This window comes from Aotus nancymaae, unplaced genomic scaffold, assembly GCF_030222135.1.
Source record: "Aotus nancymaae isolate 86718 unplaced genomic scaffold, 86718_ANA_hifiasm-v0.15.2.pri h1tg000016l, whole genome shotgun sequence".
Classification (NCBI taxonomy): Eukaryota; Metazoa; Chordata; class Mammalia; order Primates; family Aotidae; genus Aotus; species Aotus nancymaae.
In genome coordinates, this window is record NW_026988428.1 from 36,333,855 (window position 1) to 36,474,348 (window position 140,494).

General features: G+C 49.3%; 6 protein-coding genes across 10 annotated transcripts in view; all 6 read right to left on the reverse strand.

The window, feature by feature from the left end:
- KRT5 (keratin 5) overlaps nt 1-2,144 on the reverse strand; it is a 5,935-nt gene extending 3,791 nt beyond the window's left edge. Inside the window, exons 1-3 of one of the 2 annotated variants that reach the window (XM_012450257.2) lie at nt 1,710-2,046; nt 1,492-1,673; nt 699-913 (exon numbers count right to left, since the gene is read on the reverse strand). In XM_012450257.2, the coding sequence (XP_012305680.1) occupies nt 699-913; nt 1,492-1,673; nt 1,710-2,046 (734 nt within the window). Of the gene's footprint in view, nt 1-698; nt 914-1,491 lie in introns of both variants that reach the window. The other variant, XM_012450256.2, reaches the window with a different exon arrangement.
- Nucleotides 2,145-33,057: 30,913 nt separating this feature from the next.
- On the reverse strand, nt 33,058-42,193 carry KRT71 (keratin 71). The gene is made up of 9 exons (XM_012450260.2): nt 41,747-42,193; nt 39,103-39,317; nt 38,400-38,460; nt 37,816-37,911; nt 37,277-37,441; nt 36,984-37,109; nt 35,409-35,629; nt 34,702-34,736; nt 33,058-33,886 (listed from the first exon to the last, which is right to left on the reverse strand). The coding sequence occupies exons 1-9, from the start codon at nt 42,191-42,193 to the stop codon at nt 33,675-33,677; spliced, it is 1,578 nt and encodes a 525-aa protein (XP_012305683.1). The 3' UTR covers nt 33,058-33,674.
- Nucleotides 42,194-55,686: 13,493 nt separating this feature from the next.
- Nucleotides 55,687-63,619, reverse strand: KRT74 (keratin 74). Its single transcript, XM_012450259.2, has 9 exons — nt 63,083-63,619; nt 62,226-62,440; nt 61,721-61,781; nt 61,159-61,254; nt 60,468-60,632; nt 59,675-59,800; nt 58,027-58,247; nt 57,557-57,591; nt 55,687-57,076 (listed from the first exon to the last, which is right to left on the reverse strand). Exons 1-9 carry the CDS (start codon nt 63,551-63,553, stop codon nt 56,877-56,879), a joined length of 1,590 nt encoding a protein of 529 aa, XP_012305682.2. The 5' UTR covers nt 63,554-63,619; the 3' UTR covers nt 55,687-56,876.
- Nucleotides 63,620-75,395: 11,776 nt separating this feature from the next.
- Nucleotides 75,396-87,626, reverse strand: KRT72 (keratin 72). 2 transcript variants are annotated; one of them, XM_012450261.2, is made up of 10 exons: nt 87,191-87,626; nt 85,084-85,298; nt 82,543-82,603; nt 82,079-82,174; nt 81,122-81,286; nt 80,483-80,608; nt 77,409-77,629; nt 76,727-76,761; nt 75,771-75,980; nt 75,396-75,643 (listed from the first exon to the last, which is right to left on the reverse strand). In XM_012450261.2, exons 1-9 carry the CDS (start codon nt 87,614-87,616, stop codon nt 75,790-75,792), a joined length of 1,536 nt encoding a protein of 511 aa, XP_012305684.2. In that variant the 5' UTR covers nt 87,617-87,626; the 3' UTR covers nt 75,396-75,643; nt 75,771-75,789. The 2 variants fall into 2 exon arrangements, with proteins under 2 accessions (XP_012305684.2, XP_012305685.2); XM_012450262.2 differs by lacking the exon at nt 80,483-80,608 and having other exon boundaries at nt 75,396-75,980.
- A 5,089-nt stretch (nt 87,627-92,715) lies between these two features.
- LOC105715837 (keratin, type II cytoskeletal 73) lies at nt 92,716-103,468 on the reverse strand. Its single transcript, XM_012450263.2, has 9 exons — nt 102,985-103,468; nt 101,088-101,302; nt 100,201-100,261; nt 99,511-99,606; nt 98,452-98,616; nt 95,994-96,119; nt 95,407-95,627; nt 94,395-94,429; nt 92,716-93,607 (listed from the first exon to the last, which is right to left on the reverse strand). Exons 1-9 carry the CDS (start codon nt 103,435-103,437, stop codon nt 93,351-93,353), a joined length of 1,629 nt encoding a protein of 542 aa, XP_012305686.2. The 5' UTR covers nt 103,438-103,468; the 3' UTR covers nt 92,716-93,350.
- A 22,042-nt stretch (nt 103,469-125,510) lies between these two features.
- Nucleotides 125,511-133,209, reverse strand: KRT2 (keratin 2). Of its 3 annotated transcripts, none has more exons than XM_012450265.2 (10): nt 132,795-133,209; nt 132,523-132,764; nt 131,310-131,524; nt 130,842-130,902; nt 129,916-130,011; nt 129,082-129,246; nt 128,652-128,777; nt 127,684-127,904; nt 126,479-126,513; nt 125,511-126,378 (listed from the first exon to the last, which is right to left on the reverse strand). In XM_012450265.2, the coding sequence occupies exons 1-10, from the start codon at nt 133,138-133,140 to the stop codon at nt 125,984-125,986; spliced, it is 1,902 nt and encodes a 633-aa protein (XP_012305688.2). In that variant the 5' UTR covers nt 133,141-133,209; the 3' UTR covers nt 125,511-125,983. The 3 variants fall into 3 exon arrangements, with proteins under 3 accessions (XP_012305688.2, XP_012305690.2, XP_012305687.2); XM_012450267.2 differs by having other exon boundaries at nt 125,663-126,378; nt 132,523-132,779; nt 132,810-133,140; XM_012450264.2 differs by having other exon boundaries at nt 125,663-126,378; nt 132,523-133,140.
- Between the last annotated feature and the right edge of the window lie 7,285 nt (nt 133,210-140,494).

Here is a 140,494-nt window from a genome sequence, read left to right on the forward strand (position 1 = left end):
GGGAAGGGGCTTCTCACTTCTCATAGGCAGAGAGGGAGGAGTCACTAGTAGCATGGGCCTCTGGCCAAGGTCCTTCCCCATTAAAATGCTGCTTTCTCTGTAACTGCCTACCATCTACCAATTCTATTATTGCTGTAATTCAGTTGCTTTGAGCAGATTCCTGCAGAAAAGCTGTGCTGTTTCTCCCCAACTCCATTATCTAGTCAATTTCTCTAGTGTTCTTTTTTTGAGATTTCAGAGCCTTTTTTTAAAAAAAAGAAAAAAAGAAACAAAATTAAATCTAACAGCCTAGCTACTGGTTCATAAGACTAAGGAAATTATCTGAGCCACCAAGCTGGGTTATGTCACCAGTTCCTGCTTTGAGACAAATCCATCCAAAGGCCCATGTATGAGCCAGGAAAGCCCCAGAGACTAAGCCTTCCATGAGGGCAGATTTCACCAGATAGTGCCAAGGGCACAGAGCATGTTGCTCTGGCTGTTGGCTAAGTTCCTTGCAGAGGGCCTGAGTCTGGGGCTGGAACTTTCTAAACGTGAGCCTGGCTTGTGTATTTGTTTGTTTGTTTTTAGTACTGTAGGTGTCCATGGAAGGCATATCTTCCCAGGCCCCCAGGAAGGCATGGTAGAAGACTGGTTGTGAAGCCCATCTAGTGCCAAGAAGACACCCCCCTCCCCTGTGTCCACTCCCCACTCCAACTCACTTGTTCTTGAAGTCCTCCACCAGGTCCTGCATGTTTCTCAGCTCCGAGTCCAGGCGGCCGCGTTCCCCGACGATGCTGTCCAGCTGCCTCCTGAGGTTGTTGATGTACTGTTCAAACAACGGCTCCAGGCTCTGCCTCACGGTCTTGGTGCCCTGCTCCTGCAGCAGGGTCCACTTGGTGTCCAGAACCTTGTTCTGCTGCTCCAGGAACCGCACCTGGAGGGGAGCAGAATTTGAAGATAGAGAAACTTGGAATTCATGTTCTAGGATCAATTCACTAAGGTGCCTCCCACCTCATTCTGTCCCCCTAAACCTTTCCTGTGCACTGTGCCTTGCCCTGGGCCCCCGGAGGGGAGGTGCAGACTGAGGCACCCAACCTCACTTTTCCAGGGGAGACAGGACACCTATCCAGGGCACAGAGAGCACTAGGATGCTGCTTGGAGCGTGTCCCAGCTCAGTGGTGGCTGCAAAGGCACTCAGGCTGCCACTCATGCACTTGTCTACCTTCCGTGCAGTCTGCCCCACTATAAATGGCACGGAATTCATCTCTCTGTCCCACAGTTGTCAAGAGGCCCTTGTGAGCTAACCTCTGAATGGGAAGAAATAACTCTCCCTTCCAAGCTGCCAGTCTAACTCAGAAAATGTCTACAACTCCAGGGCACAGGAACAAATAGAAACACAGAACTGTACAAGTATGAATCTATTTGCACAAAGCCAAAACATCTTCCCTCTTCCTCTCTCTTTGGCATTTATTTCAGACTGACAGTGATTTTTTACAAAGGCTCACGGCTCACCTTGTCGATGAAGGAGGCGAACTTGTTGTTGAGGGTCTTGATCTGCTCACGCTCCTCAGTCCTCACCCGCTGGATGGTGGGGTCGATTTGCAGGTTGAGGGGAGTCAGGAGACTCTGGTTGACGGTGACCTCTTGGATACCTCCAGGGGGGCAGACAGGAAAGCCAGGGCCACCGAAGCCACCTCCAAAGCCAGCTCCACCACCGAGCCCAAAGCCACCACCAGCTCCACCGCCGAAACCGAATCCACCACCGGCACTGCCTCCAAAGCCGTAGCCGCCTCCAGCACTGGCACCAAATCGGTTCCTGAAGCTGCCACCACTAGTGCTGATGGATATCCTCTTGGAGCCCCCCAGATTGTAGAGGCTCCGGCTGCCATAGCCACCCACTCCACAAGCACCCCCAAGGCTGACCCTACCGAAGCCACCACCACCGCCACCCCCGGACCGGGACACAGAGGTGAAACTGGTGCGGGAGACAGACGGGGTGATGGCAGAGGCGGTGCTGAAGCTACGACTGCCCCCACTCCGGAAGGACACACTTGACTGGCGAGACATGGTGGCTTGTTCCTGGTGGAGCAGAAGAACCCGGCACTAGTGGGTTGTGAGGTGCTAGAGAGAACAGAGCTCAGCAGGACGCAGAAGGTGGCTCTGTTACCCAGGAACAGCGATGCCCCCTTTTTATCCCCTTAAGAACTGGGCTGGGCGAGAGAGCTGTCGAGCTGTGAATGATTAAGTGGGCTGGGCATGCCTGGGGGGCAGCTGTGAGCTCACTCGTCACACCTGCACAGTGGTGTGGGGTGCACACGCTTTCTTCCTGGCAGGCTCTGCTCAGTTAGAAATAACCTTGCCTTGCAGCACTGATCTCTTGGCAGCAAGTTGGCAAAGCTGCCAGCAAGTCTCTCTTCACCATAGAGTCTGGGGGCTGTGAGCAGTCCAAGAGGGATGCCAGGAAGTGAAGGGGCATTGGCTTGGCTGCCGTCCTGGAGATTCTTACAGGACCAGGGGTATTGGTAACCATCCAGTACGTACACACTGAGCATCTGCCCTTCCAGCTTGGGGAAGCTGTCCATCAGTGGGGGGCAAACAATTCTCCACAGTGATCTGCTCTTACACTTTTCTAGGCATCGGGTTGCTGCAGGGATTTCCCCTCTGGGAAAGGCAATCTGTAGCGTTATATCTTGGTTATGTGCTAGAGGGAAAATAGAGTTCCATCCTTTTCTGCACAATTGCTTTCTTAGGGAAAGCACAGCTATCCCAGGGCCTACCAGGCAGATCTGCCTGCAAGGTTCAGGCCAGAGAATGTAGGAAGCCCTCAGCACCCCCTATAAAACACTTTGACCTCTTTAGGGCCAGGTTTATCATTCCATAGCTCCTCCTAACTCAGCATTTTCTCTGCTTTTTGAACTTTTCCTTGCTCTTTGACCTGGGAGGGACTCTGTGGGGGGCTTAGCAATCTCAGGGATCCCATGCAATCCCTTAAAAAAGCCCTGAGACTCATGGGCTGCCGCTTCTCTCTTCGGGGGGGGCTGATCTGCCAGCTCCCCAGCCCCCCAGGTGTGTTCCAGCAAGCTCTATTCCACTAGGGAAGAAATGAGTCATCGTATGTGTTGATACAGGCTGAAGGCCGCCACAAACACATACCTGCAGGAGCTTCTAATCTCATCAGGAACATGTTGAGAGCCAGACGGCCTGTTATAACGGCGAACCACCCTGTTCCAAGCAGCGGGACTTGCTCTGCTTTCTCTATGCTGCAGCCCAAAGTCTCCTTCGGGGCCAGGGCAATGGAAAACGGGATTCAAAGTCTGTAGATTGTCCTGCCAGAAAGGCTAGCTGGAGCAGGCCTGTGGGCCCAGGCAGCTGGCATGACAATCCGCAGGTTGTTTTAGGGAGGGCCCTGTGAACTCCCCTCTGCAAAACTTGTCTGTGGGATTGTGGCACCAGGTGGAGGAAAGGGGGTTTCTCATGAAGTTTTAGCATACATCTGTTTTAAACCACACCCACTCTTCCTGGCAGCAGATCTGAGTGGGGCCTCCTTTCTGCTGTCCCCCAAGTAGAAGCAGGGCTCTCAGGCAGGACGATGCTTGGGCCATTCAGAGCTGTGGGGGCCCCCAGTGGGCCAGAGCTGGAGGTAGGGATGCAATGGGGGTGGGTTCAAAGTTTCAGGGAGGAGGGGCTGTGTTCTCAAGAGTAGAAGAACAGGACCCAACCCAGGCTCGGGAATCCCTCGCCAGGGCCTGCGGTTGGCCACAAGGAAGCCAAGGCTGTGGGAAAATGATTCCCTGGTGCTGAGGATCAGCAGAAACAGTGACTTCTCACCAGAGGGCTGCAAAGAGAAAGCAGCTGACAGGTCAATCCCGGCAGGCAGACCCATGGCAGGAGCTGGTCTTACAGGTCTTGAGCAATGAGATTTGGGTGGCCTCCCTGGCTGGAGCATTTCTGAGACCCTCAGAGATGAATTGTGCTGAATTCATCATTTTCACACTTTGTTACTTTTTGGGGAACAGATGTGAGTGTCCTGGAGGCCTGAGACATACCAGGGGACCCTCGGCTCCTGATAGAACGGAACAGGTCCAAGCTTGAAGCAAGTGTCTGGGGACTTGTAGCAGGATGCTCCCTCTCCACTGGAAGATCACTGTCAGGGTACGTCCCCACCATCACACAAACTCACAGGTCCCAGGAACAGGCCTCACTGCCCTCGGGGAAGCCCCAACCCTCCTGAGACACTGGGACATTCTCTTCTCCCCATTCATTCTCCTCCCAGCTGTGTTGTGAAGAAAGAGGACTTGGCCGAGGGGGAATGTGTTCTGGCTAGTCTGAGGATTGCTAAACTATGCCAAACTCAGATCCATGTGCCAGGGACCAACGGTGAGTATGTGACAAGTAACTGAGGCAGGGAGCGTGTAGGTGTTCCGCGGGGGAAGAAGTGGCACCCTTCTGTCCTAGCTTCGTGGGAATCCTCCCGTGAGCAAGCAGGGCATCCCTTCCCTCAATGCCAGACCTGAGCAGGTATAGATGATGGAACCGTTCCCAGTGGGGAGCCAAGCACCAACACCACTGCAGCTCGGGAGAGTCCCACCCCAGCCTGGAATTTCACTGTGGCAGGAAGGGAGGGATTGTTTTAAGCTCACTATGGAGCTTTTCTGCTGGGCACCCCACAGAGGCAGTTCCCAGGCTTGGTGGGACATGTTGCTCCGCTTCTCCTCTGGGCACTGCTTTCCTCGTCAGCAGAAGACAGTGCAGGCCTGGCCCTGCTGCTCTCCCCATCAGAGAAAGGACAGTAAGGCGCCGCCCTGGCCTCCCTTGCAGAGCTGTGCAGGGAATATATGACCCAGGCAGTGCTTCATACATGGAGAAGCCCTTCACAGACATCAGGGAGGGGCTGGTATCAGTTCATGGAACAAGGGTTAGGCAAATCCTGCCATCCCAGCCTGGGATTCCTTCTAGGAGCCTCCACTCCAATCTGTATGGCTTTAGTAGGAGATACAGTTAATAGAGCATAATAAACAGATCATGTTCAATAGAACAGCATTTGCACGTATCCTCTAGGTCTCCCCCAACAGGACAGTCTCCAAGGTTAGGGAACACCTCTGCAGGGCCCACACTTTCAGCCCAGCCTTGGGCACTCAAAGTGGTCAGCAGATATTTGTTTCGATTGAATTGACAGACAGAAAATCCTTTTCCTCCACTCCTTCCCCAGATTGTTATGTAAAGCCCACCATGACAAGGTTACCTTTGCACCAACCTATATCTACACATTATACATCATAGAATGTGTGTGTGTGTGTTTGTGTGTGTGTGTGTATATATATATTCACATATATGTTTACATTTTTTTTATTGCATTTTAGGTTTTGGGGTACATGCAAAGAACATGCAAGATTGTTGCATAGGTGCATATGTGGCAGTGTGATTTGCTGCCTTCCTCCCCTTCACCTATATGTGGCATTTCTCCCCATGCTATCTCTCCCCAACTCCCCACCCACCGCTGTCCCTCCCCTATTTCCCCCCAACAGACCCCAGTGTGTACTGCTCCCCTCCCTGTGTCCATGTGTTCTCATTGTTCAACCCCCACCTGTGAGTGAGAACATGTGGTGTTTGATTTTGTATTCTTGTGTCAGTTTGCTGAGAATGATGGTTTCCAGGTTCATCCATGTCCCTACAGAGGACGCAAACTCATTGTTTTTGATGGCTGCATAATATTCCATGGTGTATATGTGCCACATTTTCCCTGTCCAGTCTATCATCGATGGGCATTTATATTCACATATATTAATTTGAATTCCCCAGCCCTTTGCTGAGTCCCACAGTCCTGTCCATCTGCTTTGGTCTCTGGGTGGTCCATGTCTATAGGACAAGTCTCTTGTCCCCTTCACACTGGGTACTCTCTGTGTTTAGGATTTAGGATTTAATCCAGCATTTAGGATTCTTTATTCCTTAGGCTTCCCTCCATTCCTATTCTCCCCTTGCCCTCATCCTGAGGATGTTCTGCATCTGAGTCCACTAACAAGTAGGCTGCACGTGCCACCCCAGCCCCCAGGCCCCTCCAGGAGAGAAAGAAAGCTTTAGTGGCCTCAACTTCGCAGCCCTTCTACCTCATGCTTGTTCAGCACAAAAAGTGGGAGCAATAGTTGAGGTGTGAGTCACCCTATTCATCGGGTTATGGTTGGCAGCCCCATCAGGGAGCCTGCGGCTAGATTCGAGGGACGGAGAAGGGCAGATGGAGCGGCCCACCAGCCCCAGATAACTCTTCACAAAGCCCTAGCCTCAGGGGGATTTGAGGGAAGAAATTTCCTGCTTCCACCCAAAGACAGCGAAATCTTGCCCCTATCCTAACTCTGGGTCCTAGCTCTGGACCTAGCTAGATTCTCAGGATCACAGGGCCTGGGGGTTAGTGGCCACTCTGTGGATCTGCAGAGTTGGACACACCGCCCCCTCCCGCATACAGCCCAGTGTCTCTAGGACTTTCAGACCCCAGTCTGAAAACCAGCCTAGGTAGCAATGCAGATGTCCAGAAGTAAAGCCACTGCCCAGCCTTGGCTCAGAGGGACTTTGGAGGTGGTTCCCCGATGCCATTACTGAGGTCATAGTGACCTCCTGGAGTTAAGTTTTTCTGGTGCATGGGCCTTGCACAAATCGTGGGTCATAATATAGGTACAAAAGCATGTGGCCTCACTCTGGACCATGTCTTGGTTCTGATCCAGCCCTTGAATGGTTCTGGGACCCTGAACAAGTTGCCCGACCTCTCACTGCATAGTTTTGCCCTGTGGAGTTGGGAGAGAAGGGAGGGGCCTGGGCTCCTTGAAGGGGCCATGCAAGCTGGAAATTTAATTTTGAGCTGGCTGGGGCTGAGCAGGAAGGGAGGGGCAGGCCTGCAGAGGGCTAAAGGGAGCAGCCTTGGCCCCCATCCCTTAGATTCGGCAGCCGATTGGCCCTGGCAGGAGAAGGTGCAGAGCAGAGCCCTCCGCTTCCCTCCAGCAGGCCCCTGCAAGTCTGAGGAATGTTCTTCCCTTGTTTGAAGGGTGTTTTGCTCATGGCATACCAAACTCTTTGAAAATCCCCTTTGGTTGATTGAAACTATGGGCTGGAAATCAACAAATACTTTAATTAGTCAGAGGGACTAAAAAAGAATATACAGCAAAATCCTCTGTGCTTTGTTTTCTCATAGAGGGTGGTTTTATTTTTTAAATAAACACATACACAGGCGTGACCATGTGCCAGGTGCTGCCCTCCACATTTTATACATACGAATCTGAAACTGGAGCATGCAAAGAAGGGCTCTTCACACTTCCTCACCTTTGGCCATCTAATGTAGGTATGAGTGTGTCCCAGACTGGGGATTTGCTACCTCCCTCTTCAGTGGAGAGGCAGAGACACGACTCATTTACACCAGGTTGGATCCCTGCAGGATCAGAGGTGCAGAAGGAAGCTTGCTGACGTCCCTAACTCACCCCCTGTTCCTTTTCTCCCTGCTACTTTCTGTTCTCTCACCAGTAGCCACAGCTGGGAACGGGAAGGCGGAGGAGACGCTGCAGCTGCCCCCCCCTCCAAGTTTGTGTTTGACTCAGGGCTTCCTCGTCCTGGAAAGGAGGGCAAGTGCTGGGGACAGAGGCTTATTCCATCTGGCCTCCCCTTCTGCTTTGGGTGAGCACTGATCATGGGTAGGGGGCAGACGGGGTGAGTTGGGTGAGATCTGATCATGGGCCAGGGGCAAGTGGGGTGAGTCAGTACAGTGGGTGATAATACGGTCAGGGAGAAAAGAAAGTGAATGACAGCATTGAGGCTGGAGCTGCTGCCTCTCCCAGGGCCACCCTCAGGAAACGCGCTTGGCATTTGCACAGTCCTCAAGGCCAGGGGCACCTTGCTGGCCCCAGTGCCCCCTCTGCACACACTCTCAGCTCCCGTCTTCACATTCCGTGGGCACATGTGACCACTGACCTGCTCACCATCCACTTGGACCAACAATCACTGTCGAGGGTTTGTGAAAACAGGTGAAGGCTTCTTCCAAGGGAGATTCAGTGTGAAAAGCAACTGAGAAAAGAGAGCGTGCAGGAGCATTCAGTTCATACCAGGCATTGAATCAGGTCCTGTTCCACATGTGTGACTTGACCAAGGTGGGTACCATGCCCTGGACTTCTGGGCTCTGGTTGTATGACCCTGTGTCCTTCCCCATTTCCTCCCTCAGACTCCAGGACTGCGGACAGGGCTGGTCTCCTCTCGGATCTCCTTGCCAGACCCAGGATGGTGGCCCACACCACTTGACAGTGATGGGTGGCCATGCAAAGTCTGGGTTAGGGAAGCTGGGCTGATTTGGTTTCAGAGAAAACTCATTCCCCACAGTGATCCATTCATAGAGGAACAGGCTGAGTTCAGGAAGGTGAAGCCTAATGCCAAGCCCTCGGCAAGGTGAGCTGAGAGTCGAGCCTAGGTCCCAGTCCTGTCCCACACACTGTTGTTGCCCTGCGCTGCCCATCTGGGCCTCAGCAAGAGTCTACTTGTGTCTCCTCCAAAGCTGCATGTCTCGGTCCCCTGCAGAGAGCCATTTCTTGAGGGCTATGTGCATGCCAGGGCTGACAGGGTGAATGTGGTTTTCCTGCTCCCCACCCCTCCCCTGTCCAGAGCCCTGAGAACCAGTGCTGGTCTGGGTCTTTCCAGGGAGCAGACTGGCCTTCAAGCCTAAGTCAGCACAGAAGCCTGTTCCTCCAAGCCATTTGCCTGCTCCAGGCCATGAAGTTCCGCCAGGCTGCAGACGCTGATCACCCCGACACCACCGGCTGATAGAAGGAGTGAGAACTCACACATGACTCCCTCTGCCCATGCCCAGAGCCCCACAGTGCTTGGCTGGGTCTCCAGCAAACCCACATCCTCTGAAACGGCTGTCAAGGACTCCCACTGTTCCTTGCTCATTCACAAGTCCCTGGTCCCCAGGGCCTTTCAGCCTCACCTCCACTCTCCAGCCAGGTGGATTCCTTCACAGCCTCAACCTCGTGACTGCCGGTTCCCGATTTAATGTTAGAGGGGCAATGCTCAGTGCTGGCTCTGCCTGCTCCCTCCCTCCCCACACCATGCCTCCCCACTCCCATCTTCTCTGGCACAAAACATGAAACAAGGACCCAGATGTCTTCTCTGGCAGTCTCTTGCAAATAGGGGGGACGTGGAGATATATCTGATGATTTCTAGACAGTTTGTTTCTCTCAAGTTCTGGACTGTTGTGATCCTCAAAAAGCTCAGAGCATGAGATGAGCCTGTGCCCCCGATGTGCTCTGTGGCTTGATGAAAGATGACGGTAGTCACCACACTTGGATGACACGGACTGTGAGCCAGGCATACTTCTGGATGTATCAACTTATTACTCCTCACAGCCTTGTGGGGTGGGTCTATTACGATCCCTGTTTTACAGATGAGGAAACTGATGTGCAGAGGGTAAGCAACCAGTAAGTGACAGGGCCTAGGTATGAGCCCAGGCAAGGGGGTCTCCAGAAGCCCTTGTCGTCACCATTGTGGGCACTCAGATTTTCAGAGCAGGACTTGTGATGTGGCTCTGAAGAGATGACTTCAGCAGAGTCCTCTGTCTCTGGACAGCCCGTGAGGGCAGCAAAAAAAGAGGGCCTCAGATGCCACTCAGCAGTCAGTGTACCTCAACACCTTCCAGCAACCCCAAGAGAGAAGGACCTCTATCCTGGAGTATAGACAGGGGAGGGGCCCTTGGAGACCCCCTCCCTTTTCTGGACTGCCAGAACCCAGGGCAGGGTCCTAAGACTCTGGGGCAAGATGTAGGGGATTGGGGTTCCCTATAAAATCCTCTACAGTGTCCTCAAGGGTGAAGCTTGGGGATAGACTGACACCCATCTCCCTCCTACCCTGACACCAGGCCCAGGGCGAAGCCCAGATGCCTCCTGGAGCAGTCGTTCCAGATGGCCGGGACGTGGCTGACAACTGCTGCTACCTCCTAATACCTCAGGAGTAGCCTGGTGTCTTGGCTCAACCTTCAGCGATTCCCTCAATTCCTCACCTCTCCAAACTTCACAACCACTTACGGCCAAGACACTCAAACAGGGCCCTGCCACACTTTGTTCAGGATGAGCAGAGGCCACAAACAGGGGGGTAGGAAATGGGATTACCGAGCCTGGGTGTTATTTGGCCTTTTAGATTCTTTGAGATGGGCCAAACCACCCTGTGGCCTCCTAGAGACTGACCAGCTCCTTACATGAAGCTGCCCCACTTAGAAAAGAAATTAGTGTCATTCACTGAGACAGGCAGCCTCGTTGCTTTTGGCAATGCTGGACCTGATTCCTCCAGCCCTTCTTTGAAGTGAATGGATACTGAGTGCTTACATTGTGCCAAAATGTAGCCTGCATTATCTTACTTACTATTCAGGTTATCCACAGGTGATCAACACCAGTATTATTCCCATTTTCTGAACCTCAAAAAGGAAAGTGTCTTACCTAAGCTCACACAGATAATACTTGTCAAAACTGGAATTTGACCCCAGGTCTGGCTGCTCCTAGAGCTTATGCTCTCAATCAGCACATAAGTGGAGGTGCTGAGGGGACCCTGAGGAGCTGGGACCCTGAGGAGCCAGTCCCCCTGTAATCGTTATCAGCAGCCCATATACTGAAGCCACGCAGACAAACATGCCACTTAAACAAAATGGTATGCTTCTCGGCAAACCAGCTTTGGCACAGATCTGCCATGCCACCACCTCCTCCTAATCAGATTACCACCTCTAAGCCCCAAGCCCTACCCAGGAAGAAATTCCGGGGGTGCTACTAGGGTCATCAATGTCAGAATGCCCCCTGCAAGATGGATCTGTGAGCTCTCTGGATCTATGAGGCCCAAATGCTCTCTGCCTACCCATCAGCCTTCCCAGGCAGGGCCGTGCCAAGGAGTGAACAAAAGCTCCATTCACCATGACCCTCTCCCCGCCCCCACCATGCCCTGCTTCCCTCCTCAGCCACCTGCCCTAGGAGTCCCAACCGGTTTCTCAGTCTGCTCTGAGGGCTTGACCCAGCCATCAGCCTCCTCATCCCCAGGCCATCCTGGGAGGGAGGGCCTCAGTGTCAGGGGCTGGGGAGACACTCAGCAGCCACTGACACTGTGCAGCAGATGCCATGACCTGTCCAGGCCTCTCGGGCAGCTGACCGGGGCATCCCCGAGGGCTGGGCCCCCTCACTGTGGCGTCAGCCATGGCCTCCTGTAGGTTGGCACGCCGCCCTCAGCAAAGAACAATAGCACATTATGGTCTGCAAGTCCTCAGGTACAACATGGCTCCATTGTTCTGAGTCTGGAAAATGATCTCACACTCACTCTGAGAACCAAGGTTAGCCCAGTCCTTTGGTGAAGCAGGGCACTCCTTTGCCCAGGAATGCACAGTAGTTTCCTATTGGCCTTACCCTCAACAACTCGCTCTTCTGGGTCTCCCTTCCTCACCATTCCTCCACCATCTATGGTAGGCAGGATAATGGCCCCCAAAGATGTCCCTATCTTAATCCCCAGAAACTGTAAATCTATTATGTTACATGGCAAAGGGAAATTAAGGCTGAAGATAGTGTGAAGGTTGCTAACCAGCTGACCTTAAAACAGGGACATTATTCTCAATTATCTGGGTGGATCTAACATAATCCCAAGGATCCTTAAATGTGGAAGAGGGAAGCAGGAGACCAGAATGACGCCGTCTGGGTTGAACTTGACCCTCTGTTGCTGGCTTTGATGAAGGGAGGTGGGCCATTAGCCAGGGAATGTGGGCAACTTCTAGAAGCTGGACATGCAGAGAAGCAGACTCTACCCCAGGGTCTCCACGGGAAGTCAGCACTGCCAGCACCTTGATTTGGGCCCAGAGAGATTCTGACCTCCAGATCCATGACATCTTAACTCTGTGCCGTCTTACCAGAGTTTACGGTAACTTTATGACAGGAAGAACAAGAAACCATCTCTAGACACACCATCTCTATCTAAATTAGACATACCATCTCTATCTAGATTAGACATACTGTCTCTATCTAGATTAGACAAACTGTCCCCGTCTAGACACACCATCTCTAGGTTAGACACACCATCCCCGTCTAGATTAGACACACCATCTCTATCTAGATTAGACACACCATCTCTATCTAGATTAGACACACCATCTCCACCTAGATTAGACACACCATCTCTATCTAGATTAGACACACCATCTCTATCTAGACACACCATCTCCATCTAGATTAGACACACCATCTCTATCTAGACACACCATCTCCATCTAGATTAGACACACCATCTCTATCTAGATTAGACACACCGTCCCTGTCTAGATTAGACACACTGTCCCCATCTAGATTAGACACTCCATCCCCGTCTACATTAGACACACCATCTCCATCTAGATTAGACACACCATCTCTATCTAAATTAGACACACCATCTCTATCTGGATTAGACACACCATCTCCATCTAGATTAGACACACCATCTCTATCTAGACACACCATTTCCATCTAGATTAGACACACCATCTCTATCTAAATTAGACACACCATCTCTATCTGGATTAGACACACCATCTCTATCTAGATTAGACACACCATCTCTATCTAGACACACCATCTCCATCTAGATTAGACACACCATCTCTATCTAGATTAGACACACCATCTCTATCTAGACACACCATCTCCATCTAGATTAGACACACCATCTCTATCTAGACACACCATCTCCATCTAGATTAGACACACCATCTCTATCTAGACACACCATCTCCATCTAGATTAGACACACCGTCCCCGTCTAGATTAGACACACCGTCCCCATCTAGATTAGACACTCCATCCCCGTCTACATTAGACACACGATCTCTATCTAGATTAGACCCACCATCTCTATCTAAATTAGACACACCATCTCTATCTGGGTTAGACACACCATCTCTATCTAGATTAGACACACTGTCCCTGTCTAGATTAGACACACCATATCCAGATTAGACACACCATCTCTAGATTAGACACACCGTCTCTATCTAGATTAGACACACCATCTCTAGATTAGACACACTGTCCCTGTCTAGATTAGACACACCATATCCAGATTAGACACACCATCTCCATCTACAGTAGACATACCGTCTCCATCTAGATTAGACACACTGTCTCTATCTAGATTAGACACGCCGTCTCTATCTAGATTAGACACACTGTCTCTATCTAGATTAGACACACCGTCTCTATCTAGATTAGACACACTGTCTCTATCTAGATTAGACACAACATCTCTAGATTAGACACACCGTCCCTGTCTAGATTAGACACACCATATCCAGATTAGACACACCGTCTCCATCTAGAGTAGACACACCATCTCTATCTAGATTAGACACATCGTCTCTATCTAGATTAGACACACCGTCTCTATCTAGATTAGACACACCGTCTCTATCTAGATTAGACACACCATCTCTATCTAGACACACCATCTCCATCTAGATTAGACACACCATCTCTATCTAGATTAGACACACCGTCCCCGTTTAGATTAGACACACCATCCCCGTCTAGATTAGACACTCCATCCCCGTCTACATTAGACACACTATCTCTATCTAGATTAGACCCACCATCTCTATCTAAATTAGACACACCATCTCTATCTGGGTTAGACACACTGTCCCTGTCTAGATTAGACACACCATATCCAGATTAGACACACCATCTCCATCTACAGTAGACATACCGTCTCCATCTAGATTAGACACACTGTCTCTATCTAGATTAGACACACTGTCTCTATCTAGATTAGACACGCCGTCTCTATCTAGATTAGACACACCGTCTCTATCTAGATTAGACACACCGTCTCTATCTAGATTAGACACACCATCTCTAGATTAGACACACCGTCCCTGTCTAGATTAGACACACCATATCCAGATTAGACACACCATCTCCATCTACAGTAGACATACCGTCTCCATATAGATTAGACACACCGTCTCTATCTAGATTAGACACACCGTCTCTATCTAGATTAGACACACCATCTCTAGATTAGACACACTGTCTCTATCTAGATTCTGCTGCGGCCAAGGGAGCCTTCCCTTTCTCCTCCACACTCCGGAGACCCTCTTCCAACTTCATGATCTCCTCCTCTGGCCCTGCCTCCCAGCCCTGCCTGCCCTTTCTTCATCCTGAATTCTGCTCCTGGAGGCTCCCTCCAAAAGCTGGCCTCCTCCTGGGGACTTTTCACCTCATTTACTTGCCCACCCCACAGACCTCGCCAAGCGCCACGGTGTAGCTGCGGGCTTTGGACTAGGTCTGTGGAACAAGTGAGCAGGCTGCCTTCACCATCCGCCGGGATCCTCTGCAGGATGTGCGCTTTACTGCCCCAGCGTCTCTATGTATTTGAGGGTTTTGTCCACTGGTCTCAGATTGAGAGCTCACTGTGGACTGGGTCCCTGAGTCCATTTTCCCCAGTACCGACTTTCCCTCCCCACCCCTCCACATTCCCTTGCCCCAAGGCTCAGCAGGAGCTGTGCCCTGTGCTGACTGCCAGGCTCAGGTGCTCCCTCTCTGGCTGAGGGGAGGAAGAACTGGGGCTGGAATTAGACCCACCCTTTGGCTACTGTCTGATAGGCGTGAGGCCTCAAACCCATGCCAGCTCCACCCAGGGGTCTGGTGAAGTGCATTCCTCTTTGCCAACCTTCTCCTGGTTTGTTTCCCAGCAGCTCTGCGGTCTCATTTCCCGGGCAACTGGCTCCGCCCATTGCTGCTTTTGTCCACTTCTGGTTCTTCCCCTGTTGCTGGCTGCTAGCTACAGGCTCTCACTCTGCAGAGGCCAAGGAAGGCAAGACAGCAGCTTGCAGGGAAGAGTCTGGCGGTGAGGCATGTGTCTGTCCTATCATATGACACCATAGCTGGTATCTCTCTGAGGTTGTTGCCCTGGCAGACAAATGCAGACATTTCCTGAGCAGCCAGCTCCTGTGGGGATGCAGTGGAAACCAGCCAGATGTCTCAGAGGGCTCAGCCTGAAAGAAATGGGCTCTGTCCACCTTCCCAAGGCCCCATGGCTTTCTTAGTTGGCAGAGAACTGTGGCGCCCTTTGTGTAGAATCCTGACAGTGTCTACTCATTGAGGAGAAGAGGGGCATACCGGATAGGTTTATCTCATCGTGACCTCAGCAGGGAGCACAACCTAGAGACAATGTCTTTGATCTGAAAATAGCTTTGGGCCGCTTGGGAATCCTGCCCTGCACTTTACCCTACACCCTCATGAGGGTTCCCACAGCCCGTACCCTCTCCACTCCCCTCCAGGGAATGAGCATGGCGGGTCCCACTGCTGGGGGACAGCCCTAGATGAAAGTGGAAGGGACAGAGTAGAGGAGGCCTTGAGTTTCCTCCTGAGGAAGCCAACCCAACGTGGGAGCTCTAACCTCCAATCCTGGGGTTCACATTGCCAAACTGAGCCTCACCTTGTGAGTCAGTGGGGCAGGTGCCTCCAAAGGCCTTTAGCGCCCTCAGTTACCTGTCTCGGTCAGGTTCCGGGGCCCAGCTTGGCCTAGAGCTGGGCAGCAGGTTGGCCCCTGGCTTCCTTCCAGCCTGCTCAGGTCCAGCCTGCAACTGTTTTCCATGGACAAGAATCCTAAGATGGCTGAGGGAGGCTCTGTTTCCAAAACCTCCTGAGGGCTTAGGCCAGGAGCACGTCAATCAGGCTTCAGTGTCTGCACTCCCTGTTCCCATTCATCTTGCTCTGAAGCAGAATTGGCCTTCGACCAGCCTGGAAAGCATCTCTCATCAGGCACGTGGCTGGGCCCTAAGTGACACTGGCCGCCTGGTCGCAGATGTCCTCCTCCATCTGCCTCTCAAAGCACAGTAGCTGTGTCTCCCTTCACCTCCTTTTGCTGGAGCACCACGATCAGACTGTGCTTGCTGGGAGGCGCTAGCAAAACGGGGCTCGCCACGCACGCGCCAGACCCACAGTGCAGCTGCCGGCAGTTCTCACGGCCAGCAGGATCTTCTTCTTCATTGTGAGTTGAAATCTGCCTCCCTCCAACATCCACTTCCATGTTGTTTTTCTGCTCCGTGGAGTGTCACAGAAGAGGATCAGACCCTTTTCCTCTTTAACAAACATTTCTACATTTGTGGGCATTTCTTGGTCTCCCTCCTCCAACTCCAAGAACACTGACTCCAAGGGAGAAGCCGTGGTTGAATCCCAGGCTGCCTGCACCGGCAGCTTCCTGACCCAGCTCCTCGCAGCCCTCAGGAGTGTCTGCAGCCCTTGCCACCAACGCAAGCCCAGTCTGGGACTGCTGGCCTCTCCAGCGGTGCCCCGTCAGCACTCTTTCACATTTATACGACTCAAGTATTTCTCAAACTACAGTCATTCAAGGGCCATGATCAGAAGTTTACCTGTATCCTCAAACCACCTGTACTGTTATTTTCTTTCTTATGTATCTTGTTTAACTGGCTTACGTGATTACCTAGTATATTTATTTGATAAGGAAATGCTGTTAACTACAGACTTACATATCTTCTAATAGACATCAAAATCATTCCATGACCACAACACAGGTCATGCCATGCCACCTGAAGTGATTCTGTGTGCCCGCAGAGGCACGCTGTTTCTGCCCAGGGAGCTCGGCTTTACCGTATCTGCACTCCCTCTGCCCCTCCTCAAGCCCCTGGCTCTGGGCTCCTCCTTTGAGTAAGCAGTTTCAGAGATAGACCTTTCCTCCGTTTCCTGGTCCCCATTCATTCTCCAGCCTAGAAGGCCAGGTCTTTCCCTCACTCTCTATTCTCAGTTCTCTTCTCCTGCCGCACAAGAAATCCACTCTGCAGCATGTAGGAGAGGGCTGGGTTTCAGGGCCAGAGCCCACACCTGGGCTGCCTCAAACCTCTGAGTGTCCGGCTGTGCGCCTGGATGAATACACATACCTGACGCAGAGTCAGGGCGGCATGGGGCAGTCGCTGTAATTACACCATTGAGGGGCTGGAAACCACAAATGAGTGCTTGGAACGTCATACTGCAGTCCTTAGAGGGTGAGAAAGGTGAGTGTGGCAAACTGCAACTTCTGACCAGGCCATCAAAACAGCAGGGGCTGTGGGAGGTTCAGCCCAGGTGTGTAGGGGAAGGGGAAGGGGGAGGGGGCTGAGGTGCTCCACCCTACCCCACCCCACCTGTGATAGGTAATGCCTACAGAGAGATGCTGGGAACCACTCCCGCCGCCCTCTGGAAAGACCTGGGGCAAATACCTGAAAAGCTTCTCACCTTGACGCACTTGGCTCCTCCCTGGGTCACTGGGTGCCTTGCTTGGGTTTGACCATCTCTGGCAATTCTTACCCAGTCCCAAGGGCTGACTCCAGCGTCATCCTTTTCCCTCCCAGACCCTTATTGCTGGTCCCATACAGAGTCCTCCTCTTCTCTGGAAGCCCTAAGGGCCCTTGCGACTCCAAGACTTGGTTCTGTGTCTTCAGGTGCTGGATCTGGGACACAAGGGTGAGACAGTAAAATTTCTCTCTCCCTAGATAGGAGAGCATATGGCCAGCCACTTCACCCTGGTGAAGCATGTTCATAGTCTCCCTAAGCATGTTTCATAGTCTCCCTGGCCCTAAATTTCCTTGTTTATATAAATGGGGGGGTGCTAATAGGATTGTTGAGGATTTAATAAGGAAATATCCTTAAACAACCTAGCTCATGGCCTGACACACAGGAAGCCCTAATGAAACATAGCAATGGTCACTATTCCCACCTTCAAGGTTTATCTCTGTGTTTACTTCCCATTCCCATCTCCTTGATGGGCTCTGCACCTCCCTTTCCTATCCTGTCCTCCTGTCCTTTGACACCTGAAGCTTGATCTGGGTGCCTGGTTCTTCCCCAGTTGGTGTCCCAAGTGTGGCTGCTGTCTCCAAAGCCGCCTTAGACTTGGTCAATAGGGGCCCCCGCCCTGGACCTTCCAGCTGCCCTCGTTCTACAGAGCAAGGAGTCTGCAGGGTCCCAGGGGCATGCTCATGAGGGCCACAGTCCCCTTCTAGACCTGCTCAGCTACCTAAAACGCAGAACTCCCTCCCCAGTGACTCCCAGCGCACGCTCAGTCCTGTCCTCTGGAGAGCAGACTGCCCGATGCTGGGCACACCTCTAGGCTGTCCGCAGATTGTGGTCGTGTAGGAGAGGGGACAAAGCCAGGGGTAGGAAGAGAAAGGGGCAGGCTGTAGGCCGGCAGCCGGGAATCCTCTCCATGCTGCCACATTCCAGAGTCCTGGAATTCTGATGAGTCCAAAAATAAAAACTCCATCTGAGCCTGGCCTACTGGGTCCGTCTGTGGGAGATGCAAACCTCCCAGGCCACTGGCCTGGAGACATTTTGGAAGTGGAGCCTTTGGTCTCAGTGCATGGAGGGGATAGGACTACCTGGGCCCCCAACCTGCCGACTTGTTCTGCTTGGCACCAGGCCAGCTGGGCTAAGGGCTGAGAGGCAAAGAGGAAGCTGCTGAGACCTCCCGACAGCAGATGCAAAGCAGAGGGGCCCAAACACCTAGACCTTTCTCAGGGGCCAATGTGAGCAAATTGCTTTATCAGCTTTACCAGTTTTCATGTTTTCCTTAGACATTTTCATAGAATTTGCCCCATGTTCCATGCCATTTTCTCAGGATAACCTTTTGAGTATCCTGGACCCGATGATCTTCATAGAAGGAGAAAAATTTTAGTTTTGGTTTCATCTATGATTATCCTAGACCCAAACATTTAGAAATAATTTGTTCTCTGGAATAGCCCCCCCAAAGGTGTGAGTTTGGGCTTAAAAAAGCATACATTGCATATATCCTTATCTCTATATAATCACGTGGACCTGGTTCTGCCACCTGCTGGCTACGTCACTTCGGGCAAGTTATTTAACCTCTCTAAGCCTCAGGTTCCCTGGCCTGGTAGATCTCCAGATAAACTCTAAGATCACTCCCACCCCTAAAACTCTGGTACTTGCCCCCTTTACTCTTCCTTCCTTATCTTGCAATCACCCCAGGGGTCTCATCTTCCCAAAGTATATTTCATGGTCCTGCCCCTTTTACCTTCACAGTTCCTGACATTGGAGAAGGCAGTGTTTTAAAGCCCAGCTGAGGGTGGGTATGGTGGTTCACGCCTGTAATCCCAGCACTTTGGGAGGCTGAGGTGGGCAGATCACAAGGTCAGGAGATCAAGACCATCCTGGCCAACATGGTGAAACCTTGTCTTTACTAAAAATGCAAAAAAAAAAAAAAAATGCCAGGTGTGGTGCTGGGCACCTGTAGTCCCAGCTACTCAGGAGGTTGAGGCAGGAGAATTGCTTAAACCCAGGAGGCAGAGGTTGCAATGAGCCGAGATCGCGCCACTACACTACAGCCTGGGTGACAGAGCAAGATTCTGTCTCAAAAAATAAAAAATAAAAATAAAAATAAAGCCCCGCTCAAATGCCCTTTTATCCAGAAAGCTCACTCACTACATTGGGAAACCCACCTTGGAGGCTGGAAGGATCTGAGGGTTCACCCAGCTCAACCCTCTTATTTAACAGGCAGGGAAACAGAGTGCAAATGAGGCAGTGACTTAGAGACAGAGCCAGGTCTGTAAATTAACCTTGCCACCTCTGGGATCTACAACCCTCAGGGCCACCGTTATAACTTGCATGTATTATTGTTACTGTGATCATCTGTGCCTCCTTAAGATCTCAAGACCTCCGAGTGCCAGAATCACATTGTGTTCATTCTGTATCCACCCTGTCCTGCGCCAACCCTCCAGCAGCATCCCTGTACCAGATGATACCTCAATAAATGTCTGCTAAATTTCACTAGACATAAATCCCATCTTGATCCTTACCAAAAAAACCCATGTCTCATTTGAGGACCTCCGTGTGTTCTTATATCTGACTACTGTTGTGGTAGAGCAGACTGAAAGGATTTGCAAAAGCCAATTGTTAAATTTTTAAGAATGTTGTGAGCTGTTATTAAACATAGCCATAACTCAAATTAAATTAGGTAAAATTATAGTTAAATACATTGCATTAAAAACAAAGGGAAGAAATGCTTAAAACTCATTGTTTTCTAATTTTATTATACTATGATCTAAGTTCTTGTGGTTGTTTACCTTTATTGAATCTACATGCAGAAATCTCACACCACAGTATGCTATGACACATCTCTTTCCAGCCTGTAATCAGTGACGTCATAGTGGTAGCTTGAAATTACTATTGTGGGAGAATTTACACCAAGGGAACTGGCAAGCACTACAGATCTGAGCTTGATTGATTGTTTGGGTGATCGCCTGGAGCTGCACAGTCTAACACAGCTGCCACTAGTTCCACGTGGCTGAGCACTTGAAACGTGGCTAGTCCCGGCTTAGATATGTCATACGTATGGGATATTGAAGTTTCAGGATGGGAAAAAAGAATGTAAAATACATCATCAAAAACGTTTATTCATTACATATTGAAATAATAGCATTTTCTATATATTATGTCAAATATAATATATCAGAATTAATTTTATCTATTTCTTTCTTTTTTTTTTTTTTTTTTTTTTTTGAGACGAAGTCTCTCTCTGTCACCCAGGCTGGAGTGCAGTGGCACAATCTCGGCTCACTGGGACCTCTGCCTCCTGGGTTCAAGTAATTCTCCTGCCTCAGCCTCCTGAGTAGCTGGGATTACAGGCGCCTACCACCACACCCGGCTAATTTTTGTGCTCTTAGTAGAAACAGGGTTTTGCCATGTTGGCCAGGCTGGTCTTGAACTCCTGACCTCAGGTGATCTGCCCGCCTCGGTCTCCCAAAGTGCTAGGATTACAGGCATCAGCCACTGTGCCCAGCCTCATCTATTTCTTTAATGTGGCTACTAGCAGATTTTAAATAATATCTGTGGTTTTTGTGGCATTCCTACTGGACAGCTCTGGTCTAAATTTAATAAAGTGATAGAGAAAATGTTTATAATTTAGATTAAAATTAAAAGTACATCATGCCCATTGCTAGTAACATTATGAATAGCCAAAAAATACAAAATAATCTCCCGGTATTTAAAAACCATGATCTGATTCAGCAAGGAAGTCACTCACATCACTGAGGAGCAAGTGAAGTTCTAGCACTCATCTTCACTGTTTCACTTTCATCTTAACCGTGAAGACGAACACAGGAGCTAACATTCATGTGGGAGCTATACTGGTTTGTTAGTTGCAACCACAGGCCAGCCACAGGTATGAGGCCCCTCTCTTCCCATTTGGCTGGATTCCAAGACCACAAAGATCTATTCAAACAAACAAACAAACAAAAAGTTTGGCAAAAACCAACTGAAAGCATCCTGTGAGGGTCACTTGGCTTTATCAAGTTTATAATAAACAGTATTGTAAATTTTATTATTATTTATAATTGTATGCTACATAGCTAATATAGCAGTAAAACTTGTGATAAACTTATGACAGAAATAAACACGCATTTACATGTACATATATTTGTATACATACACATCTATGCATTTTTTCAGAGACCTGGTTGTTAGGCTCAGCAGCACACTTTAGTTACCAGCACACCTCTCTCTCCACCCCTCCCACTACCTGTGTGCCCAATGCACAGGCCCTGTCCTTTGTGGCAGTGACAGGCCGTCTCTCCCTTCCTTCACTTTCCAAATCTGCAGAGCCTCAGAGGGGTGGACTAGAGGTCTCTCCGCCTCCTCTTCCCCTTCTCCCTTTGTCCAACTTGGAACATCTTTTTCAGTCTATTCTCCTCTCCACTGTCCTGCCTCCCATCCAAGTTTGTACTTTCCAAGGCTGGTACTCAGCCCCAGCCCTGCCTGCCTGCTCGTGGCCTCCGGCACTGGCTGCTGACAGCCCTGGCCCTTGAGGATGTCAGGGGTGACTCGGTCTCCCCCCTGCCTGCTGGTCTTTCCTAACCCCATCAAAGATAGCTCTGAAGCAAGACCAAGGGGTGGCCACGTCACAGAGAGGGGAGTCAGTGCTGGTGAGTGGTGTCCAAAGCATTGGGGACACAGCTCTGCGGCTCTACAGGTTTCTTGTAATCACCATCATTGCAAACACCTTGTGCAGCCTGTAGCAATTCTGTCACAAACACCACACACAAAGAACAGTACACCACCCAGGCTGTACCCACCAGGAACCTCCAGGATGCAGGGGGCACACTGATCGAGACTTCCAAAGGGTGAGGAGAGGGCACTTGGGGGTAGAAGTAGCAATCCTGGCTGGGCGCGGTGGCTCACACTTGTAATTCCAGCACTTTGGGAGGCCGAGGAGGGCGGATCACGAGGTCAGGAGTTCCAGACAAGCTGTCCAACATGGTGAAACCCCGTTTCTACTAAAAAACACAAAATTAGCCAGGTGTGGTGGCACATGCCTGTAGTCCCAGCTACTCAGGAAGCTGATGCAGGAGAATTGCTTGAACCCAGAGGCAGAGGTCACAGCGAGCCAAGATCGTGCTACTGCACTCCAGCCTGAGAGACAAGAGCGAGACTGTCTCAAACAAACAAACAAAAAAGTGGCAATCCTGTTTAAAGTAAATCATGAACTTAGGAGCAAGGCATGGCCTTAGAAGGAGACTCCAAGAGTTCAGTTCAGGGAGAAGTACAGGGTGAGGTTCCACTGCAGTGGGGTGAGATGGAGAAAGAAGTTACAGACTCTGAAGCTCTGATTAGTCCTCTGGAAGAGGCAACATTTCAGAAACACGGTCTAAAACACACTGGTCTGGAGCACACAGTGAAGGAGGAGACAAGTACTCCTGCTGCTGGGAAATCGATTTAGGACTAGAGTACCCAGTGAACCCCTAAAGATTACCGACGGTTTCTTGGGTAGGTATTATTATATCTAATAATAGTAATAATTTATTATTATAGCTAATATTGAGCTCTTACTATGGGCTTGGGTTTTTTTTTTATGGCATTGTGGTTATTTCTATTTTTTATTTTTTTATTATACTTTAAGTTCTGGGGTACAAGTGCAGATCCTGCAGGATTGTTACATAGGTATACACATGCCATGGTGTTTTGCTGCATCCATCCCACTGTCATCTACATTAGGTATTTCTCCTAATGTTATCCCTCCCCAATTCCCCCACCCACTGCTATCCCTCTCCTAGGCCCCCAACCCCCAGCAGGCCCCGGTGTGTGATGTTCTCTTTCCTGTGTCCATGTGTTCTCATTGTTCAACACCCACTTATGAGTGAGAAAATGTGATGTTTGGTTTTTTGTTCTTGTGCCAGTTTGCTGAGAATGATGGTTTCCAACTTCATCCATGTCTCTGAAAAGGACACGAATTCATCCTTTTTTATGACTGCATAGTATTCCATGGTGTATATGTGCCACATTTTCTTTATTCAGTCTATCATTGATGGGCATTTGGGTTGGTTCCAAGTCTTTGCTATTGTAAACAGTGCCACAGTGAGCATATGTTTGCATATGTCTTTATAACAGAACAATTTATCATCCTTTGGGTATATACCCAGTAATGAGATTGCTGGGTCAAATGGTATTTCTATTTCTACATCCTTGAAGAAATGTCACACTATCTTCCACAATGGTCAAACTAATTTACACTACCACCAACAGTGTAAAAGCATTCCTATTTCTCCACATCCTCTCCAGCATCTGTTGTCTCGAGATTTTTTAATGATCGCCATTCTAACTGGCATGAGATGGTATCTCAATGTGGTTTTGATTTGTATTTCTCTAATGACCAGTGATGATGAGCATTTTTTCATATGTTTGTTGGCTGCATAAATGTTTTCTTTTGAAAAGTGTCTGTTCATATCCTTCACCTACTTTTTGATGGGGTTGTTTTTTTCTTGTAAATTTGTTTAAGTTCTTTGTAGATTCTGGATATTAGCCCTTTGTCAGATGGGTAGATTGCAAAATTTTTTTCCCATTCTGTTGGTTGTCAGTTCACTCCCTTTATAGTTTATTTTGCTGTGCAGAAGCTCTTAAATTTAATTAGATCCCATTTGTCAATTTTGGCTTTTGTTGCCATTGCTTTTGGTGTTTTAGTCATGAAGTCCTTGCCTATGCCTATGTCCTAAATTGTATTGTCTAGGTTTTCTTCTAGGGTTTTTACAGTGTTAGGTCTTATGTTTAAATCTTTAATCCATCTGGAGTTAATTTTTGTATAAGGTGTAAGGAAGGGGTCTAGTTTCAGCTTTCTGCACATGGCTAGCCAGTTTTCCCAACACTTTATTAAACAGGGAATCCTTTCCCCATTGTTTGTTTTTGTCAGATTTGTCAAAGATCGGATGGTTGTGGATGTGCAGCATTACTTCTGAGGCCTCTATTCTGTTCCATTGGTCTATATCTCTGTTTTGGTACCATGCTGTTTTGATTACTGTAGCATTGTAGTATAGTTTGAAGTCAGGTAGCATGATGCCTCCAGCTTTGTTCTTTTTGGTTAGGATTGTCTTGGCTATGTGGGCTCTTTTTTGGTTCCATATGAAGTTTAAGGTGTTTTTTTTCCAGTTTGGTGAAGAAGGTCAATGGTAGCTTGATGAGGATAGTACGGAATCTATAAATTACTTTGGGCAGTATGGCCATTTTCACGATATTGATTCTTCCTAACGATGAGCATGGAATGTTTTTCCATCTGTTTGTGTCCTCTCTTATTTCCTTGAGCAGTGTTTTGTAGTTATCCTTGAAGAAGTCCTTCATGTCCCTTGTTAGTTGTAGTCCTAGGTATTTTATTCTCGTTATAGCAATTGTGAATGGGAGTTTGCTCATGATTTGACTCTCTGTTTGTCTGTTATTGGTGTTTAGGAATGCTTGTGATTTTTGCACATTGATTTTGTATCCTGAGACTTTGCTGAAGTTGCTTATCAGTTTAAGGAGATTTTGAGCTGTGATGATGGGGTCTTCTAAATATACAATCATGTCATCCGCAATTAGAGACAATTTGACTTCCTCTTTTCCTAATTGAATATCCTTTCTTTCCTTTTTTTTTTTCCTTGCCTGATTGCTCTGGCCAGAACTTCTAATACTATGTTGAATAGGAGTGGTGAGATAGGGCAACCTTGTCTTGTGCCAGTTTTCAAAGGGAATGCTTCCAGTTTTTGCCCATTCAGTATGACATTGGCTGTGGGCTTGTCGTAAATAACTTTTGTTATTTTGAGATACGTTCCATTGATAACTAGTTTAATGAGAGTTTTTAGCATAAAGGGCTGTTGAATTTTGTCGAAGGCCTTCTCTGCATCTATTGAGATAATCATGTGGTTTTTGTCTTTGTTTTTTTTTAATGCGATGGATTACTTTTATAGATTTGCATATGTTGAACCAGTCTTGCATCCCCGGGATGAAGCCTACTTGATCATGATGGATAAGCTTTTTGATGTGCTGTTGGATTCAGTTTGCTAGTTTTTTATTGAAGATTTTCACATCAATGTTCATCATGGATATTGGCCTGAAATTTTCTTTTTTAGTTGTGTCTCTGCCAGGTTTTGATATCAGGATGATTTTGGCCTCATAAAATGAGTTAGGGAGGATTCCCTCTTTTTGTATTGTTTGGAATAGTTTCAGAAGGAATGGTACCAGCTCCTCTTTGTATATAGAATTCGGCTGTGAACCCATCGGGTCCTGGACTTTTTTTGGTTGGTAGGCTATTAATTGCTGCCTCGACTTCAGACCTTGTTATTGGTCTACTCAGGGATTCAGCTTCTTCCTGGTTTAGTCTTGGGGTGTGGTGTAAGTGTCCGGGAATTTATCCATTTCTTTTAGATTTACTGGTTTACGTGCATAGAGGTATTTGTAGTAATCTCTGATGATAGTTTGTATTTCTGTGGAATCAGTGGTGACATCCCCTTTATCATTTTTTATTGCATCTATTCAATTCTTCTCTCTTTTCTTTTTTATTAGTCTGGCTAGCAGTCTATCTGTTTAGTTGATCTTTTCAAAAAACCAGCTCCTGGATTCATTGATTTTTTGAAGGGTTTTTTGTGTCTCTATCTTCTTCAGTTCTGCTCTGATCTTAGTTATTTATTGTCTTCTGCTAGGTTTTGAATTTGCTTGATCTTGCTCCTCTAGTTCTTTTAATTGTGAAGTTAGGGTATCAATTTTATATCTTTACTCCCTTCTCATATGGTCATTTAGTGCTATAATTTTTCCTCTAGACATTACTTTGTGTTCCAGAGATTCTGGTACATTATGTCTTCATTCTCATTGTTGTGAGTAACCCAAACTTTCTCTCTGGCTGCTCTTAGCATTTTTTCCTTCATTTCAACCCTGGTGGATCTGATGATTATGTGCCTTGGGGTTGCTGTTCTTGAGGAGTGTCTTTGTGGTGTTCTCTGTATTTTCTGGATTTGATTGTTGACCTACCTTGCTAGGTTGAGAAAGTTCTTATGGATAATATCCAGAAGAGTGTTTTCCAGCTTGGATTCATTCTCTCCATCACATTCAGGTACACCGATCAAATGTAGATTTGGTCTTTTCACATAATCCCACATTTCTTGGAGGCTTTGTTCATTTCTTTTCACTCTTTTATCTCTAATATTGCCTTCTCATTTTATTTCATTGAGTTGATCTTCAATCTCTGATATGCTTTCTTCCGCTTGATCGATTCAGCTGTTGAAACTTGTGTATGCTTCACAAAGTTCTCGTGCTGTGTTTTTCAGCTCCATCAAGTCGTTTATGTTCTTCTCTAAGCTGGTTATTCTAGTTAGCATTTTGTCTAACTTTTTTCAACATTCTTAGTTTCTTTGCATTGGGTTAGAACATGCTTCTTTAGCTCAGAGAAGTTTGTTATTATCCACCTTCTGAAGCCTCCTTCTGTCAATTCTTCACACTCATTCTGCATCCAGTTTTGTTCCCTTGCTGGTGAGGAGTTGTGATCTCTTGGAGGAGAAGAGGTGTTCTGGTTTTTGGTGATTTCAGCCTTTTTGCTCTGGTTTCTTCCCACCTTCATGGATTTATCTATCTTTGGTCTTTGAAGCTGCTGACTTTTGAATGGGGTCTCTGAGTGAGTGTCCTTTCTGTTGATGTTGAAGCTATTTCTTTCTGTTTTTTAGTTTTCCTTCTAACAGTCAGGCCCCTCTGCTGCAGGACTGCTGGAGGTCCACTCCAGACCCTGCTTGCCTGGGAATCACCCACAGGGGCTACAGAACAGCAAGAGTTGCTGCCTGTTCCTTCCTCTGGTAGCTTTGTCCCACAAGGGTACCCGCCAGTTGTCAGCCAGAGCTCTCCTGTATGAGGTGTCTCTTAGTATATGTGGGGGTCAGGGAGCCACTTGAGGAGGCAGTCTGTCCTTTATCAGAGCTCAAGTGCTGTGCTGGGAGCTCTGTTGCTCCCTTCAGAGCTGCTGGGCAGGGACATTTAAGTCTGCTGAAGTGGAACTCGCAACCGCCCCTTTTCCCAGGTGTTCTGTCTCGGGAAGGTGGGGCTTTATTTATAAGTCCCTGACAGGCTGCTGCCCTTTTTCAGAGATGCCCTGCCCAGCAAGGAGGGAGACTAGGGGCTTGGGATTTTATGTCTCAACCAAAACAATGCAAAGAAGTAGTTATTATTTTTGCCGTTATTGTTATTATTATCCTCATTTTTACAGAAAAGAAAAGAGACACAAAAAGATTAAAGAACTTGCTGAATGTGGCAGCTCTGTTGGAGGCTGGACCCAGAACCAGGCCCCTCACCCCTGCGAGGCATCACTCCTGCAGGATGGTCCTCACCCTCATCATCGCCATCCTTGTTCCTGACAGTCAGGAGCTCCTGGTATTGTTTTGCATGCTCCCCTTCTCCATCCCTTCTGCTGATTTTCTGAACATTGTGCAGTGGGCAGTGTGGTCATATTCCCATCATGGAGATGAGGACCTTGAGGTCTGAAGAGGTGGCATGGTAAATGCTGAGACAGGTTGCAGGTTTGATGTGTTTCTCAGTAATCTGAAGCAATTGAGAAAAGTACATGCAATGCAGTAAGTCTTTCATGGGGCTAGCTTGATTCCATCTAAAGGGCTGAGCTTAGTCTGAGAGAATGTCCTTCCTACTGTTAAATTGTCCTTTTCTTTTATGAAATGATGAAGATAGTGGGTGATGATTGTTTCACTCTTTTTTTCTTTTCTTTTTAATATATATTTTATTTCACTTTAGGTTCTGGGGTACATGTGCAGAACGTGCAGGATTGTTGCATAGGTACATACATGGCAATGTGGTTTGCTGCCTCCATCCCCGCCCTGTCACCTATATCTGACATTTCTCCCCATGTTATCCCTCCCCAACTTCCCTACCCCCTGCTGTCCCTCCCTTATTCCCCCTCAACAGACCCCAGTGTGTGATGCTCGCCTCCCTGTGTCCATGTGTCCTCATTGTTCAACACCTGCCTATGAGTGAGAACATGTGGTGTTTGATTTTGTGTTCTTGTGTCAGTTTGCTGAGAATGATGGTTTCCAGATTCATCCATGTCCCTACAAAGGACACAAACTCATTGTTTTTTAATGGCTGCATAATATTCCATGGTATATATGTGCCACATTTTCCTTGTCCAGTCTATCATCAATGGGCATTTGGGTTGGTTCCAGGTCTTTGCTATTGTAAACAGTGCTGCAATGAACATTCGTGTGCATGTGTCTTTATAATATAACAATTTATAATCCTTTGGATATATACCCAGTAATGGGATTGCTGGGTCAAACGGAATTTCTATTGCTAGGTCCTTGAGGAATCTCCACACTGTCTTCCACAATGGTTGAACTAATTTGCACTCCCACCAACAGTGTAGGAATGTTCCTATTTCTCCACGTCCTCTCCAGCATCTGTTGTCTCCAGATTTTTTAATGATCGCCATTCTAACTGGCGTGAGATGGTATCTCAATGTATCTCAATATGGTTTTGATTTACATTTCTCTAATGACCAGTGATGATGAGCATTTTTTCATATGATTGTTGGCCTCATATATGTCTTCTTTTGAAAAATGTCTGTTCTTGTCCTTTGTTTTTTTCTTGTAAATCTGTTGTAGTTCTTTGTAGATTCTGGATATTAGCCCTTTTTCAGATAGGTAGATTGCAAAAATTTTTTCCTATTCTGTTGGTTGCTGGTTCACTTGAATGATTGTTTCTTTTGCTATACAGATGCTCTGGAGTTTAATTAGGTCCCATTGTTGCACTCTTAATGTCCAATTTTGGCAAAATAAAAGACTGGTTCCTCTGGAGCTCCAAATTAGCCCCAGCAGCTGATGTGAAATGCTGCTTGATGATGGGGAACTCCCAGCATCTGACTCCAGTGGTCCGGAGCCTCTGTGGGCTGGCTCAGGACTCCCTCACTACACATCTCTTCCAGCCAAAGCATTTACCCAGGGACACCTATGCTGCTCACAAACATGAAGGACGCTCAAAGGTGGTGGCCCTGCTGCCGCCCACTGAGTTGGGAAAATGCCTTCCATTACCCCTGACCATGGATTAAGGGGTCTCAGATCCAGAGAACCCTCAGTCTGGGCTGGACTTGCCTGTAAGGATGTGCAGAGGGAATGTCCCAGCCTTTCTGGCTTCAGAGGCTGCAGTGTCTCCACCAACTCTCTTTTCCAAACCTGCCTCTGGGACCCAGAGACATCAGGCTTTGACTGATGGAATATACAGAAGTGCCAACAGAAAATGGGCAGGGAGCCTGCAGGACATCAGAGGAGAGTGGAAAGGTACAGCCCCTGGAGAGACAGGGGCACACAGTTCCCATCCCGGAAGGCAGGGCCGTGGTGTGGAAAGAGTGTGGTCTATGGATAGACAGACCTCACTGGATCCTGGCTCTGCAGCCCTGGGGTTAGTATGTCTCTGCCTTGGGAATAATAACACCCACCTCAGAAGGATGATTTGGGAGCCATGCCCAGCCTCCAGAGCCTGGCGCATCGAAGGTGATCCATAAACATCAGCTTCCATTTCCCCTGCCTGGTACTCTGGGTCTGAAGTACAGGACAGGCCATGGGGGCAAGGTTCCATAGATGGAGAGAAGGAGCCGAGCAGTGGCCAAGGCTGGGAGGCCTCTGACACCTTGTTAGGACCCCCAGGTGCCACGGGGAACCCACCACTCTCCTCAGCCCCAGAGGTGTCCTGAGGGTGCCAAGCTCCACATCTACAGCCGCTCGACCCCCAGCAGCCTCTGGTAGTGCCCCCGCTGAGCTGCTTTGTCTGGCTCGGCCTGCTGTGGGCACCTTCCAGCAGGTGTCCCGAGGACCAGCTCCCGTCAGTGCCTTCAGGGACAGCCTGGAGTCAGAGCCTCACGGGGAGCGGAGATAGACCATCAGCCTGTGCTGAGTGTGAATGGACGCCAAGCACCTTCACAAAGGTGAAGGCAATCCAGTCTCTGGTCACTGGCACTGAGAGAGATGCCAGAAAGGACCAGTAAGTCCTTTCCATGGGAGTAAGTGGAAGAGAGAAGGGCTCTCTTCCAAGCAGCACTTGTCAAGCATCACAGACCTTCTCCTCTCCTCCGCTCCCACAGTCCTTCAACCACAGCCCCCTCTACGTTTAGATGCCTAACTTGCCCCGCCCTGGCCCCGTAGCCCTGCCCCAGGCTCCCTCTTGCACAAAGCACTCCTGCTTAGTGAAGCTGCCCAGTTGCTTATAGTGCTATCTTGGGCCAGTCTCTGTCTCCAGCCCAAGAGATGCCCCAGCATCTCCATCTCACCTTGGGATTGACCCACTGACATTCTTGTTCCTGCTGGTAGGAGCAATTCCTGCTATATGGCACAGTAGGCCACCCCGCATGAGGACACCAGGGCCTTGTGAAGGGTCCATGCAGCAGTCCTCTTCCACATTGACCCTGTGATGGCCTCTTCTTGGAAGCTTCCAGGTAAGAGAAGCAGGCAGGCGACAGCACTGCCAAGGATGAACCCCTGTCCAGACTTGTGAGCCAGAGCCCTGCACCCACTCTCCTCCCCTCGGCCCCCTAAAAAACAATACACAGGGTGTCCTTGAGGTCTAGCCCAGGGTGACTGTAGATAGACTGGGGCTCTGAGCCTCAATTTTTTCATCTGTATAATGGCTATAACAACAGTCCTTCACTCCCAGCACTGTTCTTAGTTAATGTGTATGAAAATGCTTTGTAAACTGTAAAGCAAGAGGTAGGCACCCATCAGAAGAAAAATATACCCTATCACTTCCTCCACTGGTGACCATGGCAGACATTACTAGTCGATCAAACCATTATTTCCCTCTGTATCTGGACAGAACCACAGTGTCTCCCAAATCACAGTTTAGGCTGATGGGTCTCAGCTCTGGCTGCTCATTAGAACCCCTTTGCTGACTTTCAGAAGATACCCGTTAATGCTTAGGCCCTACTTCCTGTACGCAGCCTTACTTAATTGGTTTGGAGTAGAGGCTTAGACATCAGTATTTTTCTAAGTTCCTGGATTATTTTTCAGCCTGTGTAAAGAACTGCTACTCTTGGCAGCCGTAACCAAATTACCATGTAGAGTCACATGATGGCCACCTTGCCTGCTAGTCATTGTCATTATTTCCTTTCCCCAGAGCCCTCACTTGCTTCCAAAATTGTCCATCAAGCCCTGCCCTCTCATGCTGGAACCTGTCAAGCTGACAGCTCAGGCCCCTGCCATGGCCAGTGCTGGGCTTTTGAGTCTCCTGCAGGAGGCTCCAGTCTCCAGCACTTTGTTTTGTGGCTTTAGAAAACAGAACCCAGAATAACCCTGTCCACTCAGGAGAACTGTGAGCCCTGGAGCATAAAGGGAGTTCTTCCCTCCCTCTGTAAATCTATGTGATAAACCAGCAGCATCTAGAGAAGCCTCCACCTTCACATTTGAGAATCTAGCCATTTCTTTTAGCCTCTCAACTGGAAAGTTCTTTCTGCTATCCAACCTCAGTCCTTACTGTTGCAAAGGCAGGAGGCTAGCAAAGGCAGCAGGTGTGCATGGTGCCTGCACTGAGGAAATGGCAATGTCTATGCCCAGTACTGAACACACACACACACACACACACACACACACACACACACACACACACACATTCACCTTATCAACCAAGGGAGCAAACTTGTTGTTGAGTCTTGTTCCACTCACCCACCTGCTAGATGGCGATGCTGACAGGTTGATGACAGCCAGGAGTCTCTGACTCCGACTACCTCCTGGGTTGGGGCTTTTGAGCCTTGCCCTAAGCCCCAGTCCCTACTCTAAATGTCCTAGATGTCAACCCAGACCATCCGTCCCTTCCTCTGGACCCTGTGTCTTCCTTTGCCATCACACTTACTCTTCTTGACCCAAATCCTCATCCTCTGATCCCCCTCCAGCCCAGCGCCATCCCCAGGCCTCCCTTCTCCTCTATGAAACTGAAACCCTCTTCCTTCCACCAAACAATGCCATTAGTGTGGCTACCCTGAGACTAGATTACTGCCCAGTCACTGCAAAGATGTTGGCTTCCCACCTGCCTGCAAATGCCCTACACCTCCTACATCTCCCCTGCCAGCCACAGATGACACAGAGCTGGCCTGGGGAATCTGTCTGTTCACTCTCCTTACAACCCTCATGATACAGGACTGGCCATCATCATAGTGGTTCTGGAAGGCGGGACAGGAGTATGTCTGGGGCAGTGCCAACTGCACAGTTACTGAAATTCATAGCCCACCCTCCACCCTTGGCGGGACCCCCAGCTCACTCCTCCCTACTCCAGTCCCAACTTCCAAGACTTGTTACTTACTTTTCCATCAGAGAGGCCCAGAGTGTAGGACTCCCACCTGCTGACCCCCCAGGAAGCCAGGCCTCTGAGCAGTGAAGAAGCACAAATACCTGTGCACTAAGCCCACCTTGCGAAGAGGAAAGGTGCAGTCCCAGAAACAGTCAGGGTCAGGTCAGGAACACGACCATTTCTGTCACTGGACACAGTATGTGTGTGTCTGTCTGCTGAAGCCTGCAGCCAATACATGCACATGCTTTCTGGACTTCTCTTTTCCTCCCTCCCCACCCCTCCTCCCAGACTCTGCTCCACACCCCATTTGCCTCCTGAAAATCTAACACAGATGTATAGGCTGCATGGGCAGTGCACAATGATGTACTTGTGTGTGTGTGTGTGTGTGTGTGTGTGTGTGTGCTTCGTGTGTTCATGAATGTGTATGGTGCATGCTCAAGTGAGTGAATTGAGGTACATGTGCGTACTTTGAATACTCAGAGACCAAGCCATCAGATTGTGCTATTTATTGAGGATGCAACAGAGGAAGGCTGTTAAGAATGAAGGAAAAGTGAACAGTGCATGCTCTTCTCTGCTTCTGGGTGCAGGTGGAGAAAAAGGCCTTGAATTGCACTTGGTCCCACTCAGATCTGAGACTGAGCTGGACATGGGGGTGGGGGCTGGGTCACTCTTGGTTGTTTGTCCTTCAGTCCTTCTTTTCTTGAACACAGAGCCAGCTCCTAGCATAGGCAGGAGCTGTGCTAGGCCCCAGTGTGTGCAGGGTCTCGGTGGGAGACCCAGGGAGCTCAGCAGAATAGTTAGCAACTGAGCCAGAGGCTGGGCAGAGGAGGAAAGCTGGGAGCCGGGGCCTGGGCTGGTGGTGTAGCCAGGGGACCACAGCCAAGGAGTGAATAGGGAGCGTACAGGGAGGAATCTCACCAAGCTTGGTCATCCAGGCCTTCCCAGGCTGAGGAAGACACAGGCTGGGAGAAGTGGGTGGCCAAGGCCAGTGCCAGGTGTACGGGAGCAGGACCAGCAGGGTGCAGATGGAGCTGATAGCGGGCTGTGGGAAGTACAGTGTGGGAGCTGGAGCCGGGTCACGGGACTAGGCGGGGCCCGGGGCATAACTCTCTACCGACTGGCTTTCTTGGAGGGGGCGCTCAGGCTGGAACCCTTCCCTAGGTTGTCTTTGTAATCATTGGTACTGCCCCAGCTCCTGCCCTCCCCGCCTCGCACGCTGCACACTCCAGAGATGCAGCTGCTGCTGTTGGCCACGTAGCCGCCGCTGACCGTGCTGGGCCGGAAGCCATAGCCACTGCCGCCGCTGGTGCTGCTGATGATGGCTGCAGAGGGAGCCGAGGCCAACACCCACTCAGGCAGAGAGCTGGGGAGGCCTCCTTTCCCCAGGCAGACGGGCTCTTTTTGGAGTAGTTGAGGGGGGAGGCGCACAACCGCTCCCTCCCCCTGGGGAGAATATACCAAAGACAGCTTTCCTCATCCTCTGTCTCTTGGCTTGCTTGGCTTATACCCAATCTGGCTGAGTCTTGCCCCATTAATGCCCAGAAGCCCAACTCCTTTGTCCAGGTACCAACACCCCTACCTGTCCTCCTGAACACCCGCCCACTGCCTTTTCTATTAGCCTTTGTGCTAAACTTCCCAGCCTCCAACCTCTCCCTCCTGCTAGCTATCCCACAGCAGGCATCTTTCGGAAGCTCTGGTTTAACTCTTTTAGTCCTGCTAAGCAATGCAGTGATCTGATACTGCCAGGTTGACCCCTGAGACCCCTCATTCTCTCATTCCCTCAGCCCTCCCTACTTCCCAAGCCCAGGTCTGATTGCAGTTTGCAAACCTGGCTCCCTAGGCCTCACACAGACCCATGCATCATTTTTCTGCAACATGACCTTTGTTTCCCCATGACAATAGCTTTCCCTTGCTGCCATCCCTGGGAACAGAAAGTTGGAGGGATAAAGATGAAGGAGGCCTGGGCTGGGAGTCAGTAGAGCCAATTCTGGCCATGGCTCTGCCGTCTGGCTTTGTGATCTCAGGAAACCATTTCCCTTTCTGGTTCTTAGATCCCTCATCTACACACACAGGGTGTCACTAAGGTCCTTGCCAGTCTGCATTTTAAAATTTTAGGTCAAAGTATACAAATACTTACAGATACTGACAGGGGAGGGAAATTCTCCTGACATCCTGTGAAGGAGAGAAATCAAATAAGAGAGAGGTCATCCAGCTCACAGTCTCTTCAAAGCTTCTGCCACCATCAGCCTGATGTGGGTTTTTGAACCCAACAGGCACCTGTGCAAATCCCAGAGCTTCTTTGATGCAAGCAGAGCCTGAGAAATTTTGGAGGCCACCCCCTAATCTTTGGGGTAACCAGACAACAACCCTGGTCAAACAATAGTTTACAAGAGGTGCACACGTGGGGACAGTGCAGCTGCCTCCCACACACCAGCCTGCCCATCCCTGCAGAGCCCTGGGGAAGCTGGGGTGGCTGCCCTGGCACACCTCCGACAAGCCCATGTTGTACATGGACAGATCAGGAGGAGCAAACAAGAATGCCTAATAGAGTAATGGGGTTTTGCAAGGAGCAGGGCAGTGGATGTTTCCAGCATGCCCAGGAAGAATGAGTGAATCTGCATCGCGTACGACATCTCACAATGCCTGCCATGAAGCAAGCTCTTACCGTCTGTTATGAGTGGATATTCATGTCCACTCACGGCAGTATTATTAATTACTATCACTGTTTCTATCCTCACCACCCCATCACTCCCTAAGAACTCATCTCTTCTGGATTATGTTAGGCTTTCTCCTTTGGGTCTTCCCTAACCCCTGGGGCCTCCTGCCTGGGAACGCCCCACCCACCTGCACTCCTCGCTTTCCAGCAGTTTGCGGTAGGTGGCGATCTCCATGTCCAGGGCCAGCTTCAGGCTCATGAGCTCCTGGTACTCGCGCAGCATCCGCGCCAGCTCCTCCTTGGCCTGGTGCAGGGCGCCCTCCAGCTCATCCAGCTTGGCCCGGGCGTCCTTCAGGGCGCTGTCCCCCCGCTGCTCAGCGTCGGCGATGGCCGTCTCCAGGTTGGAAGCCTAAGGAAGGAATTGGTGAAGTTGGAAAACTGGGAGGAGCCACTGCAGCCATCCACATCCAAATCCCTCTGGGTCCTTAGAGTGTGGCAGAGTGGCCCACCCCCACCCTACACACCACCACACTTCTCTTGCAGCCGGAGCCCCTTCTGGGGCTGGCGTGTCCCTCCTTAGCTCTAGCCCCATTCTGTGTTAGATGTGTGGGTGATGGAAATGACTCAGCCCTGCCCTTCTGAACGCCACTTTAGTTCAGTGTAAAGACATGTATTCAGCCATACTGTGCCAAGGGTACAAAATGAGTGAGAGCAAGATTGACTTTCTGCTCTTGAGCCATAGGTCTGGGAGGAGAGATGGTTGAATATTCTGCAGCAGGTGCAAGGGCAGCAGCTGCCCAGGAGCATGACACCACAGACGAGGGGGACAGGGAAGGACACACCCCAGGAGCAACTGTTATTTGGCAAGCACTTAGTGTATGCCAGCACCAGCTCATACTGTTGACATAACTTAACTCATTTAGTCCTTGCAACATCCTGTGAAGTGAGCAGAAGTAACCTGTCCAAGGTCACAAAGCAACTGTTGAAGCCCATGGGAGAACAGAAGGAGCACTGGGCTAGGAGACCAGAGGCCTTGTTCCAGATCACAGCTCTGCCACTTACCAGCTGTGTAACCCCCTTATCCTCTCTGAGCCTCAGTCTCCTCATCTATATCAACAAGGAGGGCAGCTGTTGCCTGTCAGGGTGTTGGTGAGGATGACGTGTGACAGAACAGTAGGCGCCGCTGCCATTGTTATCATATACGTACACATTGTGTCTCACCTACAAGCCGAGGTTGCCTCCTATATTCCTGGGAGCAGTCCCTCGTCAATCCTTAACAAGGCACCTTAATGGGTGCTCCCTGAGCCCATGTCTCCATCTCAATCATGAACTCCGCAGATGCTTATCAAGCTGTGACTGCACCAGGCACTGTGCTAGATGCTGGGGAAACGGCACAAAGCAACCAGCTCCCTGCCTCTTTTCAGTCTGGTGGGGCTGGGGGAACAGGCAGTGTCAGTACTAACAGAAAGTGTGACAAGTACAAGGAAGCACAGGTACCAGGAGGGCACATCACTGGGGGGATGTCCTAGCCCAGTGCCGAGGAGGCTTCCTGGGGAGGGGCTTTGAGGCCAAGGTCCTTGGAGTGAGTAGGAGATGAATAGCCCCCAGGGATGTCCTGCTGCAGGCGTTTGAGGCAGTGACCTCATTGGCCTCCTCTCTTCTCCTAGGCAGCGATCTGGGAGGCCGATGTTCTCAGCAGCTCATCTCCCCTCCACTCATGATCCCTTGCACTTGACCACAGGCCAAGACCAAGGCGCCCTCACCTGCTTCTTCACGTTCTCGATCTCTGAGCGGATTCTCTGGATGAGCCGAGTGAGCTCCGAGATTTCATTCTTGGTGTTTTTGAGGTCATCCCCATGCCGGCCAGCCGCCAGCTGCAGCTCCTGGAACTGAGGACCCCAAAGCACACAGCCATGAGCATGTTATGGGAGTGCATGTATCTCGAGGGCAGAACACAACAGACTTACCGGGACGCTGCCTCTATTCTGGGTGCAATAGGGCCCCATCTGCTGCCCGCTGGTGTCACCCTCCCTGGCCCAGCCTCAGCCCAGCTCACCTTGGTCTGGTACAGGGCCTCGGCCTCGGCCTTGCTCTTCAGGGCGATCTCCTCATACTGGGCGCGAACCTCGTCAATGATGCTGTCCAGGTCTAGGTTCCGGTTGTTGTCCATGGACAGGATGACGGACATGTCGCTGATGTGGGACTGGATCTGAGCGATCTCCTGCAGGGAACACAGGGATGGTCTCTTGGCTCAACCACCGCTGGAGCCCAACCACCTCCCCGACATACGATGAGCAAATGTTGGTGATTCCAGCTTGGAGACTGGAACCCGGGGCTTTTGCCTTCCAGGGCTGTTTGTTTGCTTTGGGGCAAAGCAAGTTCCCTGCTGGGCCCAGACAGATTCCCATTGCCATAGCAAGGGCCTGGCCCATTCCCTTTCTGCTTGGAGGGCGGAGACTGGGGCTGATGTGAGAGATGGATGGCTAACTGAGGGGTCTCACTGAGGGCTGGGGCCTCCATGTCTCCTGCAGCCCCTAGAATAGAGTTTAACCCACTAGCCTCTGCCAGATGAATGGAGTGGACAGACAGACTTACGGCTTCAAAGAGACACCTGAAGAACTTGATCTCCTGGTCCATGGATTCCACCTTGGCCTGCAGCTCCACCTTATTGGCGTAAGCCGCGTCCACATCCTGAAAGACGCCACCACCATCCTCTGTCACGGCTGGTACAGCCAAGAAACCAGCACCCATCCCTGCCTGGGTTCCTTGTGTGGGGAAGGAGTCACCCTCTTCTCTTCACTTTGCTATGGGAAAGGAGATAAAGGAGCAAAGGCCTAGCCCACTTCACCCCGAGAATCTGTTCCTGCAGCAGGAATGAAGTGCCTGTGGTGTCTGTGCTGGGTCCTGGGGCTGCAGGGGAGACCCTCAGTGGTGTCCTCTGTTATTCTTCTCCGTGTTCAAACCACAGCCGCATTAGACATGCAGTCAGGTGTCCTCTCACCAGCACCCTCCCTGCCTTTTCATTCCTTTTCCTGTATTGCCTTTCATCAAGCTTTTCTCTGCCTTCACCTCACTATTCTTGAATCAGTTCACCTCAGGGATCTGGCAGAGCACCTTGGCAGGCTCCGCTCCCTCAGGTCCCAGGCCAGTCCCAGACTCAAGGCCTGCCTTCCCCTCACCTTCTTGAGCAGCACGAACTCGTTCTCTGCCGCTGTCCGCTTGTTGATTTCCTCCTCATACCTGTGGGAATGCGAGGGCTTGTCAGTTAATACCTCTCACTGAAAGCCCTTGCTTGTACAGGGCAGAGCTTGAGCAAGGAGCAGTGTGCCCATCAGAAGATACGGGTGCTGGGGGCCACAGAGTACTGGGCAGGGGTGAGTGGGGGAAGGCTTCCTAGAGGAGGGAACATGCTAACCAGTAAGAGTGAGCCTATTGAAGATCTAGCTTGGCAAATGAAGAAGGAGCACATGAAGCGAATGCCCTCTGGGACTCTCGGAGGAAGCAAGAGAGTGAACCTGCTCGCCCCAAATTTGAGTACAGCTTTACAAATGACCAACTGCTCCAATCTGTGTTTCCTCAGTGACCCCTGAGAGCAGTTTTGGAGCCAGATGCACCTAACCATCCTCTTACATGAGAGAAGAACATGAGGGGTTTCCCCAGGCATCCCCTAAACCCAGAGCCAGAGATCACCCTCTGCCCACTGCCCAGCAGAGGCTGGAGGACAGAGAGCAAGTTCCAGAGTGTTGTTGGGGTGATTCTGCTTGGTATGACCAAGAACAATGCCCCCCACCGACCTCCAAAATGTTGAAGCTGGGTGACTGCCATGGGTCCCTCGGAGGGACAGGGCAGTTGTCCAGCTAGCAGGGGGCTCCTCCTGCTCACCTCTTCTTGTAGTCCTCCACCACGTCCCGCACATTCCTCAGCTCCGAGTCCAGCCTCACCCTGTCCCCGGACAGCGTCTCCAGCTGCTTCCGCAGGTTGCTGATGTAGCCCTCGAGGATGGGCTCCAGGTTGTTCTTGCAGTTGTTCAGGTCCAGCTGCTGCAGCAGCTCCCACTTGGTCTCCAGCACCTGGTTCTGCTGCTCCAGGAACCGCACCTGGAACCCAAATGCCGGAAACTGCTGAACCCCTGCAGCAATAGTCACACGCGTCTCTCACAGAGCACTGTGCAAAGCCTCTACCTGCATTTTCTCCTCACTAGAGCAGAATGAGGTGGGAAAATCATTACCCTCTGCGGTGGAGAGAAAATGGAGACACAGAGCAGCTTAGCCTCTTTCCAAGGCCCAACAGTTTAAGAAGCAGTGGAGCCTGGAACTGAACCTAGACACGTGTCCCCGTAACCCATGCATCCGATCACCCAGCACCCACCATGGCAGAGCAGCTCAGGGCATGGGTGTAAATGAAAATACCAGCAGAGAAGCCAAGGTGGGTCCATCATTTTGGACAGTTGACCATCCTGAAGAACAAAGTCTGCTCTTCATTTCTGGGCATGTCAGAGCTCAGTAAGCCTTGGGCCAAGGACTTCTAGGTATTTTAAATGCCTGCAGCAGGCCCCAGCTTTATCTTTGCTTATAGCTTCTCCTCTCCCTCCTTGGTCCTGCTCCCCAGAACCATCTTCTCTACAACAAGCAAGGTACATGGAGCATGACGGACGGATGGAGCTCCTGGTCCCATTGCAGCCCCTCACTAAGCCAGGAAACTGACCAGGAGATCTCCATACACACCTCTTGTTCGGTTTCGGGGGGCACAGTTTTTAAAATGTAACTTCCCTTAATCTACATGAGCACAGCTACTGCTTGAATAAGGTTGTCTTCCCCCAAATCAGAAACACAAGACATGGGAAAACTACCTAGGATTCGGTGTCGAGATAGACCTACCCCCTGAAAATCTGTCTCTGGACCACCATCCAACATTTGGTCTGGTTTAACCAATGCTGAATTTTTCACATGATCTATGAGGCTGAGCATTAACCACAGACTAAACCCTGCATCTGAGACACCACAATACACATCTGCACTACTGAACACATCTGGGTTGCCAAAAGGATTTACCCGTCTTCCCTGGCTGCCTGAGGTTAAGGGACTGAGCTTCTCGGGAGACTGAAATGATTTGGGAACTGCCCAAGCCTCTCAGCCTCCTTTCCCTCCCTCTGGGCAGGATCATCTTTATAAACAAGATGCGACTGTCCTCATGTTCATCTTTCTTCCCATATCTCCAGACTTTATCCTTGCGTAGGTTCTGACCAGCTGAGCCAAGAATCAGTCCACTCCCATCCCCCAGACCCCACTTCAGAACACTTTGATCTTCCAGATATGAAAAGGCTTAAAAGCGTAAGAAGCCACAGAGCCAGTCCTAGCCCCTGAGGCTGAGCCGAGGGCAACAGGGACTCCTCCAGACAGGAAGCCTGAGTTGCAGGAGCTGGCTAAGCTCTGATGGCCAGATGACTGTCTCAACCACAGGCTTCGTCCTGGGTGGACCCGCCCTTGGTGCCTGACTGTCACAGAGCCAACACGGCCCTCCCGCTTCCTCCTCTGGGTCTGGAGGCAAGAGGCTGAGGGTCCAGCCTCACCGAAAGGAGACTTGATCAGAAGGAGGTACAGAGAAGACAAATGGCCTTGGGAATGGCATTTACCTCCATGCCTTCAGTGACTCATAAAATAGGGGTAATCATTTCTTCTCTGCCAGAAGTTGGGGGCCTATCTGGGCTGTGTCATCTCATCAGGTCTCTAGACACCTTTGATTCCTCCCCTGAGCATCCCTCCCCCACCTTCCAGAGATAAGAAATGAGTCACAATCATGATCATTTTTGGAGTATTTAGTGTGTGCCAGGCTTGTGAAAAGATCTCCACCTGCATTTTCTTTTATAAACCTGACAATAACCCTAAGACGTAGGCAATTATCTCCATTTTGGAGATGAGGAAATTTAGGTGCAGACAGGCATATAACCTTCCCAGAGCCACGTAGCTGGCCAGCAGTGACGCGAGAGGACAGTGGAGTCCCCTTCCCCGGCGCCCTCTTCTGCCTCTTGAGAAAGTCCTTAACCGACTGGAGCAAATGCCCATGGCAGACACCCATGAACCAGAGGGCTTGGAGCAGCCCCTCCCTGAGGCTCCTGATCTGTCAGGCAAATAACTAGTGGGCAGGACAGCATCCCATGGGAGGAGGACAGCCTCCCCTGCTTGCTCTGGGCCAGAATCTCTCACACAGGCCTTTTCTGCAAATGGCCTGCATAGTCTTCAGGCCTAACAATGGCACCAAGCTAGCCCTCGAGAAGAAGGACCACATCTCTTGCTGGGAGCCCCGAGAAGCCTCTGCCAGTAGAAATTGACCAGCTTCTGTTTTCCTTCTGGAAAGACAACACAGAGAACCTTATACAGGTCATCCTGATGATGGGATGTACCTCCCGTGTTCACAGTAAAGGCCTCCTCACATCTAACCTCAACCTCTCCTACTGTAACAAAATCTTATGTTCCAAGAAGAGAAGAGGAAGGCTGCTCGCAGGTTCCCCAGGTTCTAGCAGACCCACCTTGTCGATGAAGGAGGCGAACTTGTTGTTCAGCGCCTTAATCTGTTCTCGCTCCTGGGCGCGCACTTTCTGGATCTCGGGGTCCAGCTCCACGTTGAGGGGTGCCAAGAGGCTCTCGTTGATGGTGACCTGGTGGATGCCTCCAGGTGGGCATACAGTTGGGCACACAGGCCCCAGGCCCACACTGCCAAACATGCTGCCAGCAAAGCCGCTGGCCCGGCCCCGGCCAAATCCATAGCCTCCACTCTTCCCGCTACCACTGGCCACATTGAAAGAGATGTTCCGGGCACCCCCCAGGCTGTAAAGGCTCCGGCTGCCAAAGCCCCCATTGAGCCCTTTGCCCCCTGCCCGGAAGGAGGATGAGCTGCCCCCCGAGAGCACAGCTGAGCAGCCGCTGAAGCCCCCCTTGGTAGCAGCTCCTGACTTGCAGGTGAATTGGCGGCTCATGGTGCTGGTGGAGACAAAGCTCAGATGCAGAAGGGAGGAAGGCAAAATCCCACAAAGGTTCTGCTGGTTGCAGTGAGGACTGGCAGGTGCCTTTATATGTGCTTGGCACTGGGGCTTGTGGATGGGCAGTCAAGAGCTTAATTCGTGGGTTTGGTTTGCCTGGGAGCAAGAAGTCATTTTCTCTATGCTGAGCCAGAGATCAAGCCCTCCCCACCTCTGAAACAACATGAAACCTTCAAATTGCTGGGTAATTTGAAGCTTTGCTCATGTAATTTGGGTCTTATCTAATTAACCTGCTGTTATAAGGTAATTTGCCCCAGGCCCCAGCCTCTCCAGGGGGATGTCACTGGCACTGCACCATCCCTATCCTGATTAATCTTCTCTGGGTTGTTGGCTTCCTCCTGGGGATGCAGCAGGTGAAGACAAGATGGACTTTCCTGGAAAGTGCAGGACACTGGGTAGAGTACCTGGGCCTCCAACCTCTGTTCTCCTCCTTCCTAGAAAGGGACTGATGGTTGGGCATCACCCCTCCCCAGACCTCCTGGAAACATAACCCATACAGGGCAGTTGCTCTCACTCATGGGGTATGAGGGATGGAGTGACCCTTTCCCTTTATGGATGGGACAGGAGCAGCCCAGGCCAGAGCCAACCATGGACACGTGGGCGCTCCATGCTTTTGTAAGTCCTCTGGAGACCTGGCTGTCCTCACTTTACCCCTCCCAAACACCCATAATAAAGCAGGCTGGAGGTTGCATTGGGGACAAGCCCTTCAAACACAGGAGAAAATGAGGAAGAGAAAAGGAGGATGGAGTTGGGGCAGGTGGCTGATAAATTCAGGGACTCAACTAGAAGGAGGTACAGAAAGGACAAAGAGAGAGGCTCGCCCATGGCCTGGAGGGTTACGGAGATTCCCGGGTGGTCCATTTCATCATTTCTGTCTCTCCTCCAATGTGTATCTGCTAATAAGACTAGGAACAACTTGAGGACAGTCATCATCTTTTTAGAGTTCAAATAAGCTGTTATCAACATGAAACTTAACTCCTATTGCATCTCTCCCAGCCCAAGTGGGCCAAGAAACAGGCTGGCTGGGGCCCTCCCCAGGAGTGCAGGCCTCCGTGCAAACTCAGGCTAGAAAGACCCAACGGGGGCGACCCAGTAAGCACGATGTCATTCTACTCCAAACAGTCCTTTGATGCCAGCCCCAGAGACTCTGCCTGCGTCCCCTGCATCCCCGCCACTGGCTCCTGTGATGGGCCCCAGCTACTCCCATGATCGCCTTTGCCACTGTGGCCCTATTCAGCCCAAGGCAGCTCTCTCCCTGGAGATCACCTTCGCCCAGAGATCCCTGCTGGAGCCCCGTGGGTGAGCTGCAGTGCTTGGCTGGGTGAGGCACGGGAAGGAGGAAAATCTGGAGACAGGCTGGTTTGGGGCTCTCTCTCACTTTGTTTAGGGGAAGAACCTGGACTCCAGTCCCTCCCCATCCTCTGCATTCCTTCCTCTACTCTTGCCCCTGCCATTTTGTCTTCTTCGTTCTTACTGAAACCACCAGAATGTTCCTCCCCCTCTTCTTTCTCACCTTCTCTCTCCATCCTTCCTCATCCCTCTCCTCCATCTTCCCTCCATCCTTCCCTCTCAGCCTTTCACCATGTCTTGTTCTGTCACTTACCCATCCTGCTCTCCTCCAGGAGGTCCTCCTCCACACACGCAGCCCAGATCTGAGCTCTCCTCACCTCCCTCGGCTCTGACACATCCTTAGCAAGTGCTGGAGGGGCTGTGACTCTGTGACAGCTCCCATGGGGCCCCTCTGAAGCCATGTCACATGTCATCTTAGTTTTTCTTTGTAAGGCTAGTAGAGCCTTCTCCAGATTAGAGACCACCTAGTGCACTCTGAGATGGAGCAGGGACCCCCTCTTAGGGGCCTGCAGGTCCCCCCAAGCATGAAGGAAAACCTTGAGTTCCTTCAAGGGAAATTCTGGTCACCTTGCTAGCCTGGAGAAATAAATAAGCAGTTTGACAAGCAAGAAGGTAACAGTAGCCTAAAACAATAGCCAAGAAAGCTAGAATCATGGGATGTTTGGTTCCCCTCCAGAAACTAAAGATAGCATCTTAACATATGTCCCTGAGTTGTTTGCCAGAAACCCAACCCCACCAGAAGGGATGCCTGGGCGCATAGACCTCAGATAAAGGGACTGAACCCTGACCACCACTCTTTGTTTGAAATTTCTTCCAAAGGGGCCTGGACAATGTCACACTCACAACCCAGAGCTAACATTATTTTCTACTGACCCCAGATTTTTAAACAAAGCTTCTCTTCCTTAACCAATTGCAAATCAGAAAATCTTTGAATCTATTTATGACCTGTAAGTTCCCACTTTAAAACATCCTGACCAAACACTGCATGTTCTCACTCATAGTAGGGCTTGAACAGTGAGAACGCATGGACACAGAGAGGGGAACAGCACACACCACGGCCTGTTGAGGGGTGAGGGGTGAGGGGAGGGAACTTAAGAGGATGGGTGAATAGGTGCAGCAAACCACCACGGCACATGTATACCTATGTAACAAACCTGCAGGTTCTGTACATGTATCCCATTTTTTTTAGAAGAAATAAAGAGAAAAAAAAGACATCCTGCCCTTTCAGGCCAAAGTCAACATGTAGCCTTCACGTATTGAGTTTTGCCTATAACTTCTGCTCTGTTGAAGTTTATCCCGCCTTTAAAACCTCCGATATTTAAGCCATGGGGGAGGTTAGGACTTCAGCATTAGCTGCCTGGTCCTTCTTGCTTGGTGCCCTGCAAATAAACACCTTTCTTGGCTGGGCGCAGTGGCTCACATCTCAGCACTTTGGGAGGCCAAGGCGGGCAGATCACCTGAGTTCAGGAGTTCGAGACCAGCCTGACCAACATGAAGAAACCCTGTCTCTACTAAAAAAATACAAAATTACCCGGGCGTGGTGGCACATGCCTGTAATCCCAGCTACTCGGGAGGCTGAGGCAGGAGAATTGCTTGAACCTGGGAGGCAGAGGTTGCAGTGAGCCAAGATTGTGCCATTGCACTCCAGCCTGGGCAACAAGAGCAAAAGTCCATCTCAAAAAAAAAAAAAAGAAAAGCACCTTCTACCGCTGCAAACCTCGGTGTAGCTATCTGGTCTTGCTGGGCCAGGCAAGTGGACTCCAGTTTGGTTCTATAACTCCTGCATCCCTCCCACCCTTCCTTTCTTCTTTTGGTGGATTTCTGCTGAGTGCCTGCTGTATGCCTGTGCTGTGCTCAGCACTGGGGACACAGGAGTTGGTGGTGCACACTGAAGATTTGAAGGTTTTCTAGAGCTCTTGCGTGTGGTCCTCCACCTCTGACTCTGCTGGCTTCATTTCTCGACATGCATGGCAGAGCCCTCGCCCGGCCTTCAATGTCCCCGTTGCTGCCGCTGCAGCCACCCTGACCCATCCCACAACCTCCTTCCTTGCTGCTCCCTGCCCCAGCCAAGGACATCTGACCCAATGGCCCCATCTTCAACTACCTCCAAAATTTTGCCAAGCTATTCTTACTCATCCTGGAACCCCTTCTCTCCCCATCTCCTCTGACCCCAAACCCTGCTTAAAATCCTGGAATCTGAATTCCTGCTTAAAACCCTGGAATTTGCAGTCTCCCCTCCCCAGCGTCCCGACTCCTCTGTCCATGGAAACCCATGTGCAGGTTGCTGTTTCCTAGGCCTGGGTCCTGGGTCCTGGGGAGGGTCCCATGTCCCCAGGCAACGCATCCCTCTGTGCCTTCCGTCAGAGCCCAGGACCAGCCTCTGAACACCCCTCTCAGGTGTGGGAGAACCAATGAATAGCCCCTTGTTGAAGAAGCAACACAAAGAGCAGAGTGGGGCGTCTTTAGGGAGCTTACAGGCCTGTGTCCACCGGGAGTGACCCCAGGTTGGCGCCCAGGCTGTAGGGATCTGAACTGCACGCCACCACCCAGCAGCACAGCTTGCTTGGTCTCTCTAAGCCTCAACTTCCCCAGCTGTAAATGGGATAATAAACTCCTGGTGGGATCGTTGTGATGATGACACATGTTAACCCATATGGAGTGCCTACTTTATAAAACACATACTTAATGTCCAATAAATGTTAATGACTGAAGGCAGAGAGCACAGTAGAACTGGCTTGGACGTTCACAGAGAGACAGTAGACTGGAGCCTGTCCTCTCCTCTCTCCTCTCTCCCCTCTGGACCAGCATATTCCCATACAGTGTCATCTGATGTTGGCTGTGGCTGTAAAACCAGGAACCAGGAGGAAGGAGTAGGGTTCCTAGAGGCCCCAGGAAAGGAGTGGGGTTCCTACAGGCCCCAGGCCCAAAGAATCTGTCTACTCAGACCCTCCTTGATATTGGAAAATTTACCATTAAAAATAAAAATAGTAGACTGGGTGTGGTGGCTCACGCCTGCAATCTCATCACTTTGGGAGGCTGAGACAGGTGGATCATTTGAGGTCAGGAGTTCGAGACCAGACTAGCCAACATGGCAAAACCCCATCTCTACTAAAAATACAAAAAAATTAGCCAGGCGTGGTGCCGTGAGTCTGTAGTCCCAGTTACTTGGGAGGCTAAGACACGAGAATCGCTTGAACCTGGGAGGCGGAGATTGCAGTGAGCAGAGATCACGCCACTGCACTTCAGCCTGGGTGACAGAGTGAGATTCTGTCTCAAAAAATAAATAAATAGATAAATAAATAAATAAATAAATAGGCTAGGCGTGGTGGCTCACACCTATAATCCCAACATTTGGGAGGTCAAGGCGGGTGGATCACCTGAGGTCAGGAGTTCGAGACCAGCCAGGCCAACATGGCAAAACCCCCATCACTACGAAAAATACAAAAATTAGCCAGACATGGTGACAAGTGCCTGTAATCCCAGCTACTCAGGAGGCTGAGGTAGGAGAATTGCTTGAACCCAGGAGGCAGAGGTTGCAGTGAGCTGAGATCATGCCATTGCATTCCAGCCTCTGTGACAGTGAGACTCCATCTCAAAAAAAATAAAAATAACAGCCACGATGTAGTAAGTGCTAGCCAAGTACAAAACTCAGTAGGAAGCACTTTACAAACATTATCTCAGATCTTTTGGTATTGATCTTTTTATCAAATATTTATTGAGCACCTACCAAGTGCTAAGGGGGCCATACAAAGTTTCCTGCCCTCAAAGGATTTAGTCTCTGGGTCCCTCCAAATGCAGGCACCCCTGGGAGAAGCAGCTCATCAAGCTATTGAGAAGTCGTTAACACCTTAGCGTGAATCAGATACCAGCCATTAAGCGTGAGACACCCAGTGTTGTTGATGAGGCTGGTGATAGAGGAGGAAGGAGAGCTCTGGACCTCCCACAGGAAGGGAGCGCCTAGGTGGGGCTTCTGGGGTGCCTGTGCTTTTCTGGAGGGAAAAAAGGATAGACTGAAGAAAACCAGGACAGGGCCACAGCTCACCAAGGGGACAAAACTCCCAGCCCCCCAACCCCGATTTAACTGAGATCTGGGAAGATTTAGGGGTGGGAGGAGCCAGCACCCCTGTTGGGGGATCCCCCTGGTCTGGTGGGAAGGCAGGATGTGAGCTGCCCGTCTGGCTGTCTTTCTTTCATGCCCTCCGTGGGAGGGGGTCAGCTTTCCACGTGAGAATTGAATTCTGAGCAAAGCTTGGCCAGTCATGGACGTCTCCGGGCCAGTTATACCCATCTGTGAACCAGTCGGGGGAATGTGTCAGATCAGAAGATCAAAACCCCAGGATACCAGGAACATCTGGCTTGGACATTCAAGAAAGAATTAAATGGCTTGCCACGTTACATTTGTGTGGCTCTTGGTTTTATAGCCACGTTTTATTTGGCTTACATGTATAATTTGTAACTGTCTTTGTGTTGTTGTTTCTGTGTCTGTGATGATGACACATTTGTGTGGGACCCCATGGCTCTAATTTGTGTCTTGCTCTCTCCTCTCAGCACTCTTGGGTCTAATAAGTCTGGAGAGAGAAGGCCTCCAAGAGCAAGGCAAGAAAACTGAGTACAATATAAGAGGGTAGTTGCCGGGTGAGAGGAAAGGGGAATGCATAGACGTGGGGACACTACATCCACAAGGGCCGCCTGGAAGATGGAGTTTGGATCCCAGTCTCTCAAGGGAAGAAGGCTTGGATGGACAGGCATGGAGGAATGAGGAAAACTGCCCTGGGTGGCAGGAGGCAGGGCATTTGAGAGGAAAAGACCCCCTAGGCTGAAACAATCATGAATAAAGGACGACTTTGGGTGGGAAAACTCTAGATGCCAGGCTGTGCATGTGATGGGGTGAGTGATGGGGAGCCATTGAGGGCTGCTGAGCCAGGGAGGGCCTGAGCAATCCATGTTTGAGGCAGCAGAATCCAGGTGCTATGTGGGCAGGCTTGGTGGGGGTGGAGAGAGGCTGGAGGCACTGAGAGAGAGGCAGGTGGTTCTCTGAGCAAATAATTGTCCCCAAAATTAGAGAGAATGAGCTGAGCTATTTGGATGACATCACCCCAGGTCCTGCCAGCCCTCCTCAGCAGATGGACCCAGGAAATAGCATGTCATCTATGGATCCCCCAGAAGTCCCCCTCCTGGTACCCCCGCATCCTCTAATGGTTTTAGATAGGCAAGGTGTTTAGCCTGAGTCAGCTGATGGAGCACAGTCCCGGGGGCCTGGTTAAAACCCACTGCTCATCGGGGTGGTGGGGGGAGGACAGCTGGTCAGCATTTTTGCAGCTGCCAAGGCCGAGGGTGTGCCCATCCCAGAGGAGCTGGGATAAAAAGGACAGGAGGGCTGTCCTGCCAGGCACAGCTCCACTCCCATTCTGCCATATTTCTGACAGAGGGGTGTCATCTGGGGCTGCCCCTCTCCTCATCTCCTCCTCACTCAGCTCCGTGGCTGGGAGCACCTCCTTTGAGCTGTGCTCCAGCCCCATTCCAAGCCTCTGATGAAGTGCATGGACTTGAGACCCTGAAGACCCGGGTCCCAGTCTTGCCTTGGCCACTCATAAGCCGTGTGACTGTGGGCAGGTCTCCTACCTTCCTTAGCCTCTGTTTCCACATCTCTGAAAAAGGGGGTGTCAACACCTGCTCCACCTACTCCCCAAGGTGGTTGGGAGGCACCTTGTAAATAAGCATAATAGCGACTATGATAATGATAGTAGTGGGTAACACATATACAATGTGAATGCTGTGAGACATTGTTTTAAGACCTTCACATGTATTCATTCATTTAATTCTCACAACAGCCCTATGAGATAGGTACCATTACTGTCCCCACTTTACAGATGAAGATGCCGAGGCACAGGAAGTTAAGCAGCTTACTCAAGGTTGCACAGCTAGAGGGTAGCTCAACCAGGAGATTTTTTTGGGGGGAAAGAGTCTCACTCTGTCACCCAGGCTGGAGTGCAGTGGCATAATCTCAGTTCACTGCAACCTCCACCTCCCTGGTTCAAGTGATTCTCCTGCCTCAGCCTTCCGAGCAGCTTGGGCTACAGGTGTGCGCCACCACACCTGGTTAATTTTTGTACTTTTAGTAGAGACAGGATTTCACCATGTTGGCCAGGCTGGTCTCAAACTTTTGACCTCAAGTGATTTGCCCTCCTTGGCCTCCCAAAGTGCTGGGATTACAGGCATAAACCACCGAGTCCAGCCCTCAACCAGAATTTGAGCCAGGGTTCAAACCCAGGCTGGCTGCAGTCTGTGCCCTTAGCCTTCACACCATCCTGGCTTTCTCAAGTGTAAATGTCTAGTGCCTCTGCATGTCCTATTCCCAGGTGAGCATGCCCACCTCTAACCCTCACCAGCTGTGGTCTCTGCTCTCTTCTGTCCCTTCGACACCTGAACCACAATGTGAAAAGTTGAGCTCATCACTTTCTATCCCAAATGTGCCCTCCCATCCCATGAGTGCCCACGCCCCTGCTCACTCAGGTGCTTTCCACCCTCAAGAAGACATCTGCAGTCTCTTGAGTCAGTTGCTCTGCATCTATCATCACGGCATGGCCCAGGCTGCCCCTCATCCTTTCTCCTCTGGAATTCTGGCAGCAGCATCTTGGGTGGCCCTCCCACCAGCCCACCCAACAAGCCCACGGTTTCCAGGATCTACATTTCACACGCTCCTGTTGTCCTGTCACAACCCTCCAGCCAGCCACATCTGACCCCTCAGTCTCCTTTTCAGCCTTCTTTGCTCTTTTGAAGAAAATAGATGTGATGTCAGGACCCAGGTGAGGACAGGGTGGGGATGCTTTTGAGGCTCTGACATGTTTCTTAGAGGCAGCTTCCTTTTTCCTGACGTCATGTTCTGGGCTATTCTCCCAGCCTCCTGCCTACCAAGGTTGGCTTATTTTATTTTTAAAGACACAGCTCCTCCAAGAAGCCTCCTGCATTCCCCTGGTTTCCACCCCTTCCCTGTCACGGTCAGGCTGCACCTTTCTCCTGCTACTCAGGTTCTGGACATATCCCTCCACCCTAAAATGACCAAAGACTCCAGGGCTTGATGCATGAACTGTGAGCATTGCATGTCTTAGCAGCTGACAGACATGTTCCAAGGCATGTCAGAAGATGTGTGTGCACATCTGTATGTAGGTGGCTGGGAGCAGAACAGGCATCCAGCCATTATGAACACAGCTGTCCTGGTTGTCCATGGCTGACACCTCTGATTGGTTAGTGCCTGATTGTACCAGCTGTTAAATGTTTTTAGCATCTTTCATAGACATCAGCCTGTGAACCTACAGGCTCATGTCTGTGCATGTGTACATGGGTTTCTGATGAGAGTCCACCTGATAATGGGTTTCATCTTCTATTAGCTGTTGCTTTCAGACCTCTGAGTCTTCATTCTTCTCCATTAGTGGCTCCTAAGAGGGAGCTGATTGTCCCTTTTTCATATATTTTCAATATGTTCGTTTTCAATGATAGCCATGAGGGGAGGGAGCAATGCAGTGACTTTCAGCTGGTGACCAAGTGAGGGATTCAAATTCATTCATTCATCCATTCATTCAACATCTCTGAGACCATGAAAGCAGAAGTCATGACAGCTTAGACCTGAAAAAGCATCCCTTCCCCAGGGCAGGAGGATGGCCAAGGTGACTTTTCAAGGTCACGGGGGATCCATTTCAATATGACTTTCTCTACCAATGAACACAGATTGCTCAGTTAAAGCCTCCTGCCACACTGAGTTTGGAACCTAGAGAGAATGTTTAGAAAAATCAGAAAATGAGAAGGTCAGAGGCAGAGGGAGAGGCATAGGAAGAAGCTGCAGGAAAGGGCGGATGAGGTTCCAGGAAACAGTGCACAGACACTGATTGCTGTCTTCTTTTGCATTCAGTGATTCATTCAACACGGGCTGAGCAGTCTCTCTGTGCCAGGCATTTGCCACATACGGGGATAGAGGAAGACACCAGCCTGCCTTTGAGGACCTCTCAGTCCTGCAGATAGATCTGCCATTGCTGAGTCTTGTAGCTTTCATTAATTTCCAGGCAGAGAGAAGGTTACAGTGGCAACTGGATTTTGTGCTTGCTTGCACTAATGAAGCAAGATGGAGTGAGTCTGGGAACGTAAGCAACATTTTGAGTGCTCACTTAAAATCTTAATCCAAGTCACTGTGCAGAGGCCACGGCCCTGGCAAAGAAAAGAAATACCGCAGTTTGTTGGCCTGGGATGCTTCAACTCAACAGGCATCAGCAAGGGCTATGAGAGCCACTTGAGGCCACTGAGTGGCTCTTCATGACCAAAGCCTGAGACTCAGGTGGTTAGTTATGCAAGCACTGAATTAGCTGAGAGAGAGAGCCAGCAGTTGCCCTCAGCTGGGTGGTGGCCAAGTGTCCAGAGACATGGTCAGCTCTTGGCCATCAGAAGTCCAGCTGCCCCAGGCTTGCCTTGGCCAGTCAAATAGAGGGCAAGTGGTGTCTATCCCCCTCCTGGCCCTGGACAACTATGTCTTTATGCCAGGTTGCTATTTGCCACATGGTAGGGAAGGCTGAGAACGAAGTCCAGGGATACGGTTTCTTTGGCCTTTTCTCTGCTACACTCTCAAGTTTTATTTTTTACTGAGCTGAGATTCACGTAACGTAAAATTAACTATTGAAAGTGAACAATTCCGTGGCATTTAGTATATTCACAGCGTTGTGCAACTATAACCTCTATCTAGTTCTAAAACATTGTCATCACCCCAAAAGAAAACCCTGTACCCACTAGCAACCACCCCCCATCCCTGCTTCCTCAACTCCGGCAACCACCAATTCACATTCTGTCTGTATGGATTTACCTATTCGAGACTTTTCATATAAATGGAATTATATAATGTGTGTTTTTTTGTTTGGCTTCTTTCCCTCAGCATAATATTTTTGAGACTCATCCACATTGTAGCATATATCAATAAGTCATTTCTTTTTATGGCTGAATGATATTCCATCGAAAGTATATACCACAATTTGTTTCCATTCATTGATGGACCTTTGAGCTGTTTCCCCCTTTGGCTATGGTGAATAGTGCTGCTGTGAACATGCATGTGCATATGTTTGTTTGAGCACCGCATTTTATTTTTATTTATTTATTTTTGACAGGCTCTTGCTCTGCCACCCAGGTTGGAGTGCAGTGGCATAATCAGGCTCACTGCAGCCTTGAACTCCCGGGCCCAAGTGATCCTCCCAGCTCAGCCTCCCAGGTAGCTAGGACCACAGGCATGCATCGCCATGCCTGGCTTTTTTTTCTCTCTCTCTTTAAGGGACAGGGTCTCCCTATCTCCCTTGCCCGGGGTTGCCCAAGGGCAACCTCCCTTGCCCAGGTTGGTCTCAAACTGCTGGGTTGAAGAGATCCTCCAGCCTCCGCCTCCCAAAATGCTGGGATTACAGAGATGAGCCACGGGGCTCGGCCACATTTTCAATTATCTTGGCTTTATATCTAGGAGTGGGATTTCTGGGTCATATGGCAATTCTGTTTAACTGTTTGAGGAATTATCAAACTTTTCCACAGCAGCTGAACCAGTTTACACTCCCAACAGCAATGTGTGAATGTTCACAGTTCTCCACAACCTCACCAGCATTTATTATTTTCTGTTATTTTTATTATAAATCATGCTAGTGGGTATAAATTGGTACCTAGTTACGGTTTTGGTTTACATTTCCCTGATGACTAATCATGGTGAGCATCTTTTCCTGGACTTCTTGGCCACTGTGTATCTTCTAAAGAAAGTTTATGAAAATTACTTGCTCATTTTTAACTGGGATGTTTGTTTTTTTATTGTTGAGTTGCAAGAGTACTTTATATATTCTGGATACTGGACCCTTATCAGCTATATGATTTTCCAATATTTTCTTGATAATGTCCCTTACTGTAAAGAAGGTTTTTAACTTTGAGGAAGTCCAATTTATCTAGTTTCTCTTGTGTTGCTTATGCTTTGGGTGTCATAGCTAAGAATCCTTTGCCAAAGCAGGGTCATAAAGATTTCCCTCCACATTTTTTTCTAAGAGTCTGATGGTGTTAGCTCTCATATTTAGGTTGTTGATTCATTTTGATTAATTTTTGTATGTGGTATAAAATAGAGATGCAACATTCTTTGGCATGTGGATACCTAACTTTCTCAGCACCATTTGTTGAAGAAACTATTCTTTCCCCTATTAAATGGTCTTGATACCCATGTCAAAATGGCCATAGCTGTAAATAATTGAAATTAACAATTGCCTCTGGTCCTGCCTGTTTGATTTCTCCTCTTGGGCTCCAGCAGACTCTCTAACTGATTCTGAAAGCAAAAGCATAGTCACTCCCGTGCACCTCTCAGCATCTTCATAACCCCAGGTGACAGCAAATCTCTCCATTTCACAGGTGGATAAGCTGCAGCCAGGGAAGCTGTTCCTTCTGCCCACCTCGGCCCCGCCACCCCCATCAGAGGACACATTGTATCTCATCTGCTTAACCCTTCATCCCTGCATCCAGAGCCCCGCACACATGCGGGCGTCACAGCCCAACAACACCAGCGCAGGCGTGCCCAGCAGTCAGGGGCATGCCGCACAGCAGCCTTGAAAGAGGTGATTTCACAGAGGCTCATGTATTAATATTTCTCCAAAGGTTATTTCAGGTTGTGGGTCCCATTCCCTCTCACCTCAACCCCTCTTACTGGGTCCCTCACTGGGAATGTGGTCTTTTGGGAAAGACAGAACATCAATGCTAGGAAACAACTTGAGGGGTATCTGGTCCAAAGGCTCTTAACCTGGGGTGCATCTTAACCCAGAGAATCCATGGATGGGCTGTGGGGATCTGTGAACCTCTGGACGTGTAGTTGGCTCTGTCCACATTTCAGGGGAAAGATCCGTGGCTTTTATCAGCTCTCAAAAGTTTCATGACTTACAAGGTTAAGAGCCACTGGCCGTAACAGGTGACTAGTTAGTGGTAGAGCTGGAATGGAGCCCCCCACAACTCCCAGGGCACTAGTTCAGCACCACAGTGGTGGCAGTGGTGACATCAGAGGGAGACATTCGGGCAGAAAGCCCAACACACCCCTGGGATCTTGTGCTTCCCACGGTTTATTGCACCCTGGCACACACAGAAGAGGGCCTCCTTAATACATGAAAGGCACAGTGAGGCGAATGGAGGTCACTCCTTAGGCCAGAGGCCCCGTCCTCCTGAGGCCCGGACCCATTATCCTGAAGCCTGTAGAGGTGAGCATCCTTTTCTGCACAACGGTGACACAAGAGCAATTGGAAAGCTGCTTAGATGGCTAGACTCTGCCAGCCACGGCTGAGGGACTTGGAAATCCACCCAGCCACTGAAGATTAAACATCTCTAATCCAAAAGTCTGAAATCCAAAGTGCTCCAAAACTTTTGGAGCACCAACATGACGCTACAAGTGGAAAATTCCATGCCTGACCTCATGTGATGGGTCATAGTCAAAACGTCATCAAAACTTTGTTTTATGCACAAAAAGTATTTAAAATTTGTACGAAATTATCTTTAGTCTATGCATAAGGTATATATGAAACATAAATGATTTTCATTTTAGATTTGGGTTCCATCCCCAAAGTATCTCATTATGCACATGCAAATATTTCAAAATCCAAAATCAGAAATGCTTCTGGTCCCAAGCATTTTGGATAAGGTATACTCAATCTGTACTGACTTTGGAAAATCTGAGATCTCCCACTCCCTACTATATAAGCACATAAAAGTCTATGTTCAAACCTACCGTGATGCTGTGATTTAAATTCTCTCTCCAGAAGCCATCTTTCTGGTTATTTGATTACACTCTCCTCCTCCAGGAAGCCTTCCTTGCTTAGCCTCTCCATTCTGGTCACTTCTCAGTGTTGCCGCCCTAGGCTGCCCTTGCCTGATTTGCATGAGTGTGTGTCCGCCTCTTCCAGCAGCCTGAGACTGCTTCCAGAGCAGCCTCATCTGGGTTGGCCTGCAGCTTCCCAGCAAGAGTCCTGCACACTTGCGGGGGCGAAATGGAGAGTGGCACATCATCACTAGTAGGTGGAACATTCAGAGAAATTGACTGACAGAAGTGTACCTCTGACACCACTCAAGGACAGTTTATTGAATATACAAAAGAAATTCAGAGTCTTTAATCCAAGCAAAAGAGAAACTAGTTGCCACCATTCTTAGGAATATTTACACCCTGAGCCACAAGGTCCGGACTAGGTAATACCACCCAGAGACAGAAGAGCAAGCTCCACTCACTGAGCTCAGCTCATGGCACCAGAAATTGAGAGTCAGAGCCCACGTAGGACACAGCCCCAGTGAGAGGGTTGAAAACAAATCACATACCCACAGTCCTGACAAAAGGTAATGTGATTACGCTGCCCTCATCAAAAAGAACGGTGACTTTGACAGTCCCTTTGTTAAAGAGGCAGTGACATGTCACAGAAAGAGCATAGACCCTGGAGTTGGCCAGGCCTGACTCTGGCGCATAGGTGGATGACTGGGGCCGGTTCTGCAGCCTCTCGGGATCAGGCTCCCAGTCTGTTCCCAGGATGCTGATTGCATCTTCTTTGCAGGACTGGATGAGAATTAGAGGCAATGCTTGGAGGGTGCCTGGCATCTAGTAGGTGCTTGACAAATGATGGTAGCTATTGCTGATAATAAAGGAGGTGGGTGGGTGAAACAGACTGGCAGAGAATCCCTACTTCTCTTTCACTTGGCTTTGCGGAGATGGGTACGGCTGGTGGTCTGCAAATGTACACATGGTGTCCTAAGTATTGGCATCGTCCTGCCAAGTTGTTTCTGGTGGAGCGAGTAAAGGCTGTCTAACTTCTCACCACCTGGTTGCAGGTCTCGTGTTCACCCCGCCGTGCTGGCAGAGGATGTAAAACCTCTCAGATAACAGCTAACTTGGCCTAAGTGCAGAAGAAACTAGCCCCTCCCCTGTCCTCTCTTGCTCCTACACTCTCTCTAGGGATGATCACAGCTTCCTTAGGGCCAAGAAGGTTATAATGGCTTGTGCCTCCAAAGCCTCCTGCCGGCCAAAGGCAGCAAGGAAAATGAGAAGTCATAAGTCGACATGGGACCTAAGGAAACAGGCCAGGTGACCGTATCAATCAGAGCTTGAAAGTCAAAAGCTAAACCACGATGCAGACAGTTGAGTGTACTACAGACAGTTTTAAGACTCAGGGGCTGAGGATTCGGATGTGGCAGACACATTTGTGGGGTGGTAAAGTCACCTCTTCTTCCAGGTGCTGAAGTGGGTGAGGCCATGGGTCTAGCGGGTGGCTTTCCTGGCAGGGGTGCCAGCTGGGGTGCTCTTGCCCTGGGAGTCCTTGAGGTCTCCCCCTCGCGCCCCTTTGGTCTTGGTCTGCCCGCTCCGGGTGCCGCCAGAGCTGCCTGGCACAGCGCTGGCCCTGAGGTCAGCACCTGCAGAGCTGGGGTGGTGGTAGCTGGAGCTGCTGCTGCTGATGATGGCTGAGGAGGAGGGACCGAGAGCAGGGGAGAGGACCAGTGTCAATCAGCAGGTAACAGCAATGGTAACAGCTGCCCCCAAAGACTTCTCTACAACAACACCCTATTTAATCTGCAGAATGACCCGTAGTAATCCAGAAGCACTACAGAGATGAATTGAGAGACTCTTATGAGGCGGACTTGGTGTGAGGTGAAGATCCCATAGAATAGATACAGTCCATGCCCTCCTAGGAAAATCCACATCCCCAACCCTTTCTCCAAATGACAACACCCCAGGGGAGAGACAGGAAAGGAAAAGGGTGGGCATGACCTCCGTCACCATTTCATAGGGTGAAAAAGGAGTACTTTTCTTTGAAGCCCAAGAACCTTCCCAAGATAGTAACAGAAGCTTCTGGGTGGGGTGAGACAGTAAATGGAGGTGACATCACTTTGTCCCAGGGTCCCCGGCATTCCCAACCCAGTGTGTCTCTCAAGAATACTCACAGATGCTCACAGAGGATGGATTCTCACCAGACATCCTGTAAGACAGAAAGTTAGAGGAAGATAAAAACTCAGTGTCCAGATTCCACTAAACCTTAACGGGCTCCTGCTTTTATATGTGCATCATTTAAACTCATAACAACTTATGAGACTGACACTATCACCTTCATCTTACAGATGAGAAAACAAGAGGCCTGGAGATATTAGATGATTTATGGGAACCACACCACTAGCTTGCGGTCAAGCCGATAATTCGCCCAGTTCTGTCTGAGCCCCCGGTTCTCTTCACAGCAGCACATAGCTGCCTATGGATCACATCGGACTTCCCCTTGCAGGAAGCTGCTTCTGAGTCCAGGAAATCGCCACATCTCTTGCTTGTATTGGCGCTAACCCTGTTGTTCTCCATGTGGCCCCTCAGCCAGACAGGAGCCATCCCCAGCCCGTTCTCACCCTTTCCCCTCCGCCCTGCCCACCTGCACTCCTCGCCCTCCAGCAGTTTGCGGTAGGTGGCGATCTCCACGTCTAGGGCCAGCTTCAGGCTCATGAGCTCCTGGTACTCGCGCAGCATCCGCGCCAGCTCCTCCTTAGCCTGGTACAGGGCGCCCTCCAGCTCATCCAGCTTGGCCCGGGCGTCCTTCAGGGCGCAGTCCCCCCGCTGCTCGGCGTCGGCGATGGCTGTCTCCAGGCTGGCGCACTGAATGGCAAAGAGCAGAGAGACCATCGGAATAGAAAATGACGTTTGGATCATACCGGTTAAGTGGAACAACGCCCTCATTTTGCAGATGGGGCCCTAGGTGACAAGGAGTAAAAGCGGCAAAGCCAATACCAGAACTTTGTCTCTTCTATTTTCTATTGCAGAGGAATATTCAAAGTGCTGTCACATGGAGCTGTGAAGTGGTTGCATTTCAGGAGGTCAGGAAGAAATGTCATGTTTGAAAAGTTAGGTAGTGCCTCAGGCTGGAGGCCATCAGCATCTACAGATTCAAAGTACTCCAGGTCCAGGAAAATCATGCCCAATTCCCCAGCTAGGATGGCCCCGAGGATGAGACAGTATGCCAAGGTCCCACTGCAATCAGATTCCTGCTGCAGTATCTCTCCCTGATGGGATCCTTCTGATCTGTTAGCATCCAGATGAGTGTTTCTGGACTCCAGCACTCTGTGGGGCAGGTCTGTCTGAAGGCTCCCACATCTAGCCTTCCCTTAGAGCAGGAGGTAAGGCCCTAAATTATAGGCACAACCTCAGAAGCTGGACTCTGATGAACATCTGGGGGCATTGCGATGCCTGGTGCTAACAGAGCAGGAGGAACTGTGCTCGTGGAATTTGTGAACTGGCCAAATGCAGAGTGGCAGAGCTGTCCCTGTTACCCCGCAGAGCATGGAGGGTTGTAGGGGCACCAGAAAGAGAACAGGCTGAGATCTTTCTGCTGGGCAATTCTATCGCTAGCAGAGTGGACCTGGTTCTCAAAGAGGTCACAGAAGGATCCTCGAGCCTCCAAAATCATCTCCCCACTGACGCAGTGTTTAAGATTTGCTGCTGTCAGGTAAGACAGCCCCGTCCACTGACTAACACGGAAGTAGCACCGTGGCACAGGGCAAGGGAACCCCAGAGAGCTTCATTGGCGGCTGTGTCCCTCGGTTGCCAGACCATGCCCCTCCAAGGGCAGGAACCTGGTGTGGCCACAGAGGCACCTGATGCCTACACCCTGTGCCCCACATATGTTCCGTGTCTAGTGGGAGGAGGAGGCAGAGGGTCTGCCCTCAGAGGGGACACCCAAAGGGGACATGGGGCAGGTTCGTTGGACACAGAAAAAGTCTGCAGAAGAGGAACCTGGGTTCTAATCCTAGCTCCATTCATTACCAGCTGGGGACCCTGGGCAAGTCTCTTCCTCTTCCCAGCCCAGTTGCTTTATCTGCAAACTGGGGATTCAGAGAAACAGGCTTGAGGCTCCTCCCAGTTCTGGTGGGGTGCCAGCTCTGATGGCAGGAGACTGAGGCAGGGTGGGAAAGGGGCACTGTGGGTGGCCCAGGGACCCCTTAGCCCGGCAGGGGAGATTTCCTTATTCCCAAAGGGCAGGCCCCATTTCCACATCCCAGAGCCTTCTCCATGGGGCTGCTGCCCACCTGCCTCTTCACGTTCCCGATCTCACACCGGATCCTCTGGATGAGCCGGTTCAGCTCCGCAATCTCGCTCCTGGTGTGTTTCAGGTCATCACCGTGCCTACTGGCTGCCAGTTGCAGCTCCTGGATCTGGTTTCCCAGAGATAGGAAGTTGGCAATGAGACAAGGGCACTGGGGAAGGGTCCTGTGCATAAGCCACCCCTGCTACCCTGGCTGTGGGTGGGATTCAATGGAGCTAAAGAGAAGCATTGGAGCAGGGGTCTGAGTGCCCAGGTGAGGGGTTTTCTCCCTGACGCCTCAAATCAGTTTACCCAAAGCATAGCTCCATCACTTAGAGCATTCCTGGCCTTCCACTTCCTTTTGGAAGTCTTCCCGTAGAGATCAGGAAAGAGCTACAGGTTTCTCCTTCTCCCGCTCACCCCCCTACAATCCACCACAGCTACCCACCCCCAAGTCTGTGACTCTCCCTCTGCCCTGTGGCAGCATGTCCCCATTCCTATAAGTGTATTTGTTTTGCCACCTCACTTCTTTCACATGCAACAGAGAGGGACAGGCAGCTCTTAGATGGAGGAAAGACGTGAGGGATCCTCTCTGTTGCATATATGCAATCCACACCAGTTTCATGATTCATTTTTGATAACAAGCTGTGCTGAGAATTCATTTTGTCCTTGAACCCTTGGTTGGAACCATTCTTTCATTCCGCATGCCCATAAAGGTATCCCTCACATTCACTGTGGAGGTGACCTTTCCCAGGAAGCAAGGGACAGCTGCAGGTGGAAACCCATTCAGTGCCTACCTTGGTCTGGTACAGGGCCTCAGCCTCGGCCTTGCTCTTCAGGGCGATCTCTTCGTAATGCATGCGGACTTCGGCGAGGATGCTGTCCAGGTCCAAGTCCCGGCTGTTGTCCATGGACAGGATGACGGAGGTCTCACTGGCGTGAGTCTGGATCTGAGCGATCTCCTGCATGGAGAGAGGAGGACAGAGTCAGAACCCCCCTGGCTTCCCTTCTCTGTCCCCTCAGTCTTCTGGGCCCATGGTCCCTGGCCCCATAGGCTGCTAGGATCCACAGCGCCGAAGGAGGGGGAAGAAGTGCCCTCTGGGATGTGTCTGCAGGGCTAAGGGAGAGCAGCTCACAGCAGCAGGAAGCCTGCATGCAGCAGGCGCCCACTGGCACATGCACATGGGTGAAGAATGCATTTTCCACAATGGCACAGAATCCAAGGGTCTGTGCTCTAGTAGGACCTCACTGGGCCATCTTTTCCTGCCTGTGGGCAAGGCCACTATTGTGGTCCAGATCAATTTCCTCCTGCGTGTATGGCCTCCTGGGACCAGCATCCTGCCCTTCCACAGTCTCCTGGCACAGGATTTTGCACCTTTCCATGAAAACATCTTTCACTGTGTTGATCCTAAGTCTCTCCTGTTGGCATTTCCCTGGAAGAGTCGGGAAGGAGGTGGGGTGAGGGTGAGGGGACAGGAGTGTCCTCACCGCATCGTACAGACACTTGAGGAACTTGATGTCTTTGTCCAGAGAGTCCACTTTGGCCTGAAGCTCCACCTTGACTGCATAGGCTGCATCCGCATCCTGCCAAGACACCCCAAAGTCATTGGTGGATGCAACCCTCATCCCATAGCTGCCCTGCCCAACCCCTGCCCCAAAGCCCCCTGATTTTCTACTTTCTACCCACAAAGGAAAGCTCACTCAATATCAATTTCCTCCCAGACTCCCTGAAGCTTTGGGAATGGGGAAAGGAGGATGGGGTTGCTCTGTTATGCCTGGAGAAAACAAGGCCCAGAGGGGTAGTAGGTTCCCTCAGGTCACACAGCAAGGGTGAGCTGGAACAGAGTTTCACAGTTCCCAGACCAGAATCCTCTGTCTGTCTCTGTCCATTTCCCAAGTGTGTGTCTTTCCTGTCCAACTCACTGGAGACCAGGACTATGACTCCACGCTCACCAGGCACCAGTCCCTCCCCAGCTGCCTGGGCCGAAGTCCTGAGTTGTTAGGATGGGGATGCAAGAGGTCAGGATAAAGAGGCTCTTCCTTCCCTTACCTTCTTGAGCACCACAAACTCATTCTCTGCTGCTGTCCGCTGATTAATCTCCACCTCATATCTGCCGGCAGGGAGAGAAGATGGCCTCAGCCCCCTTAGCCAAGGAACTTTCTCTTCCTGCTGGCCAGGCAAACGTTTGGGATGCAGAGTCTCTGCAGGGTCTGAGCAGTAAGAGGCTAGTGACAGGAGTAAGATGTCCCTGAGCTGCCTCACTTGCCTCCCACCCTTTGCATGTCAGCAAAACACCCAGCTGCCTACTGGGCCCCCCACACCAGCAACCGAAACTTTCAGTGGGTCAAGGAACACAGGAACTCCTTCCTATCAATCAGGCAGGAAGTTATCATCAAACAAGGTAGGCCCTTCCCCCCAGCCAGAGAAGGGAATGTGAGCCCCTGACTCTGGAGCATACCACCCTCCCAATTCCTAAAAATTAATGGCACAGAGATCAGGTGAGCCCAGAGCCATGGGGAACATGGTCTGTGACCCTTGGGTGGGGCCTGCTCACCTCTTCTTGTAGTCCTCCACCAGGTCCCTCATGCTCCTCAGCTCCGAGTCCAGCCTCACCCTGTCCCCGGACAGCGTCTCCAGCTGCTTCCGCAGGTTGCTGATGTAGCCCTCAAAGATGGGCTCCAGGTTCTTCTTGCAGTTGCTCAGGTCCAGCTGCTGCAGCAGCTCCCACTTGGTCTCCAGCACCTGGTTCTGCTGCTCCAGGAACCGCACCTGGAACCCAAATCAACAGACACCTGGAACCACATGTGGGTGCAATCATGCCCCGCGGACACACACCATTAACTCCCGAGGTTTTGCCACAGATGGTTGTAAAGTCATTTTGCTCACTTCTTGACTCTCCACCCTGGCCATTCCACACAGACTAGACCCTTTCCAAGTGCTCATTTCCTAGCCTTCTTGACAAGCAATCTCTGAAGCCTCGCTCAAGGAAATTCCACAGCTTTCTTCTATTGCTTGGTCCTGGTCCCAAGCCATTACCTTCCTTATGTCTCAACTAAGTGTCTCTTCCTGTACCACGAGCCCTTCCGTTTGGAACAGTGCTGGATTCTATTAGTCTTTCATGTTCTTGGAAGATCCAGCTGTCCTCAAGAAACCCATCACTTTTTTGTTAAGGAAGGGCTGCTCTTTACCTAGCTTCCCATCCTTCTCTGTAAAATCCCCCAAAAAGCCAAAACATTCATGTATTCCTCTGTTCTCTGTGCTTCACACACCTGCTCTCCTTCCCTAATGATGAAGAAGCCCTCCCCGAGCCCAGCTGCACCTTTCCAGCCACAGTGCCCAGTCCATGCCCAGGCAGCAGGAAAACTGCTCAGGCCTCAGGTGGCTGCCTTATCCTCCTCCTGTGAGACCCACCTTGTCGATGAAGGAGGCAAACTTGTTATTCAGTGCCTTGATCTGCTCCCGTTCCTGGGCGCGCACCTTCTGGATCTCGGGGTCAAGCTCCACGTTGAGGGGGGCCAGGAGGCTCTTGTTGATAGTGACCTGGTGGATGCCCCCAGGCGGGCACACAGATGGACATGCAGGCCCCAGGCCCACACTGCCAAACATGCTGCCTGCAAAGCCGCTGGCCCGGCCCGCTCCATACCCAGAGCCAGGCCTGAAGCCATAACCTCCAGCCCGAACACCACCACCAGCCACACTGAAAGAAATACGCCGATTCCCTCCGAGGCTATAGAGGCTCCGACTGCTGAAGCCAGCTCCAGCCCCTCTGCCAGCTGCACAGTGAGAGACCAGGCTGCCCACAGCCTTCCTCGGCACCACTGCCGAATGCACGCTGAAGTTGCCCTTGTCACCACCGGACTTGACGTTCAGTTGCCGACTCATGGTGGGAAAAGTGGAGTAGACAGAACTGGAGGAGAGCAGTTGCCAAGGGGTAGAGAGCACACTGATGGGGCACCTGGACTGCTGCCTCCTTTTATCCTGGTTGAGCCCAGGACACCGGAAAAGGGCGTCTCTCCTCTATCTCCTTTCCTCTGCTGAAGGGCCAGGGGCCATGGGCAATTGGTAGAACAGAGATCTCCAAGCCCTTTGCAGCAACAAAGCTCTTCTGATAGCAAGTGGAATATGCTGCCCTTGCAGACTGGAGTGGTCTAATTTGGAGTTTATCTGTGCTCCCTAATTAGGGACCTGAAGAGTTATCCCCTGAAGAGATCTCTTAGCTTTATTTTTCCAGTGCTACCTCCTTCTTGCTTATCTGTCAGCAAGGAGCAGGGGAAATGCCTGGCTTTCCCCAGAGGAAGCTCACCTGAAAAAAACCCAGGTTTCTTCCCAAAGAAACCATCTCCCTATTATAGGGTTTTGTGCGGAAGCTGGGATTTGTTTTACATCAGGGAAAAGAAGACATGGAAAGATGATTCTTCTTGGAAAGTTGTCCTCAAAGATCAGGATCTGGGTAAGAAGCTCCAGGGTCCGACCCTGGGCCATGCTATGGACCATGGCTGTCCAGCAGTGAAGTGGACCCCAGGAAGGGTGGGTGAATAACCATGGCGCATCTGCATGGCTCCCTAGCAGAGATACTGTCTGGGGCCTTCTGTGTTGGGCAGGGCCTGGGTGGTGGTAACCTTGACATTGCCTTTTCTGCAGTGAGAACCTTTCCAGCCAGCTGCATTTCCTCCAGCTGGATTTTCTCTCCTGGTTAAGATTAACTGTCCTACTCTAGAAGGTCAGGCAGGAGCTGGGACATTAGCCCCTGCACTCCCTGGGGAAACACCCTGTGGCTGAAGTCACCAAAAAATAGGACCCCGTGAGTTTCACTCCCAGGTCCAGGGTAGGTTGCTCTGCCAGTTTCCTGGCAACTTCAGGGAGCACTCAATTTTGGAACAGGAAATATCAGCCCTTTATAGCTCAGGTAGTGTGGGTTGGTGGCTCATGCCTGTAATCCTAGCACTTTGGGAGGCCGAGGTGGGCTGATCACAAGGTCAGGAGTTTGAGACCAACCTGACCAACATGGTGAAACCCTGTCTCTACTAAAAAATACAAAAATCAGTTGGGCATGGTGGCGCATGCCTGTAATCCCAGCTACTCAGGAGGCTGAGGCAGGAGAATCGCTTGAACCCGGGAGGCGGAGTTTGCAGTGAGCCGAGATCGTGCCACTGCCCTCCAGGCTGGGCTACAGAGTGAGATTCCAGCTCAAAATAATATATATTTTGTGGGACAAACACGGTGGCTCACACCTGTAATCCCAGCACTTTGGGAGGCTGAGGTGGGTGGATTGCCTGAGGTCAGGAGTTTGAGACCAGCCTGGCTAACATGGTGAAACCCCATCTCTACTAAAAATACAAAAATTAGCTGAGCATGGTGGTACATGACTGTAGTTCCAACTACTCAGGAGGCTGAGGCAGGAGAATCGTTTGAACCCAGGAGGTGGAGGTTGCAGTGAGCCGAGATTGTGCCACTGCACTCCAGCCTGGGCAACTCCATCTCAAAAAAAAAATTTAGAAACTAGGTATCTGGCAGCTGCCCTCATGCAAGACTCTGACCACTTCCTATAACTAAACTGGGAACGCTTGGCCTATTTGGATCCATCTGAGGGCAGAAGACAACTGCTCCCACTTCTGGAGAGGAAAAAGGAGAAGATGAGCTGGGCAATTGGGTGGAGCTTAGGCCTGGAACCCGCCCCAGAAGACTTTCCCCTTCGCAGGGTGTTTTCCTCTCAGCCTCTGAGGCAACAGCAGAAGGTCCTTCCCCAGGGACCCTGTCTCCAGGCCCTCCTGGCAGGGCCTAGTCCTAGAGCACAAGCGCATGTAATTGAATGGGTTGGTTTTCTAAGGTTGCGAGGGCAGCAGCAGGGGTGCTGCCAGATGCTGGGTTTGCCTCCTTCCTGTGCTGGTGTGTGCAAGTCAACAAACAGTGTGAGTTCCTTGATCTGGGGGTGACTGTCCTACAGTCCCAGCCCCCAAGAAGCCTGCAGACCAATGAGAGGAATCTACACAAAGAACTTAATCTCGAGCCAAAGCTCTGGAATAACAGAAGAGCATTACGAACCATGGATCAGAGGTTCACTGAGGAGTCGCTCGTTTTGATTAGGGTTTTTGGGGAATTTCCAGAAGCCAGGTTTATATTCCCAATAACGCCCATTACAAGCGCTGGCTCCAAGTAGTGGCTCAGAGGTAGAGGGGCTGGACGTATTCCTTATGGTAGTAGCAGTGATGGAGGTAGTAACATTGTTGTGTAATAGTGATGGTAGTAACAGAAAGAGTTAACACTTACTGTTCACATGTGACAGGCATTATGCCAAGCACTAAATGGGACGTTTCACTTAACCCTCATTAACTAACTTCATTTACAGAAACAGAGGAACTTACCCAACTCACTCAACTAGTAAGTCAGAGCTGGGCCTGGAATTCAAGTACGTCCGGTTTCAAAGTCCATGTTCCTGACCATCGCGTTATGCAATGGAGGGGGAGAGATGGAAGTTAGCAGCAAAGATGCAAAGACATTGTGGTGCATGTGGCAAGCGTGTAGCTGTATCTGGGGCCCTCGTGCCTGAGTTTCTGTTATGTTTTCGATTCAAGTGTGATATGAGGAGAAGGGGAGGTTGTTGCCGAACTAGGGGCTTGCAAAGGGGTAGCTGCTCAAGATAAGACATCACTTTAGGTTCAGAGAGAAAATCAGTCACAGCAAGGATGGGCAGAAGGAAGCAAGAGACTTTCATGAGTGGTTGTTTTATTCCAGAATCCCCAGCAGCTGGTCCTTCATTGCCCAGCTCCAAGGGGGAAATAAACATAGCTCTGGCTAGCTGAGTATTTGAGTCACCACTGCCTGGCTGACTATGAGCTCCGGTCTGATAGGAACTTCAACAAAAAGGCATTTACAAAGCAGGAAAGGCATGAGGCTCGATCTTTGAGGCTGGAGAAGACTTAGGGTAAACACAAAGCAGACGCCCAGGTGCCCAGGGAAATGCAGCAGAGTGAATGGGGTCCATCCACGCTCTGAAGTGATGGGCTGGGGAGGGCAAGGACGAGGGCTAGGGGTCCTGGAACCCTTTGTATTCATTATAAATGGTGCCTCCATAGGCTAGGCCCTGTGCAGGAGGCTGGCCAGTAAGGGTGACTGACAGTGGCAGTAATGATGATGGTGGCGGGTTGGTTGTGACGGAGAAGGAAGAGGTAGAGGCAGAGTAGAATTTCCTGACAACAGTGTTGTGATTGTGGCCACACAGAAGCAACCCTCCTAATTGGTTCCTAGGGAGTTTAATTGCAGGGGAATTGTCTTTAGTCTATGCAGTCAGATCCCTAGCAGTTCCACCCTTCACTGTGTCGGAGGCCCTTTAATCAGTCATCACACACCACACCCTGGTCTTTGAGTTCATTGGACTAATGAGTGTCCCAAGGCCTGAAGAGATTAGTTCATTCAATACGTATAAAACTGGGCATTTCCTGTGTTTTCAGCTCTGTGCTAGACAGAGGGAGATGTCTGAGACACTCTTTTTCTCTTTTAGGAAGCTTATTGGACTAGAGGAGAAACAATATAAATACACAAAAGTTGTTTTGCTGTTGCTATTGCTGTAGTTTTAACTCTACATGCCTGTATTGGATTATGTGCTCGAATAAGTAACTCAGACAAGCTGTTTATTGAAATTCTGATCCAAAAAAAAAAAAGAATTTAAAAAGTACATGAAAATCTGCTTTTGGCTTATGCTAAATCTTCTCCATCCTTGAATTAAAAAGAAAAGGACAAATAGAATAAAAGAGAGGTTGAGCTCTCTGAGGGAGGGGTTGGGAACTAGAAGGTGGGCCAGATTGGGCAGGTGCATGGGCTTCCCTGAGACAGTGAGAGGCCCAGGCAGATTGTAGAAGACTCGACTTGGGAAGCAGAGATGGAGGCAGAGATGACTCACATGGGCCCAGACAGTTCTCTTTTCCCTGCAGACAGTGTGGAATCATGCAAGGGTCCTGAGGGGAAGCAGTTTCACAGGGCCAGAGCTTTAGGTTAAGGAATAGGCTCTGTGTTGCAAGAGGAGAGCTGTGGAAGACACAGGTACCCCAGGAATCCCAAGGAAGCTGAGTCAATTGTGCCATAATCTCTCACCATCTTCCTGGAGGATTAGAATCCCATTCTGCAGAGCACTACTCACCAGAGGGTAAGTAGCTCCATGAAAAATCCCATGGCCATAACCACTGTGTCTGTAGTTTAAAGATGAATAATGAAAGTCATTTTTCTCTAGCCCTTTGGCCTTTGACTGCTCCTGGGCACAGAACAACAGGGGCCCAGATTCTATAGATCAAGGTCATTAAAGAAAACAGAAAGAAGGCCAGGCGCAGTGGCTCATGCCTGTAATCCTAACAGTTTGGGTGGCAGAGGCGGGTGGATCACTTGAGGTCAGGAGTTCGAGACCAGCCTGGCCAACATGATGAAACCCTGTCTCTACTAAAAATACAAAAATTAGCTGGACATGGTGGCACATGCCTGTAATCCCAGCTACTTGGGAGGCTGAGATAGGAGAATCGTGTGAACCTGGGAGGCAGAGGTTGCAGTGAGCTGAGATTATGCCATTGCACTCCAGGCTGGGGAACAAGCTTAAAGGATTCTTGAGCTAATTTTGCAGAGACAAGACTTGGGGACAAACCACAGCACCTTAGCATTGGAAAGAACCTGAAACTGAGTTCTCTGATTTCCCTTTGAAAATAAGCTCAGTGCAGAAACCTAACACCCTCTGCCTGTCTGAACCAGTTTGAAAGGAGCCTGTTTTTTCATCCTACTCCAAAGTTAACTAGCCCAGACAATAGAGTTCATCTGCTTTTTCCCCATTCGTCTCCCAAAACCCTTCACTTTCTGACATGAAATTTTCTGTGCCAGGAGTCTGATGATGGATGGGTTATACACCAGAGACATGGGCAGAGCCCACTGCTGCAATCCTGGGCTCTAGATGTGGCAGGGGGCCAAGTCTGAGTGGGCGTGGAGAGTGAAGCAGAAAACTCTGTGTTGGTGAGAGGGGAAGAGGAAACTCTGGGCACAGAAGAATAGGGAAAGCACCCCAGGCAAGCTAATAGGGAGTATCTAGATACTGTTTTGTAGAGTACTCAACTATCCCAGTTTTCCCAGGGGTGAGGCATTTTCCAGAATCTCTGTCAGTGCTACAGAAGTTCTGGAAAATTCTGGACTGTTCTGGAAAAACCTGGATGTTTGATCACCAGAACCTCACCCACCATATTGCAGAATTCTAAATACCAGACTCTCAGTGATCCCCAAGGATCTCTGAGGTCATGTCTACCAAGTCTGTAAAACACTCAAGCAATCCCTGGTCTGTCTCCATCCCTACTAGACCCCCTTTTCCCTTCACACACACTCTCATTAATACGAATTCCTCAGATTATGAGGAGAAAATGGGTGGCCAGATGGCATCGATTTTAATTTAATTCCAGTCCCTTTCACTCAGGGCCTATTCTGTTACAGGCACTGTGCTGAGTGAAATCCCAGACAGGCAGTCAACATGGTCAAAATTCCCATTTCTTGGTGTCACATTAGTGTAGAGCACATTGTGCAGTAAGCCTCTATCTATTAAAACTTAGCAGAGGATGTTTATTTCCTTATCACTGCTAGTTTCATGAAACGTTCTACCTGCCCCTCTCGGGGTCAACGTGGGGGAGCCGCGTCTCTGCAGACACCCTTCTCTGAGTCTAGGGCCTTTCCCACTTCTTCCCAGCATGAGCATCTCCCTCCTCTCTGCTGCAGCCCAACTAGGGAGGGGCACGCCCCACCCTTTCTGCCTGGAGAAAGAAATATCAGAGCAGTTTAGCCAAGTGGTCACAGGGCCCATACAGCACCTCTATGCCAATCAGAAAAAGGTGCCCCTTCCTCTTGGCAGATGCAGCCCATTGCCAGGGTGCATGGCTGGATTTCAGCCTCTACTTCTCCCTCACCGAGACAGTGCTGGCCACAACCCGCACGTCCCTCTAGGGCCACCCTGGTAGCTCACCTAAGCCTCAGGGATAGGCTCACATTCCATGGGCGAGTTGGAGCCTCTGGTCAGAACTGTCCTCCTGCACAAAGGATCATGGGAGTCTCCCGGCTTCCCCGAGCTCTCACCTCCTTCTCCAGTGCTGCCTGAGCTCTGTCTGCCAGTTCCCAGGGCGTTTCCTCTCTGACCCCTGGGGAAAGGTGGTGGTCCCCAGCTCCCCGCTCACTGGCACCCCCAGGGCTTGTCCACCAGGAACTCTGCCCCACCTAGCTTTTCTCTGTCTTGGGGATCGGCAGGCCAGTGTTCATTGTTCCAGCCTGAGTCTCCTTTTGTCTTCAGCACCTCCTGGGTTGTGTCTCTCCAAGCTCCTCCGTTCTTAGTTCTCTCCCTGCTGGGGCTCCCGAAGCTTTTATGATGGAACAGGCCCTTAGCCCTTTACTGTAGATCAAGCACTCTTTAGTTCTCTTTCTCTCCTCTTTTTTTTTCTTAAAGAAAAGCTCTCTGAACTCTTTACGACTCTACCCACCACCTACCTAGTCATCACAGGGAGATTTTCTCAGTTCTAATGCACACAGGTATGTGAAGACAAGCACCGTCTTGCCCTGGGAAGGACACGTTTCTTCCATTTGTTCATTATAAAATTCCACTAGGCCCCCGTCTCAGCACTATTTAATCCATCTCCTTCCCTCAGACCCCCTCCACCTCCAGCCACTTCAGGAAGAAATTTATACTTTCTGAGACCCCAACCCCCTTTATTACAGGATTCATTTTTGAAAGAGAACAGGGAGGCTGAGGGGAAATGCCTTAATCTTTTGATCTTCACTGTGAAGTTTGGTGCTTGATCCACCTCTCCCTCTGCCCATTTGCAGAGCAAACAAGCCGGCTGTGCAGTGGGCTGTAATTAAGCCACATCATCGCTAATGACATGCTCTCTATCTCCCATCATCAGAGCATCACACCATCCATCCAAACAGGAAGGAGAAGCCCAGCTCTGCACCGTCCCTGGGGAGAGCTGGAATGGTGAGCCAGGCCTTGGGTGGCAACTCTCTCCAGTGTGGAGAGAATGACCAGCCTTCCTCCCTGGGCCCTCATCATAGCTGAGCCTGCTGAGCTCTGTGGAAAGACGTTAAGAAGGGACAGGAGAAGGGGAGAGATACCAGGCAGAGCAGAAGCACCAGGGGCCCGGATCACCATAGGCAATGTGGAAATTGGGAGGAAAAAATGTAAAAGTAGGACATCAGGAAGAAATGGAAGTAGAGTCCTTAGAGAATGGAGCTAGGAAAGGCTGGGTCAGTGGGAGGAAGAGGTTGTTGCTGAGGAAAGGGCTAAAAACAGAGAGAATGGAGGATGAACCCAAGGCTGGGGCAGGGGCTGAGCTGAGCCCTCCAGAGCTCCATGAAAGACTCATCCATGCATCCCCAGCCTGCAGGTGGAAGGGATGGTTGGCCTGCTGGATACAGAGAACCTCTCACTGCTGTGGGGTGAGGGACCCTCAGCATCACCCTCACCAATACAGACCTGCCATGGAATTAGAGGCCTGGACAGGTGGGGCTTAAGGGAGGCTTGACGCTGGCACCTGAGACTTGGGGTCAGAGAGCGAGCTCCTCCATCTGGAGCCAAGACCACAGCCAGCCTTTAGGGAAAGTTCTATCCCCTTCTCCTACAGAAAAGGAGGCAGGAGATGTTGACAGCAGGAGACCAAGTCCCCATCTTCCCAGTGTCATGGGCCCCCACTGAGGCAAGCAGGGCCTTATACTGGGCTGCCAGGTTGGACACACAGATGTGGGCTCAGGAGGCAGGTTGTGAAATAAGCCAGGAGCCTGCAGACCCAAGAGTGGGGGAGAACAACTCATATCGGGGGGCAAGCCATCTCAAAGTGAGAGCCAGTGAAAGCAGGTCCTGGGTCATGGTGGCTTCCATTTCAGGGAAGAGGAACAGGGGCAGTGTGGAGCAAGAGTGGGGGCTGCACATTACAACAGGGGGCCAAGGAGAAGGCTCAGAGGAACCAGCAGCCCTTCCAGGAGACCCTTCTGGAAATGGATGTGGGCTGGGAGGCTGGAGGAGAATGCAATGGGACTGGAATGGAGCCAGAAGCTAGGCAGGTGTGCCTCAGGTGTGACATGGGGCTTGCTATACACTAGTCACTGCGCTAAGCTCTTTGCACATTTTAACTCATTTCATCCTCACATCAACGTGTCAGGTAAATACTCTTGTTTTTCCCATGTTACAAGTGAGGAAAGAGAAATTAAGCAGAGAAACTGAGTTGCCCACATCACAGTTATAACTGGCAAAAGAAACAAATCAACAAAAGGTTTCAGGTCCACACCTGGCCGAATGCAAAGAGAGTGTCCTTCCACACTGAACTTCTAAGGTCCCTTTCAGTCCTGGATCCATCAGGCTGTGGTTCAGGTCCTGAGTTGGAAGCAGCTTTGATCTGGAACTTGGGCTGCATGTGGAGTTCCAGCAAAAATAATCTGGAATCTCTCCTGGAGATGGACAGATTCGAAGAAGGAGGGATTTCGGGGACATGCTCCCTAAGAGGGGTCTGCATCTAAATGGGGATGCAGCATGGACGACCCATCAGGGAGGAGGGATGGACAAGCCAATGGCAGCTGGTTTGCAGGAGAGGAGAGACCCTCAACATCTCTGGTGCTCCTGGAATCATTTGCTAAATGTGAATGTAAGGACTGACAGGTAGTGCAGAACAATTGTCCTTTGTGTAGTTGCCACTCTATAGGTGGCAGAAGCGGCAGAGCCCCTGGGAGGGAGATTGGAAGCAGCTGGCAAAGGGCAGCTTAAATCCCAGAGCAGCTGCCCAACGGGCCCTAAGCAGTCTTTAACAAGCTCTCTGTCTCCAACAATTCATGTCCCTGTTACCTCCTCCTCCAGGAAGCCTTTCCAGATTGTGCTCAGCTCTCAGGCCTTCCTTCCTATGGAGACCCTTGGTTGTGCCTTGCCAGTGCCTCCATTCCTGGATCATCTACTGCCTGAGAAAGAAAGAGTTCCCAGAGGAGGGAGGGGTTAACACACTGTGCAGACAGGGCTTGGAAAAGGGGGTATCAGCTGAGTCATGGGGGCCCTCACTCCAAGGACCTCTGGATCAGCACCAAGATTTTCAGGAAAAGTTGTCTGAAGTCCTCAGGTTCTTTAACTAGAGGTGTGGAGGTTCAGGCAGCGGCAGCGGCAGCCCCTGCCCCCTCCTCCTTCCTGTAAGAGGAGAGATCAGAGAGGAGAGGAAGAGGAGACAGGAGTCAGGCCCAGGCAACACAGAGGCTGGGGCCAGCCTGGGCACGCCAGGGAGTGAAACAGCATCCCCTCCCACTGGCAGCTCCGCGAGGGGTGCAGAGCCTGTCTTGGGTCATCCCACAGCCTCTCTGCTGTAGGGAAGTCTTTCCTCCAGTCACAGGGATGGAAAGTGCAGTATCCGGAGCCGAAGGCAGAGGGCAGTGTGTGCACAAAATAGAGGCACTGAGGGTTTCTCCCCTGCTTGGAAACAGCCAGTGACCAGATAGGAATGTATTTTAGTGAATGGACTCAGCATCCTCCACCTTTCACTTAGCCCATCTCGGCCAGGTCTCTGGGGAAAGTCCTACTGCTGATCCACACCCCCCAGACACGAACCAGCACACAGCCGACAAACACAGACAGGCTTTAAAAATGCTAATAATAACAGTGAGCGTCTCCAGGTGGCAGACCGTGTTCCAGGCACTGTTTTACTTCCGTTATCTCTTTTCCTATTCTCTATCTCCTCTAAGGTGAGTTCTTTGAAAGGTAAGGAGGTGTCAAAGCCGGGCACATAGACTCCGGACTCAGACTGGAATTCAGTTCCTCCATTTACTAACCGTGTGACATATGGGGAGTTACTTAACTCCTCTGAGCCTCAATATCCTCAGAAGTTAAATGACATTATAATAATTGCATTTTAGAAAAATAACACGTCAGGTTGTTGGGAGAATTAATTGAGTTACCAGAGTGAGTGCTGAGCACAGTTTCTGGCACACAGAAAGCACTTCCTCGCGGCCAGCTTGTGATCATCTTCCTCCACAAGGGCAGGGTCTTGCACTAGGTCACTACTGGCCATTAGCAGAGCCAGAATTCGAAGCTAGGTATATGACTCTTCTGCCACAATGCTAGGCCCAAGGGAACCATTTATCTGACAGTCCTGGCTTTGCCAGTTGTCGAAGGATCCAGTTTGGTATTTATTTAGATCAAAAGTATCCCAGTTTGAGTGACTGCCTGCACACAGATGCATATACAACACAAATGTATTGACACAACTGTATCTCATCACCTGCATACCAGGCCATTGAGACATGGGTATGCTGTGTCTATCCAGCTCTTTTTCCCAGGGAAGGTGGGCTTAACTAGGGCATGCGTTCCCATGGCAAAAGTGCTGACTGCGAGCCAGACCCTGGAACAAGGGGATGTAGGGCGAGGAGTGAGGGACAGGCATGTGAGCAGCTGATGTGACACCAGAAAAATAGAGTGCCAGCTTTCACATGGGCTCAGGACAGGGTTGTAAGTGTGTAGGCCACTGGTCCAGCCCCGGCTGCTCACCAGTGCTGTGAACATGGGCAGATCACTCAGCCATCTGGGCCTCAGTTTGCCTGCCTGTAGAATGGGCGTGTGGGGTAGGGAGGTGTTGGGCCACAGCTGTCATGATCCTTCTCATGGAATGAAGACTGATGTATCCACCTGGACCAGACAGCACAGGAATGTGGGTGGTGGCCACACAGGGTGAGCAGGCTGCCCATCAGTGGGTGATGGACATCGGAGGTTGAGAAAATTATATTTGCAAAGACCCTCGGCTGTGAAACATCTGGCCTGCGCGGGGAAAGGTGGGAGAATAAGGTGGGAAATGATGCAGGGGAGACAGGATCTCGGGCACTCTGACTGCCACCCACAAACGAGGCTTGCACTTGACAGATGGGCTCATGTTAAGAGTTTTTCTCAAATCAGCTGTGCTAACTGATGCTGAGAAACAAACATTCTTGCAGAAACACACACACACATACATACAGAGAGAGAGAGAAATAAAAGAGCATCCTTGAATCTCAGCTCTACTCCACTGACGTTTTCTTCGTAGTAGTTAACACTGCTTGACTTCGTCCTATATATTGCTTTGGTAGGTGCGTATTTTCACTCTCCCCCGTAGACTCCCCAGGGTCTGTGCCTATTTTGTTTATTCTGGTATTCTCAGTGCCTGAGCAATGCCTAGGTCACTGAATATTTGTTAAGCGAGGCACTATTTCAAATACACCTTAGACTGAGATCCCATAAGCATGTATACACACAGGCCTTACACATTAGGGTGAAAAGGAAATTGGTTAGAAGAGGAAGGCAGGGCCATTGTGTAGGAGCAGGACTGGGGAGTGAGTGGTGGGTGATGGAGAGTGAGACGGTGGGAAAAATGAAGAAACAACCACTCGCAACACAGACAGTGCGCGTGCACCACCGTGGGTGCTTTGAGAACCGGAGCAGGCAGCCGTGCAGAAGCACTAACGCCTGTGTCCATAGTGGGGCAATGATGTCTCACAGGGCTATTGTGCAGAACAGGTGGCACAGGGCCGGGGAAGCACCCGGCCTGCCCAGCAGTGGCCTTAGTAATAAATTGCAACTGTCTACCAGGATCAGCCCTCACCAGCTAAAACCAGTGAAGAGCCACATGAGGCCAGGGACCCAGAGGGAAGGCAAGAGTCAGATCCAGGAAAGTTAAGGCACTGCAGAAGGTGATATCCCGGGCAACAGATTCAACTGAGAACCGAACAGACTTAATCATTTATTGTAGGAGAAGCAGAGGACTGGACACAATCCCAATCAGAAGACGAAGCGAGTCCTTTGGCAGTGAAGACCCAAGAAAGGCATGGGGGCAGAGGGCCTTGTAGCTGGCCACGGGGAAATATCCTGGGTATGTGTGTTGTCTTAGCATTTGGGTAATGACCCAGTGAAAGGGGACCAAGAAAGAGGCCACTGAGAGAGCCCATGACAGGACTCCTTGCATCGGAGCATCACACCTTGAAGACAACAGGGAGAAGAAATGGGGTCAGGACTGCAGTGACAGACAAAACATTTCTTGACTCGGAAAGGGGGCCCAGGGAAGGAGAGGGAGGAGATGGGTGGGTTGGGAAGACTTCTGCTCACAGATCCAACCACCTGTCCATCATCTGGAGGCCTTCCTGGTGGCACAGCTGCCGCCCGAGGTTTTGGCAAGGGGATCCTTGAGCTCACTGCCACAGCTGCCTTTGGTCTTGACGTCTGCAGCTGCAGTTTTGTAGCTGTAACTGCTCGAGGCCCCAAAGCCCATGCTGAAGCCAGCCCCTCCTGCCCCAGCGTTGGTGCTGCTGATGACGGCTGGAAGGGGTGAGAGAAGATCTCAGCCCCAGTCATCCCCAACCCCACGTCACACCCCCTCCTGGGGCATCCTGGGCCACCCCCTCCACTCTCTCGCCTGCAGTGCCTTCATGCTGAGATGGATTCTGTCTGTTGTGTATTTCAGTTTACTAAGAGATTTTTATCAGCACTGATCATAGGGCTTTATTTTTCCTGCACTTAGCCTCATACATTTTGCCTTTTCCTATTAGTCTGTGGATTTCTCCCATGGGGAGGACCAAATGAAAAGAGGATCCCAGGGCCCATCTGGTGCTGCTGGTCTGCTGATGAGGAAAGGGGCCAGTGAGGGCCCTGCCTCTTAGCATCACGGCATCTCCCCACAGGCTGTCCAGCTTTTACAGCTGAGCAACTGCTCTCAGCTGTCTTTTTCCATCATTCAACCTTCAGGCCCCCTCAATCCCCCTTACTATAATCTGGTGCCTTTATTTTGGTCAACAGAAAAATAATGTCACCATTAAGCATCATTTGTTGGGTGATACGCTCATGAATATCATTTGATCTTTCCATGGGTTGTACTTTTGTATCTCATGATATTCTTCTCTGTCTACTTCTTCCCCTTGGCTACTACAGCCAGCTCCCTCCTTTTGCCCTTAAGTCTCCCCTGAGCCCCCTCTGTGACTCTGATTTCTCTTTTGTGTCCTGAATTAAAGGGACTCGGACTTCCGGTAAGGTGACCAAGGGCAGAACTGAGATCTGCAGATACTTACAGATGCTCACAGAATTTGGATATTCACCAGACATCCTGAAGAGGGAGAAGAAAAACAGGTAACTCCCCCATAAATAATCACCCCAACCACCTGGTAGTCACCTCTGTGAATAAGCCTCTCCAAGCAGAACGTGCCTTCCCAATCCCATCCCAGCCTCCTTTCTTCCCACGCATCCCAGCGCGACCTCCCAAGAAAAGAAGAACTGAGATGGAAATCTGCGGCGAGGAGTCAGCTCTCCATCACGCGGCTTTGGAACTGCCTGCTGTGTGGGATCATTAGGCCTCCACTTCTCTCTAGTCATGCCATTGGTCTTAGATGATTCAGAAGAATAGCTTACCTCCCCATTGGAGTCCCAGGCTTTGCTGGAGCACCCTTGAACTTGGACGGTCCTTAGAGGCCATCTTGTTCCTCCCCCAACCACAGAAATACATCGTGAAGGGTCAGGGGATGCTGTTTCTCAAACATTGCCAGCATTAATACGTCCTCTCCTACAGCCTTTGGGATTTTTTACAACTTGGTCCTGCCTGCTGTCTTAACTTTGGCCATCCTAACCATGTGGCAAGCCCATTCGCTGTATGGTTTTACTTCAGTGGGACCTAAGCAGGACCAAACCGTTTGCCCAGGAGTTTCCTACCAAAGCAGAGAGAAAACTGGCCCTGACACGGGGTATCTGACCCCTCACCTGCACTCCTCGCTTTCCAGCAGTTTGCGGTAGGTGGCGATCTCAACATCCAGGGCCAGCTTCAGACTCATGAGCTCTTGGTACTCGCGCAGCATCCGCGCCAGCTCCTCCTTGGCCTGATGCAGGGCGCCCTCCAGCTCATCCAGCTTGGCCCGGGCGTCCTTCAGGGCACAGTCCCCCCGCTGCTCGGCGTCAGCGATGGCCGTCTCCAGATTGGCGCACTGAGGGACAAACACATCCAGCACTTTCAGTCCGAGCCTAGTTCTGAAATATTGCTTGGACAACCTCCCCTCGGTTTTTCCTGACTGACGGTAAGTGCTTGGAGATCCTCCTGGCTTATCCAACTTTGGCTATCCCTAGAGGTGAATCTGTCCTTCCTCTAACTCCAGGCTTGGTTCACCCTGGTTCATGCCTCTGCATCTGAAGCCTGGGAGGGAGGATGGAAAGGCACTGAGAAAGTGGGCGGCCTGGGCACATGGTCCTTGCCCTCTCCCTCCTGGACTGAAATATCAGCTGTAAGATTCTAATGTCAACTCTGGAAAAAAGTCTCTGAGCAGCTAGACTTCATTCAGCTCTGCAGTGTACAGGTTGTTTTAGGAGATCCCATAAATCACGGAGAAAATATGAGGGCCAATAAAGTTCCTATTAAAATGTCCTATAAACTTGTGACACCTAAGAGTTTAGTCCCAAATCCCACAGAGAACTATGTCAAATGGCAACAAAAGAAGAAACCTTTACATAACTAGAAACAGAAAACCAAACACTGCATGTTCTCACTTATAAGTGGGAGCTGAGCAATGAGAACACATGAACACAGGGAGGGAAACAACACACAATGGGGCCTGTTGGCAAGTGGAGGGAGGTAGAGCTTTAGGAAAAACAGCTTAAAAAGATAGCTAATGCACCCTGGGCTCAATACCTAGGTGATGGGTTGACAGGTGCTGCAAATAAATAAATAAAATAGGCTGGGGGCGGTGGCTCACGCCTGTAATCCCAGCATTTTGGGATGCCAAGGCGGGTGGATCACCTGAGGTCAGGAGTTTGAGACCAGCCTGGCCAACATGGTGAAACCCTATCTCTACTAAAAATACAAAAATGAGCCGAGTGTGGTGGCGCGCAGTTGCCTGTGGTCCCAGCTACTCGAGAGGCTGAGGCAGGAGAATTGCTTGAACTGGGAGGTGGAGGATGCAGTGAACCAAGATTGCACCACTGCCCTCCAGCCTCAATGATAGAGCAAGACTCTGTCTCAAAAAATAATGAATTAATTAATTAAAGAAGATACTTTGCGTAACTAACAGGTTTTACCAGCTTCCAGGCACCTGCTGTTAGGGGAAGCATGTCCCTTACTGGAGGAAACCGCAGCTGGGGCTGTGTGCTTGAACGCATATGAAAGCCCCCAGGGGGCTTCCTGAGCCCTTCAGTCTGGGCATGTGCTCCCTCAGCTAAGGTTCTGGTGGGAGCTGAGGCTTGCTTTCTGGGTTGTGCCTGTCTGTGGAGCCACGTTTGCTTCACACCAAGAAAAGCAGCTGATCCAAGGCCAAATGGACTCTAGAATATTGTCCAGCTTCCACCAGCCCCTTCTGCTGGGCAGGCCCCCAGCAGTGCCAATGCCCTTGCATTTTGGATGAGTGGCTCACAGCCTCAAGAAGATGCCTAGGACCCAGCGGTCTAACCACAGAAAACCCTGCCCCACCCTTGGGACTCTAAAAGTTTCATCATGCACTGAGTAGCCATACACTCTGTCACCTGTCTTCTATTCTTTTTCACTAACCAAGATCCTCCATAATGAACCTGGGGCAGGGGGACACCCAAAGCTTGGGTCTTGTGAATGTGGCCCGAGTTGAAAGAACTTGAAATTTTAGCATCCTTTGAAACAAACATCACATGGGTTCTGAGGACACCAAATGCCAAGAGACTCTGCATGTGACATGGTGGACTTCTTTGATGGAAGAGGCCAGAGGGCAGGAAGCACCTGAGCCGAGGGCCCTCAAAAGGAGCCGCAATGTTCCCCACAGAGGATATCTTCCCTGACCCCAAAGCACTGTGGCATTCTGATAACAAAAAGTCACTTTCTGGTAACCATAAACACATAGCATTTTATTAGTTAAACACTGTAGTAGAATACTGAGGGTAGCTTCAAACATCTGTGTTTTTCCTGCATTTACATGGCTCTTGATTAAACAAAAACACCATAAGTTATTTAATGCTGGTGTTTCTTCTTCCCACTACCGTGAGTACAGAGGAGTTTGTGTGTGCGTGTGTGTGTGTGTGTGTGTGTGTGTGTGTGTGAGCATGCGCCATGCAGGGTAAGAGATGCAGTACAGGGAAGGGTAAGGAGATGGAGCAACTTGACTTGCCTGGGAGCTGAGAGCCTTAAACCCTGGCACTGCCTCCACAAATTTGAGAGTTCATGGGTTTGCTTGCTTCAGAGTCATGGTTGTGGTTGCCCAGAGAGGGGCACCTCAGTGAACTGCCCTCCCCACAGTGCAACACCAGTGCAGGGCCCTGAGCCGGATCTAGGTTGTGGGGGCTGTGCCTCCTCCATTTTGTTCTAAAATCTCCTGCTGCATTCTCTCTCTTCTCACAAGGATTCATCATGTGAAACCTGCAAATGGCTCCCTTGTACCTCCTATGTTAGGTCTAAACCCCACGGCCTGGATTTTGAGATCACTCATAATCTTCCTATTCCTACCCAGGGGTGTCCCCTGCTCCCTGCCACTCCTGCTGAGCAGCAGGCCACCTGCCCCAGACCTGCACGCATGCTGTGCACATCCCTCCCTAGGCCCTTTGCTCCTGCCAGCTCCTTCACCTGCTCCTTCCCCTCTCCCAGTGTAATCCCACCTCCTGCAAAGCTTCCCTGGGGTCTTCATTCACCTCTCACCCTCTGGGCTCATGCAGCACTTACCTACAGTGTGTAGGCTACTTTATCCCTCCCTATCTGTTCAGATTGTCCCTCCTGGTGAATTAGAGGAGACCCAAAGGAGGGCATTTTGTTTTACCCTTTCTTCATACTCTGTCTGGCCCAGATTGGGGATCAATAAGTGCTGTCAGTGGATTCATTTCATAGAACCCACCTGCTTCTTCACACTCCCTATCTCTGAGCGGATCCTCTGGATCAGACGGTTGAGCTCAGAGATTTCAGCCTTGGTGAGCTTGAGGTCATCCCCATGCTGGCCTGCTGTGACCTGCAGCTCCTGGATCTGAGGTTGGGTGACAAGAGAAGAGGACCACAAGGATCCTACTGAACTAGGGCAGGATCCTTCTCTTCCAGACAGGAAAGGACCTGCCCTAGTTCAGTAGGATCCTCAGGTTCTCAAACATGAGCACCTTGGTGGAGGCCGAGTTTCCTGTCCTCATTTTGCCAAAGTTGGAAACATGAAGATAACACAATACATGTGAATTACCCATAGAAACAGTGTCAGAATCCTATCAGGGTTATAGCTGGTGTCACCTCAGCCAAGGTTAAGGAGACACCTTTCTCTTTCTATGGAGAAAGGTTAAGCCCCATATATGTCTGCAACACAAGCCAAGACTGCGGTCAATCTCCCTTACCCATGGGGTGGCATTTCCACAAGACCCAACTCCAAGACAAAGGAGGTCTTGACCGAACCCAAATGCACACACACACAAACACACACATGTACTCATGCACGCATGCTGAGAGGGTGCTAGCTGTGGCCAGTGGGACTCAGCACACCTGGTGCCCAGCTCACCTTGGTCTGGTACAGGGCCTCAGCCTCGGCCTTGCTCTTCAGGGCGATCTCCTCGTACTGGGCGCGGACCTCAGCAATGATGCTGTCCAGGTCCAGGTCCCGGTTGTTGTCCATGGACAGGATGACAGACGTGTCGCTGATGTGGGACTGGATCTGAGCGATCTCCTGGGGACGGTTGTGGGAGGGGAGCGAGTTAAGGGGTCCTCATGAGGAACCAGTTATCTTGGTCCTCCCTGGGCAAATTCCTCACAGCCCCTCTCTGCCTCTCCTCAGCGTTTGAACTCTGCCTCAGCACCAGTGCCTGGCAGGGATGTGAATGAGTGCCTTAGGCTTTCAGCCCCAAATGCTGGGAACTCCTTTCTCCATCACACACTCAGGACCACTCCTACCCTCTTCTACACTGTTATCCTCAGAAACCAGCCACCGCCACCCTCCACTCATAGGACCAAGTCTGAACTCTTTCCCTAGCATGCGGAGGGCCCTAGGGAGTCACCAGCACCGACCTCTTCCCCAGGCCTCTGCACCCTTCCTTGTTCTTCATGCTTTAGCATAGCACAGGCTCCTGGACCGTCAATTTTTCTGCCCCTCTCAGCACCCACTGAAATCTTCTTCTTCCTCTCTCTCCAGGAACCTACACTGATGGCCCAGGCAGAATCCACCATTCCTTCCTCTGCTGTCTCAAAGCTCGGCTACATGGTGTTTTCCTGCCAGGCTGTGAACTCCTGGAGGACAGAAATCATTTCTTCTCCTTCATGGACTCGTCAAAACCTAGCTCATTGCTCAGCACCCAGTAGGGCCTTGGTGAATGCAGGTGGAAGAAGTCTAGAGGGCTTCCAGCTGCACCAGGTTGAAAGTTTTCTCCCTACTAATTTTTGATTCACACAACCCTCCAGCCAAGGGCCAGAAGCCACTTGTTAAAGGAGCAGACCTCACAAGAGAGGTCAGCTAAGTCCTTACCCCTTCATAAAGGCACTTGAAGAATTTAATCTCATCTGTCAAGGAGTCCACCTTGGCCTGGAGCTCAACCTTGTTCATGTAGGCAGCATCCACATCCTGGGAGCACAGGACAGTCAAGCCTCCCTGAGAGAGCCTTCCTCCCTCCCTTCCTCCCTCCCTCCCTCCCTGCCACAGGAAGCCCTGCTCTCTCTGCTCCCTTCACCATGTGCTCAGTCCCTGAAAGCAAACCAACTAACATGCAGTGTAATGGCCACACAAGTAGTGCAGCAAAATGCCCAGATTTTAGACTGGCAAATTCTAGAAACAGCATGCATCCCAGGGAAGGGATTGGAAGGAGGGGCTGGGAAGTTAGAGTCCCAGTCACCCCTGCCCAGTCACCCCTTTCCTCGTCCTACAAGCATCACTGCGCCAGGTGGACAGGAAGCCCTCTAGGCTTCTTTCAGCCCACCCTGCACCCCTGTTACCTTCTTGAGCACCACAAACTCATTCTCAGCAGCTGTGCGTCTGTTAATCTCCACCTCATACCTGCAGGGGGCAAGACAATGAGATAATTCAATTCTGCAAGCACTCACCAAACAGTTAGTGACCACCTCTGTGCCAAGAGCTTCATGGTGGGAGGGTCTTCAAACTGGGATTCACGTACCCCTGGGATACACATAACCTTCCTAAAGAGGATGCAGGCAAGGCCATACTTAAAGAAATCAATTGCCAGCTCCTCTGTCACTATGCAGTCTGCCTTAAAACTACCTGCCTCAGAAAGCACCTGTGGTTGAGATGTCCTGCAGATTCTACTGTCCACTTCCTGTCACAGTTAGCCCCTCCCACATTATGGCAGAGGTGAAAAGGCACCCCTCCCCCACCAGCACCACATGACAACTTAATATTGTGCAATAGTTCAGGGTGCAAAAACCTCCTAGGCACCAAACAAAAGCACTATTCTCACTTTCAAACTGTACATTATACTTATTTCTCATACGTATTTCTGTTCCAGGTGAAGCAGAAACAGAAGCAAGATCTAAGACACAGAAATTTGGATAGGACGGGGATGTTCTGAATACAGACGTATTGTTGATTGGGGAGTTAAGGGTGCTAATCATTTTATTTAAAGAGCTTACCGCTTCCATCCCTTACTCTTCTCAAAGAACACATTATAGGACATTTGTGAGGGTAAACAAAATAGAGCATTGGTAAGAAATAATTGATGCTAAATGGACAAGCAAAATGTGGTGTACACATACAATGGAATATCATTCAGGCTTAGAAAGAAAAAAAATTCTACAATATGCTACAACACGGATGAACCTTGAGGACATTCTGCTAAGCAAAAGAAGTCAGTCACAAAAAGGCAAATATTCCAAAAGACCAATGATCCCATTGATCTGAGGTACTTAGAGTAGTCTAAGTCAGAGACAGAAAGTAGAATGCTGGGTGCCAGGGGCTGGGAAAGAGGGGAAGAAATGGGGAACTAGTGTGAAGTGGGTACAGAGTTCCAGTTTCACTAGATGGAAAGCATTCTGGAGGTGGACGGTGGTGGTGGCTGCAGACGTTATGAATGTATTTGATGCCACTGAATCATACACTTAAACATGGTTAAGATGGCAAATTCTGTTATGTGTATTTTATTGCAATAAAAAAATTGAAAAAAAAATAAGGCTAGATGATAGCTTTTTTATTCATGTACTCAGCATAAACAATCCTTTTCAGCTCTTCGCTCATTCCTAAGGCCTGTCCCTGGCAGTGCTCTCCCCAAAAAGCACTGCTGAATGGCTGAAGCAGGCCGGGGTAGTGAAGGAAGTTATTTCAAATGTGACTGGGATGTTTCCTGAGGCTGCAGATCTTTCTCGTTATGCTATGTAAAGCACACAGAAAGCAGTCCATATGATTTATCTCAGATTCTGTGTCTTATTCAAGAGATAACTGAAACTTTTTAATCAAATTATGTCATGAAACAGCTATTTCTATTACAGTCAATAGTTTATATTATCTTACAAAATTGTTAATAATGTCTACCTCCTTTTAATAAAAATAAAAGTATATGGTAGTTGCCAGACCAATTAATTTTTAGTAGTTTATATCTATTTCCTAAAATACATAGAAAACATTTGACCAAGTGGGTTATCAAAATCAATTACATTAGTTATAAAGAATTTTATATTATTTACTTCTAGAGACCAAACACTAGAGTTCAATATATACATTAAAAAGAAAAATGATGCATTTTATAGTATTATTAACTTAAAAATAACATTATTTTTAAAATATGTTACAATGAATAATTAAAAGTTAAACCATGAAAAAGTACGTACTGATTTATCTGGTTTTATAACATAAATAGTTGTGTTAGTTATATTAAATCTAAACCATTTTAATCTTAAATGCTTCCAATAACCCATTACACAAGACGTATTTCTTAATTTATTGCTGAGTGGATTTTATAACAGTCCCTAAAGTACAAACTCTCGTTTTTGCTTGAATTTAGAAATGAAATCAGGCTTTTTCTGATAAAAAGCAACTCATGTCTCTGACGTGAACATGAAAATTGGCTTTTCCAATAAAGCTAGAGGGCAGATATTTTCTATATAAATTGAATAAGGTAAATCTGCAGCTAAAAATGTGTATGCGTGTGTATTTATGTATAAAAACATGAGGCAGAATCACATTATTTGTTAGGGATAAAGAATTGGCATAGGCATATTGAGTACTAACAGTATTTTATGTTTCCAGTCCTTTCCGATCCATTGGATTAAACATGGTGCTCTGGTTTTGAGACAACTCTCTTTCCCCCATTCCTTCATTTTCAGTGCTAGAAATGGGGCACACATTTCCTAGACACTTTGGGGCACCAATGTTTGTAGAGCTATTCTTTTCCTAAGTCCCATTCTGCCTGGATGTCCCTCCCTCCCACAGTGTCAGCAAAGGATCTAAGAAGCAAAAACACTGCTTCTAAATGAAAACCTCATCTGAAATTTGATCCCCCAGGGGCATATTCTCTGCCACTCACTCACCTCTTCTTGTAGTCCTCCACCAAATCCTGCATGTTCCTCAACTCCGAGTCCAGCCTCACCCTGTCCCCGGACAGCGTCTCCAGCTGCTTCCGCAGGTTGCTGATGTAGCCCTCGAGGATGGGCTCCAGGTTGTTCCTGCAGTTGTTCAGGTCCAGCTGCTGCAGCAGCTCCCACTTGGTCTCCAGCACCTGATTCTGCTGCTCCAGGAACCGCACCTGGAACCCAAAGCCAGTCATCACCCAGACTCCCCATGCTGTTGCCTCTCAAGAGTGAGGAGAGGGCCCCAGAAACCAGAGGCAGCTGTCCTGGGGGACTGGGGGTAGAAAAGAACAAGGCTCATCCTAGGGTAGATTCAGCCAAGGGACACGCTCACCTGGATCGCCAAGACAAGAAATAGGACCTGATTTCTATTAGAAATCAGGAAGAGGGCTTAAGCAATGGTACCATCTGCCTCTGCCTTAGTGAGTTTTCATGAGACAGAGGTAGCTTCTCTTGCTATAAATGCTGGTGTTTTCCGAGTAAAGAGAAATGGGGAGCAGGGGAGAAACAGGGACTGAGGAGTGACATTGGAACGCGCGCTGGCATTTAGAGCGTTCTTCCTATTGTATAGCCTAAATTGCTCTTGGTTTGTTTGTTTGTTCACAGCAGGTTATCACATTTTCACAAGGTTTCTTCATATTTGACCAGGGTGCACGTTTTTAGATTCATTAACTCCAGGCCCTCTGCCACACGCCAGCATTCCTCTCCTCACCTATCTCTTAGCTTGAAGGGCAGAAGGAAACATGCTAGAGAACAACAGACATAAAAGTGAAAGAAAATGCCCTGGCCTCTGGAATAGCCACTGCATTTCTTCCATGCAGACCTGAGCCCTCCAGCCACCTCACTTCCCCTCCCTAGCATGGTGGTGACACACAGCCCACCACCAACTGTCCTGTTTAGGTGAGCTCATTTCGTAGCCTCCCACGTCCTAATTTCCTCATCCGCAAGGCAAAACAACAACAGAATCATGAGTTGTGCATTAGTAAATGAGAATCACTTAGGCAGCACCATAAATGTCAGCCAGGTATTGTTATCAGGCCCCTTACCACTTACCATCTAGACCTTCCACCCAGGTGGAGACAAGAGAAGCCCATTCCCTGTCTCCTCTCCACTCACTGGGGTCATTGCCTCGGAATCTCCAGGGTCAACTTCCCTATTACTCCAATTTCTGGATGCCCCACCCTCAGCACACACCTGTAACTTTACCTATGCTTTTTCCAAGTGCCTCCTCAGCCTCTCCCTTCAGTTTTCTGGCCCTTTTCTCTGACCTCCTCTCTCACCTTCCTGGCTACACACTCCCCCAACACCCCAAACACCAAGCACGATGTCCTGCAGCGTCTCCTGGCCTGTGGTCTTAATGCCCTGTCCTGAACGTGGTCCCATCTCCTGGTCTGATATTGGGAGCTCTCAAAGTGCCCATTCCTAGTAGCTCCTGCCCCCTCCCTTCCCACAGTCTTGCCTCATGCAAGAAAGGAATGAAAGTCCTTGATAGGTTTGGCTGTGTCCCCACCCAAATCTCAACTTGAATTGTATCGCCCAGAATTCCCTCGTGTTGTAGAAGGGACCCAGTTGAATCATGGAGGCCGGTCTTTCTCCTGCTATTCTCGTGATAGTGAATAAGTCTCACAAGATCTGATGCGTTTGTCCGGGGTTTCCATTTTTGCATCTTTGTCATTTTTCTCTGGCCGCCGCCATGTCAGAAGTGACTTTGGCCTCGTGTCGCGATTGTGAGGCCTCCCCAGCCATGGGGAACTGTAAGTCCAATTAAACCTCTTTTTCTTCCCAGGCTCGGGTATGTCTTTATCAGCAGCGTGAAAATGGACTATACTTCCTGCTTATTGGAAGCGTGTGCCTCGCACTGTTCTGAGCACTTTATAAACATCCCAGTTAAGCCTCATCACAACCCGCTGGAGGAAGACCCATTATTGTGCCCGTTTTCCAGATGGAAAAGGCAGGCTCGGAGAAGTGGTGACTCGCCCACGTTCCCACGCAGCTTGCCAGTGGCAGAGCCGGCCCCACTGTGCACGCTGCGCCGCCCGCAGGGACAGGCCGATGGCCGAGGACCCACCTTGTCAATGAAGGAGGCGAACTTATTGTTCAGCGCCTTGATCTGCTCCCGCTCCTGGGCGCGCACCTTCTGGATCTCGGAGTCCAGCTCCACGTTGAGCGGGGCCAGGAGGCTCTTGTTGACGGTGACCTGAGGGATGCCCCCGGGAGGGCACACGGAGGGACACGTGGGCCCCAGCCCTGCGCTGCCGAAGACGGTGCCCACGAAGCCGCCCAGGCGGCCGCCGCCCCGCCCTGCCGCGGCGCTCAGCGCCAAGCGCCGGCTGCCCCCGAGGCAGAAGAGGCTCTTGCTGCCGAAGGAGGCAGAGCCCTTGACCCCGGCCCGGAACGAGGTGGAGCTGCTGCCGATCCTGCCCGAGAGGACCGCGGAGCAGCCGCTGAAGCCCAGGCGCTCCCCGCCGGGGAAGTGGGTCAACTGGCGGCTCATGGCTGGCGAGGACCGGTGCTGGCGGCGCGGGAGGCAGGAGGGGCGCAGACAGCCGCTGCGCTCTAGGCCAGGCTCTCCCCTTAAATAGCCTGGCCGGCTGCAGTATGCCTAATTTGTACGTCGAAAACACCTTTTAGATCCCTCAAGGCCTCTTGGGTTCTTCATGTAGGAAATTACCATCCACTTACCGAGATTTTCGTCTGTTCCACCGTGAACTCCCCATAGATCCCTATAAAGTGACCCAGAACCCAGCATTTACTTGGCTCACCTCCTGCATTATCCCTTATCTCCACCTGCTGCCCTCCAATTACTGGGGTTATCACCCCCAAGATCGCCCCTGGAAGCTTCCAATGAGTCTGGCCCCTCTGGGTATGTGTCTGGGGAGACGGAGGTGTGTGAAGCAGATGTCCAGGCTGGTTCTGCTTCAGAAAGCCATGAATAGGGTCAAGAATATTCCAGAAAATCATCCTTAGCCCGTCCTCCTCCTGCCTCCCAGGCTTCTGCATGAGGACAAGCTCTGTCCTGTGTGCAAGAAGGAAGTTGAGAAGGAGGAGATTTTAGCCCCATGTGCAGAGACCTCTCAGTCTCCTGGGGGAGGCAGGACACAGAGCACTCTGGGTACAAGTGTTGAGGGATGACTCTGGACCAGAGTGAAAAGGTTTCTCCATGAAAGCATTTCTGGATTAAGACTGGGAGGGAGGGAAGAAGGCCTAGGGAGGTGGCACAGAAAGGCTTAGGCATGGTTTAGCAGATGATATGTCCTAAGGTTTTGGGTTGTTTTCATTTTTGTTTTCTTTTACTAGCAGAAGAGGCTCATTCATCCAATCCAGGAAACCTCTGCTCAGGTCATTTGCAACCCTATGGTTTCTAATTCAGCATCAAAATGTGACCAGTTATTAGGAACAGGTCAAGACTCTTCGGATCTAAAACCAAGAACTAGATTCTAGAACTTGATTCCCTTGAAGCTACTTCATTCCCTTGAAGCTACAGAGGATCCTTCTTCCATCTAACCCGATTCCATTATCTCAAACTTAAGTTGCCTTCAAGTCTCCTCCTCTCTTAGCAGCAGCCCTCCTATTCCTCTGGCATGCAGGTGGAATTGTTTCATTGCTCTTATTTCTCAAGCTGTCCGAGTCCTGGGTGTGTGTTCCATTTCCTCTGTCGGATTGACAGGATCCCTGGACTCACCCTTTTCTCCCCTGCTCCCCCAGTGCTCAGCCCAGGTCTTGGCTCCAGGGACATTCAGGATGATTGTGAAACAGCAGAGGGCTTAGAGAAAGGCTCCTAACTGTGCCCTCAGTGATACCCTGAAGGCTGGGCTCCCCTTGGGGACCTCATGAGATGGCTAAATGGTACCTGGGGGTGATTGGCTGACACAGCCTCCACTGGGCCAAGGACAGGACATAATAACAGCCACAGCGTTTACCCCACAGGCAACAAAGTTGTGGGGGCATTGTTAAGTGGTGGAGATGGCGCCGATCACAGACGAACAGATAGCAGCGTCTGGGTGTCCTAGGTGGGAGAGAGGGTGGGCTCTCAGTGCTGCTTACAGGAGGGGCTGTAGTCCATTCCCTCTGGAGAGGAGAGGGGCAGTATCATTGTTGCTAGGTGACCAGCAGACTCTTCAAGAAGATCAAAGTTATCCTTTTCACTATTACATGAGATTTTCCCTCTGCCCTAGAAATTTAGCCAGTTTTTTTTCCACAAGAACAAAAATGAATTTATTTATTCCGGCCATTGAGAATAGAAAAGGAAGGGGTGGATTACATTGAAAGAGGATAATTTTTACATAGGATTGGCTTACAAAGGGTGTCTTTGAAATCTTTTTTTTTTTCCTAGAAATTTTCTAAGGAGTTGAGATATCCTGGGACCAGGGCTCTTCTGCCCAGGGTTAAGGAACAGGTAAGATGACCTTTTCTTATCTTCCCAAGAGGGGTTGACTAGCTGGATGAATAAGGGATTCTTCAACCCCTGAATCACCTTTATTACAGATCATGAAGAGACAAAAGTGACACATGCAGATTTCAAAGGCCTCAGATGTATGGGGAGGTCAGCAGGTCAAAGGGGGCTGAGGCCTGGGAGGAGGGGTTGCCTCTGCCTCTGAGAGCAGCTTACAGTGTCACCTCAGGCCCTGGTGACCACCTCTGTCATTAGTTCTTGGGTTAAAGCAACCCCTGGATTAGTAAACTAGACCAGGAGCATTGCCCTTTGAAACCAGGTCTCTACTACAAAAGATGGATGGAACCACTCTAGGCCGAGAATTGCAAATGCATTGCTGGTTCAACTGGATCTCCTTTGGTCTGCAACACTAGTTCTTGGGAAGTTAATAGGTATCTTGGGGAAAAAATATGGGAATGGATTCTGTGCTGGGTTTAAAAAAAAAAATTAGGCAGGCATCGTATTGCAGGACTTTCTAGGCCCATTAACATGCTTAGTGCTAGAGCAATTTTAGGGCAGTGAACTATTCTGTATAGTACCATAATGATGGCTACATGTCATTATACTTTGTCCAAACCCACAGACTTCCCAGTGAACCCCAGTGTAAACCATGGACTTGGGGTGATAATGCTGCATCCGTGTAAGTTCATCACTTGTAACAAATGTACCCCTCTGGTGGGAGATGTTGATAAGGGAGGAGGCTACGCATGTATAGGGGTCAGAGGTACATGGGAAACCCAAGTACCTTCCACTGTATTTTGCTGTAAACCTAAAACTGTCCTAATAAATAGTCTATTAAACAAATAAATGGATGGATGGATGGATGGTAGATGGATAAATGGATGGACAGATGGATGGCATTAAACCATAATAACAGAAAAATGCATGATACTTTCTGCGGTACCAAAGAGTAATACAAAACTTAATATTTTTTACACATGGTGGCTGAGAGGTGGGCTTGTGAATGGGGCAGTGTCAGTGGGGGTTTTTTTCTACTTTTTAATATTTCTGAATTTTCTAATATGAGCACATAATCCTTTTATAAATAAGTTACATTTTTCCAAAAAAAAACTAGAGATGAAAGCGGAGGGAAACTGGTTCTAGAATCAGAAATGAAGTTTCCTGAAAGAATGCTCTATACCTAAATATAACAGGGGCCCCATTTATGGAGCACTTACTATGTGCTAGACATGAACTAAATAATTCTCATACATTATTTCATTAATTAATTCTCATAACAATTGTATGAGGTAACTGATTATTAACCCCTTTTTAGGGATGAGAAAACTGAGGCTTATGGAGCAGAAGTATCTTGCCTAAGTTACACAACTAGTAAGTGGCAAAGTCCTTCTGACTCAGGTTCCATCTGACACCCAAGGTTAACTTCTCTCTCAAGCTCTACAGATAAAATCCCAGCTCTTAGCATGCATGAAGGGCCTCTCTTGCGCGTCTGCTGCCTGCCTCCCCAACTCTGGATGCCACTGCACCCTCCCTCTCCACCTACTGAGCCTCCTCCATCCTTATACTTCACTCTCCAGCAACAATCACCTATTTGTACCATGCTGGTGCCTCTGGCTACAAAGCCCACTTCCTCCTCTTGTCCACCTAGTAAACTCCTACCCATCCCCTAAAACCTCTACACATATCGCCTCCTCTGTGAGCTTTCCCTGACCTCCCTGAAGCTCCTCTCTCTCCTCTAGGCTGCCTCTGTGTCTTCTTTTGTTGCTGACACCTCACCATGTTACAGTTGTGTGTTTTATGGTTATGCCTCCATTGGGTGCATGGACAAGATTTCTTCATCACTGTATCCCCAGCGCTAACACATGCGAGACATGAAATATGCTTAATGAATATTGTCGAACTGATTTTCTTCACTGGTCCTAAGAATATAGTCCTGAGACTACTTATTCCGCCAACCAGTTCTCCTTTGGGAACTAAGCTTGTGCTGTAATTCATAAGATGGTCTTCTTAAAGTTTGAATTTTTGAATTGCTTTACCCGCAGCTGCACACCTCTTTCAGTGAGCTAATTAAGTCAAATCAAAAATATGGAGGACACGCTTTAGTTTCCAATAACATTTATTAAGCATCAACTTTGTGCCAACAATTGCACAAGATATCCTCGTGCTGTCTCATTTTAGCTTAACAACAATTCAGGGACATTATTCTTCCTGTTTTATAGCTAATGAAATAAGGTTCGAGAAGATGGAGAGCTTCGTTCATTATTACCACTTAGTTGCAACGTCTAAATCTGAATTCATAGCTATTGACTTGAAGTCTAGGACTCTCCCAGGAACCAGAGACCTGTTCAGATGCAACATGGGAGCCCCAAACTGCATGTGTGCCAGCTTCTCACTCGCGTTTGCATGCTGTTGCATCCTGATGGCATCATCGTGGCCTGGGGATCTATGAGAAATATCTGAGCATTTTCAAAACAAATATTTCCCCCTGAATTCCTCCCTGGGCCTCACCTCACCTCTCCCATGCTCACAGTGGTTGAACCCTCCTCTGTCCTGCTCCATGTCCTCCTAGAGCAGAGACCCCGCCACATCCAGGTGGAGTCCTGTCAACCTGTGACTGAGAGGCTTTTTACGCTGGGCCCCACAGCTTTATGAAAAGAATCTGCAATTGTGTGTGTAACAGAGACAACCCCACTGTTAAACACATACACATATGCACACACATATTCATACATATGTAAATAAACTCACGCACATACACCTATATATAAACATCCATGCTCAACTCCGTGGGAATTTTAGCAAGGACCAAGAGAACATGTTACTTCAAAGAGGAGTCTACCTTTGGGCCTTTTCTTAGGGGAGATGGAGCCATCCTAACTCGACCCCAGGCTATCTAGAACTGGCCTTCTGCTGCCTCTTGACCAATTTTAAGTCTTGACACCAGGGAAGTGTGGGCTGCTTCTCCCTGTTAATAACCCGTAGAGATCCCCCATTCACTGGAGCATTGGCCTGAGAAAAGCATGACTTAGAAGGTGCTAGTGAGATTCCCCCAGGCTGGGTAGGGCCTCTATCACTCAGATCAAAATATACTTCCAGACTTTAAATGCCTGAGGCTCCCATTCATTAACCACTCCATATGCAGAAGAGACACGGACTGAGATGAGGACTCCCTTAGGAGAGAGAAGCAGCCTGACCCCACGTGGGTTTTATAAGTTTATTGGTAAGACACAGGAGCAGGGAGGTGAGGCCTAAACAAGGACAAGTACTCACAGATGAAGAGCACAAATCCCTTGACTGATAGGATTGGCCTGAAGGGGTACTCCCAGCTATGTAATATGCAGTGGCTATGCAAGATACAACCTCCCACCAGGCGTTTTGCCTGAGCCGGTGCTGCTCTAACATGAGACAGTTCTTGCAAGTCTCTCAGTAGATCTGAAATCTTGTGTACCCAGGGAGCAAATGGCCAAATAGTTACTGAGACAGGGTATGAAAGAGCAGCACAGAAAGACTGGAGTTTTAACCTTGAAAGACAGCCTTCCTCTGCACGGGGACATGCAGGCAGAGAAAGGGCCAAGTCTTCATCCAGAGGGGAGGCTGAGTGAAGAGGTCTCTTTGGATGGAGGCAGAAAGATAGGCTCCAGCTCTCAAATCCTGACTCAGCATTAACAAAGACTGAGGCAGAGGAGGCAGAGAGGTCAAGGAGAAGGGGGAGAGGTCCATGGCGAAGCAAAGCAAGGAGGAGATGAGGACAAATGAGACAGAAGAATTTCCTAGAGAAGGAGTCTGGAGTAGACTGCCGCAGTAAGGCAGACTACTGGGAAATGGGCTTTCACTTTTATCTCATGGTTTTCTTGGTGGGTGAGCTGAGAGCTAAGGTCTTTCCCTGGGAGTCCTTGAATTCACTTGCACTCCCCAGCCTGGTCCTGGCTTCCCCACGGGGGCTGCAGTTCCCACTGCCAGTGACACAGCCCCCAGGCAGCATGCTGTAGCCTCCGCTGACAGAGCTGGGCCAGTAGCCGTAGGTGCCAGCATTGCTGAATCCAAAGCCAGCCCCTGTGCCTGCCGCCCCAGCCATGGAGCTGTTGATGACCGCTGTGGAGGAGAGAGGGAGGAGTGATTGATCAGTGTATGTCCTAAGACAGAGGTGACCCCAAGACCCCTCCCACTTCCCAGGCCCCACTAGCTTAAATGCCTCCTTCTTAAGCAAACACTTCGCATCAACCATGAACTTGGGTTCATATGAGCAACTCATGGGAAGAACAGCCCCAATCCTGAAAGACTCCCAAGTCAGGCGCCTTGTCATCATTCTATGAATAAACAGGAGTAGCAAGGGCTTCCCCCAAGGGACAGATGATGCTCGAACATCGAGCAGGTTTTGCATTTAGCTTTACAGTACCTTCTGAGTATTTGTCAAAAGAACTTCCTGATTGTTAAAATTAGGGGACTTTTTGCTGGCCCCATTATAAGAAGGAGACTGCCATGCCCTGTGGGGCCAGCATTCAACTGACTTGCACAGTGGTCTGCACACTGGTCTCCATTCCCAGTGAGGAGGCACGACTCTGTGCTGTTTCCTTGATGCAGGAAAGCCGGAGTGGGGGTGACAGAAGAGGGGAGGGGCTGAGAGTTTCACCACAGCATGGGGGAGATCGCTGCAGAAGAGGCCAGTGTGCAATGTCAGAATGTGCTGGGCACTGACTCCACCTGAAAGCAGCTGCTCTGAATGGGGAGGCCGCAGGTCTCAGCAAGGAAGGTGAGTATGTGACAAAGTCGACAACAGGCAGAGCCAGGCTGTTCCCCAGGGGGCCGGGTGGCAGACACCCACCCACTTTATGTTTGTCGATGGACTAGAAGGATTCCCTCAGTGTCATGGAATACTCACAAATGCTCACAGAGTTGGTGTATTCTCCAGACATCCTGCAAGAGAGAAAAGCACAGGAGAGTCTGCATCACGTGCACTCCCACAGTGACTCTCACTGTCTCAACACAGGCCGGGGCTCCCCAACCAGACCGACTCAGCCTCCATACACCCTGCCCTGGCCGGATGGCACTGGCTGCCCCTGATGTCTCTAAACCCTCCCTCTCTCTCCTTAATCTACTCTTCCCACTGCAGACATGTGGAACCTGCAACTTTGGAACCCCTAGCAACATTACCACCTCCAGCGTCCCTCCTGCTGGGTTTCTTTTGAACCCATTTCTTTACTACTGTGAAGCAGCTGCCTGAATAAACTTATGTGTGGAAAGATCAGGATCAGGAGTTGCTACTAATGAACTAACTGTATGATTTTGGGACCAGTGACTTCTCTCCAGGTCTCAGTTATAAAATGGTGCTAGGTTAAAACAGGGTTTTTCAAATGTGTGAGCTTTGCTTGCCACCCTTCCAGCTGTTGCTAGGACCACGTTTGACCTGCAATGTTAGGTATTCAGTATTTTTAATTGACTCTGCCTTTTATGACAAAAGTGCATTTCTTTTAAAAAGAAGATTTATATCACCAGGGTAAATAGAAAACCGATATTATTACCTAACCAAATTAGAAAAAAAAGTAGCAGAAAATAAATATAATGAAAATAAAACAATTTAAAACTTTGGGGCTAGATATTGCTATTATCTTCCCAGAGATTCTGCACCTGGGATCTACTGTCTTTTTATCAATAGGGGAGATTTGCAAGTGTCTAAGAGGTGTTAAAGACACAACAGCACCCAGCTAAGGCTTTCTCCAGAGTCAAAAGAGAACTGTAAAGGAAACTGCTGTCACATTATCTGGCTGGATACTGTTTGAAATTGTTTGTGGGTGAATTAAACACATCTCCAGCCCTGCACCATCCAAACACACTCTGGGAAACTCTGAGTTGGAGACTTGCAAACTTTCTTCCAGTCCCTGGGTCCCAGTCACCTGCACTCCTCGCCCTCCAGCAGCTTGCGGTAGGTGGCGATCTCGATGTCCAGGGCCAGCTTCACGCTCAAAAGCTCCTGGTACTCGCGCAGCATCCGCGCCAGCTCCTCCTTGGCCTGCTGCAGGGCGCCCTCCAGCTCATCCAGCTTGGCCCTGGCATCTTTGAGGGCGCAGTCCCCCCGCTGCTCGGCGTCGGCGATGGCTGTCTCCAGGTTGGCGCACTGGGGTCAGGAGGTAGCATTTCCCCCTGAGTTCCTCCCTGGCCTCACCTTACCTCTCCCATGCACACAGTGGTTGAGCCCTCCTCTGTCCTGCCCCATGTCCTAGAGCAGTGACCCAGCCACATCCAGGTGGAATCCCGTCAACCTGTGACTAGGGGGCTTGTTGCACTGGGCCCCACAGCTTTATGAAAAGAATCTGCAATTGTTCCAAACTTCAGATAGAAACTAAGGGTGAGGGATGAGAACAGGGCCTCTGTCTGAGGAAGGGGGTTCTGAGATGGAGGCTCAGGAGAAGGAGGGGGCAGGGGTACTAAGCAGTTTACCCCTCTCTTAGGAGTGAGTAAGGAACGCTCCAGCCCCCTTCACCTGCTTCTTCACACTCTCGATCTCCGAGCGCAACCTCTGGATGAGACGGGTCAGTTCTGAGATCTCATTTTTGGTGTGTTTCAGGTCATCACCGTGCCGGCCAGCCGCCAGCTGCAGCTCCTGGAACTAGAGGAAAAGGAACCAAAGCAAAGACACTGAATCAGGGCCTGGCTGGGCTCAGCCTGCTGCAGACACTGTGCCTGCACTTGCAGAGCCTGGCAGAGATGGGTCCAGGTCCCCTCCTGCGCCAAGTCTATCAGCAGCCTCCCATTCAAGCATTGTCCATTGCATTTGCTTGTCTTAAGCACGTCTGAGCTCATGGATGGTTAGAATTGGCCATAGGGACTATTGAATGTCATACTCTCTGCATGCAACTTTACAACACACAACTCAATTACGGCTTTCTTCTGCCTATCGTCCTTCAAAGTCAAGGTCAAATTCAAACTCTTACATGGCATCCAGGGGCACATTTCTCTCTTGACTAACACCTATCCAACTCCCCAGCTGGGACAAACAGTCCCACATTTCCCCCAGGTGTCCCACATGCCCTCGTGTCTCTGAGTCTTTGCCTGAGCCTCTCCCCTGATGTGAAAAATCCTCCCCCATCTATCCTCCTTTTTCCCTAGCTAGCTCCAATTTAGCCAGCGCAGAGTCACTTCCTCTGTGAGGCCTTCCATGATGTCCCAATTGGGTGCAATTCTATTCCATTGCTCCTGGCACACCAGTCCATAGGTCTCCCCACACTGTGCTGTACTGTGAACCCATGTTTCCATGTTTTCTCTATCTGACTCAAAATGAATAGATGGCAGGGACTTTTTTTTTAATTTTGAATTTCCCATACCTAGCACGGTGCCTGGTTGGTGCTCAAAAAAAGTCTAATGAATGAATGAGTGAGCCAATGAGCGTCCATTTGTATTTTCTGTGACTCCCTCCCCTTGATAGCTTAGCTGGGCCCCGACCCACAAACAGTTTTGCTGGGCTGGGATGGAGGGACAGATTAGCATGGAGGAATATTTTGTGTGTACAATGGGGGTGGATTCAGCTACACCCCAACACCACTAGCCATGAATTTTTGGTCATCTACTAATTTGGGATTATTTCTGCCTTTGATGTCATCTATTAAACAGTCACAAAGAGTACTTCACTTCTACTCAGAATGCAGCTCAAGGGGAACATGAAACTGAGACCCTTCCGCACTCTGGAGGTGACGTACTGCTCTGCCTCTGTCCCTGGATGCTCCACCCCAGCATGGCCCAAGAGTTAGGATTGTTCCTAAAGATGCCAAGTCCTCCAAGGCAGAGAAGACACAGGGGCTTCTCTCTTCAGTCCTTGTGTTTTATTTTTGGTGCCAACCCTGAACAAGGGGTCTTCTTCCACTTCTCTGCAAGACTCTGTGAGCAGGATGCCTCCCCACACACTGGTTCTGACACCAAGCAGCCTCATTCTGAGATGAACAGGTGAGCCTCCTCCTGCCATTCCACTCTCAAGCCACACAAATCCCTCGGAGTAAATGCTTCTACCCCAGAGTCACCTGATTTTCTGCCTAAACGCAGTGGAATTTGAAGTCAGTCACCTAGATTCCGATCTAGCTGCGTCACTTGCCAGCTATTGCCTTTGATAAGTAGCTTGAACTCCCCACCCTACCTTCTTCATCTTTAAAAGGGAATCATCAAAATCAGCAATCACAATACTCATGATTCTGGCCATTCCTGACCCTAGCTTGCAACAGTAATGTGGAAGGCTTTGGAGACCAAGGAGTTGAGTTTGAACCTTTGCCAAGAAGCCCTAGCCTATGTCTCCTAGATCTGGAAAGTCTCCCTCCTCCCCCGCAAGGAGGCAGGGAGAGGGATGAGATAAGATCTCCCGAGAGTGTGGATTCCCTTGAGAAAGAGCCTGACAAACAGCAAGGAACAATTAGGAAGTTGCCATCATGATCTGAGAAACCAAATTATCTAAAGAATCACTTCCCACCCACTACCATTAGGGGAATTAAGATCTGAGCACTCAAACTTCTTCTTTACCTTGGAGTTGTACTTGAATGAAAAGGTAGAAGTGACTTGATTCCAGATCACACTGAAGAGACCCCCTCATTTATGACAATTAGCGAGGGAGTTGAGATGCTAACTACTCACGTTGCCCCTCCCCTCCAGACAGAACTCTCCATCTCCAGGAAGTTGTTTCTGACCTGCCCCACCTGGTGCTAGTTCCTCGATCTGGACTCTGTTTGCACCACATTCACCTGCACTCAGCTGAGTGCATCCTCCAGGGGTGCCGTCCATCAGAGTGGGTCCCAAGGACAGAGCTGTGTCTTCTCTTCCCCTCTGGCTTCCCCCAGTGCCCAGGACAGTGCTGTGCTCTTAGAAAGCTGTGAGCCACCATAGTGGGTCATGGGGCAGACAAGACAGAGTCTGGAGCAGAGGGCCCTGCGCACGTGACTCTAGGAGTTGTGCAGCCTCACCTTGGTCTGGTACAGGGCCTCAGCCTCGGCCTTGCTCTTTCGGGCGATCTCCTCGTACTGGGCGCGGACCTCAGCAATGATGCTGTCCAGGTCCAGGTTCCGGTTGTTGTCCATAGACAGGATGATGGACGTGTCGCTGATGTGGGACTGGATCTGAGCGATCTCCTGCAGGGGAAACGAGGAAGCACGAAATGCCTTCTGTGACCAGAGAAAGGTGCCAAGGAGATGGCCCTGTCCCAGAGGGATGGCCCTAGACCATCCCACACAGATGTCAGCTGCACTCCCCAAAGCTTGTAAGAACAGAGCTCACAGTCCAGAGATTCCAATACCACATCTGAAAACTGCTGAGTGGGTTTGAAGCAGCTCAGGAAGAAAACGGCCCATACGTCTGTCCCCTGAAACAGGACGGGAGTTGGGAAAGTGGAGGGCAACAGCCTGGCTGCCACACACGGGTGTGGAAAAAGAAGGTGCATGGCCCAAGTGTCCAGGACCTAAAGGCAATGAGGTGGGAAACCCAACAGGAATTCCAACTCCTTCCCCACCGCAGAGAGTGGCAGGGGGAGTGGGGGTGGTTCTTTGGAACTCAGGGGCACAGTGGTGAGCTTAGGAGCCAAGAGGCTGTGGCACACACAACATAGGCTCTCTTGAGTGCTTGGCCAATAGGTTGAGGCTTGAAACCAGATGAGCATAGAGAAGATAGAAAGGGTACGAGGACTTCCTACCTCTATCCCTGGGGATTCCTGCCCAAGACCCCAGGAAATATCCCCACCCACAGAGAGAAGAGAAGCAGGAATGAGAATAGGCTTGGCTGAAGTTCAGTAGAAACCCCCTGAGGACTCTGGTTTCCTGAAGGAAATGAAAGCAGGACATCCACAGGGCAGTCAGGGATGGATGGGGCACCAGGATAGACAGCCACTCCCACCTTTGATCTACAAATTTCTAGCACCCCAGTGCTGGAGGTGCCCTGGACTGCTGAAGTTACTGATAAGTAAGAAACTGTTCATCGCATATCTGTCCTTCCAGAAGACAGAGCCAGAGGTGGGGCAGAGGGAGCCTTACCCCCTCGTACAGGCACTTGAAAAACTTGATTTCTCCATCCAGGGCATCCACCTTGGCCTGCAGCTCCACTTTGCTCATGTACGCTGCATCCACGTCCTGTGGAGAATCCAGATACCCACGACCTCACCTTCTTCAAGCCCAGACAGGGCTCTCCAGTGAACTGACATCCACAGGTCCTGCCCTCGATAGCTGCCCACAAATGGACTTGAGATCCAAGAGGCAGGTACCTGCCTTCCAGCCACAACTCACTGTCAGACTCACTGCAAAACCTGGGGCAAGTTTCTCATGCCCCTGGAATGCCTTCTGCCTCTATTTCTCAGAGAGGGCGTGGGACTCTATACCCCACTCAGCCGATCATTCAGCCAAGAGAGGGAGCCAAGGGCAGCCACGGCAATTTGCCAGAAACTAGCAGAGTTGGAAGGCAAACTGGCAGCCCCTCCGAAAGCCTGTCCTGTTCCCCAGCCACAGAGGACATGAGCTGGGACTGACCATCCATGTCTAGGTCCCTGCCCACAGACCAAGTACTGTGTGCAAAACCAACACCCAGGTGTCCCAAGATGTTCCAAGTAGCAAGCCCTGCGTCTCCTCCTTCAGCACGTAGGCTCCAGGCAATACAGACCTCAGTCACTCCTCTCTCTCACTCTAGCACCCACTGCTGGGGACTGGAGGCCACCCACGCACCCTCCTCACCTTCTTAAGCACCACAAATTCATTCTCAGCAGTTGTGCGCTTGTTTATTTCTTCTTCATACCTGCAGGGAAAGCATCACAATGAGCAGGGCATGTGTGTCTGTGTGTGCATGTGTGTATACATCCTCATAGTGAGATGAGAAAGAAATACTCATATTATATGCCTTTAAGAGGCATCAGTCTACACCTTTGCAAGCCCATCCAAATACTCCAGGACTCTTTGGCCAGAGTTGTAGACTGGGTTATGAAGTAGCCTGGGTGGTCTGAGGTCTGATTTCCTCTGATGCCTGAGGAGTGAATAGGTTCTTCCTCTTCCCACTCAGTATCTGAATCACAGAAGCATGCCAGATGTCCCTTTCAGCCATGATTCTTCTGCCAGTCCTGCTGCCTGACACTCAACCAACAATTCCCCTCCATCCCTAGGCAGAGGTCCCACAGAAGCCAGAACTATCTCCCAGGGGAAAAAGAAGGCACATGGCCCAAGTGTCCAGGACCTAAAGGCAATGAGGGAGGAAACCCAGCAGGAACTCCAACTCCTTCCCCACTGTAGAGAGCAGCCAGTGGGGGGAAAAAGGGAGTGGTTCTTTGGAACTCAGGGGCACAGTGGTGAGCTTAGGAGCCCAGAGGTTGTGGCACACACAGCACAGGCTCTCTTGAGTAGGGGGCAGGAAGGAGCATGCCAAAGAGGGGATCACCTGCCAGGACAGCCCTGACACTGCCCAAGAGGCTGGCTGTCCACTGTCCAGTCTGCCTCGTTGCCCATAGAAGGCTCTCATCTTGCCAGATCAGATGAACTCAGTACCTCCAAGGCCAGAGGCAAATGTCCCAGTGCCCACTGGGAAAGCCTCACCCCGGGAGGCAGGCCAGCTGGAGCGGCGTCCTGCTCACCTCTTCTTGTAATCCTCCACCACTTCGCGCACGCTCCTCAGCTCCGAGTCCAGCCTCACCCTGTCCCCGGACAGCGTCTCCAGCTGCTTCCGCAGGTTGCTGATGTAGCCCTCGAGGATGGGCTCCAGGTTGTTCTTGCAGTTGTTCAGGTCCAGCTGCTGCAGCAGCTCCCACTTGGTCTCCAGCACCTGGTTCTGCTGCTCCAGGAACCGCACCTGGAACCCATGCCACAGATACTTAAGCAATGCAGAGAGGGGAGGTGAGATTTCCTTCCTGGACAGGAACTGTGTTCTCTTATGCTACATTAGCTTTAAAAATGTGCCTCAGCCCTTAAAAACTGCCACCCATGCCACTCACACCCCCACTCCTCACCTAGGTCCTTTATCTGACTGAAGTTCTCACTCTGAAGCAGCCCCTCAGGTCAGGAGGGGCACCAACATCTTCATTTCCCTCTCCAACTATCAAGATGTAGATCTCCTGTCTCCTCTGCACTTATCCAAGCCTGCCTGGGCCGATGTCCATCTTCAGCCTAGGCCACCTCTCCAAGGCAGCTCTGAGACACAAGCTGGCCTGTGCTAGCCTTCACACCATAGGACCCTCTGCTTGGGGTCTGGTGGCCTGGCCCATGCTCTGCCTATTCTCTCCCTCCTTGTGCGTGGGCTCTCCTAGCCCAGCCAGAGGCAGATGCTCAGCGTATCTGCAGTCTCCAGCCCTCCTAAGTTTTTTTCATGTCTGGATCTTTACTATCTCAATCAGAGCATTGCCTCATCAGCAGAACAAGCATTCTCAAGTTGCAACCTACAAATATAGCATTCTCTTGCTTAAAACCTTCACCCTCAGGGTCAAGTTCATATTCCTTATCACACACTTCACAATGTGCCCAGCCCTGCTGGCTTCCTTCATCCTTCACACAGTGATATTATAAACCCAAGGCCTCCCATTCCCCAGACAAGTTCTACCACGCTGCACGTGCTCTCTCCCTAGATTGCCTTTTCTCCTCCTCCATCTGAAAACTCCTACTCACGCCTCACCACCCTACCTCACTGTCACTCCTGGTAAGCTTCTCCTGCTCCCCTAAGCTTAGGGAGTCTCTGCTTCCCAAGACCTTCCTACCACTTTGTTCCTCAGCGGTTCTCAAACCTGAGTGGACATCAGCATCACCTGGAGGGCTTGTTAAAATGCAGGGTGCTGGGCCCCACCACAGTTTCTGATTCAGTTGCTCTGGGGTGGAGCCTGAGAATGAGCATTCTAACAAGCGTCCAGGTGATGTTGTGCTGCTGGTTCCAGGGCCACTCTTGAGAACCACTGCTCTAGTGCACCATGACCTCCAGCTGCCTTGCCTCACAGGCTGCGTGTGTTACAGACTGTCTGAGCTGGCACGGGACACAGGAAGAAGTTCTGGGTCACATGGCAGTCTAGACACCCCAGGCTGTCAAGGGCATCTCCTTTGCCTGGCTTCTTAGTCTCACAGGCTGTCACTCTCCTACTTCCCAACTCAGAGACCACTCTCTTTCCGCCTCCTGGACACCTTCCTGGTCTAGGCTGCTGGCTCCTCTCACCCCTCTGACCCTGGTCACTTGGCTCTGATGTCCAGGCTTTGTCCAGTTCCTCCCTGTGCTATGTCTGCATCCTGGGAAGGTGTCTTGCCTTTCTCTGCTTCAGACAGGGAGTGCCCCAAGGACAGTGAAGATGGGGGAAGGAAGGGGCTCTATGACATGAGCAAGCCTTGCAAGCCCAGCACCCGGGGGGCTTTCATGTTATTTACCTGGCGTCTGATTTTGCTGGGAGAAAATGATTTCTTGCTCTCAGGCAAATTGAACCCACAAATTAGGGCAGTGGCTCCCTCCTGAGTCTTGAAAGGGGGAGCCCAAGATCAGCTTTCTCCAGAAAGACCCACCTTGTCGATGAAGGAGGCGAACTTGTTGTTCAGCACCTTGATCTGTTCCCGCTCCTGGGCGCGCACTTTCTGGATTTCAGGGTCCAACTCCACGTTGAGGGGTGCCAGTAGGCTCTTGTTGATGGTAACCTGATGGATACCCCCAGGCGGGCACACTGATGGACACATGGACCCTAGGGCTACATTGCCAAACATGCTGCCAGCAAAGCCACTGGCCCGGCCCCGGCCAAATCCATAGCTTCCTGTCCACCCACTGCCACTGCCACTGGCCACATTGAAAGAGATGCTCCGGGGACCCCCCAGGCTGTAGAGGCTCCGACTGCTGAAGCCCCCACGGAGCCCTTTGCCCCCAGCCCGGTAGGAGGATGAGCTGCCCCCTGAGAGCACAGCTGAGCAGCCGCTGAAGCCCCCCTTGGCAGCAGCTCCTGACTTGTAGGTGAATTGGCGGCTCATGGTGGGCAGGCAGAAAGTGGGGATAAGATGCCAACCCTCAGCTGAGATGCAGTTCACCAGCCTGTGATCCTGGGCTCCCACTTTATAGGACTGAGGAGGGAGCCACTGGCCTAAATTGTGGGTTCAGTTTGCCTGGGAGCAAGAAATCATTTTCTCCCAGCAAAATCAGACACCAGATAAATAACTTGAAAACTCCCAAAGTGCTAGTCTTGTAAGTCTTGCTCATGTAATTTGCGCTTTATCTAATGAACATGGGTAATTAGCCTGGCCACATTATCCATAGAAAGATCCTGGGTGGGAGGTTTGTCACGGTCTCAACTGCTGTTCCCCAGGGAGTGGTGGGGGCTGGGATTGTAGGGGTACAGAGGGGAGACTTTAATTGACAGTGCCATCTGTGAGAAATCTCACAGCCTTGCCAGCATCAGATGGGCTGCTCCAGGGACCCTGGCTGAGCTGCTTTTATGTGGTTAGGAAGAGACTCCTGCTGCCTGGCTTCCCAGGGTCCCTAGGAGAGGAGCACACTGGGAATCCAGGCCCTGTCTCTGGCTGCCAGGCCCCTGCTGTGCCCTCCCAGGCAGCTCTCCTGCTCCTCTGAGACAGCCAGGCTGCCCTGCTCACCTTCCTTTGCACACACTGACTTCTTCGTTCCCTTACCATCCCACTACCCCGACTCTTGACCTTGAAATAATGGTCATTGCCACCATTCACGATGGCTGACACCGGTGCAGCACTTTCCAGTGTAAAAGAGCCCCTCACACAAGATGCTCATTTCACCCACTTAGTCTGCCTGGAGGGGAGTGGTGATGATCCACATCACACAAATGGGGAAACCAAGGCTCAGATAACTGAGGATGTCATTCCTTTAGCAAACATTTAGTGAGTCCTTTCTTTGTGTGAATCCCAGATAATTGAAAATGCCCTGAAAAAGCACAGGCCCCAGTCTGAGGACTCCCTTGGCTGGTCTTCTGACTCCACATTCAGAGCTATGCAAGCCTTATTCATTCATCCATCCATCCAGCCAGCCAGCCAGCCAGCTGTCAACTTGTTCACTCATTTATCCATTCATTTAAGACTTCTGTTGAGGGCTGACTCTCTCCCACGCACTGTGCTAGGCTCTTGGGTCCTGAATTAAGAAGACCAAACCTAGCTCCCAAGTTTGGAGACAGTAAGGCAGACACTAGAATTTCATGGATCCTTGACATTGACAAAATATGTGACCCAAGAATTCCCAATTCCCAAATTTATTCATAGTATATCATTTCCTCCATAAAAACACAAGTATTTCACTGGCCAGAATACTTGAATGAACAGTTGGCCCATCCCTCTTTTCTATTTCTGTACGGAGGTTATGGTATGCCCCTAAAACTGTTGTACTAAACAATTGCCAAATTCAGCCTCCCCTCTTTTTTATACAAAACAGTTGTCTTCTAGTTAAGAATGATCATTTTCTTAGATGTCTTCAGTTTCACTAAAGGTAATGCCACTTGGCAATCCTTAAATATTTTTTTATTTTTTATTTTTATTTTTTATTTTTTTTTATTTTTTTGAGACGGAGTTTCGCTCTTGTTACCCAGGCTGGAGTGCAATGGTGTGATCTCGGCTCACTGCACTTAAATATTTTTTAGCTAACACAGTTTTTTTGTTTTTGTTTTTTTGTTTTTGAGACCTAGTTTCACTCTTGTTGCCCAGGCTGGAGTGCAGTGGCATGATATCGGCTCACAGCAACCTCCACCTCCCGGGTTCAAGCAATTCTCCTGCCTCAGCCTCCTGAATAGCTGAGATTACAGGCATGCACCACCACACCTGGTTAATTTTGTATTTTTAGTAGGGACAGAGTTTCTCCATGTTGGTCAGGCTGGTCTCAAACTCCCGACCTCAGGTGATCTGCCCACCTTGGCCTCCCAAAGTGCTGGGATTACAGGCATGAGCCACCACCCCTCGCCCAAAGTTTCTATTCCTTTGTAAGTTTCTTTGTAAGGCACAAAGAAGATCAACAAAACTGCATTGTGATGAGGATGCTGAGTGTTCCGGCCAGAATCACTCCCTAATTGGCTCATTTCGGCACACCAGCATTGGGGTGGAGGTGACTCAGACCCGTGTCTCACCAAAACTATGAACTGCTGCATATCACAGGCCTTGAGATGACCACTAATGGCATTCATGCTGTGAATGCCAACTCTGCAGTGTGGCATGGGAGAGCTTACGAGCAAACAGCCCCTCTCCTTAAGGTTTTCACTTCCCCTCCCCTCCCTGGCCTTCTCGTCTTGTGAACCTACCACAGAGGCACCCCTGGAAATCTTGTCCAATCACTTGTTCTAATCCAGCCACTCCTCTCTTGCCAGCCTCCCATATATTGCCTGTTGTCCAAACAACAGCATCTATTATGTCAATTGTCTCTTCTAATTTGATGTCCCTACCTGTGTTCAGGAGGTATGTCAATCTTTCCTGATGGCCAGAAATTTTCCTGAGGGTCAGACCCAGGTCCTATCCTCCCTTTGGTCCTCTCTACTCACTTCCCAGAACTCCAGCAGCAAAGGACTCTCAGGCAGTCATGGACTGGGCTAAAAAACTCAGGTGCCCTTTGAAATCATTCTCCCTAAGAACAGTATCCCTGGCACCTGTTGTTAAAACTTCTCCAAGTGGGCCTTCATATAGTGAGTCCCTTATATTTCACATCCTTCTATTGTCCTCACCATTGGAAACTCAATGCCAGATGAACCCAGTTACCAAGGGCTGTGTTTCCAGCAGACCTACCCTAAAAGAATGGCTAAAGTAAGTTCTCTAAACAGAAAGAAAATGATAAAAGAAGACAACTTGAAACACTAGGAAGAAGGAAAGAACATGATAATTTTTTAAAAAATAAGTTAATGCAACAGACTTTCCTTTTCTGGAATTTCCTATAAATTATGTTTGATGGTCGAGGCAAAAATTCTAACACTGTCTGATATCATTCTGAATGTATTTAGATGAAATATTTAAGAAATTATATTATAAATGAGAGAGGGTAAAGGAATATAAAGAGGTTGGTAAAATAATGATAGCAGCAGACTGATAAGTTATGTATATATAATAAAATACTCAGCACCACTAAAAATGATATACAAGGGCATTTACTAAAAGACACAATACATAAATCAAAATGGATTCTTAAAAATGTTCAAGTAACCAATAGGCAGTTAGGAGAAAAATATAAATAGAAAAAAGAGAACAATTAGAAAAACAAAAATTTAAATGGCAGCTTAAGCCCTTATACATCAAGAGTTATGTTAAATATAAATGGTCTAAATATACCAATTAAAAGAGATTGACAGAGTGTATTTTAAAACATGAACCAACTATATGCTATCTACAGAAAACTCATCTCAACTATAAGTGGCTAGGTTAACATCAGATAAAGTATACTTCAAAGCAAAAAAAAAGAAAAAATTGAGACAGAGAGAGAGATTATATAATTTAAAAAGACCAATTCACTAAGAAGAAAGAGTGACTTAGTAAGAAGACATTCCTAATGTTTATACCCCAAACAAAAGAGTTGCAAATATGTAAATGAAAGACTGATGGAACTAAAATATTACATAGACAAATGCACACTTATAGTTAGGGAATCCAACATTCCTTTCTCACAGTAAATAGAACAATTAGCAAGAATATTATCAAGGATATGAAAGAACTCGACAGTACCATCAACCAACAGGATCTAATTGATATTTATAAGACATTCTACCTAATAAAAGCAGAATAAATATTCTGTTCAAGTGCCCACAGGACATTCACCCAGACAGGCCATATTCTGGGATATAAAACAAACCTCAACAAGTTGAAAATAACTTAAACCATACAGAGTATGTTCTATAATCAAAATAAAACAAATAAAATAAAACATACAGAGTATGTTCTGTAACCAAAATAAATAAAATACAGAGTATGTTCTGTAACCAAAATAAATAAAACTGAACATAAACAATGGAAAGATAACGGGATCTATCCAAACACTTATTAACTAAATAATATACATCTAAATACATCTTGCAGGTTTCAGGTTTCAGCTTTGAGGGCTCTTCATCAAGGAAGTCTCCCTTCTCCTCCTAATCTGGGTCTCTTGTTCCTGAGATGCTCTTCCCAAGACAGCATCTGTCTCACTATACCCAGCACATTCACTTACCTGCTTCCCAGTAGACAGAGGTCTTGGTCACCCTTTTGTATTAGTGTTGAGAATAGTATCTGGCACATACATGGTTGTTGAATGAATGCATGCTGCCTCTTCAGAAGCATAGGAGTGGCTCAAAGGCAGGACCTGTGCCCCATTATCCCCGGCTATCTTCCTCCCTTTCTGCTCAAAACAGAGCTCACAACAGGGAACTGATGAGACCTGCCTTCCAATACAACACTCTGGACTCTGAGTGCAGTGCTGGACTGGAAACTGTCTTCTGAGCAAAGCAGGAGACAAAACAGGAGACCTGCCCTCGTGACCTGAGCCCCCAGGCTGCTTTTCCCACTCCACAGCCTCTGGCCATTTAGTCACCTGATAATAATTCTCCTAGCAATAATGTTAGCAACACTGTTACCCCGAAATTAGCCAATAATAACACCAGCTTGGCTGCCAAGCAAGGCTCAAGACCTAAAGTTATTGCTGTAAAAATGGAAGCTGAGCTTTCCTAATAGGGAGGAAACAAGGGTCCTTTGTGCCCACCTTCCAAAACCAAACAGGAAAAACACCCCTTCCAGTGTTCCCTCCTGTGAGCACAGATAGCTGAACAAGGATAGAACAGAGAATGAACATACGTGCATGTATGTGTGTGTGCATGTGTGTGTGCATGTATGCACGTGTGCCTTGCAGAGTGGCAATTTGGGGTTAGTGAACAATACTCAGGAACGATCTGATTAGTGAATATTTTTAAAGTTTCCAAACAGAATGAATTCCCCTTGAAGTTTACTGGAAAAGTGTGGGAGGAAGGGTAAGGTGGGAGTGGGCAACCCTTTACAACAAAACACAGGATGCACGATCTCCTTCATAAACCAGAGGGTTCCAGGGCTCTAGTCATACCCCTCGTAGCCCAGCAGTTCACGCTGGACATTATTTCAAACTAGACTCTGCCCAAAGTATGGCCCCTGTGATGGATTTGCTTCTGCTGTGTTTTTATCTTCATCCCGGCAGATGGGGAGACACCTGAACCCAGCCCACTCTCAGGTTGCCCTCCAGGTGGATAATCCACTGGCTTTCTTGGGGAATGGGGTGGGGCCAGGCTGGCACACCTTCACCCTCCCCGTCCCATAAATCTTCCCCGCTCCTCCTCCTTTTGATGGCCACCCAGGGTCTATGAATCCATGAAAGGCAGAGAGTCCCTCTGCCCCACAATAGGTCATATGGGGCCTTGTAAAATGAAATAAAAACAACTTCTTGCTGAACATGGTTGCAGGTTATCAGTGCCATGGCTGACATCCACTAAAGTGGATAACTGAGAATTGATAGGAATCATGTTTCAAAAGGCGTTTATGCATGCCCTTACTTCAGGACCGGAGACAGGGGAAGAGCTCTGGCTTCTGCACTGTAGAAGGAGACAGTGTGGGCTAAGAGCACTACGAGGCTGCCGGGAGAGGAAAGGGAGAAGGTGACTGACACCCAAAGGCCCACTGAGAGGGGGTTTCCTGTGGGGCCTGGCATTTGGAGGCATAAGGGAGAAAAGAAAAAGAATTTGTTTTGACCCAAAAGTCCATCTCCAAATTGCCAAAGAATGCAAAAGGTGGGGGTAGAGCCAGAGCAGGTATGCACACTCAGGCAGACAGATGCCAGGAGACATCAGGGCCAGAAGATTAGGCTTAGCCTCTGGGAGGGAGACCCACAGGCTTCTGTGCCCCGAGCTGGAGCCCTGGACTCTCACTGAACTGGACTCCTCATCTCCGAAGCCGGGACCAGTGTGTCCAGGATTCCTAGCTTGAGGTCTGGATCCTCAGAAGCTCTAGCCGGCCCCTGAGGACCTCGCAGCCCTGGATATGGACCCGGATGCTGCACTAGATCCTCGGGGGATGGTGCCCCCTCTCAGGAAGGCTCTGTCCCCTGAGCAGAAGCCAGACACATCTGCCCTAGAGCTGAGACAATGCTTGACACCACAGCTGTGGGGAGACAGCTCTGTGCACCCCAACACCCCTTCTGCATCCCTGAATATCCTTCTCACACAGCACTGAGGGGTGCTGTCTTGAATTGTCCCATAAAGGAACAGTGGCCAGGGCTCCCACATCATCCATTGTCCAGGCCATGTGTCCACCACAGGCAGCGAGGGCCCTGAAGGCAGGGTCTCCCCTTCTCCACCTGGAAGCAGGGTGAGCTTCTACAGGCAAGAGGAACCCTGCAGCTCCTCTACTGTGGAGGAGGAACCTTTACAGGGCCATGGACAAACGGTGACTACAAGGCCACACAGTTGGTGCCTTCAGGGCAAGGTCAGAGCTCTAGGGCCCCAGCTGCCTGGCCAAAGGCTCCTTCCTTTTACTCTCAGGAAAAGGGAAGGGTGGATCCTGACCGCCCAGCAAAGGCGAATCCCTCACCTACTTAGAGTAGCTCATGTCGTTGCTGACTTCTCTAGATTGCCTGCTTGCATGAAGGCAGAATAATCAGTGTATCCTTTCACGGGGCTCAGAGGAGAACATCAGAGGAAAGGTTACCTCAAGTCTGCTTCGTAATTCTTCATTCAGTCTCCCGCTGGGAATCGCATCACCTCCTGCATAGAGTAACAAGGGCAGCCCTTCTCAATCCGTCCACCTTGCTCACTCTCCCAGCCCATAGTCACCTCATGGCTGTTGAGAAACATTAAGTTCACCCTTCCCCCATGGCTCCCTTGGTGGAATTACTTTAGTTTGTAATTAGTGGTAGGCGGGTAACAGCTGCCTACCTGATATATTCCTGAGTTATGTGTATATGTAGAGCACCTGTGTATTAATAAGAATCACCTGTCAAAGAGCAACTAAATGTGTGGATGAATCTCTGCTGGGAGCCTTCAGTCCTGGAGAGCTGTCAGCCTCGCAGGCTCTCAGGCTGTTGGTCCCCAGACAGATCCACTCTGTTGGCTATCTGGGTGTCTGTCTTTCAATACCTTCAGCCCACCTGGGTGGGAGTCTGCTGACCGAGCTGGTTCTCGGCACATGGTCACTGTTCCTAGACTTGCACAAGCACTCACACTCTCCCATATGCCCTCTACCTTTTCCCAGCCCGGGATCAATGCACCCATGCCTCAAGCAGGTGAAACCAAGGAAAACTATACCTTTTCTCCCAGCCTTTCACAACAGCAGGGAAATCCCCACCCTTCTCCCTCTTGTTCAAGTGAGGGAAATTCCAGAGAGTTAAGGAGTGCAGCACACAGGGCCAGGATCAGTGCTCATCACGTGCACCCTGGACAAAGGCCCTGACCAGACAGCACTGCTGATGAAGGCTGAGCAGCATTTCAGGAGTGAATGAGTTAACTAATTGCCCATGATACAGATGGGAGGGCTGACAGAGAGTGCCCACCATGACTGAGTGCAGTGAGGACCCTTGCCTGTCCTGTCCCCTCTGGGTGACCCACCTGTATGCCTGGCCCTCCAGGGCCAGCTTGACATTCACCAGCTCGACACTCACCAGCTCCTGTTACTCACAGAGCAGCTGTTCAGCCTCTACTCAGCCCGCTTGTCCTGGGCATCCCTGAGGGCTGCCTTGCCCATCTTCTCTACCTCCAGGATGGTGTCTAGCAGGGCAGCACTGTGCCGAGGGCCAACAGCAGGCAGTGAGTGGAGCACGGGAGACCAGGTACCTTCCCACACCCACCTGTGCCTGTCTCTTGTCCACCCTCATAACCACCATTTATTGTGGAAAACGTGAGAATACAGACAAGTAGGAAAAAATCTATCTTAATCCCACTCTCCCCCCTTCACTGTCGAGTTGGGGTCCCATCTGTTTCCTGAGCTTGGTGATTTCTGCCCAAAGTCTCTGGATGGCTTAGTTCAGCTCATAGACCTCCATCTTAATGGCTTTGAGGTTCTCACCCTTCCTCCTGGCAGTGACCTGGAGCTCCTGGTACTGGAATCAGGAGAAGCAAGAGTGAAAACGTGTCACAGAGAGAGCAAAAGCAGGGCTCCTAACCCCAGATCTCTAAGCCTCGGTCAACCAGGACTTGTATGTCCTGCCCAGGCTGCTCACTGTGGCCAAAACCAACATACAGAGGAGATACATTCCTGTCTGCTAGGAATGCATGGTCTAGCTGTGAAAACAAAACATTCCTATGTAACACACTTTTGTGACTACCAAAGATCACCCAGCCTATTCCTAGACAATAACACAGAATGGTCTGTCCCAGTCAGATCTTGAAGAAAGAGACAGTAACATGGACAATCCACTGTGGATTCCATGGGAGGAAGACACCCACTATTTTATGTGTGGAACTAGAAGTATTATTTCTACCAAAGAACCACCTTAAATCATTTTCCACTCAGGTGAGTATTAGGAATGTCAGGTTTCCCAGGGATAGGCTTCCATGCACTGTGGAGGTGGGAAGGCAGTGGGGAGCCAGTGGAGGGAGAAGGAAGCCAGGCTGAGTTGAAATATTGGCCACCAAGATGTGTGGAATGAGAAGCTGACTGCACTGGTGTGGGGGCCGCTCGGTGTTTCTCAGAGCACCTGAGTCTGCAGAGTTGAGACGGCTCCCCTGATCCAGGACCGGCAAGACCCCAGGAAACAGGGGCCCCAGTTACTTCCAGTGGCCTAGCCGAAGCCTTTCACCAGACATATGAGGTCAGGCGACCTTCCAGCCACAGGGCAAATGGAGGAGGTCAAGCCTGCATGCAGGGTATTTCTCTGGGTGACCTTGGACCGACCCGACCCTCCCTACTCTTTCACTTGTAGTTCTCAGGAATAACTGCAGGATGTTCTGGAAATGCACCATGTTGAGAAAAAGGGGTGCAGGCCAGAGCAGCTGGGGCCTGTTCTGCTTTCCCCTAGAAACACAGTGTCCTTTAATGCTTAAGCCCAACACATCACATCCCCCTGGGGCATAAGACTCTGGACAGGCTGCTTTTCAGGGTTTCTCAGCTGTGGTGCAAGTGGGGTACATGGCTCCCTCCACTCTGGACAGCTTTTCTAAGGCTTGGGGACCCGCTCAACTTGAATCCTGGGTTCCTGTTGTTCCTTGCTGTATGGAAGTAATAAATCTTTTTCCCGTAACTTGTTGCGTATGAGTGTGGTCTGGCTGGACTCAGACAAGGTAGTAACCACTGGACAGTGAGCCTGCTTCACAAACCCGTTAGTGGAGGGAGGGGTCCTTCAACTTCCCTGGGCATAACCCAGCGCAGAACACTTCTCTCGGTCCTCACTTTGGTCTGGGACAGAACCTCGGCCTCAGCCCCAGCCTTGCACCTTCAAGTAATCTGCTCTTTCACTGCACCTTGACCTCAGAGAGGATGCTGCCAAGTCCAGGTGCTGGCTGCTGTCCATGGAGGGTCCCACGCTAGTGTCACTGATGGTCTGCTGCACCCGGGCCAGCACCTATGCAGCAGGGCAAGGATTACTCCTCAGGAAACACTCAGTCTCCCATTTTTGGGGGCTCTCAGAGCCACATCAAGCCTTCTCCTTCTTCTTCAGTTCTCCAAGCATCCCAGGGCCCCCAGGGAGCTTGGACTCCAAACTTATGGCAACATAGAAGGCTTGGAAGAATTAAACCTCCTGTTGCAGGACATCTGCCATAGCACTGGAGTTAACCTGGATCAAGCAGGTGATGTCGACATACTGGAAGAAAGGAGGCAATGGGCCTCTTCAGGTTGGGCTGGGAGACTTCTACCTGCACCGTCAGGATGCCGGAGGGTAGCACAGACAGGGCAAGCACAGAGGGAAGGTCAGTTCCCACCTCAAATCTAGCAGAGTGGGCTTCTACAGTGATATCCGGAAAAAACAGGAATTCAAGCCAGAATAAAAGGAAAGGCCTTCATTCTCATTGTTTCTCACAGGCTTGCCCTCGGCCACTCCTGACTCCGAGGTTAACAGGGCCCAGGGATTATTTACAGCTGAGGAAACCAGGCCAACTGCAGAGCAGAGTGAATTAAGATACTAGGATTAAGACCAGCTGCCTCTCACCTTCTTCAGCACCACAACAAAGTCATTCTCAGCATTTGCCCAGTTGTTGATTTCTGCTTCATCTCTGGTCTGATTTAGTAGATAAGAAGACTGTTTGCTGGGCACAATGGCTCACGCCTATAATTTCAGCACTTTGGGAAGCCAAGGCGGGCAGATCACCTGAGGTCAGGAGTTCAAGACCAGCCTGACCAACATGGTAAAACCCCATCTCTACTAAAAATACAAAATTAGCTGGTCGTGGTGGCAGGAGCCTGTAATCCCAGCTATTCAGGAGGCTGAGGCATGAGAATTGCTTGAATCCGGGAGCCGAGATCATACTACCTTATTCCAGCCTGGGGTACATAGTGAGACTTTGTCTCAAGAAAAAAAAAAAGAAAAGAAAAAACAGAAGACTGTTATGTCTGCAGATAGTCCCTCTTCCCTGGATTTCTTACACCCCTGAATGCACATCCACAAGAAATAGAGTCACAAGAAGAAAACAAACAGAAAGCAATCCCAAAGATTCCTGGCAGGAGAGGCTAATTCTCTGCCATCGCACTTCTTTCAGACCAAGATCTGGGAGTGGATACCAGCTGTCCTACCTTCCCCAGGCTCACTGACTTCCTCTTGTATTTCTCCACCGAGTCCTGAGTGTTCTCGAGCTCTACTTGCTGCCTGTTTTTTTCTGCCATGACCTGGGCCACCTGCTTCCTGAGGTTGCTGATGTAGCCCTTGAAGATGAGCTCTGGGCTGGTAGTGCACCAGGAGCTGACATCCAGCTGCCACAGCAGCTCCCACTTGGTTTGCAGCACCTGGTTCTGCTGCTCCAGGAACTGTACCTGGAAATAGGAAGGTGAAAGGCTCAGCCCTAGCGGACAGCCATAGTGGACTTCGGATGTCCCTGTTGGCCTGGCAAGAGTGACATGTGATTCTGGCATGGCGTTAATTCCCACAGGCTGAAACAGAAGTAGTTTAACCCTATTACTTGCTGAGGCTCAGACACAGTCTCCTGGGAAGGCTCGGAGAACATGAAAAACAAAGTGTGCACCTTTCACCAGGGCCAGTTTCTAGAGATTAGGACTAAAGTGGTTGGCCTCAGAGAATCTGGACCCGCACTGTGCAATACCATAGCCACCAGCTACATTTCCATCACGGCAGACAGGCCTTTTCCGAAGGTCCCTCGAGTTATCCACCTCTGGCTTTCTGACCTCCACACATGGGCACTCACCTTGTCAATAAAGGAGGAAACTTGTTGAGTTTGCTGATGTGCTCCTGCTCCTACTGCTTTACCTCCTGGACCTCAGGGGCAATCATCACATCCAGAGACTCCAACAAGCTTCGGTTTATTACAACTTCCAGGATGCCTCCAGGGCAGACCACAGAACCTATAGACCCATGCCCCCCAAAACCACTGTCGAGACCAAAGCCCTCCCTGCTGAGGTGTCCCATCCCAAAATGTCCACCTCGATAGTGCCTTTGTCTGCCTCTGGGGTCCCAGCCTCCAGCTACAATGGTGGAGATGCTCTTTCTCCCCCACAGGGCTGAGACTCCTGCTGCTGTAACTGCCTGGCCCAGCATAGCCTTGGCAGAAGACTTGGCCTCGTGTCCCTCTGTGCTGGTCCACAAGAGTGGCAGCCTCTGCCAAGGCTGTGCTGCCCCTCTCTGCCACCCTCCTGGCAGCATGGCCCAGCCACTACCAAAGCCTGTGCTCTGACGCCTCAAAGCATAGCCCTGCCTGCTCATTGTGACTCCAAGGCAGTGAGTGACACAGAGAGGTGGGAAGAAGGTGTCTTCATGTTTCCCTGCCAGAATGCTGAGGTCTCACCTTCTACCTCTCCTGGAGCTGGCAGTGGGCCAAACACAAATTCATGGATTTGGCTCCCCTGACACTGAAAGTGACAAGAAAATAAATACAGTCATCTACTTGGGAACAGTCTGTCTCATAACTATTGCTTAGTTAGCAGGGTTTTCTTATTATGATCTACCTATCAACTATCTGCTGACCTAGGCAATATGAGGCATGTATGATTATGCCCAAAAAGCTCTCGGATAGGGAGTTTTCTGAGATTGTTGGTATTTCAACGCTTTCAGTTTCTGCCAGAGTGATATTAAAACCAGAGATACATCTTCCTAAAGCTTTAGGACGGAGACACTGATGAATTAGAAACTACTATCTGGAACGGAAAGTGATTTCGAGAGACATACTCAATGGAATTCTCTACAGCTGGTGAGGGTCACTTCTACCTCCCGACCAAAAATGTACACAGTATACTGTATATGTTTTTCCAAAACAAGTGTCCAAAAGGGATTGGGAATTAACTGCGTCCACCAGTGAAATATCACATAGCTAACAAACATTACTGGGCCTATGCAAATCAAAAAATTCTGTTTTAATGTTAAGTGGAAAAAGGAGACATCAAAATCAAATAATCAATATGACCAATAGATCCTAGGCACAGAAGAGAAGGCCTCGGATAAGACTGGAGATATAGGATGAGCAGAGAATTTTTTTTAACTGACTAAGGCTAAAAACTTCAGAAAAGCATGTACAAAAAGAAAATACACCAAAGTGTTAACAGTAGTTGTTTTGTGTAGCAGTGGATTTTTAAATTTTCTATTTTTCCAAGATTAAAATAATGAGCAGTATAATTTTTACAACAGAAGCAATCAAGTCCCGTAAGGCTTCAGATTCCTCTGCTGGAAGGCAAAGCACCCCTTCTTTTAGAAACTGTGGTATGTATATATATGCTGGAATACTACTGAGCCATAAAAAGGAATGAATTAACAATATTTGCAGCAAACTGGATGGGATTGGAGACTGTTATTCGAAGTGAAGTAACTCAGGAATGAAAAACCAAACATCGTATGTTCTCACTCATAAGTGGGAGCTAAGCTATGAGGACGCAAAGGCATAAGAATCATGTAATGGGGACCCAGGGGAAAAGAATGGGAAGGGGTGGGGGATAAAGGACTACAAATCAGGTTCAGTGAATGCTGCTTGGGTGACGGGCGCACCAAAATGTCACAAATCACCACTAAAGAATTTATTCGTGTAACCAAATACTACCTGTTCCTCAAAATCCTATGAAAAAAAAAAATTAAACATTCAAGCAGGCCGAGAACATTGGGTCCTTCTTTTGGTCATTCTGTAACTATTTAGCCAACTGCCTGAGAGAATATTCTGGGCTCACACTTCTCCGTATACCTTTTATTCAGGCCAGAGAAGTGCGGACTACTCTTGTCTTGGGCCCCTACTTCTCTTCTTTCTCCTGAGCCCACACACCTGTTGAGTCACCTGTGAGATGACACACGTGCCTGGCAGCGCCCAACAACCTCTCTGGGTTGGTCTTCTTCTCTGGACCCAGGTGAGAGGCAGAGGTGTCTTCCCACGCTGTGATCCTGTACCTTCCCTGCTCAGCCAGGTCCTGCCAGGTGGTCCCGCCCACTGTCTGAATGTCCCTAACCCGGCCACTGGGAACGGAGCCGGGCCAAGGAGGAACACAGAGTAGGGTATATGGTGGAAATTAAGTGAAATGCAAGATCCACAGCTGTGGTTTCCAATGCCAGCTCTACCACTTCCTAATTTTGAGACTGTGGACTTTTCAGCCTCAGCTTTGTTATCTGTCAAATGGAGTGATAATGAGCCCTGACCTTGCTACTGTTCAGAGGGATGGAAATAAATGTTAGCTTTTACCACTGAAATTTTACAAAGATAAATGTTTAAGTCCACATCTTTTCCCAGCAGCAGCAACAGCAACAGCACGTGGATCACGTGTTGCCTGATTTATTGTGTTTCCCAGCTGCGGTAAGTCCTTTACAAAGATAATCTCCTTTAATCCTCACAGCAGCACTATAAGGCAGCCACTGTGATTATCTTCATTTTTTCAGAAGTGGAAACTAAGGTTTAAAAGATTAAGCACTTTGCCCCAATGATGCAACAGTTAAGAAGTAGAAACAGAATTTGAACCAAGACCGGCTGATTCAAGAGCTCAATGCAGAAATATTGAGTTGGATCCATAAATGCTGAGGAGACATGAATTGGGACCCCAGCTTGGGGGTACTGAACTTTGAGCAGGTTTCAGGGGAGGAGAGGAAGCAAGTAGAGGGCAGACTTAACAGAGATGAGATGGGAGCCTCACTAGCCCCACTAAAGAGATTTGAGAAAGAGAAGGTCTTAGTAAGAGTCACAGAAAACCAGAAGGGGAAGAGTGGGAACAGGGCAAGAGGACAGGCCAAGGTCAAAGAGATTAACTATGACAAAAGTGACAGCAGGAAGGTGGGTGCCAAGGCCGAGACAGAACATAATCGTGCAATCTCCACTATTCTTTTTCCTCCTCCTTTTCAGGCAAGTCTGGGATTCTAGCGAAAGACATCACTTTCTTAAAATTTTCTGATAATTTTTCTTGAATACCCTGTGCATGTTTGACCCCAGATCAACCTCTGTCAAGGTCATGAACTTAAGAAAATGTTCTTCTATCTCTTAGGAAATTTCCAGTCTAAATGGGCAAAGCAAGAGCCTGCTATTAGAGGTCCCCAAGCCCTCTCTCTGCTCCCAGCCTCGCTGTGCATCCTGGAATGCTCTCCTGTGCACGCTCCTGCCCCAGCTGTTTCAGTGGTCTGCTGGCTTCATTTTCCTTCAGACCCTGAACAGAAACCTGCAGTAGTTTCTAATGCTCTGCCACGATGGCTACTTGGAAAAAAATGAATCTTTGTAGTTATTATAAAAGAAATACATGCTTTGTGCAAAAACTCAAACAATAGAATACAGTATAAGAGCTCAGGGTAAAAGTTAATTCTCTTCCTACCTTTTCACTCTCTCTTGTCTCAGGCTACTGCCAGCCTATAGATGCATTCGTGAATATTAGACAAAGACATTCCTTCCTCCAGACAGATACAAAAATCTTTAACAAAATGGCAAATTGAATCCAGCAACGTATAAAAAGGGTAACATTTGGGAGGCCAAGGCAGGCAGATCACAGGGTCAAGAGATCGAGACCATCCTGGCCAACATGGTGAAACCCTGTTTCTACTAAAAATACAAAAATTAGCTGGGCATGGTGGTGAATGTCTGTAGCTCCAGCTACTCAGGAGGCTGAGGCAGGAGAGTTGCTTGAACCTGGGAGGTGGAGATTACAGTCAGCCAAGATCACACCACTGTACTCCAGCCTGGTGACAGAGGGAGACTCTGTCTCAAAAAAAAAAAAAAAAAAGGATAATATAGTATGACCAAATGGAGTTTATTCCAGGAATACAAGATTAATTCAACATTCTAAAATTAATCAGTGTAGTTCACTGTATTAACAAAATGAAGGAGAAAAGTTATATGATCATCTGAATGTTGAAAAGTATTTGAAAAATATCAATGTTCAATTAAGATAAAACACCCAGTGAACTAGGAGTATAGGAAACTTCCTGAATTGCTCATCTAAACAATCAAACCAATTTTAAAAACCATTTAATATTACAGACAATGGTGAAGAAAAATAAATGTTTCCCTCCACGATTAGGGAAAAGGGAAGGATGGCAACTCCTGCTGCTCCCATTCAACATTGCACTGAAGATCCTAGCCAGAGCAACGAGGGGAGGTAAACAATGGCAAACAGTTTGGGAAAGAGAAGTCAAAATCATCTTTATTCACAGACAACGTAATTATGCACATATAAAATCCTAAGGAATCTACAAAATAACTAGTAGAAGTGACAAATGAATTTTGCATGCTTACAAGAAACAAGGCCAGTTTTTAAAATTGTGCTTCTATATATGAGCAACAAACACATAGCAAATTAAAATTTTTAAATGCCACTTACAATAGCATGAAAACATGAAATACTTAGAGATAAATTTAACAAAATATACACTGAAAACTGTAACACACTGATGAGAAAAATTAAAGAAGCCCTAAAGCAATGGAGAGAGGTACTGTTTATAGATTGAAAGACTCAAGATACTTAAAATGTCAATTCGCCCCAAACTGACCTGTAGATTCAACACCATTTCCATTAAATGCCAGCAGTATTTCTCGATGAAAACTTACAAGCTGATACTAAAGTTTATATTCAAATTTAAAAATAGTATACCAAATAATTTTTTAAAAGAAGAAGAAAATCGGAGGAATTATACTACATTATTTCAAGACTTATTCAAGCTACCATACCAATACAATATGTTAGAAGTGTTTCACAGATACATTAACCAATCGACAGAATAAAGAATCCAAAAACAGACCCACACGATTTGATATATATCTCGATTTGATATTTGACAAAGTTGCCAAGGTAGTTCAACAAGTAAACAATAGTCTTTTGAACAGCTGGGGCCCAAACAACTGGATGTCTACTTCTGGGAATAAAATGAACTTTGACCCTCATACCATACCCAAATGACCACTTAAAATGGGGTCTAGACAATGTAAACTCTAGAACTATAAAACTTATTCTAGAATAAAATTAGTATTGTAGGAGAAAATGTTTGTGAGCATTAGATAAGCAAAGATTTCTTAGGACACAAAAAGTTCAAACTATAAATAAAATTTGATAAATTGGAACTGATCAACATCAGAAACTTCTGCTGCTTGTAAAATGCCGTCAAGAAAATGACAAGAAAATCCACATGTTGAGTGAAAATATTCACAATACATTTCTGACAAATGACTGTTATCCAGAGTATATAAAGAACTCCTGCAACTAAATAATAATATTCCAAACCACCAAATAAAAACCTTCACAAGATTTGAACAGACCTTTCCTAAAAGATGTACAAATGCCCAATAAATACCAAAAAGGACACTGCACATCACAAGTCATCAGAAGAATGCTATTGAAACTACAATGAGACAATTCGCACACCCTGTGGACTAAAACAGACTGGCCACACCCTGTGTTGGAGTGGAGGTAGAGCAACCCTAAGGAACCCTAGAACAGGCAAAATCAGTCAATGGTATCAACAAGGAGATCGAAAGTTGCCTAGGGGCATAGGGTAACTCATTGGAGTGGTGGAAATCTTCTATAAGGTATTGTGGTAGTGGTTATAAGGATGAATACATTTGTTTTAAAATATTGAGCTATACGCTTAAAATGTAATACAATGCATTTTATTATTCATAAATTAACCCTTGTTAAAGTTGACTTTAAAATAAACAGCATGCACATTCAAATGTGATCTGTAGTAAATTTTAATTTACTGGAGTTTCAACAATTCATTAAATTAACTCATCTTTCTGCACCTTGAACTACAGCTTCCCCTGCCATCTCTCTTTCAATGGAAAGTAATCAGATATTTCAAGATTCATTAGTTACAAATATTGTTACCATTTGCATCCATCTATTTGTATAAATCAAGATTTTCTCAATACAGAACTCTATTAACTAATAAGATACCTTTGGATTTCCTACATACCCAATCACATCATAGATTAACAAATCAGTTTGATTTCTTTCTTCCTATCTGTATGATTTTATTTATTTTTCTTGCATTATTGCACTATTTAGGAATCCCAGTGTGATGCTGAATAGGAGTAGTGACAGCAAACACTCTTGCTTGTTCCCAAGCAACGCTTATGGGAAAAGCATTGACTTTCACCATTAAGTGTGTCAGCCACGGGTTTTTATAGATGCCCTTTATCAGGCTAAACAAGTTCCCTTCTACTCCTAGTTTGTTAAGAGTTTGTTGTTTGTTCATCTGTTTTTACCATGAAGGGTGTGGAGTTTTGTCCAGTGTTTCGTATCTACTGATGTAGTCATGTTTTTTTCTTCTATATGTCAATAGGATGAATGCCTTGATTCCTTGAATGTTGAGCAAGCTTTTTATTTCTGGGGTAAACCTCATGTGGTCATGAGGTGTTACCATTTTTGTGTATTTCTAGATGGAATTTGTTCATATCTGGCTGATAATTTTTTAATATATTTATCCATGAGGGATACTCGTCTTTAGCGTCTTCCTTTAAACTATCTTTCTCTGATTTTAGTATCCAGGTAATGCTGGCCTTATAAAACAAGATGGAAGGTGTTTCTTCTTCTGTCTTCTGAAAGAGTTCATGCAGAATTGTTATTACTCCTTAATTAATCCCACATATCTGCCAGTGCCTGGATATGAAGTTATCTCATCCATGAGACCTTCCCTGGACCCAAAATACTGTCTGTAACTTACAATAATAATAGTAATGTAGCCTACAGTACTGCCTGCTTATGACGGCACAGGTCCTACAGAATAAGCATTTATCATTGATTTCAGCGTGTAACCCTCCCAGCAACCCTATGAGGAAGCTGTTGTCATTGCCTCTTTACAAATGGGTAGAGCAAGACTCAGAGTCATTAAATAACTTGCCCAAGGTCACATGTTCTTTTATCTGATCATCAGCTTTTCATTGAATGCCTACTAAATTCCAAGGTGCCAGCAACTGAGTCCATCCCAGAGCCTGCTGCCTTATCCTGTCCATCAGCGCTTTCCAGGACATGGCCCTTGCGTCATCGGCATCAGAATCACCTAGGAGATGGTTAAAAATGCAGATTTCTAGACTCTTCTCTAGTGGAAACTCAGGGAGGGGGAGGGGATGCTGGAACAAAGAATATGCATTTTTAGTAAGGGCCCCTTTAATGAATTTAATGCATACTACTACATTCTGCCTTATGTCAATAACTATTTGCAAATTTCTCATTCATCCCCTACTAGGCCATACATCCCTGACAGGACGCACTGTCTTATAAGTCTTGCTACGCCCACGTAGCCACATGTACAACCCTGCCCACAGTCATTGTAGGGTGGACATTTACTGAACTAGAATGGAAATCACTTCGAGCTTCACATGCTCACACCTATTCACATAGGGTCTCTCTAGATCTCCTGACAGTGTCCCAAATCCCCTATTAGTCTGAAAGGCTTTAGGAGTAAGCACTGACTGATCCAGTAGCACAGACAGGATTCTTTTCATCAGAGCTGGAAGGATCTGTAGAAACAATCTTGGCCACTGAAAGTCCTTACAGTGAGGCAGAAATGGAGCCTGGAGAGGAGAGATGATTTGCCCGATGTCATGCAACAGTTCCCACAGACATGAGGATCAGCACAGGCATCTCCTCACTCCCAGGGCATCTCCTCTCTCCCAGGGCACTCCTTCCCCACTTCACAACAAGAAAAGGAGGCATGAGTGTTCCATTTAGGTGGGCTTCCTGGAGGAGGTGAGCTGTCCTAGGAATTTCCTTTGGGTAGACAGGAAAGAAAGAGTTTGGTGAGGAGGAGAAAAAAGGTTTATTTGAATTCATTCTAAAACTCACAGGCAGAGAAAGGGAGGGAACCACGAGAGGGAGGGTGTCCCAAATATTCTGCAACATCATCAGAATGTAAATGTTCAGCCCAGTTCCCTATGGAAATTGAGCTCGTAAAACCCTTCTGCCTGTGCCTGTCTCCTCTTTGAAGCCCAGGACCTGACAAGTCAATTACCAAATCTGGCAGAAGAGCAGCAAAGGTTCCTGTGGGTTGGTGTGGCCCGGCTGCTGGGCTACTCTATGACACTTCAGAGGGAAAGGAGAGACCCTCTCCAGAGCTAGCCCCTCTCTCCAATACCTGCTTAGAGCTTGGTTTCTGTCATGCCTCAGGCCTGGATCCCTCTGAGTTAATGTACAAGACTAATTTAATGTTGGAATCCAGCAAGAAAGTAGCATGTATCTGATATGGGGGTGGGGGGGGGAAGGGCTGTGTCTCAAATTGGGAAGGGATGAGGAAGTGGAAACAACAGAAGGAGCCGGAGGCTCAGACCACTGAAAGTCTCAAGAATTAAGGCCTTTTACCATCATGTAATATTATGCAGCCATCAAAAAGGATGAGTTCACGTCCTTTGTAGGGACATGGATGAACCTGGAAACCATCATTCTCAGCAAACTGACACAAGAACACAAAATCAAACATCGCATGTTCTCACTCAGACAGGTGTTGAACAATGGGAACATATGGACACAGGGAGGGGAGCACTATACACTGGGGTCTGTTGCGGGGGAGTGAGGGGGGACAGCAGGGGGTGGGGAGTTGGGGAGAGGTAGCATGGGGAGAAATGCCACATATAGGTGAAGGGGAGGAAGGCAGCAAATCACACTGCCATGTATGCACCTATGCAACAATCTTGCATGTTTTTCACATGTACCCCAAAACCTAAAATGCAATTAAAAAAAAAATTAAAAGAAAAAAAAAAAGAATTAAGGCCAGGCACAGTGGCTCAGGCCTGTGATCTCAGCACTTTGGTAGGCTGAGGTGGGCAGATCACTTGAGGTCAGGAGTTCGAGACTAGCCTGGACAACATGATGAAACCCTATCTCTATCAAAAATACAAAAATTAGTCAGGTATGGTGGTGCATGTCTGCAATCCCAGCTACTTGGGAGGCTGAGGCAGGAAAATCCTCGAGCCAGTAGGCAGAGGTTGCAGTGAGCTGAGATCACGCCACTGCACTCCAGCCTGGGCACCAGAGCAAGACTCCAACTCAAAAAAAAGAAGAATTAAGGCCCCTCCAGGAATAAAAGCTGCCACCTTACCTGCCTCACCTCTTTTCCCCTCAGAAAGTTATTAGAATGGATCACCATTCCCAAAGCCTTTAAAAAAAATGAGTGAATTGGGAGGGGGAGACCTGGTTTCTGTGTCTACCCTGGGCCTCACCTGTTTCCTCACCTAAGTGAAAAGTTCAAATACACTGATTGTCAAACCTCCTATCCAGCCTCAAATGTCTGGGACACAAGACCTTGTTAAAGGTTGTGTTCATGTCTATGCAATGTACATACCCAAAAACAGCCAGCTCCCCACGCCGCTTCTTCCCAGCCTGCACCCTCTCTCCACAGACCTCTCCCCATGACCAAGGCCTGGATAGTTCTCAAGACCCTTCTCTGAGCAGCAGATCACTCTAGAATGCTCAGCATGGCATCTCGCCACCTTGCCACCTGCGGCCTTCCGAGCTGTTCCTGCAGTGCCCTCATACCTGGGTCCTGGCTGGTCTGGAGGCAGGTGAACACATCTGTTCTCTATTAGAACCGTCCCTGCAACCTCTGGGAACAGGAAGACAGTCACAGACTCAACTAAGGACTCTCCAAGGTTTTAAAGCTGGGATGGAGTGGGAGAAAAGAGGACCCTCCAGAACTGGCTCTGAGTGGCTTTAAGCCACAGCTGCTGTAATGGAACACCACATACATAAAGCTAAGCTGACCCAGCCTAAGCCACCAACTCCCATTTGAGCAACTCTGATCTGTCTAATACCAATCCCGAGCATGCCCAATCCCACCTGCCCAACCATCCCTGAACTCCCTGGAAGGCTCAGTCAGGTGACAAGGCCTTTCTGGGGAAGGGGCTGAAGGCATCTTCACACCTACAGGAGAAGGCCACCCTGATGGCATCCATGGGACAGGCCCCAGGGGCTGCAGTGAGGGAGGAGAAAAGGGCTTGTTTGCTGAGTGTGATGGGACGCCTCTGACAGGAGTGGGTGTTCTGTGAAAATAGAATTGGCTGTTTTGGAGGCCACTTTATAGTCCCCCAGACACATCCCAGGTGTCCTCCAGGCTTGCTCAGAGACCCCGCAGGAACAGAGGCCAGGACCTACGTCAGGCTGAGGCAAGTCTGCGTTGGAAGCTCGGAGCTTGGAAATTCACCATGATGGTGGCAGGGGCTTGGCTGATTCGCCCCTCAGGAGAAGTGGTCTCAGACCAAAGCCCTTGTCAGAAAAGGGGGAGGGCAGTCTGTGGGAAATGCTCAGGAAGAATGGGTTTTTCTAGAAAAGAGACTCTTCCACAAATCCCCCTGTCCACCTTCCAGCAATGCCACAGCCCCCAGATCTGGTAAATACTTTCTAAGAACCTTACACTCATCCCCGGACTCCAGGGTCACCACACCCCCATCTGTCCAGAGGCTGGCACCTGGGCTTCCCTCAGGGAGGCATGCTTCTCACCCAGAAGCCGCTCCTTCATCACGTCCAAACCTCCCTTTTCTGTGGCTGCCCGCTTCCACCAAGGTTTGACATCACCCAGACAGCACATGATATGAATTGCAAATGAAGTTTATTATGAAGACACCCAGATCACAGCACTTCCGAAAGCAGAGTGGACAAAAGGAGCTATATACACAGAAACACATTTCCCCCTGGCACTGCCAGGTGTAGCGATGAAATACCTGGGTGAGCCTTTCCATGGGTCCTCCACAGAATACCCATCTGGAAAGTGGGCAATGTAAAGAGGCATGGGGGTGGGGCGGGAATGGGGCATGGCTAGAAGCGCAGACCTAGACACCACAGAGTCTCCCCCGGGACACAGCGACATCACTGGCTCTAACTCACCGGTTTGGAGAGAAGATCTTTCAAAATGTGTATGTGGACATTCTTTTCCCCCAAAATGCCATCAGAGATAAATGACAAAATTTAAACTACTTCCAGTTAGAGGTACAGAGACAGCCTTTTACATTCTGGAGCGGGAGAGTCTGGCATGGGAGAATCGGTGGTGGGGGCAGGGGGCTCATCTTTATCTAAAAGAGAAGCTTACACTGGAACCGAAACCTTCACCGGAGCTACCCTTTACAGAGCTAGAACCTCCCCCTCCAGAGCCATATCCTCCTCCAGAGCTTGAGCCTCCTCTAGAGCCGCCTCCAGAGCTGTGTTTTCCACCTCCAGAGCCATATCCTCCTCCAGAGCCGCCTCCAGATCCGTATCTTCCTCCAGAACCACCGCCAGAGCTGTATCCTCCTCCAGAGACAGAGCCTCCGCCACCGCCACCTCTGGAGCCAGACCCTCGGCCTCCAGAGCCATAACTGCTGCTTCCAGAGCTATATCCTCCTCCAGAACTGGACCCTCTACCTCCAGAACCTCCAATGCCAGCCTTGGATGCCACATTTGATGAAATGGTGCTGCTTGTCACAGCTGCAGAGAGAGGTGTTGTTACCACAGAGATTCCGACTGCCTCTCCCTGCCCCTACCCCACACAACACCCCTTGGAATAGGACCACACCCCACTACTCACACACAGTCACGCTGCTGCTGAGGTCTGTAGACATCCTGTCAGAGAGAGAAGAAACAAGCTGTGCTGGAACACTCAGGTTCCTTATGCATGCTGTTTTACAACTTCTACCCGGAAATGTGCGGTTTAGCCTCTAAAAGCAGCCACCAGGGCTCACAGAGCCCACTTTCTTCTGTGCTGCCAGGTCACACCGTGACAACAGACCCCCCTCCATTTATGCACAACCTTGCATCTCAATCCATCTCAATTTTTTGCTCTGATAAAAGGTGAACAGTTGCATGGTTGATCCAAGGTAACTGAAAAGTAAATTCGCTTCCAACTTTGAAACCCATTTTTGTATTTAAGTCCATCTTGGAGAGTCTGTTATTCAGAATCCATGCCACACCAGAAATTTTACAACGAGGCTGCCTGTGAGCATTCCATTCAGAAAGAACTGTGACTCTGTAGAGCCTCCCCATTCCTCTCTTCTTCCCTACCCTCTTCAGCTTCAACTAAAAACATTCCCACTTCCTCTTACGAGCTGGACATAGAAGGCATCACGTCTAGACAGGGATAGAGAAACCTCCTGAAGAAACCCACTCCCTCTTTGTCATGCTGGCTTGCTGACGGCCTGGGGTAGCTTTTCCCCTTCCAATTGCTTCAGCCAGATTAAGTCGCCCAAGATGCTGATAATACGGACAAAGGTCTCAGACTACAGAGGAAGCAAAGGGTCCCTCTTTGAATGCTAGCAAATGGTTTCGTTTGTCACTCCAGAAACCTGCAAAGAACTGGGGCTGGTGCCTGCTCCAGTCAGCACGTCCCCACCTGTGAACACACTCCAATACATCACCTCCCCTGTTGTGGGTCACACGGTGGAGGGCACAGAGGCCACTCATTCTGTGAACCTAGAGACCAATGTTTCAGACTGTCTAGGACTAACTGGTTTTCCCATGATTTTGTTTTCACTTTCAGAAAAGACCAGGATGTTTAACTTACTGCTTAGCTTAATTTAATGTGTCTTACGCATCATTTCATACTGATAAATGTACAACTCTCCACTCAAGCTTTGTGTCCTGAGTTTCTGCTTGGGGAACACAGAGAATGTCAGCTCTCAGTCGTCAGAAGGCCCTGCCCCATCCTCTGCTTTCCCTGTCTTTGTCTCCAGCCCTGGTTCTAGGAGAAAGGAGAGAACAGCCCAGGGTCCCCTTCTCTCTTCCCAGTGCCCTCACCTGCACTCCTCGCCCTCCAGCAGCTTGCGGTAGGTGGCGATCTCCACGTCCAGGGCCAGCTTCACGTTCATCAGCTCCTGGTAGTCACGCAGCAGCCGGGCCAGGTCCTCCTTGGCCTGCTGCAGGGCCTCCTCCAGGTCATTCAGTTTGTTCCTGGCGTCCTTGAGGGCATGCTCCCCTCGCTGCTCGGCATCTGCGATGGAATCTTGCACATTCTTACACTGTGAGAGAAGGAGAGAGTAGATTCTGCCCGATGGAGGGGGATAGGGAGCAGAGGCATTTGAAGTGTGGGAAGCCAGAACCACTGGCCCGGGAAGTGTTAGGTCCCCTCTGGAGTTTATGCAAGTTGCAAACAACTCGGCAGGTGCTAAGGTTTGCTGCTGTCTCTGGCGCATCTTCTTCCCATGTCACCTTTGATGACACGCTTTGGCTGTCCCTATAACACCCTTTGATCCTCACACCACAGGGCCAGAATCATGATCCCATCTTACAGATGGAAATGAAAACATTCGAAATGGTCTGCTTGGCAAAGCTTCTGCTGCTGATGGAATCACTCTCTGCCTCTGCCTTTTCTATTCCAAAGCTAACGTCCAGCCCCAGGCCAGCTGCCCCCAACACTCACTGCCCCTCTATGAAGCCAGTGGGCTGGTGCTTAGGGCCCGTGCTGAGCACAAAAAGGAAGCTCCATGCAATCCACAGCAAATCAATCAAACTAACATCTGCTCTATTTGTTATAACTTCCTTTTACTCATATAAACAGGTGAGCATAATTCTTCCCTTTTGCTAATCCTTACTTTTGTTATAATAAGCCTTAAATTATGTTAAGCTGGGGACATTGAGATTGATACATGCTAGAGTACAACATCTCAGTGTCTCTCATGTCTCACATGCACACTCACACACAACTACACTCTCACGCACACCCAGAGACAACCTCTCACCCCTCCCTGGACAGGGCCGGGCCTCACCTGCTTCTTCACATGTGCGATCTCCCCCTGCAGCCTCTGGATCACGCGGTTCAGCTCGCTGATCTCCATCTTGATCTCTTTCAGGCTGTCTCCATGTTTCCCGGCAGTCACCTGGAGCTCCTCATACTGATATGGGTAGAGGAGGACAGTTTGCAAGGAAGTTCCAGCCTGGCTCATATTCCAGAGTGACTGGAGTGAAGGAGAGCTGGTTACTGGTCCAGGGAGGGTCAACCCAGCTAAATGTCATGGCTGCATTCATGAGAGGTAGGGTCCATCTCACATTCCCAAAAGGACTTGGTGGCATTCTCAACATCCTTTCTTGGGAATGGTGCCCAACTTCCATTAGACAAAACAATAATCTCTCCAGGTGGAGGTGCAACCCAGCTCGTGGCAGGGAGCCTGTGGCTCTTCCTGCATTCCCTGTACTTGCCTTGCTGTGGTACAGGGTCTCCGCTTCATCCTTGCTCCTCTGGGCGATCTCCTCATACTGGGCCTTGACCTCAGCAATGATGCTGTCCAGGTCCAGGTTGCGGCTGTTGTCCATGGAGAGGATGACGTTGGTGTCAGTGATAGTCTGGTGCATCTGAGACATCTCCTATAACACACAGGAAGGTCTGGTCATGACATCCGGCCACAGCCACAGGCAGAGGAGGCCTGTCTCCCAGCATCAGGGAAATGCAGACCCTCAGACTAAGGATCCACTAGGGGGGAAGAAAGTCATGTAACCATCTACTCCTGGGCCTTTCCCAAGGTCATCCTGAGAGTTTTGGGGAGAGGCGCCTGTATTTCTGAGCCTCCTAGTTAACAACCTTCACCACTTATGCCAGTTATGATAAGTGCCCCCAGACAGAAGCCGGTCCATGGCAAATACCTTAAACGGTACTTCCTGTTTCAGAAATCATCCATGTGCCCTTGGGTCAGGGAAGGGGATAGGAGACAAATGCATTTTGACCTCTGAAGTGCAGTGGGCACAGGAATGGACACCCGACTTGTCTTTTCCCCAGGAGAGCTGGACATTTGGGGAATGGAGGAAGGGGAGGCTGTCCTGGTATTTCCTGAACCTTTCTTCCTGTAACATCAGAGGAGAAAATTCCTCACCCACAAAACCTAGCCTATGAAAGCCCCCCAGTGGCCTGGAATGATGGCAGGTTGAAGTCAGCTGGTCCATAAACCCCACTCCCGCCACTTTTTCACCAAGTGGAAAGGACTCTCCTTCTGTGAAAAGGGTGGGAAGTAAGGGTATGTCCCAGAGCGGCTTCCTTACCGCATCATAGAGAACTTTCAGGAACTCAATATCCTGGTTCAGCAGGTCCACCTTGGACTGCAGCTCCACCTTTATCATGTAGGCATTGTCCACATCCTGCAAGAAAAGTCAGGACCTCTGGTGAAACCCATGCCCCCCTACCTTGCACAGTTCCCTGTACAGGGCTCTTCCTCTCTCTGCCACTCCACTCTACTCAGCCCCTGCTGGTTCCTCTCCAACATCTCAGGCTCCCCCAGGCAAACTCGGTCCCCATGGGACTTCTTTGGTCGTGCAGTTCACCATACATCTCTGTCAGAGACTCCATGCTCATGTTCACTGCTCACACCCCTCAGGACCATCAGAGCTCCCATGTGACCGAGCTTTACCAACCAGCTCCCCACTCCTGCTTGAGACATGGTGTGTTCCTCCAATGGGATCCAGTGTTCTCTGTGAGCTTCCTCCACTCTCTCATCCTGTCTGTCCATCTCACCTCTCCGGAATTTCCCCAGAATACACACCAAAGCCCCTGCAGAACCCAGGAGGAGAACCCATGCTTCTGGCCTGCTTGCTCAAACCTTTGTCAGCACAACCAACAGTAACTTTAAGCAGGCATTCTAAGGGAAGTCTCATTCCTTCCTCAGCTCTTTAGAAGGGGAGTATAAAGAGATTTTTGTGCTTGTATTTATCATGACCCAATAGAGGCTTTAAGCGGGTTACTACTGGGAAGTGCTCTACCAAAAACACAGAGCAGCTTTGAAAACTGTATCCAGAAGCTTGACCTACAGAGACACTTTTGCTTGTAAGAGAATGGGCCCTGGTTACTTTCAACCCCTTTCTCTGGTTGCTGCTTTCACACTCACAGTTGTTTTCCAACCTGTCTGCTTAGACACACTGGGGCTGTGAAGCGCTCCTATCCCCACCCCCAGCCAAGACATTCTCTTGCTCACCTTTTTAAGTGTCACAAAATCATTCTCAGCAGCTGTGCGCTTGTTGATTTCATCCTCATACCTATTGGGACCCAGATGATACAGCAGTTAGATTAGTTCTCATTTATTTTTTTCTTTTCCTTTTCATACTGGATTCGCCCAAAATGCCCCATTCTCTGGGAATATTACACTCTTAAATTTAGACATTTAAAATGTAGACATTCAATTTAGATGTTTAAAAATGTCTAAAATGAAACTATGATTTCCAAACTAAAGATAGATTTCTATAAACTGACTCTCAAACATATTAAAAAACAAAAATGATCTCTAAAGCCTCACTGTCTTCCTCACTAATAATCAACCAAGATACATATATCCCTTTCCCCGTTATCACCACAAATGCAACTGGGAGATGAGTGGCTTTCCAGGGAATGATCAAATGGTTCAGCGCAATGTTTATCTCCACTCAGCGTTTACTCTGCCACCTACTTCTTCTTATAATCCTCCACAAGATCCTGCATGTTGTTCAGCTCTGAATTCTGTGATGTTCTTTCCGCAGTGAGCCCATCTAGGTATCTCTTGAGGTTGTCGATGTATGCCTGGAAGATGGGCTCCAGATTGCTGGAGCGGGTGCTAACATTCATTTGTTGTAGCAGCTCCCATTTGGTCTGTAACACCTGGTTCTGCTGCTCCAAGAACCGCACCTGCCGTGACCAGAAGGAGAGCACATGAGCCCTGGATCATCCTTCACAACAGCAAGCCATGCTGGCCAGGGGCAGCTCAGGACCTCGAGAAGTCTCTGAGGCTGGATGCCGAGTCATGCTGGGCAGAGCCTCTGAGCTCCCTGTCTTCACCCCTGGAAAGTCCCACAGACTCCTAATGCTACATCCGGCTCTCTCCATGAAGATGAATCTCTTGGCTGCTTCCCTGCTCACTGTTTTGTTTGCAGCCACTCCCAAGACTCCAGGTCATTTCCCTCCCCCATCCCGGTTGAATTTCCAGCAAAGATCTCATAAATTCTGGGGAAAACCAAAAGCAGGTATCTGCTGGCACTGCTCCCAATGGTGCTGGGTATGAGAGTCCTGGAGGGCAGGGCTCCTCAGCCTGATTTTTAAGAGCCTTGTAAATCCCTGCCTATTTCAAGGCAGATAAACCAAGACAGGTTCGTCTGCCTTGAAATAGGAGAAAACCCAGTGACACTCCAAAGTGACGCCAATAAAGACTTTATAGATCACAAAACTGAGAATGTTTCACTTGAAGGCAGGATTTTCACACATTCCCAATCAGATATTTCAGGTTCAGCTTCCCAGAATTTAATAATCACCGCTAAGGAAGGAAGCACCACCTTCCTTAGATGTCTGCCCAGTCCCTTCCAAAACCTGCTGTCCCATGGCCTGTCCCAAGGATCAGTTCCATCATTGCCTATATCCATTTTTTATGGTTTTCAGGATTTTCCATAAATATTATTTATCTGGACTATAACAATAAGCCCAAAGGGACAAATGCTTCCTAACTGCAGGGTGCCATGGGAGATGCAGTCCACAAAGCTGCTGTCTTTCCCTTCTGGAAACTGCAAATAACCCAGGCGACTGCAGTACACTACTGGCTCCTAAGAAATACGAATCTGTGTCATTTTCTTTTCAGCTGGTGCTGGAAGTGAGGTGGTCTGAGCATCAGTGGGAGCCGTCTCCACCGGACTCACCTTGTCGATGAAGGAGGCAAATTTGTTGTTGAGAGTTTTGATCTGCTCCCGCTCTTGGGCCTTCACATTCTGGATCTCTGGGTCGATTTTCACGTTGAGAGGCTGCAGGAGGCTCTGATTGACAGAGACTTCGTGGATGCCACCACCAGGGTATCCTCCAGGCCCGAAGCCACCAGGACCCCCAAAACCTCCAACACCTCCAGGGCCCCCAAAACCTCCAAAGCGGCCTCCACCAAAGCCGCCTCCACCAAAGCCGCCTCCACCAAAGCCGCCTCCTCCGAAACCACCGCCTCCAAAGCCGCTGCCGCCTCCAAAGCCGCTGCCGCCTCCAAAACCACCTCCTCTGCCACCAAATCCGCCACCGACGCCAAAGCCTCCACCTCCTCCAGCCACACTAATGGAGATGCTCTTGCTCCCTCCAAGGCCAACAAGACTCCGGCTGCCAAAGCCGCCTCCACCGAAGCCCCCGCCACCACCACCATGGCGGCTCAAGCAGGAGAAGCTGGAAGTCGATTTCCGGCTTCCACGAGACACCACAGCTGAGCCGCTGCTGAAGCCCCGGAATCCTCCTCCACCTCCTCCTCTTCCTCGAGATTTGCACGATATCTGACAACTCATGATGGCTTTGTCCAGGGAGGAAAGTCACAGGCTCTTGAGAAGAGTCAAGACTGGAGACTCAGCTCTGCTGTTGGGAGGCTTTCAGGGTCCCCTTATATACCTGACAGCTAGGTGTTGGTGTGCATGGGTGTGGACCCACTTATACATGGGTTTGGTCTGCCTGGGAGCTATTCCTGGTGAGTGATTATCAAGCTAATAGCCATTAAAAATCTACTAATCAGCTCCATCCCAGAACTTGCTTTGATTGCAAACTTCTGTTTATCTGGGCATCTGTCACGCAATTTGATTTTTGTAAAATCATCAAAAGAGAAGATCAGGATTTGGGTTTCTCAATCTGGAAAAGGACCTTCCTTCTGCAGAATGCTGCTCCCTGTTCTGGACCTACCCAAGGGAGGTCGGCTACCACCCACGCCTGTGCAGGCTCACCACCTCAGTTCAACAGTGAAAGGGATGATGGCTTTAGAGACTGCGGGAGCCCCTCAGTGCCAGCCTTACAGTTCTCTTTGATTTTCCCTCTTCCCCAGAAAGAGTTCCAACAAGACTGCAAAGGTCTTAAATGACCTTAAATGCTAATTGGAAATCAGCATCCTCTTACAGAAAGAAATTAGCCTAGGATACTGCAAAAGAGTTGTTGTTTTCCAAAATATCTTGGCTCTTTTCTTCCCATGCCACACCAGAAATACACAATAACTTGGCACTGAATAAAGATTTTTTTTATAACCATGATGGTTTTTATAACCATCAACTGTCCCTTGTCTACATGAACACCCAGAGGATGAGGGATATAAGGAAAGTTTCTCTGTTTCTGGATTTCTGTGATGCAGGACACCCAATGAAAGTTTGCAAACAAAGATCCAAGTGTATATTGATTCAGCCAGTCAGTAATCATGTATTGCCTGATGATTCTGGGACGTGATTAGGAAGTCAGGCTCTTCAATGACATCTACACATGCACGAGTATCAGGAGACCATCCAGCCTGCACAGAGACTCACACTTAAACTCAACCACTTCCTCTGTCCATGTGGCCAAGTATGTGGGAGAGGGACTTTGCAGTAATAAAACTGAATTTAATCTGAAGTTCTGGGTTTGAGTCCCAGTTTTGCCATTTATTGGCTGTGTAGCCTTGAATGAAACCCTGAGGCTCTGCAGTCCTAGTTATAAAATGGGAAATTCATATGAAGTGTTTTGAAAACCACAATGCACAATAAAATGTCAGTATCATTATTGTTTGGGGTGAGACAAAGATAATTCCTTTTCCTTTCCTCTTTGCCATGTTACTGTCTTACGGTTACTATGAAGATGCACTCTCCACAGGCACCATAAATTACAGAACCAAGTTGTTCAGATCCCAGTACAAAGTATCACAAAATAATGTAAAAAGCATAAGCTTCGAGGTCAAGTCCCAATTTTCTCTCATCTTAGTTAAATGACCTTAGAAGATCCATAATCCTCTTTGAGCCTCAGATTCCTCATCTATAAAAAGTGAACAAGAATAATAAAATACGGTTATTGTGAAAACAGAACAATACACACATATGCTAAACACAGCAGAAACTTGATAAATGCTATTCACCCTCCTGCATCCTCCCCACCTAGTTTCCAATCCTATGTCCCAACTACATGGCAGGGGTTGGCTTGCGGGTAAAGAACAGGGGACTACTCAAGGTATTTGATTTGCAGTAAAAGAAAGCTGAAGGAAACAAATCAACATGTTCCCTTGATTTTTTTTCCAATCTAGTTTGTATAATTATAATCATGCAAATAAATCATAAAGCTAAAAGCTTTGGAGAGAGTCTCAATCCAAAGTCAAATGTGTCATTATCTGCAGATATCTCAGCAATGCCCTAGTTGTCTGTTTACTCCACCACGGCCGTGCTCAGGCTGCGCCAGCTGCAGAGGAGTCTTGGTCCCTCTATGAAGGAAAGAAACAAACATTTTTTGAGCCAGATTTTTGCTAGATGCTCAATCTGCAGGTTTGACTCCATTTTATTTCTGCCCTCACACCTGGTCTCCCTCCCCTCTCTCTCCACAGAACATCTTCTCCTTCTAGACCCATTCACCAATTTTTTTAAGTCAGGTTGAAAGAGAGTCCTCCTACTCTCTTGAAATGTGGAGAGTAGAATTAATGCAACTTGGATATTACGTAACACATTCTATTTCCATGTTTTAAAAGTTTCAACTTTTACATAATCTCAATGTGCTTTTCTAGATAATACGCTTCGCATTCTTTAAGAGATATGGTTAAGAATCTTGGTCTAGTTGTGATTTTGCCTCTACCACAAACTGGTATCCTCAACTTCTTCATCCATAAAATAGGAACATTTATCTTGGATCCCCACTGTCCCACAAGGATATTGACCTACAGCTGCAAAGAGTGTTAAGTGTCACTCTCTCTGAGAACAGAACAGGAATCCTATAGAACAAAATCCTTCTTCCTGTTCCCCACTTTTTATTTCAACAAGCTGCCACCAAGCCCAAGATCCTAAATGCTTCTCTTTGGTTTTCAAAAGCACATCTATTGGTCACTGGGGCAGAAAAATGAGCCCCCAGTATTAAGCAGAGAAGGGGTTAACTGTCTAACCAACAGGACATAAACTCTCAACCAGGTGTGGATGCTAACACCAGAGTCTCTAGGTAGGAATTTATTTCCCTCTCTTCTGTTCTTCGTTAGTGGCATGTCTACCTCCCTTACAGCCTCATCATCACAGTCCTCCTTGTGTGACAATCAGTCATGCTGCAGGACTTCTGTAGGGCAGAGGCAAGGTCATATTTATCTTTACCTCAAAGCTTCATCCCCTCAGCACAGAGAGTCGGTTGAGGAATAAGCCTATATTCAATTAATTTTCATGCTTACTCTCTGATTTTTGTTGGGGGGATGTTTTCCCACCTGCCTTCTTCTGCAATGATCTCTAGCATTTCTGTGGTTTTTGGTTTGGAATTGCAGGTTTTTCCAGATGTGTGCATGTGATGCTGGCAATGCTCAAAGTCTTCACAGCCTTTCATGGGCTTGTCACCTAAAGGTCCCACTTGGAGTTGTCTCAGGTTTCTGCCCCAGCCCTGATCAGGGTTCCCTCCTCCAGCCAGTGAGCCTAGTCTCTCCTTCCTAAAGACTCAGTGCATCAGTTGGAGAGGGCTGCTGAGCCCTCGGGGTATCATCTGGCTCCTACCACCTTGAAATGAAAAACAAGAGTTTGGGTTTAAGAAAACCAAACCGAAAGAAATATAAAAACAAACAAACAAAAAAAAAAACCCTCCTCTTCCAGCCCCTGCAGCAAGGCTCAGCCTGCTCAAGAGCATCCACTAACATCAAGAAAGAAGTTAGGAAGCCAGAGAGGCGAGTCAGCGGGAGGCTGGAATAAGCTGAGCAGCAGGTCAGCCGGAAGCCGAAGCCTCCATGGGCAGCGGATGACCGGCCTCTGCACAGGATGCTGACTCCAGGTGCCTTCCATCAGAGCGCCCAGGTGCTGCTCCAAGGAGCTCCGCAGCTCCTGTGACTCCCAGAAGAGATGGGCCAGGAGGCTGACAGACGCCCAGCAGGAGCCACTTGCTCAACATCTCCCTCCAGGGCATCCCTCGTAAATGATTATTTAAAACTGCTTACTCAGTCTATTCCCAGCCCCTGACCCAGTTCTCCATCTTGGCCCAGGCTCCCCTCCTTTCTTACCTAACATCTCCTTTTCAGTTTTTTTGTTTGTTTGTTTCAATCGGCCCCTTTTCTTATAGTGAGACAGGTAGCTGTTGGATTTTCAGGTGCCCTGGCCAAACTGGTTGTGTCTGAGAAGCCAGGCTGGCAGGCAGCCAGGTCCACCCTCCACATGAAGCACCAGATCTTCCCACTGTGCAGAGCCCATTCTGGAATGAGGAGATTCCAGGACACACACAGCAGGCTTATCAGAAAAGCACGGTGTGTCCTCATCTCAGAAGCAACGCAGATCCCAGAAGCAGAGGAGGAGGGAGGGCAGGGACACTGCCCAGAGCATGGCAGGGACCCCACACATGTTGGTTGAACAAGAACAGCCATCTAGCAAGCGGGTATGAGCCATCGGTGGAGGACGGCTCCAGCACATCACCCTAGCAGAGCAAGTCACCTCCTTTCCCATTGCCAAGGCCGTAAGCATCATGTGTGGGTCTAATTTTCCACCTGGATCCCAGAAGATCTGACCCAGAAAATGGCAAGTTGCACAGTTCAGCTTTATTCTCAATGGGATCAGTCTCCGGTTGAATTAGCTCACTTGCATGCCATGGGCTATTGCAACTCCCCGGGGCCCGGACCTTGTTTGCTAAACTGCGGTCTAGTTCATGATACTAGTGTGGCATGTGGCTGTGTGTTCCCAACTACAGCAGGTCTTCATTCACACAGAGAGAGCTGCCAAAGGGTCTTCTGTGAAAAGCTATTGTCCTTCCCAGCCGCTGCCCTCACTCCAGCCCAACCGTTTCCCTGGACCAAGTTCTGCTCCAGCACTGATATATTTATTTTGTCAATGATCTGTGTAGCCACCCGAAGGTGGAAGGACAAGACAGCTGTCAAATACTCCATCCCATCCTGGTTGTGATTTCAGAAAAAGGGGATCACCATAATCATACCACTCACGCCTTCCTCAGTGCAGAGACTTCTCCAGGTTTCACCAGATTTAATGCTGTCCCTTTCTTACCCAACCTCTCCATCTAGGGGAGCCTTCCAACTAATTCTATATTACGCTGCTGCCACTGACAGCTAGAATTCACTTTGGTGCCTCCACCTGGGCATCCACATGTTCTTCAGCAGCAGCCTGGGCCATGCACCCCAGGGAGCTCTAGGAGACATCCCAGCCTTCACCTGCTCTCCCACCTCAGCCCCACCTACCTGCTCCATCACTGAGAGTTACCCCTGCCCCTTCATGAGTTACCCCTGCCCCTTTCACCTGCATCGGTTTGGCTAGAGATCATTGCAGAAGAAGGCAGGTGGGAAAACATCCCCCCAACAAAAATCAGAGAGTAAGCATGAAAATTAATTGAATTTTATAAGACCAAATTCAAGAGACTCCTGTTCCTCTGTCTAGCAATAAATGTTTTAGAGACACTGTCAGACCTGTGGGTGCTGGGTTACCTCGTGTTGGAAGCAACGGCCCTATTCTGAATGACCTGATTGCTCCAGGGATTTTTATGGAGCAAAGCAAAAAAGGAAAATAAAACTGCTCAAAATTCTCTGGACAGACTTTTTTTCCCCCACATCAAAAACCATAGGCCTGACAAACTCTCTTTAAAAGCCTTTCAATTCTAAAAAAGCAGGTGAAATCATTGCTAATTATGCAATTAATGTTTAGCAGAGCTAATATAGTCATTCATGTAACATTATTAAATTTATGACCTGAATAATATTTTTATGAGCCACAGGCATACTTCATAGCCCACTGGGTATTCAAAGTATATTAGTCTCTATTTAGAAGTACATTTATAAGAGAAGCCATGTGATGCACTGGGAGGAATGTGTTTAGGAGTGACAGTTGGGTCCCTCTGCCAGAAACCAGCCATGTTACCTTAGCATGTCACCTCCCTTGCTGGGTCCCCCTTTCCTCCTCTGTGGACTGAGGGATCTGGAAACCAACGAACAGGATGACTCCTAGATAAGGAGGCAGAGGATGTTCCATTTGCAGCCCTGTGGCCAACTGACTCCAAACCTAAGGAACCGCAGCTTTCCTGAGCCTCGATTTTCTCATCTGTAAAATAGAGGCGCTAGGCTACACTGATTCTGTCCATTTCAGATATCAGTTTGTGCTTTAAATGGACACAATAGCTAAAACCCTGAGAGCAGATGCAAACTCTGGGAAAGCGTGGAGACAAAATGCACAGACACAGACCCTGCTTTAGGTTATTTTCTCACCAAGAGATGAAGGGAGTAATGGCAGCAGTCAAGTGGGCAAAGGGAAGCAGGAGAGGAGGGAGAAGGGTAAACAGGTACCCTGCAGCTGAAGAGGAGGGTTTGCCACCAGGCGGGAGCTGCCATCAGTCAGGGCCAAGAAGCACAAGTTCATTATCTCTTGATGTCCCATCTGTAAGTTCCTCAAGGGTTTATAACTCTTGTTTTTCTCAAGAATACCTAGAAGTAGAGTAGATCCATAAATAGCTGTCTCTTTGAAATAGCCTCTCACCATTTCCAAAAGCTAAACAAAGTCTTTCAGATCTGGGACCATTACTTCTCCTTTAATTCTCTTCCTTCCCTTGGCATCAGCATACCCAGGGCAGGCAGAGAACTTGACCTTCTTTTCTGGAGCTCCATGTCGAGCAGTTTTGCAGAAAACTTGCCTGGGTTTGGAGGGGTCTCTGAGTGTGTAAAATCTCCAGGCTCTCTCCCCTCCCTTGGGTGGACATCGCTTTGCTGATCCTGGTGTGTGCCTGGACACCCTGCCTCATTTGGGTTTGCATGCTTCAGGCTGTGAAGTGTGATCTCTCCCACTCAGATCAAGACCAAAGATGCAAATCTCACTGACTCTCCAGTAAGACCCTTTGGACGTCTGTATGGGTCTGCATGGAGCCGTTATCCCCATCAGGACTCCATGTCAGCACTCAGCTGTCACTTACACGCTACAGCCTATGTGCAGGGTGCTTCCTGGGACCCCTCTTAGGGGAAAGTCCCAGACACCCACTCCTTCTGGTCAGGAGTCCTCCGGAAGCCCATTAATATATCCATGAACTCAGCTCACTGTCTATACATTTGAAGATGAGATAGTGCCCACACCTCTCTCTGTAGAGGGTTTAACTCCATGCCATTCATGCTATTAAGCAGAAATAGTGTTTTTCTAGTAAGGAAAAGAGAGATGATAATGACAGAATTTTATAATGGGGACGTGGTGGCAGGCTTGTCTGAGCAAATTCATGAAACCAGATTACTGCCAACATTTTCTACTGCCCAGCCCTGTGCAGACGCTAATCATCTAGACACACACAGAGGCCTTTGCAGTGTCCAATGTTCTGGGTTTCTGCTCAGGCCCAAGCAGGTGGAGACATGGGTGGGCAAGCACAAAGGAGGGGAGGGCTGCTGTGGGGTGGCGGTGGGCCGAGGAGGACTTAGCAGGGGCAATATAGTAGACTATCATACTGAATGTGAGGAAGAGGGGCTCCTCCCTCCTCCCATGTCCCAGGGAGTTCATGTCACCCACTAGAAAGGCCAGGGAATGTGGAGATCCTTTCCCACCATGTGGAGTGTGAATACAATGCACAGCCTCTTCGGTGCACCATTGCCAAGGCAGCAGAGAACCGTCCAGGGCTTTGTTAAGACCTGGTTTCAGAGGCCCTCATCCTGCTCTCTCTGGGGGCAGAGGCATGGACACAGACTGCTGTGCTTGGTACTGAGCCCAGGTACAGCTGGAACAGGAA

Coding starts and splice junctions, on each gene's coding strand:
- KRT72 (XM_012450261.2), bottom strand. CDS start 87,616: ATGAGCCGCCAGTTGACCCACTTCCCCGGCGGGGAGCGCCTGGGCTTC. Junction 82,175..82,542: donor AGTTTGTGGTGCTCAAGAAG/GTAACAGGGGTG, acceptor CTGTGCTCCCAG/GATGTGGATGCTGCCTACAT. Junction 76,762..77,408: donor CTGGAAAGCGAGGAGTGCAG/GTGAGGGGTCAG, acceptor CTCCCTCTTCAG/GATGTCTGGTGAATATCCAA.
- KRT2 (XM_012450264.2), bottom strand. CDS start 133,140: ATGAGTTGTCAGATATCGTGCAAATCTCGAGGAAGAGGAGGAGGTGGA. Junction 129,247..129,915: donor TGAAAGTTCTCTATGATGCG/GTAAGGAAGCCG, acceptor TGTGTGTTATAG/GAGATGTCTCAGATGCACCA. Junction 127,905..128,651: donor TCGCACATGTGAAGAAGCAG/GTGAGGCCCGGC, acceptor CTTCTCTCACAG/TGTAAGAATGTGCAAGATTC.
- KRT74 (XM_012450259.2), bottom strand. CDS start 63,553: ATGAGTCGGCAACTGAACGTCAAGTCCGGTGGTGACAAGGGCAACTTC. Junction 57,592..58,026: donor CTGGAGGGCGAGGAGTGCAG/GTGGGCAGGGCG, acceptor TCTGTCTTACAG/GATGTCTGGTGAGAATCCAT. Junction 57,077..57,556: donor TCCATCCTCTGTGAGCATCT/GTGAGTATTCTT, acceptor CCTCCTCCTCAG/CCATCATCAGCAGCAGCAGC.
- KRT71 (XM_012450260.2), bottom strand. CDS start 42,193: ATGAGCCGCCAATTCACCTGCAAGTCAGGAGCTGCTACCAAGGGGGGC. Junction 39,318..41,746: donor TCGCCTCCTTCATCGACAAG/GTGGGTCTGCTA, acceptor TTTGGGTTCCAG/GTGCGGTTCCTGGAGCAGCA. Junction 33,887..34,701: donor TCCCTCCCCTGTCAGTATCT/GTAAGTATTTGT, acceptor CTCCCTCTGCAG/CCATCATCAGCAGCACCAGC.
- LOC105715837 (XM_012450263.2), bottom strand. CDS start 103,437: ATGAGCCGCCAATTCACCTACAAGTCAGGAGCTGCTGCCAAGGGGGGC. Junction 101,303..102,984: donor TCGCCTCCTTCATCGACAAG/GTGGGTCTTTCT, acceptor CATGGGTTCCAG/GTGCGGTTCCTGGAGCAGCA. Junction 100,262..101,087: donor GTGGAGGATTACAAGAAGAG/GTGAGCAGGACG, acceptor CTTTCCCTGCAG/GTATGAAGAAGAAATAAACA.